We start from the raw sequence: 140,556 nt of genomic DNA on the forward strand, positions 1-140,556 counted from the left end.
GCTTTTCTTTATCAATTATTAATATTCTATAAATTTTGAGATTACATTTGATATGTTTTTATTGTTGTAATTGTATGTTACTTAGATGTATATTTATAAATCTAGAATAAAAATAATAAAAAGTAAAATAAATTTTATAATTAATATTAATCCCATCAGAAATAATACATTTCACTAAATATATAAAAATAAAATAAAAAAAATATTGTGGATCCACATTTTATACTAGTTGAAAAATAAAATTTTGAATTTTCTTCGTAATATTTTTATTGAATCAAATGATGGTAAATCAAAACTACATATTTTGATGTTCAAATTGAATCTGTAATTTTACAATTTATTTTGTTAACGTTTTTGCTGATGGTAGAAAAAACGTTAAATTTGATGCTGGAAAGAAATAAAATAGTAATTTTTCAAATCTTGTCTTTTTCTCTAAATCTAGCCATCTTTAACTTAAATAAATCATTATTTAGAAAATTCAACAAAAATGAAATAAATTAAATGTACTCCACAAAAATTTTAAGTACTATTTTATAATAAAAAAACTAATAGTAAAAAAGTAACAGTGATAAAATCGAAAATATATATCATATCAAAATAAATCCGTAAAACTAACGTACAACTACATAACATTTTTAATATAATCTCAAAATATTAAAAAAAGAAGCAACAAATATTTAATTTTTCTTGTATTTTTTTTATATTTGTTCAACTCAATTTATTGTGTAAATATATTTTATCTCTCTTGTTAGTGATGGCATTCTAGTTTTAAAGTAGATAAATGACCCACTTATCCATGTGTCAAAAAGTTAACGGAGCCTCTTACATCTTTTGTTGATTGTGCCTCTTCCATGATAAAAATTTTCAGGCATTAACATCTACTCCATCTGTCTCAATTTATGTGATACTTTTCGTTTTTTGAAATTCAAACAATTTAAGTTTAACCAGGAAGTTGCACATGGAATTTTCAAATTTCTTGAAATGAAATTTATATATTTGTAAACTACGTAAAAAGTACAATAAGTCAGAATAATTGATAATTCAAAATGTTTAAAGGATCTATGAAAAATTTACGGTCAAAGATAGATTTGTTTGAATCTTGAAATCCGAAAAGTTTCACATAAAATGGGACGAAGGGAGTAGTTTTTTTTAGATTTATCAATTTTACGATGTCCAATATCCTGGCCCAGGCTAAAGTTTTTCTTTTTTCTTTTTGTTGCTTCACCCACTTGTTATTCTGTTAACAAATTTAATATTCAACTAAACATGTCACTTTGCAAAATCAATGATGGAGTGATAATAATTGATTAAAGTTACTGATAAAGGAGACACAACGAGATTTTTTCTCCAAAAGTAATCAAACGAAAGAAAAGTATCGATACCTTCCCCACCATTCACTTGTCATCTATTATTACATTCAAATTCACATTATAACCAAAACGATAAATCAATATATATCAAATCTATTCCTAGTAAATGCCACTGTCTTTTTTAAAATTTGAATTTCATATTCAGAAAATTAGTGTATATATATTTTTTCGATAACTTAATAATATAAAAAGAAATACTATTTAAACTAATGATACATAAAATTTAAACTAAAAACAAAAAATAGAAATGTTGAAATTAGGACCAATGTCACGACTCATGAATATAAAACCCCCACCAATCCAATCCAATTTCTCCACAACTCTCCCTTAAATTTCTTCATCCAAAATGACACGTGTCAAAGATTTTTTCGCCGAAATGTTGGATTCCGGCAAACAAGTTGATTTTTCTAAAAGGAAGAAAAAAATCTACTTGGCCATTGTTGCCTCAGTGCTGCTCGTTGCAGCAGTAATCGGAGTAGTCGCCGGAGTTAAATCTCGTTCAAATAACTCCGACGATCATGCAGACATAATGGCCATATCCTCTTCAGCTCATGCCATCGTAAAATCTGCGTGTAGCAACACTCTACACCCCGAACTGTGTTACTCTGCAATTGTCAATGTTACAGATTTCTCAAAAAAAGTAACAAGCCAAAAAGATGTGATTGAATTGTCCTTGAATATCACTGTCAAGGCCGTTCGACGCAACTACTATGCAGTCAAGGAACTCATCAAAACTAGGAAAGGTATGTCTCGACAGGTTAAACTTAATATTATAAAAATTAATGTTCTTAGAAACACATTGATGCCATATACCAATTCTCGGTCATCTCAACGTATCTTGTTTTAATAGGTTTAACCCCACGGGAAAAGGTTGCGCTGCATGACTGCCTGGAGACGATGGACGAGACACTCGACGAGCTCCACACTGCTGTAGCAGATCTGGAACTATATCCCAACAAAAAATCATTGAAAGAACACGCTGAAGACCTGAAAACTCTAATAAGTTCCGCAATTACAAACCAGGAAACTTGCCTCGACGGTTTCTCTCACGATGAGGCCGATAAAAAGGTCCGCAAAGTTTTGCTGAAAGGTCAAAAGCACGTGGAAAAAATGTGCAGCAATGCTTTAGCTATGATCTGTAACATGACCAATACCGACATTGCAAATGAGATGAAATTATCGGGCAACAGGAAGTTAGTAGAGGATAACGGCGAGTGGCCGGAATGGTTGTCCGCCGGCGACAGGAGGTTGTTGCAGTCGTCGACGGTGACGCCAGATGTGGTTGTGGCGGCCGACGGAAGTGGAGATTACAAAACGGTGTCGGAGGCGGTAGCAAAAGCACCGGAGAAGAGTAGCAAGAGGTATGTGATTAGGATAAAAGCAGGAGTTTACAGGGAAAATGTGGATGTGCCGAAGAAGAAGACGAATATTATGTTTATGGGAGATGGCAGAAGCAATACAATAATTACCGCAAGTAGGAATGTGCAAGATGGCAGCACTACCTTCCACTCTGCTACAGTTGGTAAGTTAGAATTAATTTCAAATTTTAATTTGAGATTATTATCTCAACGTAACCCCATAGATAACTACTTATATCAGGTAGAGTTAAATGTTACGAATAATATAATTTTTTACTTTAATACTTTACTTATATAAGGTAGAGTTAAATGTTACGAATAATATAATTTTTTACTTTAATACTTTATAGATAAGGTAGGAACAAGTAAAGTGAAAAGCAAATAAACATATGGTTCATTCAGAACTTGGGTACTGCTAAGCTACTATCTAGGAGCATCATCAGTCCATATATAGTACTTCACTCTAAAGTTTGTCAAGTGAGTAGCATTTAGGTTGATTTATTCTCACTGTTAAATAAAAGAAGTTCACTAATTTACCTTTAAAAGGAGAAAGAATAATTAAATGAGACTTGACTAAATATTACTAGTTCAGCAATAGACTATATATTCTTGTTTGGTAGTAGTTGAGCAGAATTTAAGAGTTGTTTTGGTACAAATATGAGATATAGTTATCTCATTATTGTACTACAAATAGAGAGATAAATAGTTTAAGATTAACTAACACTTGTAAAACCAAATACTCTTGTTTTTTATCCTGAGATTTTTATCTGTCACCAAACAACATACCCCTACTTGTACATTATTGGTGTAACGAATCTCACGTCTGTAAAGGTTGGATAAAAGGCATATCTTATGGACAGAACGATATAGATTTGTCAGCCACTTTTTGCTAGTAGTGTATCTATCAGCCTGTGATATACTCCCTCCGTCCCTATTTACTTGTCCATATTTCCTTTTTTGGTTGTCCCTATTTAGTTGTCCATTTTGACAAATCAAGAAAGGACAACAAATTTTTTCCTATTATACCCTTATTTACACTTCTTGAAAACTGTAAAAGTGTATGTTGTTTCCCTCCAATTTATTTCACTTTAATTCAAATAAGTGGTTGTAATTTTGAAGTGAAAAGTTGTCATAAGGGTAAAATTGTAACTTCACTGTGCTAATCATTGTTGCCTTAATCTGTGTGCCATTTCTAAAGTGGACAACTAAAAAGGGACGGAGGGAGTAGATCACTAGAATCTGCTTTCCAGCTGGGGTTGCACTCCCTTTCCCTTAAATACTTCATAGAAAAAGGATAATCTATTTTCACCTTGTATGGAGTAATATTTTACTATAGTATACGATAATTTTCCATTGGCAGCAGCCTATAATAATCGTTGGTCCGATAAGAACAGCTCACGGGTACATTCTTAGCTGCTGACAATAATAGAGGAGAGACACCCTCCACTGTTTTTGTACTTTAGTCGCTGGGATATTTATTCAAAAATGTAACATGACAATTGTCATATATATATATATGATGAGTTGTCCAAAACAGAAATGACATAGTAACTAATTTCATGCAGCGGCGGTGGGGGAAAAGTTCTTGGCCCGGGACATAACCTTCCAAAACACAGCAGGAGCCTCGAAGCATCAAGCCGTGGCACTTCGCGTGGGGTCTGATTTGTCCGCATTTTATAGATGTGACATGCTAGCTTATCAGGACACCCTCTATGTCCACTCCAATCGTCAATTCTTTGTACAATGTTTAGTTGCTGGTACCGTTGATTTTATTTTTGGAAATGGTGCTGCTGTTTTACAAGACTGTGATATTCACGCCAGGCGTCCTGGTTCGGGCCAGAAGAACATGGTTACTGCCCAAGGAAGAACTGACCCCAACCAGAACACTGGTATTGTTATCCAGAAATGTAGAATTGGTGCAACGTCTGATCTGAGACCGGTGCAGAAGAGTTTCCCTACCTATCTAGGGAGGCCGTGGAAAGAGTATTCGAGGACTGTGATCATGCAATCGTCGATTACTGACGTGATTCAGCCTGCTGGATGGCATGAATGGAATGGGAATTTTGCATTGAATACTCTGTTTTATGGTGAGTATGCAAATACAGGGGCAGGAGCAGCTACCTCAGGAAGGGTTAAATGGAAAGGGCATAAGGTAATTACAAGTTCAACTGAGGCCCAAGCTTATACTCCTGGCAGGTTCATTGCTGGAGGTAGTTGGTTGACCTCCACTGGCTTCCCTTTTTCTCTTGGTCTTTGAAACGTAAAATGAGGACTACTATTTTGTTTCAATTACTTATTATTGGTGCCATTTTTCTTTAGAGAAGTGGTTAGTTTGATCAAGCCGTAGTGTGCAGGGCATTGGCATTGGCATTGCCATTTGGCTGACGGCAAAATAACAAGATTCATCCACGAATTGGAGTATTGGAATTGTGTTTTATGAACTTCTATTCGTGTTGAGGAATTTCAGTGATGTATTGTACATGTTAATATTAACTATCGCGTGCAATTTTTATCTTAAGTGAAAAGCAAAAGAAAAAAAAGAGAATTTATGCTTATACTTGGCCTATATCCTAACGTCTCCAACTAGTTGTTGTTGCTGACTGTTTATTCTTTACTATTATTCCCTTAAATCTCAAGTAATAATAAATTGTATCGTAACAAATCAATATGCATTAATCAAAATACTTGAGTACACTAAAATAAATAGGTATAAGCTACGAAATTTGTAGTAAAATAGCCGGTAGCTAACGAGATTCCTTTTATAATCCGTTGTCAACTAAAATTAGTGATGAACTTTTATTGTTTAACATAGAAAATGTCCATCTAAATTGTTTTTGTTTAGGTAGTATACCATCTTCTTATGATCAGCTCCAGCCTCCAAATATGTTTGTACTTTATACCATCCCGCTATGGGATTGAAATGAAAAAGAAATCACCCTTTTAACAATAGACCAGTTGAAATATTCTGCTATATATTTTATGGGCTTGGGCCTGGAGTTGTTTCTCTCTTACTTTTCTTATTAGTAGGAGTTTTACAACATGTTCAATTGCAAACCCATATAGTGAAGAAGTAATCACGTCCCCAATTAACATGTTCCATCTCTTTCTTGATCAACATTCTCCATTTTGGTTAAGTAATAGTTTAATACTTATATATGTATAATAATTGGAAAGTCTATTCTAACTTACCAATCTTAACCATCAAGGTTTGTGGTTACCTAGATATGACTCCTTCACTCTTACTAATAAGATGTGTTTTGTTTGTATCATGTGAATGAAAAAATCTAAGTAGAAAATGCTTTTCTATTTATGCAACGTTTAATCTAAATTAGTCTAGGCCTCAAAAATTAAAACAGATACAAAACACCTAATGGACAAAAAAACTTATAGTCTATAGATGAGGGATATGGGTAGAGAAAGTATGTAATAAGGCGCAATTAGCGGAGAATGGAGGCAACAAAAATGATACTTTGTCTAAACTCAAATGGGATCCACACCACATGCACCCCTTCTTAACGGTTTATTGTTTCCATGTGTATACACTAAAAATGATCACACACAATATATTACTTGTATTATTCATCATTGTGCTGGCTTAGATTACTAACATTTCCACCCACTGCTTAATTTTTAAGGCACACGGCATGCGTACGCGGCCCGTTCCTTGCATTTGCATTGACCTTCCTCGCACATTGGACTTGCCGGCCGCGTATTGCCAATTTGCCATCATTTCAGCTGCATATTAGTTTATCACTACTCTTGAGCAATTCAGCAGAGGAAAAGTTAATTATTATTGTAAATATACGAATATTAACTAGTAAAGAGATCAAAATTGAATATTTCAATTAAAAGGATTTACTTAGCTTATCATAATGACCAGAGTTTAAAATTATTAACAACTGAAGGATTAAAAATATGCTAATTGCCCAACTTAATAGACAATATGTATTTTGTGAAAATTCAATTATTGTATATTTTTGCTTTCAACATGTCTTGTTCAAATGCTATTTATTCTGTGTATGGGTTTCTGCTGGCTCTGGCGAATGAAGTAAGATATTTTACTTAGACAAAGTCCATCCAAATCCGCCCCAAAATATAGAGAAACAGACATGCCAGCTAATATCATTATTTCTGCTTTGCAAATTAAATGCATACCTGTCACACGATAGAGTGATCAAATTACACAAGAAAATAAAAAACAAAAAAAAAGGATAGCCCCGTATACTAAGTATTCCGTAAGATGCCAAGATACATTGATCCGGTTACACTATCGGATAAAAATTGACTTATAATTATAAGTAAATATAAGATTATGAATTTCATATTTAATGAAACATATGTATAGAAATCTTTTGTATGAAAAAATCTTTAGACTAAAAATAAATAAATACCTATAACTTAAACTCTATACTTGTTAATTCCTGTTGCTTATTGTGCTCACGAGTCACGATGGAACTCAGACTCAGAAGACAACAATCATGTTATTTTAATAATATAAAATGATAAGTTGTGTCGTGCCACTAAATTATTCAGGAATCAGGAATGAGATCTTTAACGACATGGAAGCATCTCGGAAAAAGTGAAGCCCCATTTGTCACCTAAACTTTGTATAAAAATGGCATCCTTCAATTAGAATTCAGAACCAGACACAAAAGATATCTCAATATAATTTTTTTTCATATTCCAAAAAACTCAACATCCCCATTTACAAGTTACAAAATCTGAAAAAAAAACAAAAACTCAGAAATTCATTCAGTTTCTTCATCAATGGATACAATCAAATCTTTCAAAGGCTATGGCAAAGTGGATGAGTTGGAAGAACAAGCTTTCAGGGAGAAAACCCGTAAGCGTCTCATTATCTTAATTGTCTCTGCCATTCTTCTCCTTATTGCAGTTGTAGGCATAGTTGTTGGAACTGTTGTTCACAAAAACAACGAAAAGGACAACAATTCGAAACAAACCTCTTCTACTGCTCAATCCCTGGAAGTTCTCTGTAGCTTAACTGAGTACAAAGATTCGTGCTTATCAAGCTTATCATCCTCAAATATCACTGATCCAGAAACGCTGTTCGTACTTTCTTTGAAAATCGCCATGGATGCGGTCAAGAATATGTCTTCTGGACCGCAGAATTGGGCGAAATTGACTAAAGAACCCAAAGTACAAAGGGCATTGAAAGTCTGCGAGACTGTATTCGACGATGCAATTGATAAACTTAACGACTCTGTTTCATCAGTGCAAGTGAACGGAGGCGCAAAACTGCTTTCAGGACCCAAAATCGACGATCTCAGAACTTGGTTGAGCTCGACGCTTACAGATCAGGAGACTTGCTTGGACGCACTCGAAGAAATGAATGCCACATTCGTAAACGACGCTAAGCTGTTAATGAAAAATTCAACTGAATTTACCAGCAACAGTTTAGCTATTGTGGCTAACATTTTTGGGATTCTAGGTAAATTCAATATTCCGATTCACCGGAAATTGTTGAACATTGGGGAATTCCCGGAATGGGTAGCAGCGGGTGACCGGAGACTTATGCAGGAGGTTAGTCCGAAACCGGACGTGACAGTGGCGAGTGATGGTTCCGGAAATGTTACGACTATTGGAGAAGCAGTGAAAATGGTGCCGAAAAAGAGTAAAACGAAATTCGTGATATATGTGAAGGAAGGTGAATATGTTGAGACAGTGAGAATGGATAAGTCTCTTTGGAATGTCATGATGTACGGCGATGGCAAAACTAAGACCATTATTTCCGGCAGCTTGAACTTCATCGATGGCACCCCCACTTTTGAGACGGCCACATTTGGTAAGTTTTCATTTAATAAAATTTTTTTATACTCGCACCGATTATTCACACAAAATACAAACTCATTTCATTTGTTAGTTATAGAAATTCAAGATTACTGGGGTGATTATTGAATTTACATGGTTAAGTACTAAATTAGCCAACTGAATTATGTTTTATTTAGATCTTTCTTCTAGTTCTAAAAACTACTAGTTGCTGATTAAAATTGTACTACAAGGTTACAAGAAAGGGTCAACCTTTTTTATTAAGAAAAAATTTAGTCTAAGATATTAGTAATAGATTATTTAAAAACTGGTTCTATAGGATTTTTGTCAAAGGTAGGCTGGTCTGAGAAATTGACTTTGATCTTTTCTGTTTTGTTTTTGCGGTTGTACATATTTAAATGTTTATTACAACTTGATGAGCCCCAATGAGTTAAAAGATATTTTCGATGATACACGCTTTTTGAGTTGATGCTTGAATTGAGTTAGACATGAAATTTATTTATGGCTCATCCCAATGAACTCTATATTGACCCATATTTTATACTGTTCATGCTCAAAATATCTAATCCTGAACTAAGCATCCCAATGCTTAGTGAACTCGTGGATTCATGTTATAGTCATATGGTGTGTTGGCATGTGGGCTTTGATGGCCTTATCTAACTGATTCAGTGTCATCAGAATGCACATGGTTTTTGTTTGTCACCATGTGATTTGATGTCTCAGTTTGCCACCCATGTGAATTCAGTTGCCGACTGGTGGAGTGGTTAGCTGAGGCTTTCATATGACATCATTAATTGTTCATTTATCATTTTGCCCTCTCTTTTTGTATTTAGCCTAAAATTCCTTTTGCGGAAAATGAGAGGAATTAGCTAATGTTACAATTTTTTTTACCTGGTTGGTTAAATTAAATAATTTGGTTCATTTTTGTACATGTATCAGCTGTTGCTGGTAGAGGCTTCATTGCCAGAGACATAACATTCAAGAACACCGCTGGGGCCGCAAAGCACCAGGCAGTGGCCATGCGTTCAGGGTCCGATCAATCTGTATTTTATCGATGCTCCTTTGATGCCTTCCAGGACACCCTTTATGCTCACTCCAACCGTCAATTTTACCGCGAATGTGACATTACAGGTACAATCGATTTCATGTTTGGTAACGCTGCGGTTGTTTTCCAAAGTTGTAAAATCCAGCCCAGACAACCATTACCCAATCAGTTTGTGACCATTACGGCCCAAGGCAAAAAAGACCCAAATCAGAATTCAGGCATGTCTATTCAAAAGTGTGATCTTTCACCATTGGATGATCTAAAAGCACCAACATACTTGGGCAGGCCCTGGAAGGACTACTCTACAACAGTAATCATGCAGTCCACTATTGGTGCATTCTTGAATCCTCTAGGTTGGATTGAATGGGTCAGTGGTGTGGAGCCAGCCAACACCATTTTCTATGCTGAGTATGCCAACACCGGCCCAGGTGCATCTGTGACCCAAAGGGTCAAATGGGCCGGTTATAAGTCCAGCATTACCCCAGACCAGGCGGCCCAATACACCGTACCGTCTCTCATACAAGGCGATACTTGGTTACCAGAGACAGCAGTTGTCTTTGATTCTTCCTTGTAAACATGAAGTATGGACTAAATTAATCTTCTCTAGGAAGTATATTAAAAAATTCAGTTTCTTTTTTACTTTGAAGAAAAAAAAGTCCAGTTATTTGGCAATCTACTACTGCGTGTATTCTTTTTCCGGCAGTGACATTCTTTTAACCTGTATGTATGTTTTATAAAAGCATTGTGAACAAAACTGACAAATGTTGCTTGTAATTTAATTTATTAATTATAAAAGCTTTGTGAACAAAATGAGAAAAGTTGAGACAAGTCAACAAAGGGAGGCTCCTTAGTTGTCCTAGTCTTTCTTGGATAGTATTGATAGCTACTAAAAAAACAGCTATTCCTCGATAGATATGCTCTTGATCTAATTCCAATGATTCGAGGAAAGCAATGAATTTTCTCACTTAGCTTGGTTTATAATTTTCATGTGATCGCTTGTAAAATTTTTGAACCAACTGTATAATTAGGATTAAAAGAAAGATGACATAGTGTGTTTACCATTTTCAAGAAGTTATATTTTTTTCAAAGTAATTAATTGAGGTATAATAGGTAAAATTTTTTTTTATCTTTTCTTGATTTGTCAAAATGGGCAAGTAATTAGGAATAACTAAAAAAGAAAAAGTGGACAAGTAATTAGGGACAAAGGAGGTAATTAATTAGGATGAAGATGACTTGATCACGATTAACGCCTATCTAGAATTAGAAAAATGGTTTAGTAGACATAAAAGAAAAACCTTAGAAGAATTTATGAAAAACTATTTTTTTGTTGGACGGGAAGAATTCATGTATTAAAAAATTACTCGGGGAATGGTTTTGGTGGAGAACAAGATGAGGAAAACGAAGTTGAGATCGTTCAATTATGTAAAGAGCAGATATTCAATGCCCTAGTATGAAGGTATGAGAGGTTCACTATGGATGGTTCCAAAAAAAGTAGAGGTAGATCATAGAAGTATGATATAGATGTGAATTATGATTAGACAAGACATGATGAAGTTTAAACTTATCAAGGACATACCTATAGATAGAAAGTTGTGAATGACACATATTTAGGATAAACATTTAGTAGGTAGTTGTGCGTTGTCTTGCTATTCATCCGTACTACTAGTAGATGTAGTATTGCTTCTGTAGTTCTTGGTCATTCAATTATGTTATTATGTGTTGTCTTGTATTTCGACTATCAAATTATGTTGCTATACATAATTACTTTTCTATTACTATTTGTTATTTTTTGTACTTCTATTATTTTGTTTTTCAGGATTTCTTTGGACTCTTTTTTTTTTTTGTTTTAACCGAGGGGCTATTAAGAACTACCGATCTTCTTTTAAAATAAATTCAAGATTTGCTTACATTGTGCTCTTTTACTACTGATTTCTATTTAATATGACTTTAAACAAATTGATACCCATATCTCTTGATTCCTTTTTAGCGAAAGCCAATACAAATACAGGGGGCGGCCATTGGGTAGTCGCCATCGACAGAATACCCATAGACTAGTTCTCTATTAAAGTACCTAACGAAACTATCCTCACCAATCAGAGTCAGAGGGTACTGATTCTCCGCCAAAAACGTGGGCCGTAAGTCAAAAGTGCGCTCGATTTATGCGAAAAGTGGTAAAAAAGTTGGTGAATCGAAAACGTTAACCGCTCTTCACTCTCCGCCCACTGTTCGCTCAAATCCAGAATGCGGAGATTCGTAGCTGATAAAGCCAAAACTCTCATCAATAGGAGCAGGACCACCTGTTCGTCTTCTTCTCCTATTACTACTTCTACTTCCGTGTTGCAGCGGCTCACCTCTTCTTCTTCTCAATCACCTGCTGTTCTTCGTTTTTTATCCACTTCTTCTGATTCAATGGCTTCCGATTATTCATCCACTCCGGTCACTCTTAACAACGTTAATCCAAAGGTATTCCTATTTCATTTAACTGTTGATTTTGAATTTTTATTTTTCTGCTATTGCTCTAATTGACTTGAGCTTTTTTTAGTTTCACCAATTTAATGATTTTTCAAGTGTTTCGTGATTGGTTTCTCTACATATTGATTTAATTGGTCCTTGTCCGTTATGTATGCTCCAGTAAGAAAGTCCCTTACTTCGGCTATTAAGGATTTTCATTTTAGGCTGGCCTGTTTGGACAGTTGAACGGGAAGAGGGGAAGTTGTGCCCATTCTCTATCCGGGCACGAGCAGGAATATAAAAAACAATGGAAAAGCAAAACATGTACCTGATGTAACGACATATTCAAAAATACGTGTGATCCAATTTGATAGCTGTCCACAGAAAGGAAAGAGTTTACACCACATAACTTTTTTAATTTTGGTTTTGCTCTGTGTTTATATGTTTTCTTTATAGGTTAATCTCTTCCCAGAAGTGTAGGATTTTTCATCTATTTATTCTTTACATACTTTAATTAATCTGATACCAAGTAATGTCTACAAGTTATTATACCAACGAGTAGTGTATGTGACGTCTATGTATTTTATTTGTTTCAATTGGGGTGCTTATGATTCGTGACGTTTGTTGCGCTAAGCATCCCATCTGATTTGACCCTAGATCATTGGCGTGAATACTATAATTTTGCCCTGTTCTGATGTAGGATTTTACTATGGCCTCTACAGTCAAATGACTTGATGTATTACAACTCATTTTTGGTTTCAGGTTTTGAAATGTGAGTATGCTGTCCGTGGAGAAATTGTCAACCTTGCTCAGGTAGTTTTAGAAGTCGATTTTACACTCTAGTTAGAGTTATCAACCTGAATTTCAGAATCTTGTTAGTTGCACTTGCGCCATTTATTTTCTGGGAATGCTTAATCTTGCAATAAAAACAATATATTGATGGTGTACTGCGTGATGCATCGTCATGCAGAAATTACAACAAGATCTCAAGGAGAATCCAGGCTCTCATCCATTTGATGAGGTACCAACTCTTTTGAACTTGTTTTTTTGTTTCCATTTAAGCTATAGTATTGCATATCTTAATCAATTTTGCTTCTTTCACTTTTAACAGAGCTTAATATAGGTGACCTAGAGCTTTATTGTTGTCTAGATCTTTTCTGTACACATTCCTCTAATTCATGCAGATCTTATACTGCAATATTGGAAATCCTCAATCTCTGGCTCAGCAGCCTATTACTTTCTTTAGGGAGGTGAGGATAATTTTTTTTTATTCTACATTATGTTTATTTGTTTCATAGATCAGCATCTAAGGAGGCTTCCTTTGTTAGGTCCTTGCATTATGTGATCATCCACTTATTTTGGACAAAAGTGAAACGCAAGGTTTGTTCAGGTATGAAGTTTGTCTATCAACCTCGGTGCACCTTGTAGTTCAAGGAAACAGTTTATATACCTTCGTTTTTATAGATGTCTGAAGAAATGGAGTTGACATGGCTAAATTCCGTAGAAAAAATATTTCCCCTGTACTTTTCAAACATGGTACAGTTAAGTCTCCTGCTACAATGGAACCTTTAGTCCTTGTTATTGTATAATAAATAATTTGCAGAAGGAGTAGGAATCAAATTTTAATGATTGTATTTTTTTAATTCTTTTAAAGAATCAAATTTTAACGATTGCATTCTTTTTAATTCTTTTAAGTCAAATGTCAAACTTATAAAACCAAGTGATACTTATTATAATTTGTGCAAGTGAGCAAAAGTTTACTATGCTGGTGAAGTGGGCCATTCATGTAAGATGAAATTTTCATCACTATTCCTTGGAGAAAGTACGAGGGTAACATAATCTTTACAAAAAGAGACATAATGCATAAGCTTTTCTTGCCCCCCAAAGTTCTAAGCAATTATTTAGCTTGTAAGGAAGGTGTTGGTGACACTGTTGCAGTTTGCTTTCCATATCAGTTTGCTATTAAATGCTGCTTTCATTCTTCAAACAAATCAGATGCTCCTCGTTCATTATCAATAGAATTCCCTGGTCCAAAATACAAGTTCCCAAGAGAAACATGCAACTTGGGGCAATGGGCATAGTGTGGGTGCTTGTTTATGATCCCAAATCCCTTGCTTTCAGATCACGTGTACTTGACTTTTCTATTTCATGTCAACTTGACATATCAAATAATGTTCTTGAGGGCCGACAAAAGTAAAAATGTATAATTTTAAGCTAAAAATCAATTGGATGTGGAAGGTTATGATGACTGAGAAGCTCTAAGTCGCATATTTATTTAGATAATTGATGATTCTGTTGTATTTGCACCTAGTTTCTATGGGTATTGTTTTTGTTTTTTTAGCTTCAAAATGTGTACATATTATCTGGCTATAATCGAACTCCTACTTTTTTGTTATTCTTTGAAGTCATTGCAAATTTGCAATATAGTGTTATTATTAAATATTAGTCATTCACTTTTGTTCTCAAATTTTTATGTGTTTTAGATGATAGGTTCTTTCTTTGAGATTTTTTCCTTAATATTATGGTATGGACTATGACTTGCACCCAAATAGAAGCAAAAAACTTGTGAATTCTGGTTTACGTCTCATACAACCAGTCAGAAACTGTGGGAAATTATTATTTTGATGTCTTACATTCTCTCTTTTCTTTGTAGTGCGGATTCAATAGAACGAGCTTTCCAGATCCTTGACCAAATTCCTGGTAGAGCAACAGGTGCATACAGCCACAGTCAGGTGACTATCTTCTTATCGTATTGTCCTAGATTTGCAGCCAGTATAATCATAGAACTTCTTGTTATGTTTTACTAAATCTAGGGTATCAAAGGATTACGTGATACAATTGCTTCTGGTATCGAAGCTCGTGATGGCTTCCCTGCTGATCCAAATGATATTTTCTTGACTGATGGTGCAAGCCCTGCGGTAAATTTGTTTGATCATAAAGTTATTTGTACAGCTTTGAAGAAGTAACTAAAAGAATAGCAAGATGTTTATAATGTTGGGTTTTCATCTTCTATTCAGGTTCACATGATGATGCAGTTGCTCATCGGGTCAGAGAATGATGGAATTCTCTGCCCTATCCCTCAATATCCTCTTTATTCCGCTTCAATTGCTCTCCATGGTGGCACTCTCGTAAGTGCATATGCTTCAACTTATAGTTTGATCAGTGTTAGTTGTGTAGTTGTCTTTGAATGCAACTACCAGATCTTTATAGAAAAGATATATATTAATAAGCTTGGTTAACCTGCTCATTTGTGGAGGATATTATTGTAACCTATTATAAATGAAAAATGTCCTGATTGACTTATTCTTCAGTCGAAGGTAACCACACAGGAGCCTCTTATGTATGCTTTTATCTGGTTATTTAGGTTCCTTATTATCTTGATGAGGAAACAGGATGGGGACTTGAGGTCTCAGAGCTTGAGAATCAGCTGAAAACTTCAAAATCCAAAGGTATTAATGTTAGGGCTTTGGCTGTGATCAATCCAGGCAACCCAACTGGGCAGGTAATGGTTTTTAAGATTTTGGAATCTCATCGTACCTTTTTTTTAAAAAAACAAACAAACATAGAGGATGTGATTTATGTTATTTAATGAGGACCAACTGTGGTGGAAAATGCTGATCTTCCCTTTCCCAATTATATCTCAGAATGACATGAGTAGTTTTCTATGTATACCTTAGGTTCTTGCTGAGGCTAACCAACGAGAAATTGTGGAATTCTGCAAGAAAGAAGGCCTTGTTCTTCTGGCGGATGAAGTGAGTTTATTCCCCTCTAGATGCTTCTTTGCTTCATTCTGATAAATTATTTTGCTTCCATGGCAACTTACCAGTGATTCTCCACTTGTTTGGGAGGGTTCATAATGTTTTCCATTCCTGAGATTGTGCAATTACTAATATTCTATATTATTAGTCCTCTTATATATTGTGAAACTCATGCAGGTGTATCAGGAAAATGTTTATGTGCCTGAGAAGCAGTTCCACTCATTTAAGAAGGTTGCGCGCTCTATGGGATTTGGAGAAAAGGACATCTCTTTAGTTTCTTTTCAGTCTGTGTCAAAAGGTAGATATTACTGCCTCAATCCAGCCCTCTCTTGTTGGCTGTCTTTCTCTTTCGTTTGTCTGTATGTCACAAAGTTACGGGGAGAAGGGGAGGGTTTCATTTTCACGAATGCATCTGATATTTTTGATCTTTCAATCCTTGTCTGTTGCTAATTTTCTTTACTGGCTTTAGGATTCTACGGAGAGTGTGGAAAACGAGGAGGTTACATGGAGGTTACTGGATTTAGCCCTGAGATAAGGGAACAGATATACAAAGTGGCATCTGTCAATCTGTGTTCCAACATTTCTGGTCAGATTCTTGCAAGCCTTGTCATGAGCCCTCCAAAGGTTGGTATTCTATGTTTGTGTAACTCATGGACATTGCATTCTGAAGGAGTGAAATTGATATTGAGACTGACCCCAACTAGCTTTGGATTGAGGTTCAGTTGTTTAGTGGAGTGGAGTGTCCACCTTCATCAATACAATATTTTGGAAGTGGTAGCAATTTTCTATACCCAGAACGAGTAGCTCAATGACTTTCTCGTTAATTTTGTCGAGTTGTTTCTGAATCTTTTGCTACCATTTAAATAGGAATTTTGGTTCAAGGATAATTGCATGAGGGAATTAGATGTAGGGTAGGAGTTTTTTTTTTTTTAATCATGTTGGTATGATTATAGCATGATCAACATTTTTATACATATCTTTTTCAGATCACTGCAAAACAATATAAACCAGAGCAAGAGAGATAATATGAATAATCTGAAGTGACGAAATGTACAAAACAAATGATATTACTGCAGGGAAAAAGGACACCTTCAAGTGGAAGGACAGCTTTTTTTCTATTAACTTAGAAGCTTGTTCGGAGGCTCCTTTTCTCCGTGTTATAGATACTTAACTATCAGTACTTGCTCTATTGATTTCTGCAGGTGGGTGATGAATCATACGAGTCTTTTGCTGCTGAGAAAGAAGGGATACTCTCATCCTTGGCAAGACGTGCGAAGGTCAGTAGAATCGGCATATCCAACTGGTGGTGACTAAATAATGAACTAGTTTTCTGGTGCAGTAGTGGATTGTTTTTGGATCATGAACCTTGCATCTGAAAAGAAGGCTGGTTAAAGTAGGAAGCGAAATTGATGTCTGAAATTTTCTTAAAATAGAGATGTCCCTAATTAATTTCCTCTAGAGTTCCATTTTAACTTTTCAAAAATGGCATCTAAATTTTGTGCCTACTTTTGGTGAATTTTATCTCTAATTGGTACGTTTTTTGTTTTTCTTCTGCGTCTGGCAAAATTTTGACTGATTTGTCAACAGACACTAGAAGATGCATTCAGCAATTTGGAGGGAGTAACATGCAATAAAGCAGAGGGTGCAATGTATCTATTTCCACGTATCAACTTACCCAACAAAGCAATAAAAGCAGCAGAAGAAGCTAAAACTGCACCAGATGCATTTTATGCTCGGCGCCTCCTTAATGCCACTGGAATTGTTGTTGTCCCTGGCTCTGGATTTGGTCAGGTGATTGTTATATTTTTCCCCACTTGCATCATGATATTCCTAGTATTAATATGGTTGATAACTATCATCACTACAACACCAACAACATACCCAGTGTAGTCTCATAATTGAGGTCTGGGGAGGGTAGAGTGTACGCCAAGTCACAAACCTTACCCCCCTACTAGAGAGGTTGTTTCCGATAGACCATCACTAATTTTTTAAAAATGAACATGGCTTCACCGGGATTGATTAAACATCAACAAGCAACTTAATAAGCATTTCCTAAAGAGTTTTAGTATCTTTACCTTCAGAAGGAAAAAAAATTCTTTACCTTCGGAAGGGTTCAATGAAAAATGAACTGTGAAAAGCTATTGGGCAAAACAGATTTGGAGGATTTTTTTCAATGGGAAAAGCAACTGTTTCTGCAGTAAAGGTTTGTCTTATTCGAGAAACATTCCTTTTGTCAAGACACTGATTAGTTTGCATACCTGGTAGATGTTAAAATTTCTCTGTTTTAATTTGAGAAGTAAGGGGTACTGTTTATTGAGAACTGCTCGTTTTGACTAAATCTGTTTTTATTTGTTACATCCATGAAGCGTCCTGGAACATGGCATTTTAGGTGCACAATATTACCGCAAGAAGAGAAGATACCAGCTATTGTATCTCGTCTTACAGAATTCCATAAGCAGTTCATGGATGAATTCCGCGGCTAAGGAGTCTATTGGAGACTTGATCATAGATAATTTTTAATAAGCCATCTTTGTATGTATTATTTCAATTATCACCAAAAACAATTATGTTTCAGTAGTGAAAGCTGATATAGGATTGTTTGGCACATACAAGTTGGGGTTTGTTTATTCTTCTTATTTGTACTTGACTTAGACATTGATCCTCTCTCCTAGATGATCAATGTGAAGATTGTTTTGTAAGCCAAACAGGTAAAGCTCGAAATTTAAACGTCTTTTTGCAATCTTATTTTTAACGCAGGCAGTGTTTGTCACTTGCAACTAGTAATATTCAAGCCAACCAAGTCCAGTTTTATATCACCACTGGGCAAGTTATAACCTCGCTTTTATTGACCATTCATATCTAGTCTGAGGATTATGGTTGCATATGCAGCATGACTTTAGTCATAAGAGCACTAGAGCAATGGGTTTAGAGAAGGCTGTGTTTCCTTTTTTTTTTTTTTTGGTTCTGATTGCCGAGAAATTTTCGAAGACTAATGGTGTAAGGCGGGTAGGTTTTTTTTTAACTTTTTTACCTTCCTTCGTTTTCCACTTTAATGTAGAGTTCTTATTTGTTGTTGGGTTTGAACTTGCCATGTGCACCTAATTCATACGACACATGTAGTTTTATATTTCCAATCCACAACACATGAAAATAGAAATTTCAATATGCACTCTATAGTTGGACAATCCTTTATTGATTTGAATATATATAGGTTCTTAATAACAATATCAATTAAAAAGGAAATATGACATCAACTTAACGATAAATGTATCAAATATTTATACTACCTAGCTAAACAATGAACCTTCAGAATTGATAAATTAAAGCGAAAATGTAAAGATATAAATTATGTATCATATATTTATTAACTTTATGTAAACATCCTAAAAATATAATTTTTGAGAGGAAGCCAAGCAACTTACCATAAATACTATCTCACAAATCACGGTTTCTCATATTAGAACCCGAAGCAATTAGCGATTGAGGAGGTTGTGGTGGTACATAGCTGTTGGTGTTGAAGTCATATTTAGTTTAATCCTTTTATTTCAGTTTTAGTTGGACAAATTCAGGTAGAAGTTAAGTTGTAGAGAGTAGTGAAGAGGGAAACAGAGAGATTGATAGGTGTCAAAGCCAGAGATACTCTCATCAGCAATACCATACCACCTGTTCGTCTCCAATTACTTCCGTGTTGCAGCACCGCACCGCTCCTCTTCCCTTTTATTCTCCATCTGCCGCTTCTCCACTCATCACCATGATCTCTTCCTTCTATGGCTTCCGATTATTCATCCTCTCCTATCACCCTTAACGACCTTAATCCAAAGGTATTTTTCTTCTTTTGACTTCCACTACAAGGTCCAATCACGTCATCTAGTACAAGACATAAAAAAAATAAAATGTGATATTTGAAAATTTGTGATTGACCAAAAAAAAAAAAGAAACTTCATAAACGGGTCAAAACTAATTTTTCAATTTCGAAACTCATCTCTACATTTCTTTCGAAAAATCGAACACTGTTTTTTGAGTGAGGGAACTAAGCTCAGGTAGTTGTTTATTTGTTTCAGGTTTTGAAATGCGCATATGCTATCCGCGGAGAAATTGTCACCCATGCTCAGGTAGCTCCCAAGCTCAATTTTGCACTTGTCACTCTAATTTCAGCTTATTTTGGTTAAAAAAAACATCTACCATGCATTGATGGTGTTCTTTGTGATGCAGACATTACAGCAAGACCTCACGGAGAATCCAGGCTCTCATCCCTTTAATGAGGTACGTAGACTTTGTTTTTCGTTTCCATTGTAGTTTTAATAATGCATAACTTAAGGAATTATTCTAACAAAAGTTAAATATAAGTGATTTGGAGCTTTGTTAGTTGTCTAGTCATTTTCTGTAATATTCTCTAATTCATGCAGATCTTATACTGCAATATTGGGAATCCTCATTCCCTGGGTCAGAAGCCTATTTCTTTCTTTAGGGAGGTGGGAATAAATTGTTTGACTCTAGATTCTGTTTTCCTTTTTTAATCTCAATAGAATGATTTCTAAGGAGCTTTCTTTATTAGGTCCTTGCATTATGTGACCATCCACTTCTTTTGGACAGAAGTGAAACAAAAGCTATGTTCAGGTATGAAGTTTGTTTATCAACCTTGGTGCACCTTGTAGTTCAATGAAACAGATCATGTACCTACGGTTTCATAGGTGTCTAATGTCTATCTGGAATTGACATGACTAGTTTCCATAAAACAAATGTTTCCCCCTGTATTTTTCTAATGGTATGGTTAAATCTCCTGCTACTAGTGATGGAATCTTTTATCCTAATATCGTATAGTGAATAATTTGCAGGAGTCAGATTCAAAGTTAAATGATTGTATTCTTTTATTTCAAATGTCCAACTTATAAAATCAAGTGACTATTACTGTAATCTTTGCAAGTGAGGAAACGTGAACTACGAGGATGAAAGTGAGCTGTCAACGTAGGATGATATGTTTATAGCCATTCAGTTGAGAAAGGAAAAGGAAAAGCTAGTTGAAAAGTTTATAATATTTGTCTTTTTTATGAAAGATCAAATGTTTTGTAAGGTACTAATGCTGCATTCCTTCTTCACACAAATTGGAAGTTCCACATCATCCATTATTCACAGAATTCCCAGTGCACATGTAGAACATACAGGTTCCCCATGGGCTGATGGGCAGCATCCCCATTATGATCACAAATCCCATGCTGTCAGTTCAGATGTACTAGAGTAGTCAAGTTTTTTCATGTCAAATATACATATAATGTTCTAAAGGCTTGAAAAAAAATGAAAAATATGACTTTATGCTAGAAAACAAATAGGGTGTGGAAGGTTGTGATAATATGGAAGCTCTCTAAGTATATTGATTCTGAATTTTTTTGAGGTGATTGACGTCTCTATTTATTTTGCCACCTAATTCATATGTTTTTTACCTTACAGTTTTTTAGCCTCTAAATGTGATCATATTTCTTGGTGTTTTGAAGTAAATGCAAGTGGCTATCACGTTTGTTGTTCTTTGAGATCAGTGCAATGTAGTCTTGTTATGTTAGATGTGATTCACTATTAATTCATCAATCCATCCATTCCTCATTTAATTTGACGGGATTTTTCCGTCATTCATTTGAAATCAGTGAAATGCGGTGTTGAAACTACTGTATGCTACAATGTGCTTCTTTGTCGAGTTGTCAATCAGTCCCTTGTTGTTATTGACATAATGCTTAGTAATTTCTTCTCACTAAAATTACAGTTATTTTTACGTTTTGCTTTTGAATTTGGGAAGTTTTAGTTGATGGTATCTTTCTTTGAGTATTTTATCTAAATATTATTGTATCCTTTGGTGAATATTTCTCATCAACTTCAGCATATTCTACAGGATTTTTTGGTCTAATTGACATTCTCTCTTTGTTTTATAGTGCGGATTCTATAGAACGAGCTATCCAGATCCTTGATCAAATTCCTTGTAGAGCAACAGGTGCATACAGTCACAGTCAGGTGACTATATCTTCTATTGTATTATCCTAGTTTTGTATACCAGTATAATCATAAAATTTGTTGTTGTGTTTTGCTAAATGTAGGGTATCAAAGGATTACGTGATAAAATTGCATCTGGTATCGAAGTTCGTGATGGTTTCCCTGCTGATCCAAATGATATCTTCTTGACTGATGGTGCAAGCCCAGCAGTAAATTCTATGGATCTCCAAGTTATTCATACAACTTTGACAGAAGTAATTGAATGAAATAGCAAGATGTTGACAGTTTCTGTTCATTCATCTTCTATTCAGGTTCACATGATGATGCAGTTGCTCATCGGGTCAGAGAATGATGGAATCCTCTGTCCCATCCCCCAATATCCTCTTTATTCTGCTTCAATTACCCTCCATGGTGGCACTCATGTACGTGTTTTTGCTTCTATTTAAGTTTATTAATGTTACTTGAGTAGTTAGCTTTGAATCAGATTCTTTAATAAAAACTTAGTTTAATCTACTTACTTTTGGAAATGATTATTTTTACCCCTTGGATTATTGAGAAGTCCTCAAAAGAGTCAGTGGCACATATTGTGGATAATGGGGCCACCCATCTAACCTCCTCCGCTTAAATACCAGTCTCCCGTAAGAGATTGTTGTAAACAATTATTAAAGAAATATCTGACCTGATTAAAGTTACTCTTCCATTGAACAGATAAAATACAAATGTTTGTGATTGTTGGCTTTTTGGTGTAATCTTCAAGATGTAAAGGATAAACATTGCATGCTAGATTTTATATATACTTTACACGAGTAGGTTTTTGTGCCGTGGAGTCCTCTCTTCTCTTTCCCTTTGGTATGAGGGATTCCTAGACAGTATATTGCCTTTGCACCTTTTCAGTGCTGGGCTGCTTTGTTAATAATATACTGCGTACTTACCTTTTCAAAAAGAAAAAAAAATATGTTTCAGGTAATTCATGCAGAAGCCTCTAATGTATATTTTTATTTGGTGCTAGATTTCTTATTATCTTGATGAAGAAACAGGTTGGGCACTTGAGATCTCAGAGCTTGAGAATCAGCTAAAAACTGCAAGATCCAGGGGTGTTAACGTTAAGGCTTTGGTTGTGATCAATCCAGGCAACCCAACTGGGCGGGTAATGGTTTATATGATTTTTGAAGCTCATAGCCATCTCTTTTTATTTGTATGGACAACGTGATTTACTTCATTTGATGAGAGCATACAGTGATGGTACATGTGGTCCTCCCTTTCCTACAAATATGTAAGAATCTTTACATGTGGTATGATTAGTTCTCTGTGTATGTAGGTTCTTGCTGAGGCCAACCAACGGGAAATTGTGGAATTCTGCTGGAAAGAAGGCGTTGTTCTTCTGGCTGATGAAGTGAGTTAATTCCCCTTTAGATGCTTCTTTCTTGATTCTGACAAATTCTCTTGCTTCTTTGGAAATATGATCACCAGTAATTCTGCAGGTTAACAGTCTTTTCATTTCTGAATGTTCTGTGATTAATTTCAACATTGTAAGAAAAAGGGCAGCCTGGTGGACTAAGCTCCCGCTATGCGTGGGGAAGGGCTGGACGAAAATGGTCTATTGTAACATTGTAAGCACTCTCATATTTTGTGGAACCTGTGCAGGTGTATCAGGAAAATGTTTATGCACCTGACAAGCAGTTCCACTCATTTAAGAAAATATCCCGCTCTATGGGATTTGGAGAAAAGGACATCTCTTTAGTTTCTTTTCACTCTGCCTCAAAAGGTAGATACAACTGCATCCATCTCTCCCTCTCTGGTTGGTTGTCTTTCTATTCTGTTTGTCTGGATGTTAGGAAGTTGTGGTGAAGAAGGGGGTAAGGTGTGGTATTTCATTTTTACAAATACCTCTGAATTGTTTATTGCTGTCACTAACTTTTCTTACTGGTTTTAGGATACTATGGCGAGTGTGGAAAGCGAGGAGGCTACATGGAGTTCACTGGATTTAGTCCTGAGATAAGGGAACAGATATACAAAGTGGCATCTGTCAATCTTTGTTCCAACATTTCTGGTCAGATTCTTGCAAGCCTCATCATGAGCCCTCCAAAGGTTGGTAATGCCATGTCTAAAAGGAGTGAAATGGATATTGAGGATTCATATAGCCGACCCCAACAAGTTTGGGTTTGAGGCGGAGTTGTTAAGAAGGAGTGGGGTCTCCACCCTCAATTCAATATTTGGGAATTAGCAGTTATTGCATTCCCAGAATGTTACCTCAATGATTTTCTGGCTTATTTGGTCTAGTAGAATCCGAGTCATTCATATAGTAGTAATTTTGGTATGAGGGTAATAACATTGCATGAGATGGATTGGTCATGTCCTATATCGACCTCCAGATGCATCAGTCCAGACTCTGGAGTTGTGAAACCATGATGATTGAATGTGTTAAAAGAGGATGAGATAGACCAAAAATCTTATGGGTAACTGTTTTTTCGCTAGGCTTTTGAGGAGGAAGAAGAGAAAGAAAAGGGGAAGGATTAAATCAGAGAAGGCCAAGTCCTCAGACTCGGAGGGAATGTTTCCCCTTATCCTGGATAAGAATTCTCCCATTGCCCAAGTCCTCAGAAGGGAGTTTATGATCCCTTATCCTGGATAATAATCCCCCATTGCCTAAAATTCCCAAATGAGTGTTGTGGGTTCATCCTAAATCTGGTGATCTCATGGTCTAAATGTCGAATTAGTTTGATAAAGTAATTGCTTCAATGAGTTAAGATTGCTGGAACATTTTGTCAAATTTTGTAGGTATCACACTTTTTTATGTGGGAAGATAAAATTAGATGTCACTATGGCGGACATGAATTCAGCTCTGATTGTGAACTATAAACTTTGAAGCTTTGATGTGAGGCCCCTTTGTCTGTGTTATAGATGCCTAACTATCAGCACTGCTCTGTTGATTTATTCAGGTGGGCGATGAGTCACACGAGTGTTTTTCTGCTGAGAAAGAAGCAATACTCTCATCATTGGCAAGGCGTGCAAAGGTCAGTAGAATTAGCATATAAGACTGGGATTGACACTAGTTTATTTTGCTGAAGTTGTTTTACGATCATGAACCTTAGATTTGAATAGTAGAGGTGCTCAAAATAGTAAGCAAAGATGTCTAAAATTTTCTCCTAGAAAAGTTGTCCCAGACGTTTTTTTTGCATAATTTTCATTTCAGCTTTCTGAAAATGGTGTCGGATTTTTTTTTCGTTAGAGTTCCATGTAAGCTTCCTTTTGGTGAATTTCCAATTGATGCAGTTTCTGAAACCGACTACTTCGTCAACAGATACTAGAAGACGCATTCAATAGTTTGGAGGGAGTCACATGCTATAAAGCAGAAGGTGCATTGTATTCATTTCCACGTATTAACTTACCTGACAAAGCAATAAAAGCAGCAGAAGAAGCTAAAACTGCACCAGATGCCTTTTATGCTTGGCGTCTCCTTAATGCCACTGGAATTGTCGTTGTCTCAGGCTCTGGATTTGGCCAGGTGATTGTTATATTTTTGCCCACTTGCTTCCTCATTCCACTTATATATTGTTATTGATAGTCAAAGGCATACTCTGCCAATATGGTCTGTAACTGTCATCGCTCATTTAAAAAAAACGTAGATGTCTTTCACCGGGACTAGTGAACTTTAACGGAGAGAACTTAATAAGCATTTCCCGAACACTTTGAATCTCTCTACCTTACAATTAGAGAAGAAGAAAACTGTTGAATGCATGTGTTGAGAACTAGGGGGAATTTTTCGACACTTATGTTTCTTTAGAATTATATTGACTAAATTTGTATTTACTTGTTGCTTCTATGAAGCGTCCTGGAACGTGGCATTTTAGGTGCACTATATTACCGCAAGAAGAGAAGATACCAGCTATTGTATCTCGTTTTACACAATTCCATAAGCAGTTCATGGATGAATTTCGCGGCTAAAGTATCTGGGCATTCTATTATAAAGAATTTTGAATAAGAACATCTGGTAAGCTTTGTTTTATTTTTCATCTTCACCAAAACAAATCATACTTACAGTAGTGAAAAGTGAAAACTGGTAGGATTGTTTTTTAAAAAAAATCTTATTTGTATTTGACCTGATATCTATTTTTCTCCTCCTAGATGATCAATGTGATGTAAATTTGTAACTATTCTCTCATCTACTTAAATAAGTAATTCCTCCTTGGCTCCTTGAATATGTTGCATATCTAAATTCTAGTCTAGACGTGAATATATATGAATTCCTTGGAGAATAAAATTATTCAAAATAAATTTATCAACACCTTAGAATCGACTTCCATTTTTAATTTAAATATAATAAAAAACTAACTTGCTTTAGTAGATGTTTTCAAAACGAAATGGTCACTTAAATTGGCAAATAATAGGAGAATACGTCAACTTTAAATAAAACTCAATAATGATTTTCTATTTAGATAATATTATTATGAAACGTCAATAAAGATCAGACAGAGGCGTGCTAAGTTTGAAAAAGAAATTTAAAAGATATTGGAAGTACAATTTATGTGTGTGCGAGAAGAATTAAAGGTAAATTACGTTTTATGTGTAGCGTAAAGGTAGTGTCTTTTATGTTTGTCTTATTATTAGGCTAAGATTCACATAGCAATGGCTAGTATTTGATTTTGAAAAGAAAGATCATTTGGAGGCTCGAATTATTTTGCTACCCTAGAGGTTAGTGTCCGCTTGTACTTGTACGCCAGCAGCTTTAAAAAAAGGCAATTCAAAAGTGAAATTAAATCAAACTAGTATTAAATATTCCGTATGTTTTAATTTATACAGAGAGAAAGTAAAAAAAGATTATTGGATCTTGTAGTTAAGATGAGATTAGAATATCTTAACTATAAGAAAAAGGAAAAAAGAATTGAGAGGAGAGAGTAAGATTCACTTGCAGATAAGAAAAATTGGTCTTTTACCTAGTGAATAAAGAAAATCTGTAATGATACTGTCGTGTATCCAGCAGAAATCTATCAAACTATACTTCTTTTCAGTTTTCTTGTTTTGGGGCCTCTCTCTCTTTTTCCTCAATGTAGAGCTTGTCAGATAGACCTCATATGGATGTGTTTTGTCTTCATGTCTAATTTGGAAACCATGCAGACCAAGAATCCCAAAAAGCCCTTGTCACAGCCAAGGCCTTTTCCTATCAACACATTAAAATATTTTTGAAAATCCTTATGTAGTAAGCATTTTTTTTTAAATTTAGTGGTGTCATGTTATGCATTAGTGCAATTCTCTTTGGGAAGTTTTAATAAGAGAAATTAACAATCTAAATCCCAAGTAGCTCTTCTTTTGAACTGCAATCTCAGTGCTGCTTTCATTGATAATTGAAGGCAAGGTACAATTATTGCACCAATTTTAGCAGCTTATAATGAGAAGCTATGCCCAGGTAGCAGTTGAACATGGTCCCAGGACATTTAAGATCAAATCAAACTTATGATTACAATAGAAGTTAAAATCTAAATTAACACAAGCACAACTGACAAACAATCTACATCTTGTATTTCATTTCCAGCTAAGACATAGAATCTGCTAGTTTGAACAGTCTGATTACTGGAGGCCTTAATTCTACTACCTCGGAAAACTGTGGTCCTATTCAAGACAAAGGATCTTCAGATTTTGCAATATCAAGCAAAAAATTTGTACTTGTTGCACCCCCATTTTGATGAGTAGATGCATTGATAATCCAGATTAAAGAGCGGAGAACACAAAGTATCACTTTTTTGCGAGTTTGTGTTTGCTAAATGAACTATCACCAACTATTCATTAAAGCGCACCTCAAAGCCGACAAAACCATTATCTCAATTTGTGAACATTCCATTTTGTAAAAAATTACTGGGATTCTCACAGTGAGGCCACATTATAGGATATGTAGTAACGAATTTTTCATCGTAGTGTCAAAGCTCATAATGTCATCGTTTCATACAATCAGTTAGACTCGCCTACTAGAACTTCACAGTATGATGTGTTGGCCCGTAAAAGTGTTGCATTAAGATTTTTTTCTGAGTAATAACTCAATAGGTATACAGAATGAATCTCACTGAACATTGGTGCTCGATTCGAATTAAATAAGATGGTTTCGGCATGGCAAACACCCACAGGAAGATTGGGCAGCTAGATGTGAGTTTTGCCTTGTCAACATCATCTTCCGTGATTGATCAGCCACTTTTTCTATTTGGTCCTTGTGTTGTAGTTGAGCTGTAGTTCTCCATTCTTCAGCTTTTCTGTGAACTATCGCCATCCTTTTCATTAACTTCTCTTCCAGATTTGATCTCATCTTCTGGATTTTCACCTGAACAGAAGAAAATGCTATGCCATAAGAGGATTGTAGTCATAGGAGTCCTTAAACCCTTGAGCCCGTGGTCTAACGGAAACAATTTCTCTAATTTTTTAAGGAAGATAAGGTCTACGTACACTGACACTCCTTACTTTGTGGGACCACACTGAGTGTGGAGTTGTTGTATAAGAATCCTTAAACATAACTTATGTTTCTAGTGTCTGATGGCACAAGTTAAATTTGGCCATTTATAATTTTCTTAGGAACAAAAAGGAGGGGGGGACACACCAATTTCAAAGGAATTTTATTACTGCATGCAGCTGTTGTGCCCATCTTCACATGGTTTTGCAACTTCCAGAAAGAATTTGTCATGCATGTAAATATAATAATGCATTAATATTGACTAATCTGCTATCATCGCATGTGAAAAGATAAAAAATATAAGCAGTACATAGGGGGGCGAGGAGGAAACATGTTGGACCACAATGGAAGAGTACTGAGTGGCTCTATGTAGATCAATACTATATACAAGACTGAGAAATTTTTCCCAGCCAGTCAACATTGCACAGCTACTCTTTGGAGGCTGTATTTAGTTATATTCTTTTGACACCCATCATGGAAACATGCTAAAGAGCGTAATCAAGGAAAAGGATCGACAGAGTTTTAGACGGACAAACTTCTAAAGAGGTGCGTATATTACTTTAGGCAAATCTCACATCAAAAAGGGAGCAAAGTGAGGTTTTACATAAGACCAGAGCACAGTTCAGGTGGTACGTTTGGCGTAGCACAAGTAACAAATTTGTGAGGCTTGTTAGGCCAAAACAGACAGTAGCGAAATATGGATTTTATGGCCTGTAGACAATTCTTAGGATATGAAAACAGCTCTAGCATTGAAATCCTACTGCCCAAAAGTTAAAAGAAAGGATAAAATAAAACACCTCAAGTTTTTTGGATTGAGCTTCTGCTTTTGCATTTTGGAGGTTTATCCAAGCCTGAATTTTTGCTTCTTCTCTTTGGTACCTACAACTCAAAATAAATGTTAAAACTAATAAGCTCCAAGTACACATGAAAATAGAAATGAACAGTGCAAAGGCCACTGACCTGAGACAGCATTTGTTCTTCTCTTCTTCTTCCCACGAATGTGTTTTGGACTCCGAGACGCTCTTTCTACACTCATTATTTATCTCAAAATGTCTCAAACTCTTCGATACATCCTCCTCTTCTTCTTCCCTCGAACTCCAATTGGTTGTAACAGAATCGAATTGTGTCCCGAACTGCAATTTTGCTAGATGGCACTCCTGAAATTGCATGATATCAACTGTGCTATCGGAACCTGAACTTGGTAAGGCCAATGGTCCAGATCTGTCCGCGGGGGTATTGTGTCGAGCAGGCGATGGGCTCTTGAATGGAGTATGGCATCTTGAAGTAGTAGAGCTGCCAATTGGGGTCATTTCTGTCCCAATATCTCTGTGTTTAATCTCATGAATTGCCTCCATTGTTGCCTCTTTCATTGATTTTCCTGCCGCGTTTCCAAACAAAAATCCTTCTTTTGTAGGTTCTAAGCACCTAGATTTGGGATAAATAGATTCCACTTCATCTGTGAACTTATCTGCAGTTACAATAAAACTGGTATTCCTTCAACATCCACCATAACATTCATAGAGTTGTTCCCTTTTATCAGTTTTAGATTTTACCAAAATTAGAGCTAGAACCTAAAAAGATATAATGCACATTGCTGTGTAGCATGCAGGGGCAGATATACATATATTCTAACAAAACCAAGTTTATACCCAAGACCTTTTATTCAACTGTACTTTTACTTTTGACTCCCAGCATAGATATATATGTGAGAATTCACTAAAATTTCAATCCAGAACCCGAAATTTAACATGTACAATTAGGTCAGTGCTTATGCCCTTAAAGATTGAAACTTCTATCAAGTTTAAATCTTGAACTGTAATTGATAAAGCTAAGGGTAAAAACAAGCTCCTTTTTTTTTACCTTTTAGAAAAACATCAGTTGCAGCAAAAACAGTGTTGGCAGCTCCAGTAGAAATACGGTGATGGTGTAAAGGTAAAGACACCTGAAAATCTGAAGCTACTTTAGATACCTTTTCATCTGTAACTCTGTTTTTTTCTGCAAAGACATTTTCAGTTTCTTTAAGCTTGAACCCATTGCACTGCTTTAACAATTTTGAGGATTCTAATGCTGGCTTTAAGCCATTATTACTATTATGATGAGAAGCAGGGGAATCTTGAATAGAACTTCCATTAACAAGCCATTTCTCTGCATCATCCCACTTAGAAGGGAAATTTTTTCTTGAAAAATTCCCAACACTGAAACTGAAAATGGGTCGACCCGGTGTTGATGGAGCATCCATATTCCTCCTTGTCACTGAACTTACTCCTTCTTTCCTTAAAAAACCTGCTCCATTGCTTGCTGTTGGCAATGACTTCACAAAATCAGATGTCTCCTTTAGATTAAGTTTGCAAAGCGGGTCAGGGAAACTATCCAAGAATGGGTTCTCATTTTTCCCTTCTAATGTTGCTTCCTGTCAATAACAAAATCAAGAATCATCAGCAAAAAAAAAGAAACCCCATTTACATAATATCATTCAAGAAACATAAAAGAACAATCTTGAAACATTTACCCCTTGAGATGGAAACAGAGGTGGAGGTTCACAGTAGTTAGCACTTGCTAGATCCATATATAAATGCAGTAGATTTTTGGAGGAATTTTTACATGTTAAAGAAAAGTTTAGTTTAGGTGAAGTAGAGAACAGTAATAAAACGTGCCAATGCAAAAGGAAGCAGGAGGTTCATCAGAAGAACTGTTGAATATTAGGTAAGTATTAGAAGAACATGCATTGGAGTGGTAAGCAGGAGGACAAAGACCATATACAAAAATGATGAGTTTCAGGCCCTGTGTTGAAGAGCTGAAGGGAAAATGAAACAACAGTGTTTATAGTCCTTCCTGGTTTGGTACTGGACTAGTGAGGACAAGGAAGAAAACAAACAAAAAACTTGTACTTGTAAAAAAAAAACTCATGGAGGTGTGTGATGCTTTGGGAGACGAGATAAGTTCGTCAAAGTTATAAAATGGATGGATTATCAAATCATGGATTAATTTTTAGTATGATTTACCATAGGTTATATGCACCCTTTAAACATTTTTTTATGCTATTAAGAGACGTTTGGTTGCTCGATAGAGTTATGCAGATATATAGTAACGTATGAATTAATTATGAGTAATTTATGTATTTTTATATATATGTATGATGTATCAGTTATGCATAAATTAGTTAACTATGTTTTAGTTTTATATGTAATAGTTATGCGGATTTTTAAATTGCAAACTAAACACTATTAATTTTATATATGAATAATTTACTTCCAAATCAACTATCAAATATAATATATCTATACAATATTTAATATCTACATAGCTAATATGTAAATTCTAAACCAACTCCCTAGCGACCTATTAATATAATAATGTAGCAAGTTAGTCCGTATGTCTCAACTATTGTAACATACTTTTTATTTTTAACATGTTAAAAGAGTGACCTTTATTTTGTTTTTTGTTTTAAACTTTTTGTTTAATGTTACTCTATAGAGATGATTTATGATTTTTTTTTAGACTGCAATTTTTTTTAAAAAAATAATCTTAAATACTGAGTAGACTACGTAAATTGCATCGGAGAGAATATCAGTTTTACCAAATTACCTATTATTAGTTTTCATAATAAATTTTTTTGCATACCAATGCTTAGAACTTGCATCCAATTTTTGAAGTTGTTAACTTTTTTTATATATTTGAATAATATAAGTAATCTCTATACCGTCATACCATCAAAAAGAAAAAAACATGAGCAACAACTTCAGATTACAAGAACAAATTTCATGGATATTTTATAACTCCAATATGTAATAATGTAAGAAGATGGGAAACGTCTTTTAAGGTTATTGATAATGTTATTATTAAAGCCCAAAACTGTGTTGTAGGGTGGGCTCATGCTCCTAAGATTGAATAATTAAAGGTTAAAAAATAATACTCCTAGTAAAGTGTTTTGTTACCGTAGTGCAAAGCAAAACTTTTTGTCTCTTTTGTTAGGTGTTAATGTTAACATAATTAATCCAACTGTTAGTACTATTAAAACACAGTAAGGTACTGTTTTAGTAAACCAAAAAATTGAAAGGAATGTCGGGGCCCTTCCTTCGGCTTTTGTAACCACGTACTACTTTATCCCTATTTAGCATAAGCTGCTCCTCTATTTCTATGTTTCGAAACAAAATAATAATGGATTGAGTTAAATTTGAACGGGTTAAAATGAAATGAATTGAGATAATAAATAGGCGGATGTTAAATGTTACTTGAGCTGATGAATTATAGGCTTATTTGTCACTCTTACGGGTTGTTTAGTTTGAAGTTAATTTATGTTGAGATTAATTATGTTAAGATTAAATTATTTTGGTATTATTTTATATTGACTGATTGATTTGTTGTATTAAAACTAACACACATTTGCATAATTTCTAAGAAGTTGTTTGTTTATAAAAATATCTTCTACCTTATTTAGTGGAAAAGAGGTTGGATAAACCGCGAAGGCTTTTTATTTATAAACTCCAGTTTTTACGGAGTGTTACTAAGTACATGATTTTTTTTACTAATCTGATAGTTAAACTTGAAATTACATATAGGTCCAACACGTTTCCTCTTTCAACCAAAAAATGCTTCTGAGATAACGTAAACGATTGTATTGGCTTCTGATAGTATGAGAAGCCACAAAAGATTAATAAAATGCTTAAGTAAAATTATAGTAGTGCTAATAGAGTTGTTTCATACTGAAATTTTACATTTGACTTCCTTTTTTTTCTTAGAAAATAAATGATAAACAAGTATTAAGTGTGGGACTATCAACTTCGAGATAACAACTATAAAGGGAAACCTCACTATAAAAGAAAAAAGCATATCAGTGAGATAATACATTTTAATCTCACTTTATTGGGAATAATCAATCGAAAATAGTCATTCAAAAAAACAAAGTTGTCATTTCTTAAAGTGTTACTTTTATTAATCAATCTGTATCTAAAATTCATTAATCCTAATAATTTGAATTCAATATATAAGGGATAAAACACAATTCTCCTTGTGGATCTCCAAGTACTCTGACTTTGCTCCATTATTATTAACAAAAATCTTTATGTTATAGTTATAGAAAAAGTCATAAATAGACTTCTTTCTTATTATTAATAAATATATTTTCTTTCCTGTTTATTAAAAAATATTTTTTTAGTTTTTCCATCTTAGATTGGTCAAATAATTTCAAAAATATTTTTTCTCTAAAAACAAGTTTTTTTTTTGGGGTGGGTGGGGGTATAACTTTCCAAATGAAAGTAGAAACAGGTTATATAAGCAACATCAAACATTAACTGTTAATTGTGTTCTCCTCACTCTTCAACACACTTCATCTTCACTCATCTCTCATAAGTAATATTTATTTAATTATACGTAAATTCTTTTAGAATTTTTTTTTTAATGTAAAAAAACCACTTACTTTTTAAAACAAAATATTTTTAACGGAATACATTTTTTTTTAACCGAAAACACCCATAATCTTCTTAATCTCTTATTTTAGTTTTCATGAAAATTGAGACAAACATACCTTATCACACTGAGAGGATGAGAGACCCACCAACAAACAAATCAATCAATTAGGAAAATAAAAAATGTAATCAACTGTCCAAATGACTTTATAAGCCCTTATAAATATACCAACACAATACATTAAATAGTACTAGTTTGAAGATAATGCTGATAGGTCCCACTTCCCCCTTTGAAATCTATATAATTAGATAATGCATCGTGACAATTGACAAAACACCCAATATTAGTTTCCCGTATATTAATAATATAATAATTAATATCATCCTCTTTAGCTTACAAACAAAAAACCAAGGATTAAGATCAAATCATTCGAATACTTTAATATTAATACAAGGCCTTAATTAGTTTGGTTTAATTTATTAAATACTGTATAGAACAATCAACATTTCATTTATAATTTTATCTTCTCTTCCTTGTTCCTCCATTATTATTTTTCCCATACTAATTATGGCTGTGAGACACTCTTCTTTTGCTGCTACTCCTCTAATTTGGAAGAAATCATGTTCCAACAAAAGAGAAAATCGTGCACAAAGAGTAGTGTTGGTGTACTCATGTGCAAGTGATCAAAATATTTCAATCAAACCTACTGCTCTTCAGATCAGATCAACTTCAACCCCAAAACTTAAGGTTTTTTTTCCTCCTTCATCTTATATTATATTGAATCTCCTTCGTCGAAAAGTTTTCACTACAATTGTTTACTGATATCTGTTTTCACTGTTGATAGATATTTGAAGATGAGTCAACAGGGATAGTTTGTTATAGAGATGAGAATGGAGAGATCACTTGTGAAGGATATGATGAAGGCCCTCGTTACTGCCAACAACTCACCAGATTTTGTTCTAATTCAAGGTACGTATACGTAATAATAATAATCGTGTGATGAACAAGTAACTTATTATTATGTCTATATGCAGAGATGAAGAAATCATAGAGCTCCTGCAAAGATGCTGGCTTCATGTAACTGATTCTGCTGAGTTCAGTTAGGATCGATCTCATCACTTTCATACTACTGTCAAATAACACAATAAAACAGGGATTACTCGTTCCAGATACTTGTTCAGTAGTGTATGCTGCTTAAAGGGCCTTCCTTTTCATGCTCAAAATGTAAAATAGTATCAATTATTAAGTATCCCATTGTTTTTCCTCATAACACACAAGTTACTGCAACTGGATTGGGTCAGTCTAAAGCTTTATGAATTTAAGTATGAGATAGGTAGATGCATTACAATTACTTCTTCAACCATTTGGACCACAAGTCCACCATCTGAAAACTTAATTCCATTAGCTCTGTTTCCGATAAAGATTATACAGAGAATAACATGGACATCAACCCAACGGGGTAGAAATCAGAGAAAAAATATTACAATTACAAAAAATAAAATACACTGGGGGAAAAAAAAAAGTAGTTCGATACACCAGCTAAACTGTTCCAAAATCATGCATTCTATAAAATTGGCATTGATCCTTTGGAACTCATGTATACCTTGAATTTTACCCAACAAAAGGAAAAATAAATTGATGAAACCGAAAAAAAAAAAATGTACAACATTATATCCACGGAGGGACACCTGAATTCTAAGCAGAAGAGACTTTCAACGAAATACAAGCCTCAGTTCTCTGACAAGAAATCAAGTGTTCTCCCATTTAGGGAGAACGCAACTGGAATTGCGTTCCAAAAGAATGGGAACCGAAACTACTACAGATGTATGAACCAATGCAATAGACCCACTTATGTGCTCAATATACTGACAAACAGCATTAACAAATTCACTCGGCAGATCATCCACCTTGCATGTTCTCGTCACATAAGTTAGTCAGCGACTTACTGGGAACAACAGATGTTGGTGACCACTGATCAGGGACCATCAGGAAATAGGTGGTCATGGCCTTTCGGAACCTCTTTTTGTACTGCTTAGGTGAGATTATAGTCGGTGGCGCATTTTTGGGTCCACCAAGGATCCCAGAGGCCTTAACCCAAGTCTCCAAGTGCTTATCCCACGTATATTGTCTCATGAAGTCAATGATCCCAACAACAAGCTCATTCTTCTCTTCATCAACCCCAACCAACAGTGAGTAATCCATCACATCAACTGCCTGCAAGGATAATTTACTCAGTTAGTCAAGAACCTCACTAACCTTGACCACAGAAGGAATTTGTTAGAAAGTGAGTATACACTTATATGCTGATTATAAGAAAACGTAACACATATACAACAGCATAATGGTCTTCAGTTAGATGTCAAAAAAAAGTTTCTCTTCTTGAGAAAAGCAAAGTAAAATAGGAAAGGAACAAATTTTCTTGTATGTCTGTATTTGAAATGAAAGGATACTTGACACTTCCCTCCAGGATCTGCATTTTTTTTGAAGGACTGATTTGCTATGGAGGATATTGTTTCTAGTAAAAAATATTTTAACCACTTTCTCACCCCTTTCCTACTATCAAGCACACAAGAAGAACAGTGGACATTTAAATATTCTAGCTCTTTCCTTTCCATTCTTGGCACCCAAACTGTGGTTTATGTAGGACGAAGATGATGGGCTTTGGGAAAGGCAAGCATCTGAATCCTTATCTGGAGAAGAAGTGAAGGTTAAAGTGACCATCCCCAATTTAATCTTTTTGCGCAATGGAAGAATTTGGAGGGATTGAACCCAAATCTCCTCTCTATTCCCGTCATAATCTAATCTATTTTACTTATTTAGTTTTGGGTGTGGAATTGTGGGAAGGGAATGATAAGGTTCGTTGAGTCTAAAACATCCCCCCGATTCTGCTGGACCGTCATCAATTGCTCAACTCCTTATGATCAACAAAGGTGTTTTTCCCCTCCCTCTTCCACACCCAATCCTAGTACCAAACACAAACTAACTTGTTCTGAATAGATATGAGAATCTTACGGGTTGGAAATGCTTCAATCTACAGCAATCCCAACTTACAAAGCTTTGATGGACCATCGCAGACAAGAAACTGTTACATGATCCAACCACAATAGGTGCAAGTAGTCGACAGTAAATTCATTAAATGTAAGCACAAAAACTTACAGCAAGAAAAGCAGTATCATTCCATACAGCTCGCTCCAAAAGTCTTTTTGCTTTGTTTCCAACAAAAATAGGTGAAGTTGGCATTGATTCAATCAAGTTCTGATCCAGCAAGACTTTGTTGCTTCCACTGGAATCAGGATTGTAACGAGACCTTGCAGAACCTTTCAGATCATAAAGCCTTGCCAGTTTCCTCCCAAATAGAAGGTTCTCCATAACTAGCACATCCATTTTAGATTCCTTTCCTCCTTTAAGCTGTTTTGATGACACCTTCAGAGAAACCAATAGAAATAAAAACTCTAAACGAACTGATAATAATAAAATTATACAATATGTGTGCTATGACTAGCCAGAATACACAGAAAGAAAATAATGAACTGGTTATATCGGTAACTACATCCAAATACTGCAGCTAGAAATATGCACCCCATGCTTTGTGGTTCATTCACCTAGAAGGTCATGCTTTTAATCAGTATCACCTTAAGGGGTCATTTGGTGTGAGGGATAAAAATAAATAGTGATGGGATAAGAAAATAATGATGGGGTAAAAATTTTGTATCTTGTTTGGTTGTCGTGTTTGGGATAACTTATCCCACCCTTTATATCATAATGATAACTAATCCTGGGATAACTTGTTCCCAACCAAACGACCCCTAAAGGATATAATATCATCTGGCTTTAGAGTTAGAAAGCCATAAAGAAAGTAAATACTAATCTCACAACCCATTAATCAAAAATCCATCATATCAATCATGTTTCCCCAGAGCATAACTAAAATTTGCCTCATAATTCACAGCAATCAGATCATTATTTGTGCTGCGAGTCTAGTCACAGAGAGCTTTGTAAATTCTAAATCAGCAATTTGAGAAGCTGAAGTAGTCAACTTATTACAAATACCTGATAGATCCCCAGAATTTTTGCCAAACAAGTTGGACTCCCCGTGATTATTGATTCAGAAAGATATTTGAAATATTCAGGAGCAAATTTCATAAATGATTCCAGCTCTGTCTTTGTCACTTGCTTGATAATAAATCGATCATCCAAGGTTTTAGCAAAGAAAACGTTGCTCTTGCCTCCTTGGGCCCCCCACTTCTTACAGCGGCTAAGAGATCTTATGAAATCCATCTCTGAAGGACAACATATCCGCCTCAAGGCTTCAAAGCGCTTTGCATAATAACAAGTCACTGAGTATTTCACTTTCCCCAGCGATCCATCATCTCCAAAAGAAACTCTGGCATGCAGTGTCTTTGTGTATGAGAGTGGATCCAAATCAAAAGAGCTGCGAGAAATGGGCAAGGACAAGAGACTCTCATCCATAGATCCAAGACTTCTGTAGGATTCTAAAACCATTTCATCAAATGATTGAGGGGAGTGCAGATTACTGGAATCCAGTGAGTGGAACGAAAAGTTAGAGTCCAAAGAAGCATCCTTAGATTTCTCAAGCTCATCGGATAGTTGAGCATGATAATCATGAGACGCTAGTGCATAAGATATAATACTAGTGGGCTCATCATCATACACTGGTATAACAGTATCATTAACCCCAACAGGTAGGAGCAATCTTGCTCCACTTTGGGCATCTGATTCCCGAAATGATGAAATGTATACTGGATTATATCCCCCAAGTGGATCCAGTTTCTGAGCACTTGGTAAAAAGTTTTTGTTCAGAGTCCGGTAGAAGCTAATAAAAGGCATACCTAACCAGCTCCCAGAGTCTTCCATGTTTTCGGGGCCTTTAGAGGCTAACAGAGAAGGAGATTGAGACAGCATAGTCCCATGGTCTTCAGTATACACTTTTTCCGCCATTCCAGTTGTCAATGTATTCACCAGAAGTGGTTCAGAAGATTTACAGGTATCACCCTTTATCACTACAACACCGGAAGTTGTTTCACCAGTCCAAGCTGCCTCGAGAGTATCTGACAAACTCTCCATGTTTGGGAACTGCCCAGCGGATAGTGCTCTTCGCCGCTGTAATATGGATTCTTCTGGATGTGATCCGCAGAAACTTTTTGTTGCAACAGGAAGACCAGGTGGTTTTTCGATTGCACAATCAGCATCAAAATCAACTGCAGATTCTTGATGAACAGCATCCACGTGACTGTTTTGGCAAACACTTCTTCCTTCATCCCCATTTTCACCAGCCTTTAAAATTGCAGGAACAGATTCAGAGCTATTAGGACATTTGCTGGGATCAGCACAATTATCCAGATCAGTGAACTTATCATCACAAACCAACGGTTTCTCAGGTTCCAAAGAGGTGACATCTCCATTAATCCAATGACTCTTGTCATCCATACTGGCTGCATATACTAGACGGTGGTCCCAAACATAAGATTGAAAAAGGAGCTGTCTTCTCAATCGATTGATCTCCAAAATATCAACAGACTGCCCCTTTTTCACTTCCTCCATCAGAATTCTCTGGAGAGATTCCTGCTAATATCAAAAGCGGATTAGAAATATCCTCTAAGATCAAGACACACAAGTTAAGCTCAACAATGCAAATCGTTAACAATGAAAACAAGCAATACAATATCTGATGCATCAGACAGTGTCGGTAGACAGATTGCAACACAGACAGCAGAGAAGATAATATCACCACAGTTTGTATTCCCCAAGCATGACAAGGTTATAAACCCGCAATCAAACTGACATAGGGAATTATATATAGACCTATTTGTCAGAGAGGTTACTGGTCACTCAAGAAAAAACAAGTGGAGCACTTAAGTGTAATTACCAGTAGTCAACATCCAACAAGCACAGAGAAGCAGTGCTAGGGAGAGAGTAGTTAATGATGTCTGCAGGACCATGTAGGTTAAACAATGGTCAATTAGTGATCACTGAACCCTACTCACAAGTCTAATTCGTTGACTCATACCTCAAATTCTTGTTTCTCCTTCTGCAACATCCCTTCCAAATCAGAAATCTGACGTCTTGCTTCAGGTACATTAATGCGGCTGTTAAGTTGTCTCCCAGATCTCTTCTCTACCAAAAGCCGAATTGCATTCAGAACCTCAGCGAACAAAAGTTCAGCTCGGAAAATGACCTGCTTATATTACGACAGCAAATCAGTAAAGGGAGATATCAGATGCCAGCAACTCAAAATCCAATCACATTCTTTGTACCTCATTCACTTCATGTTGTATCCATTCCTGATTCTCATAGTTGAAATCCAGTTTTGAGGGAGGAAGGTATACTGAGTGAACATCAATGGATGCATAGCGAAAGCAAGCAACCATCTTCCCGAAGCTGCAAAAGTTACAAAATGAGTATTGCAAAATATACTCAACGTGTCAATATTTTCCAGCAAGATATATTATCATCATAGCTTAGTCTTTTTGACCATTAACTCTAGAAAATCATGCCAACATATTAAATATTGTGTGCGACCAAGAATGATACTACCAAGAGAGTAAGATCATACCCGTAAAATCGAAGACAATCTCTATGTAATGAATGACCACAGTTTGCCACCCTACTTGCAGCTGCATGGTTTGAAAAGCTAAGTTCTAGAAACTTCCCTAAGGACAAGCCCCAAGCAGCATCAGACATTACTACTCTCCGAGTTGCTGGTGGAAAGCCCTTATTATCGCGTGGACATTTAAGGCATCTGCGCCACATCCATATTTTTCCTTCCTTTTCACCTGGCAAAAGAATTTCCAGCAGCTTCTTAACAGAAATAGTTAGAGTACCCTGTCGGTGTGTATAACACTGAACATGAGCTTCTGAAGGCATCTCACATGAATGGCACCTGTAACTCTGAGAACACAAATTGAAGAAAAAAAAAGTGAAGATCCTTTCAGTCACCTTGAGCATATTGGAAATGTTTCTAGCATAAAGAAAGGGAGGGAGAGATTACTTGATCAAACAATTGGTCTCGTAGAAAACGACCCAATGGCTTATCTACGCTCCCATAGTATTTAATCCGAAAGAGACGAGACTTATCACAGACAGTTCCCTTCCAAACACATCGGGACGACAAGGAAACCAAAATGCTTTGATTGTCGGATGGAGATGGAGAGAACTCTTTCTTCAAAGAAGTCAATTCATCAGGGGCGTCTTCCCCAGCTTGGTTCACATCCATAGCATTGCAATCATTTTGAACACTCTGTGACAAGAAGTCTTGATCAGCCTCCTGTGAAGGACCAAAACTAGTAGAAAGGAACTTGTTTCCATGGGCATCTTGGACATCGTTGGCTACTGATGCTTTTACCTCAGAGCACTTCATCATATCCATAATACCTTTGACAGATTCATGATCAAGAGACGGCTTGCAGAAGGAAGACAAGGTGTCTTTAGTAGCACACACGCCAGGAGACTCTGACACACCCATTTTCTGAGCACAATTGCTGACAGCCTTGGCCAGGTCAGTTGGCGGAGCACTCATTGATCTTTGTGGCTCACTGCCAGATAGCGGCCCTAGAGTTTTTTCATCGGCAGGAATCATAAATCCAGGTATAGTTGAGATGGATCTGTCGATTGTTGATGGTTTATCTGGAAGTGCCACAGTTATCGGAGAATCCAAAGGAAGTTCAGGAAGAGAAGCTCCTTCATCAGCAAGAAAGGATGTTTCTAAAGCTAAATGATAAGCCGCGAAAATAGAATATTGAACCACACGCTTCACTTTCTTCAATTCATCCCTATTTGCACCACGGAGTAATATCTGAGACAACCCATGCAAGAGAGCCAATTAAATATTTCAATATCCAGGGAATACTTCAAAGATTTTTGTTAAAAGAACTTGGTCCTTTTCAAAAAGTAGGTTTCAGATAACTATTTAGATCATATCTAGTCAATAGATAGTTATCTACATCTTATTCTTCTTGTAATTATAATAAACTTACGGTGCATCCCAGTGGCTTTGGACAGCCTTCAAAGTACATCAGTGTCTTTAGAAGCTTCTTTCCAATCTCTCCAGCTGTACCATGTTCTTCCAAAAACTTCTCAACATGAAACATGTCACAGTATCCCATCTTTTGAGATGAGAGATGATCTACTGAATGAACTATTTGACCACCAGTGCAGCGAGCTATACGCTCCAAGACTGGTTTTTTGATGTTTAAGACAAGTGATATATCTTTTTCCAAGAGGTACTCCTGTGCATAGCGAGAAACAGATTTTTCCACCAGAAGGACATCTGGATTGTGTGCATCAATTTTGGCAACAGCCATCTTCAGATGATCCATTTCCTGAATGGCAAAAAACATGTTTAAGCACAAGAGCATAACATTATTAGTTAAAAGTCTTTGAAGAAAAGGTAAAATCATCAAAACCTGCTGCAACAATGTAGCGAAACTTGATAAGTGGTTAGAGACGCGCTGGTACTCGAGAGCACCTTCGAGGATTACTATGCGGGCTTTCTCTACTTTTGATGTCATTCGCCGATGAGCTACATTTTTCTTGCAGACAACTCCTTTCACCACAGCACTATTTAATAGAACGAGTTCAAATGAGAGAAGATATAACTAAAAATGTACACAATAACAAAAGGAGGTGAAGAAGGGCAAATAAAAACAGAAGAAGAAGAAGCAAGAACATAATCACAAGAAATAAAAGCTGCCCAATTATGCCACACCCTATTTATAGCTAGCACAATAAGACAAGTTAATCATAGGAAAAAGCAACCCCAATTCTAAACACCTCTACTCATTGAAATGCTACAACAACTTCACCAAATATTAGTCGAGGGCAAAGAATTGAAAGTTTTAAGGGGGGGAACACAAGCTATCTCACCAGACACAAATGACTCACACGCAAAGAGGGAGGGAGGGAGGGGGGAGACAGACAGATAGTGAGAGATTGTGCATGCAGATACATGAACCACAATAATGCTCCAATTCTCCAATTTCAGAAGTTGTGTAGCTACTAATCCTAACTCCATGCAATATAAGAGGCAAGATTCGAACAAAGAGCTGAGCAATATAGTGCACCAAAATGAAAAAACTTTATTTTGTTCACCTGTCACTACGATGTCCAGATGCAATACACTTCACCTTTACATATCCCCCAGGGTCCATTCCCCCACCTTTGCTTGTGTCTGGTTTCAAAAGTGTTGCAGCTTCCCACGATAGGGATGTAACTATCTCCAACCAATTCTCTTTGTCGTCTTCCTCACCAATGACAAGTTTTTCAACCTGCATAAGCTGAGACACTAAAGCCCTGAAGTGGCCATCAACAACATTCTTGACTACCTTCTTTTGCTCTTCATTTGACCTGTCCCTACCTCTATACTCACCACTTCCAAAACTGCTTGACGAATGTAAATATCCCCACTCTCCTGCAGCATCTCCATCATCATCATCATCAAACAGCATTCCTTCCCGTTCATCTTCTTCGTCTTCTGGTTCAGGTGGGAGCCACAGAATTCCACTGCTTTCAAAATCCACAGGTTCCAGATTAGCATCTTGCGCAGCATATAGGGATGATGAAGCTTCACATTCGTCACCAATATCCTGTTTTACAATCTGCTGCACTTCTTCAGAAGCTTGGGGATCAAATTTATTCTGCGAGGACAAGCTGCTCACAATATTTTCATCAGTAGCTTCCCCATTAGGATGAACTTTATGTGATCCATAGTCCTTATCATTGTCATCATAGTCAACATAACTAAAGTATCCATTAGTCTGAGAATAATGTTTTCCTTGGGACTCTAACTGGTAAACACCATACTCATCATCTTCATCATAACTCCTGATTCCAGAAAATAACAAGAAACAGTTAACTGAAGTGAAATACATGTCGACCTCAAGTAGCAAGAAAGGCAGTCAGATAGAGCAAATCAATCTTTAAAAATTAAAACAATCTCAAATAGGAAAGGGAAGTTGGAAGTGAGTTTACAAAAGCAACGAGGAAAAAACATTATTCTCAATAAAATCCAACTTTCATCAAATCACTAGAAAAGTGGAGCTAGATTTCCTATTTTCATCTCTGGACTCATGAGCTCATTGAGGAATGAAAGAAATAGCTATGGAAGTGGAAACAGATTATTTCTCCTTTCTCTATTCAGCTTATTATCTATTAGGGTCAAAGGAGATTGGTCAGGTACTTTCGCTGGTTAATTATCTTGCAAGTTGCATGTAAGAATAGCATCAGGTTTCCTCTGACTAGTCACTGCTTGGGTATAGCTGACCTTGGGAAAACCAAGTCTTGCAATGACAACATATGTGCCACCATAAAGGCCTTGACCAGGCAGCAAATATCAGCACGGCCTTTATAATATTGCTTCTGATATTCGTTGTTAAAGAATTTCCATCCAAAGCACATGATATTTCTAATTATCTTTTTCAATAGTACTTAAGAAGGGAAAATGTTTGAAACATGGGTTTAATTAATGCCACTTTTGGCATACAGAAAAATTGTAGAATCAAATCTGATAGAGAGGGCAAAGCCTGAGGGTGATCACAAATAATTCAAGTAAGGCCAATCTACCTCATTCACTATCTAGTATAAAAGATGCCTAAACCGTTACAGGTATCTACCTATTAACATTTGAGAACAAAGAAATGACAGATGTTGCAACTTGCCAAGGTGAAAAATCAGTAAAGATGTGAAGAAAAGTACCTAGTTGTGCAAAATGAAAATTGGTTTGTCAATGGATCCCCGATTCCTATATCAGCAGGATCAGTGCTCCCTTTTGCTGTAGCAACATTATTTTGTCTGACCAAAGAAGATTCCATTACTGTTGATTGGCATGAACTAAGTACAGGAGAGTGTGGCACTGAAGTAATGGAACTGCTACTACTGTCACCAGTTCCACTAGATTTTACGCTGATAAAACTAGCCGCAGAAAGGAAAGTATTGGAATCCAAGTTAGAAACCTGAATAGCATGATTAAAACCTTGCTTCCATTGCTTGTAACAATAATGACAGACCCTGACCTTTTCACACTCCTCTTGTAGTAACCTTGGTTCGCGAGGTGGTACAGGAATAGAGCTAGATGTGCACTTGGCACAGAAAACACGTCCACAAAGTCGACAATGATGCCTCCGGTTAAACAATGTGAACAAAGAATCACACTCATAACATACCCTACAGCTCTCGTCGGGCATCCAAAAATCCCTCGACACGTCAGCAGAAGAATCCCGCTGAGGGATCCACGATTTCAGCAACCCTAAAAGATCAAGGGATGTCCTATCCATCAACAAATGAGACCTTCTGTGCCTCTCATTGCTATAATCTCATTCATTTACGACCCTCATAACCAGTTCCTTATACCAAAATTTCCCTTAAGAAAAAGTATCTGATCCAAACAACAATATAAAACCCTTAACAAGTTGACCACACAATGTCTTCACTAATTACAGAAAAAAACCTTGCTGCCTCAATAACAGGCTGCAACTCCAAATACTTCCGCAGATCGGAATTCTCGGAACGACGACACAAATCACCAGTTTACAGGTTGATCAAGTACACATCATTCAACAAAAGCCCTAAGCCTAGAAATGAGTATCCACCCAAAAAAAATCAAAAATTGTAATCGAAAACAATCCAAATAACAAGAAAGATTTAAGATAAGCAAACCTTTTTATAGAGCGCAGACAGTATATATGATGAGAAGAAGAACACGTTATTCTCGATAAAAAATAAAAACCCAACTGTCGTCAAATCACTCCGACGCGGAATCCATAAAAGCCGCAATCAATTAAAAACCCCATCTTTGTCACTCCAAAATTAAAAACAATTCGCTCCTGAAATTGAAACATGAATAAAAATCGATATTTAATTCTTCGCCAACAAAAATACATCTCAATAAATTTTACAGAATTAAGTTAAGTGGATAATAGAGCCGCCATGAGTTCACCTTTTCACAGCAATCAATCAAAATTAGCAGAAACAGATGAGCAGATGAAGACAAAAACTTCAGTTTTACTGCGCTATGGTTTATGCAATTGGAGGATTGTGTGTGACGCCGCACAAAACTATTTTATCTAATGATAACAAAAATGCTGTTCTAATAAATTGTATATATTTATACTACGCCAGTCAAATCATCTTTTTTATTTCTTTTTACCCTTTTTGGCTCGACTTTTTCTTACAAACTGGAGTTAATTAGTCTTTTTTTTTTTTTTTCTAAACAGAAAAGAGAGAAAATATAGTAATTTTTGTCTGAAAAAAAAGGTCAAACTTAACTGGAGAATCTTCTTCTTCCTTTTTTAATCTCTCCGTCTCAAATCTAGGTGGCACATTCAGAATCAACCAAAATTTATTTTAATCTAGTTTTCTTATATGAGTATTTTTTAAAAAACTTAAATTTTTAATATTCAAATTTAAAATCTTATTTTTTTTGGTGGAAAGAGGGAGTAAGTTTTTCTATCGTGAAGTATGGATTACGATTTACGACTTACGCGTAGTGAGATGGGAGATAATTGGTGGACAAAAAATTTACAACTGGAGCTCTCTCCATATTGAAAATTTTAGTGGTTCATTTTTCAGCCTAAAGAATAAACAAAGGAAATAAAATGTACTAATTACTTTTTTTTTTGTAAAAGTAAAATTGAAAGTGACTTGATTATGCCAGCATAGCTGCAGAATGTGATGCAAAACAAATCAAACTTGACTTTATTTTATGACTAGGATCTGAATTATCACGTTAAAGTGATTTTTACTCGTCTTGACATTTTCAATTAGGAGCAACTTCAATTTCAAACTCGTATCTATATATTTAGAAGATTTTACTAAATTAGTCTCTCGATTCCAAAGTTTGATTTGGCACGAAATTTAATAAAATAAAATAAAAACTTTTCAGTGTTGTCATTTTAAATTAAAATTATGTTAAAATATCATTTATTTTGTGGTCCTAAACATATCATGTGAAAAACTGAAATTAAAGTATTGAAAAAAAAGTTGTTATTTTTTAAACAAATTAAAAAAAAAAATAGGTCATTCTTTTTTAAATCGACAAAGTATTTTTATCGTTTAACTCTTTTTTTATTTTCGAATCGTAACTGATATTGATAAATTTCAGCAAATAAAAAAGAGAGAAATTAAACCAAATATTACTTTAGTGTGTAGTTCAGTTAATTAGTTGTCTAACATTAAGTAATATGAATGCAGAAATTCGACCAATTTGTGCCAACCGCGTATCATTTGGCTGATTTACTCATCACACAAGTAATTCATGTATTCGTCCTTAGCTGTACAGCGGCATAATACTAATAACTTATGGTAAATAGTTGTCGTGATAATTTCAAGTGACAAAATTATCAAAAATAAAGAAAGACAAAATTAGTATTTATTTCAAATATTATAATAAGGAGATAGTTACATAAAAATTTCATATATAATAAAGCAACATACTTATATAAGTTATAACAAACGTGTAAAGCTACTATTAATTTTTTTAAATGGGTTGCATGTCATCACCACCTTATTAGTTAAGCCAAACTTGGGAAAACAAAGCTAACTTAATTCCGATAACTAAATTTGGGAAAACATTTATTTTAATTTTTTAGCAAAAATAACAATGTTGAAAACAATAAACGGTAAGAATAATTTTTTCAATGGTGCAAATTTCAAGTTACAATACTATCTTTTTCTTGATTGGTGTTCATTTTAATTCATCTTGCTTTTTTTTTATTTCTTAGGATTAATAGTACAGCCGTAGCTATTTATATCAAAAGACAATACTCCTTCAGAACACAACAATCTATGCATCTCGAAAATAGTAAACATTTTTCCTTAAAGACAGTAACGAAATGGCCTTAGGTGCGACAACACAACCTTATTAGAACAAAAGCAATCATAATGTTCAGCAGGGACGGACCCATTAAGTTCGTCGGAAAATTAGGTCAAATTTTGGTTTAATAAATATTGATACTTTTTAACCCAAGTTGAAAGATTCAATCTAGTGATCAAGGTTTTGAACTTACCCCATGGATAAAGAATTAATTTTAGCCCAAAACTGGATAGGTGAATTAGTCTTGGATAGTGAAGTGGGGTTACCAGATTGCTTTGGTAGCGAAGAGCATGAATAAACCAGTCAGTCTATTCATTACATTGAGGGTGATTGATTGATCAACTCTTTTACCACATGGTTGATCAACCCAGCACTATCTTAGAGGGTGTTTGGATTGACTTAAAAGTTTGTCAAACCTATTTTTAAGTCAGTTTTTGACTTCGGGAAGTGTTTGTTTTTGACTTCTAAAGTGTTTGACAAATATAAAAAATAACTTAAAATAAGTCAGGAACCAAAAGTAGGTCTCCCCCTACTTTTTTTTTTTGACTCAAAAGTCATTTCAATTTGACTTTTTATTTTTAACTTAAAAGCTACTTTTTAAAAACCAACACAAACGGGATCTTACACTATTAATCTCAAATTTTGGTGTTCTGATTGACTTATTCCAGCTGTTGTAAGTGATGAGCTCATACACTTGTTCCATTTATGATTTGTATGACATTTTGCTATTTGGTAATACATGTGTATGTCTTTTTTTTTTTGGTTTTCCACTTGCTGTCTGGTATCACATTGGAGTCCGACTAAATTTAGATTCGCGCCGGGAAGTCCAACATTGGGAGGTAAAACGCTCCTTAACAAAGACGGCTCCGTACCCAAGGAACTCGAATCCGAGACCTCTTTGTTAAGGATGAAGGAGTACTTATCACTCCACCACAACTCTTGTTGGTAATACATGTTTGTTTGTTTGTACTTGAGGCAGATTTCAACAAAGGTAGGAAGTTGAAGAAAATTCCAAAAATAATGGAGATGCGGGGGATCGAACCCCGTGCCTCTCGCATGCAAAGCGAGCGCTCTACCATTTGAGCTACATCCCCTTTTGTTACTCTAATTCATTATTACAATATAATTCTTTGACAAAAGCAAAGGTGGGATTCATGCGTCTTGATTTGATTTTGCTTAAAATTAATGGGAATCGACTAAGTTCGGTTTTAAATTTAACTGATTAGCTTTTCCCTGATACGATTCGATTCATTTTTTGATTATTTTCAAATTTTACTCATGTATTTAATAACTAGTAACAATAGAATAAAGTCATAAACTAGAGCTACTCGCACATAATATTTTACTTGTTTTAGAGTCTCTTTTGCGTTGCTGCTAAAAGCTGCTTATTTTCATAAGCATTTCTTTAAAATAACTTTTCAAAAAACAGTGCTTTTGAAAAAAAAAAAAACAATTTGTGTTTGACTAATTTATTTGAAAAATGTTTTTACTAAGTAAATTGTGTTTGCTTAATCTTCTTTAAAAAGTGCTTTTGAAAATCAAATTACGATTAAGGGCAACTGTTAATGTACTTTTAATATTACGATTATTTTATAGAGAGAAACTAGTTTAAACATCTATTACAAAAAAATAAATTAAATTTTTATTTTTATTAAAATAAAATGTTCATATTCAAATTTTCAATCAATATTATACATTTTTTTGAAGGGCAGAAATCTTTAATTGTTGTGTTTTTTCTTCTTTCCTAATCTTACAAAAATATTTTTGTTACCTTTTTCTTGTTTTATAATTTTGTAAAATAATACGTAAAATAATAAATAAAATAATAAGCAAACGGAAAATACAATATAACATTTATTATATAAAAATAAAAAATAAAAATATTAAATGGAACTTAATCAAACATATGAGATATGTTAATTAAGTAATAAGAGAAATATTGGTATATATATAATAATAATTTTCTGCTTCTGCTTTTGCTTTTTTTAAGAAGCAAAAATATTTTGTTTCTTCCCAACAGCAGAAAAATTGTTTCTACTTCAATTTAAAAGCACTTTTACAGATTGTCAAACACCTACTTTTTCAAAACAAAAAAAAAAAACTCAAAATTAGTGTTTCTGGGCTCCCAACAGTAATGTCAAACATGCTCTTATTCATTATCACATGACAAAAAACTTACTCGCAAATGATATTTTCATTACATCAATAAATATTATTTTATCATTGATTAATTTGGTAATATAAAATATAAACTAATTAACCTACTATAACCAAAAATTTAAATACTTTGACGGTGCAAAAATTATTTATACTATTGGCGCACCTTAGATAAATAAATCTATACGACATGTTACACGATATTTACAAGTTGCAAACCAGTCAACTAGGAAATCAATAATTTATTTTTTCAACCAAAAATATGAAATAAAATAAAAGACTCATTAAATTAGTTCTAAACAAAAGCAAGTTGCACTAATTATTTTAGAAAGTGTGTGACAATAAATAATTGTTGTACGAGTGGGATCCATCATTTGCTAGTTGAACGTTAAATTACCTAATAGCGTCCATCTAATCTAATACTACTCACATTAAACGGCTGGCAACCTAATAATCCTTCAGTTGAAAAAAGTAATTAGGCACACAAAAGAACAAAGTTGATTTAGGAAATAAAGCTAATGCTATTATTAGAGCCTCATAATCTATATGAGTGCAAGTTGAGCAGAAGCATACTTTTTGTTTTTGGTTTCCTAATTGACAGCATTCGATTTGGCACTTGATTAATTTTGTTTACGAGTTGAAAGATAGGACGTATTCTAACAAAGCCAACTTTAGTTTTAGAATTCAAAGCTAAACATTTGTGTTAAGAATGAACAAATATATATCGCTTCACAATAACAAAGCAGAGTTATCTTATTAGCATATGCTTGCACAAGTTGCTGATTAAAGGCATGGCGTGGGACAGAATCAAGTTCATTCAACTTTTTGACAAATTGAATTTGGATGACTTTTATTAAACTTGCCTTAGTCTTTTCAAGTCTCACCTTTAACTAACAAAACCCAAGTTGATTTGGGTTGCCCTTTTTGCCACTAGTTGGCCTTTTTATATTTTCTCTTCTTTTCAAAGTGGATATGATTATGTAATACTAATTAGGAAAAATTACAAAAATCTCACCTTTAGTTTACTTATTACCATTATCCCCTATAAATTTTACAAATCTTCAAAATTCTTCATTTTCACGCATCAGATTAGTGTATCTCGCGCATCAGATTAGTGTATCTCGAGCATCAGATTAGTGTATCATGTATAAAATGTAATGTATCTTACTTAACGATTAATGTATCTCGCACATCATATTAATGTATCAATGCTTATATTATTGTATCCGTTTGAGAGATTTCTATAATTATAAACTTTTAAGGAATAAATTGTAATTTTGTTTTAAAAGTATGTGATTTCTGTAGTTTGCCCTAATTAATATAAGAAATGAAAGAAGATGAGGAAAGACTTAAAAGGAGATTAAACCTAGGACTATACATAGGTAGTATTACTATATGTATGTGAGAGTTGAAACCCATGTTTAACGTTCTCTAAATCTTTTTGCAAGTGAATGAAAATATATTCCATTTTGGAAAATACTACAGTAATATAATTTGATTCAATAAGCAATACAATATGTTTTTAAGCATTGAAGAAAGAATTGAAGCTATGAAATACTAGGAATGGTAAGATAATTGGTGTCTGGTGAAAACGTTTTTTAGGTAGATAGAATTACAATACACTAGTTGAAAGAAGATCCTACTTTCTGTGAAAAAGAAACAACTCTGATCCTAAATAACAAACAACAGCCACAAAAAGACATGGATTAAAGCAGGCAGCTGCAGTTCTATTCATTTTCCCTATCCTTAATTTGATAAAACTCATGATAGAACCTTTTGCCTTTTAGCATCCATCCTATTGCTTCCGTCCACTCTTGGAATTTTTCCTCCAACTCCGTTCTCTTTCATTGCTTTTTCCAGATGTTCCACCTGTCTTCAAGTATCAATAATACTTAACTGAATTAGTAACAACCTAAATGACCATAAAAGTACTAGTACAGCAATAGGAAACGGGAACTAACCCCTTCACAAAATCCTTGGAATTGGCAAGAATCGCCTTTACCCGACTTCATTTCACCTGAACTTCTTTTGTTGGAAAAGGTAAAAAAGGTCTCGCTGGAAGATGTAGACGATGAAGTAGAACACATTGAAGGAGTTCCAGTCCGAGAAGAAGAAAACATCCCATTATCACTGTTGAACATTTCGTCAAACATATCCTGCAATTCCCCAAAGGTTTCTTCCTGATTTTCCTGTCAATTCATACAACACCATCCCACCTCTATGTTATAAATAAAGTACTAATGTAGTATTTATATTTATAAACGAATTTGCAAAAACAAACCCAAGTGTAGACTAGCAGACCCAAAAAAGTGAAAATGATGTCAGTATTGTTCAACAAACATCTTATATATAGGCACTCTTATTAAATTAGCACCCAGTATAGAAGCATAAATTCCTTCTCCTTTACTGGGATCTTTTCATTGTAAATTTAAGAAGATAAAAGGGGGAAAAAAAAGAGAACTTACATTGGACTTATTTTGGCTCATCATAGCTGCCATTTCATTCAGGAAATCACCCATGCCCTGCACAAGAAAATCCACTTCAAAATTTGTAACAAGAATTTGCCTGATGCAATATACAATTTATCTTTTTTAGGAACAACCGTGGTGTCCATACCAGCTTGAGCAATATCATACAAGTTAAACCAAGTATTTTTTGGATAAAGATCAGGATCTAATTATCCGTCGTCAATTGAATCAACAACAACATACCCAATATAGTCCCACAAGTGACGTCTGCGTCTCCAGAGGGTAGAGAGTATGCAAACCATACCCCTAACCCTACCTTGGCAGGTCGAGAGAATGTTCCCAATAGACTCCCCCTACCTTGGCGTCGAGAGGATGTTCCCAATAGACTCCCGGCTCAAGGAAAGCAAAAGCACAACAATTATGGAGACATAAGCTATCCTCAATAGAATAACCGGCATAATTAGAAGAAACCAAAACTTCCATGTTCAGCCCTCTTCTATGACTTGCCTAAGGATAAAAAAAGACAACCTTTTTCTTCAATGTTTCAAAAGTTCATACTTGATTAATACTACTACTTGGAAATAATCATATGTGATCCCATTTCTTGAGATTCAACATGAACACCATTTTTAGCCCTCTCAAAATGTAAAAACAAATGGAACAACATGAAGATACTCAGCCTGCTACAAGCATGACACAAAACATTCCTTATTTATCAATAAAGTCATAAAATTAAACTTCACTTAAGTATCAGCGTACATTTTGCGACATGATTTAGAACTTTCAACATGAGAGTATATATAAAAGAACAAAGTTATTACATTTTCGTCGTCATCATCACCAGAGTCATAAACTCCTACATCGTACAGAAACCTTTTGTTTGCATCCGATAACACTGCAAATAATTGAATGTATTATTAATACATTTCCAATTCACACAGTTCATTTTTACTTCTAGCAGGACAAAACGTTAAATATGTACGGCGCAAATTATGTTACAAAATAAAAAAAGCATAAAATAAGTACCAGAATATGCTTCTTGAATTGCCTGAAATTTCTTCTTTGCTTCATCTACAAACTTCGAATTCCCCGATGCTGAACAGCGATCTGGGTGCCATTTCTATAAAAAAAAAAAAAAAAAAAAACACAAATTAAAGCTAAAATGAGTCTGTTTGATGATGAAGAATAGATTCAATTTATTTATTTTAAAATTCTGACCAGTGCAAGCTTCTTATAAGCATTCCTAAGCTCTGTTTCAGTGCATTCCTTTTTCAATCCCAAAACTGCATAATAATCGTTGCTTTTGTCTACCATACTTGAATACCCACCAAAAACCGATCAACCCCCCAGAATATTTCCTGTCTTGTCGACAAATTAAATACAAATCTCCAGCCCCTTTAATACAAAAAGTGAATAGATTTTTTTTCTTTCTTCAAAGAATTAAAAGCACTATAGAGACGGAACTTTAGTTAGTTAGAGAGAGAAAACACAAGTCTGAAGAGAGATGAACAACTCTCCCTTAAAAGAACTCTCCAGAAACGGGCCTTCCATTAATACATCTTCCAACTAATGTGTGGCTTAGATTAAGGAATGAACGGCTTAGATTCAATGACGGTAGGAGATATTTGTATCCAGAAGCTTCTTTGATCTCTCTGTTCCTCGCCCTTTTGCATTATTATTATTATACTCTGTTTTAAGGATGAGAAACGTTTGTGTTGTCTACTCTATTTTATAATAAAATAATTGTAAAAAAATTGGTGTGGGCTGAATGAAAGTGGGACCTACACCCAAAAAGGTTAGGGTCCACTCATTGCAAATTGGTCGACGGCGTTCGAACTATTTACCATATAGCCATTGCAAGTTGTATTTATTTATCTTTTGGCAATAAAGTTGCAACTTGGGGTTCTGGAAAATTCATAAAGAAATTTCAAAAAGTGCAACTAGGAGAGAACACTGTTCTAGTAGTACAGACTAAAGGTTTGGTTGACGTAAATATTCCCTCCATTTCATATTAATATTAATTTAAGCTTTTGAGCTTTTTTTTGTTTTTCAAATTAATTTAAGTTTTTAATCTTCAAGACTATTTTTAAAATATTCTTTCAATTTTACCCTTTAAGTTAGTATTGAAATTAGTTATTATAATTAATGTTTAGTTATTTTTGACAATAATTAATAAGAGTAAAAATGAAAAATTATGTTCTGTGAAACACTTCAAAGCTTAAGTTAATATGGAATGGAGGGAGTAACACATTTATTTATGACTACTATGGATAATAGAATTTTTGACGATCGATGACTAGAAGCTACTTACTGTTTTGGACCAAACTGATGGGATTCATTGCACACTCCAAATTAGCACCCCACAGCTTACATGTGTAACGCAATTGGTAGCATCCAGTCCCTCACGGCTCACATCACCCACATTTTCGGGAAAAAAATATTTTTATATCTCACGCAATTTATATTAGTTGATTTCATTTTATATTTAAATTGATTGCCTTGCATGAATTATACTTGATTATTTGTGTCATGCGTATTATGGCAAACGGATATGACTTTATTCGTACCATATTCAACATAGATTAGTCACATACCATATCAGATTATCATGATTTTAAAGCTACAAATAAAAAGGTCAACAACATACAAGTCACGACAAACATGTACGACTTCATTTATATTCGTTTTTATAAAAACGAAGAATTAAATTTTATTTTCTCTCCTATTTGCTACGGCAACAAAGAATCAAATTATCACTATATTTATTCCTTTTTCTACTTCTTCTTCCAAGTGCAGAATGATGTGTTGTCACAAATTCTTTATAGACTCGAACCATATATAACTTGTTTGAAAATCATGCAATTTGTCGGACTTTTATTGTAAGAGCAGACATGTCATTTGCCTTAATGGTTAGTTTAAACATGTCTATTTTTTTTTCAAATATGCTCAAACAAGGACGAAAAATGACTATCAATTTCATAAAAAGACACTAACCATTTTTTTAAAATTAAATTATATGTCTAATTAAACATGCGACATAAATTGAAATCGATTGAGAGCATTAATTAGATGGGGCATGCATAATTTATCCGACAATATGAAAAGTCTCCTTTTGGCCATATTTGATCTTGATAAATATATTTTGGAAACCAGTGATGCTCTAGCCTCTTCTTTGTGTTCAGTAAAGGAATAATTTGTTGGTTTCTACGTGTGGTCCAAAGGCTTTTTTCTACAAAAATCAACGTGCATTTCAATTTCAGCCACATGCACAAGAATTCTCATAAATATCATTCGTAATCAACAAGTACCATGCAATGCCATTTTTTTTCTCGAATTTTCCAATAAATAATTGAAGCATCTATAATTTTCATTTTTTTTTTTTACATAAACCTAGTTCACGAAAAGATCGAGTCCAAATTGTGTGATAGTGGAGGAAGAGGTACCCGGGGAACTAGCAGAGTATATCCTAATGATATATACATATTAGTATATACTTAACTACAATGAATGGTTTAATTTGGTTAGATGAAGAAATTCCCTCGAGCTAGGCAACGTAACGTGGCTGGCTATGTATTTGTAAGGTAACCTCTATTTGGACTTGTTTAAAATGAATTTGGGCTTACACTTGCAGCATTACTCATCCTCCTTAGTGATGGATTTGGACTTCTTTGAGCCCGTCATATATATAACACATTACAATGTCTAAGGATACCATTTTGTGGCCTTATTTTTGGACCCTCTAATAATAATTTTTAGGGAAAATTAAGCAAATACCCCATAAAAGCAAAATAATTATAAACATATACACTTTTACATTCATACTAACTAAATAATTACACTATATACCCCCTAACTAATTTCGTTTAGCTGATACTAAATCAGTATCATATACTGTATTGGTATCATTAAAGCTGAATTTCGCTTAATTGATACTAAATTAGTATATATATATATATATATATTGTATTGGTATCATTAAGGTTTCTTGTTCAGAAATTACTCATTAGTCAATGATATTATAAGAATATATACATATACTCTTATAGTAATTGACTAATGAGTAATTTCTAAACAATGAACCTTAATGATATCACAACAAAATACATACACTCTTACAGTATCATTGACTAATGTGTAATTTCTAAACAAATAACCTTAATTATACCACAACAATATATATATACTCTTATAGTATCATTGACTAATGAGTAATTTTTAAACAAGAAAAATTAATGATACCATAACAATATACATATACTCTTATAATATCATTGACTAATGAATAATTTTTGAACAAGAAACCCTAATGATACCAATACAGTAAGTGTATATATATATATACTGATTTTGTATCAATTAAGCGAAATTATCAGTTTTAATAATACCAATACAATATATGATATTGATTTAGTATCAATTAAACGAAAATTATCAGCTTCAATGAATGGGGGTATGAGCTGTAATTATCTTTTTTTGAGAGAATATGTATTTCTTGAATTACTTTGGATTAGGGTATGAATATGTAACTGTTTTAAGTTTTATGACCCATTTATGTAGTTTTTCCTAATTTTGATAAACATCACTTTAAATAGAACTCCTCAATTATGGTTTCACTAATTATAATTGCAATTATACTTTAATTTGTCACGCATAAAAAAGAATACAAATATCAACCAACTAATTGGAGTAAATCGCGATAAAATCTTTTCAAATTTGAGAAATGAGCTAAAATTACATAATTAATTGCTCATAATCAATCACTGGGCCGTTCTTCCGTATTATACAATATACTTGTTTTGTGTCAACGAATTTTCTATTACTACCTATGAGTAAAGTATGCGTATATGTGTGATTGTTTCTCTGTATATAATAAGATGATTATATGGAGAGTATTACAATATCAAAGAGGATTATGTTTTTATGAGGTAATTTTGATATTCCTGAGATGAACTACTCCCTCCCTCCAGTCTACATTAAAAGATATCTTTAGGTTTCAAAATTAGTCAAACTAATTGATCTCTTATCTAATCACAAGAAGATATTACTACTCCTTCCCTCATCTTTTATATGTCATTTTTTTACTTTGCACTTACATTAAAAAATGATGTAGCTTTACCCTTCTACCCTTATTTAATTTTTTTGGAACTCAAGTTTTCAATCAATGAATATGAATTAATTTATTTTGATTAATTAATTTAACCAATGAACATGAATCATTTACTTAACTTTTCTAAGTTGGTCAAATGTATATTTTCAAAGCTAATAACTCACAAGGGTTAAAAAGGAACAATATGGTAATTTATGTATTGATTTTATGAAAGTTCAACTTTCACATATAGTAAACATAAAAATCATATTTGTATGTTATAGCTATAGTTCGCATAATTGCGCTCCATAGCAAATTTTATGTTTGCTATGGAGCTTTATTCGCTACAAACATCCAATTTTATACAAATTGTTCAGTTTTGTATAAATTCATTTATACATTGTAATTTGTATAATAAGATTTGTATTTAAATAATTATAAATATATAGGACAAAAATATATATATATATATATATATATATATATATTTGTATTTGTATATACACTTTTCTCTCGCTTTATACAAACACAAACACATTTTATACCGAAATATATAAAATGACTAATTGTATACCGAATTAGATGACAAAAAAGGGGATGCTTGTTGCGAATACAATTAAAATAAATTATGACTATAACATTAATAGTTTGTTATTTCATACAATTTTGCCTTTATGAAATGACAAGTATTGTGTATCAACTATTTATAAGAAGGAATGATATATAAAAAAAGGACGGAGGGAGGAGGGAGTAGTATATAATAGGCAAAAGGCATAAATTGCCCCCTAAACGTATACCCAAAAGTCATTTACACACTTTAACTAATGGGGTGACCTATTACACACCTTAAGTACATAAAAGTATATTTATTTCCCCCTTCCGTCACCCAACCCAGGACATTATGCCTAGAGTGAAAGCCACTCGCCTCCTATTTAAGCCACGTAATAAAAGACCCCAATCCGATTCATTTTACCCAAACCCGTTTCTTTTCACCCAAACCCGATTTTTTTCACCCAAATCCATTTTATTTTACCCTAGTCCATTTATTTCACCCACCCGTTTCTTTCTCTAAGAACACCAAAACCTAATCGAAAAAATTCATCTGTAAATCCTAATTTTAGCTAAAGATTTCTTCAATTTTGTGGTGTTTTTGAAGCATCCTTGTAGTTATATTTGAAGAACATTCTCGATCGAGGCGTTCATCATTTGGTGGAAGCAAATCGATGGTTACTAGGGTTTGGTGGGTACAATCGAGACGTTCATCGTTCATAATTTGTTATCGTCTCCATATTTGAAAGGTCAGTCAAACATTTCTAGGGTTACTTCATAGTTCATACTTTTTAGCTTAGGGTTATTTCATCTTTATTTTTTTTTTCAAGTTTATTGTATGTCGTCTTTCATTCACATGATTCCCCGTTGTTGTTGTATGAATTTTGTTGTTGTATATGTTTTGTCGTTGTTGTTGAGGGTTAACTGATAACATTATTTTCAGTTAAAATGTCTTTTGAATTGATTACTTTGAGATTTTACCACGGTGATGTTATTAAGATTGGAAAAAAGGAATACAAGGGGAAACCATATCATGGTGGAGGAGTTTATGAGTTTTTAGATGTTGATTTAGATAGGTTATCTTATTTTGAATTGAGGGATTGTCTGAAAGAGTTGGGGTATGAACCTGGACAATGTGTGTTGTATGTAAAACTTCCTAGAAGTACTGCTATGTTAGAAATCAAATCTGACTATGATACTATATTAATTGCCGAGTGTTTGAGTCATGGAGATATTTTGGATTGTTTTGTGTGTCACTTTGTTGCTGATCCTGTTTTGGTCCCACCTTTATTGGAATNTAATAAGATGATTATATGGAGAGTATTACAATATCAAAGAGGATTATGTTTTTATGAGGTAATTTTGATATTCCTGAGATGAACTACTCCCTCCAGTCTACATTACATGATATCTTTAGGTTTCAAAATTAGTCAAAATAATTGATCTCTTATCTAATCACAAGAAGATATTACTACTCCTTCCGTCCTCTGTCATTTTTTTACTTTGCACTTACATTAAGATCCTCTTTTATATGTTATTTTTTTACTTTGCACTTCCATTAAGAAATGATGTAGCTTTACCCTTCTACCCTTATTTAATTTTTTTGGAACTCAAGTTTTCAATCAATGAATATGAATTAATTTATTTTGATTAATTAATTTAACCAATGAACATGAATCATTTACTTAGCTTTTCTAAGTTGGTCAAATGTATATTTTCAAGGTCAATAACTCACAAGGGTAAAAAAGGAACAATATGGTAATTTATGCATTGATTTTATGAAAGAACAACTTTCACATAAAGCAAATATAAAAATTATATTTGTATGTTATAACTATAGTTTGCATAATTGCGCTCCATAGCAAATTTTATGTTTGCTATGGAGCTTTATTCGCTACAAACATCCAATTTTATACAAATTGTTCAATTTTGTATAAATTTATTTATACATTGTAATTTGTATAATAAGAATTGTATTTAAATAATTTAAATAAGATTATAAATGTACACTTTTCTCTCGTTTTATACAAACACAAACACATTTTATACCGAAATGTATAAAATGGCTAATTGTATACCGAATTAGATGACAAAAAGGGGATGTTGGCTGCGAATACAATTAAAATAAATTAAACTATAACATTAATAGTTTGTTATTTCATACAATTTTTCCTTTATGAAATGACAAGTATTATGTATCAACTATTTATAAGAAGGAATGATATATAAAAAGGGACGGATGGAGGAGGGAGTAGTATATAATATGAAGGGATGAATTTGAGGGAATATACAATTATGTCGCTCATGCTTATGTAATATCGAGGTCGGGCCCACTTGAGCATCTATCACGGGTTACTGATTAACCGTCGTGACTTCAAGGTTGTCGACGTGGCACTCATGAATTAGAGGTTTCAAATATCCAAGTTGAGTATATTCTCACTGTGCACCAACCAGTATGAATACGATCTAAACAAAACCTAAAATTATAGGGAATATTTATTTGCCTATTATATGATTTATACTTTTCTATTTTTATTATTTAATATTTAAATGTTTATGAATTTAAGTCACCTAAGGTCGTTTAGGAAATCATAAGCCGGCTAGCAAGCATCCTCAACGCAGTAGGAACTTAATGAGCTATAATGTCAAACTTAATTAATTAACCAAATTTCTTTGATGCATAAGATGGCGGCTTATAATTTCTTTTTGGGAAAAGGCATAAATCCCCCTTCAACTTATACCGAAAAGTCAGTTACACGCTTCAACTATTATGACGACCTATTACACACTTTTACTACTTAAAAGTGAATTTATTTACTCCCTAAAACTGACGTGTCAAAAAAATAAAAAATAAATAAAAAACTGGCGCGTCATAAAAAATTAAAGTTAAAAAAAGAATTTAAAAAATCAAAATCTTCTTTTCCCCTTCCATTACCCTTTAGAAAAAGAATTAAAAAGTCAAAATCTTCCATCCCCACCCATTACCCTCTTCTTCTTCATTCTTTAATTTTCATCACAACTTTTTATTTTTCATCACAACCTTAAAGATTCACAATGACGTGAGTGTAGTAGTGGTGTTGTTGGTTGTCCAGATTATTTGTTGGTTTTTCAGATCTGAAACTATGGAGCTCTTTGGAACTTCATCGGAGTCATGGCTGAAGCTTTGAGCTTGCCGACGCACCTTTAAAACAAATCAAAAGAATAAAATCACAAAGGGATAAGGTAAGGGGGTTTGGTTTGGTATTTGTTGGTGATTGATTTGGATTTTGAGTGGTTGTTTTGTGGTGGTTGTTGGCTGATGGTTCGTCAAAAAAGAAGAACAAATGGCGTCGTGGAGGTGGACTTATGGTGGTGATGGGTTGGTTGTTCTTCGCCGGAGAAGACAAAGAAAATTCTTGTATAAATTCAAATGAATGATTTCTCCGATGAGATTAGAGAAAGTGGGTGGGATTATAAAAAAGATACAACTATTAGAGAATTTTAATAATTAATTAGAGATTAATTAGTGTAAAATAGAGTTAACAAAAAGAAAGTTAATTTATAAAGAAAAGAAAACAAAAAGAATAGAAAAAAATATAAAATTTGACGTGACACTGACATGGCGATGACGTGGCAGCGAGTGTAATACACTACATGCTGTGAGAGTGGTGTTACACGTCTCAGGGAGTAAATAAATTCACTTTTAAGTAGTAAAGGTGTGTAATAGGTCGTCATAATAGTTGAAGTGTGTAACTGACTTTTCGGTATAAGTTGAAGGGGGAATTTATGCCTTTTCCCTTTCTTTTTTCAATATTACGCTCCCATCCAAAATATATAATCCAAAAGATCTTAAGTAAGGATCTATAGAAAGTAAGATGCATACCAAAACAATATAAAATATAACATAATGATATTAATCAAATAACAATTTGAAATATCGTACATAAATTTTTAAAAGTTTAACTTAGATCAGTACATGATTGGTTTTCTTTATTTCAATGAAAATGAAAATACAAATGGGTAAAATGGGAAATGCTTCAAAAATGGCCTCTTGACGGAGGCTAACACCTGAGTTCGATAAAATTCAATAATTTCTTGTCTAATTTTATTTTTGTAATTTTTTCAATTAAATATGTATGATAATTAAATTTAGAGCCTGATTATTAACAAATAAGTCAATGTCTTAGAATATAAAATCTTACACTTAAGTACATCATTTAAATAAGGCATACTACATAAACATGACATTTAACTTGGTGTCAGTTGACAACTATATATGACCTTTAACTTTGGGTGTGCACAAGTAGACACTTAAACTTGTATAAAATTGAACAAATAGACACATTTGTCATACATGGAAATTTCATGTCCTATGTGCAGTGGCGGAGGCAGCATGTAATGAGGGGGGTCATCCGACCCCCCTCGGCGAAAAATATTACTATTTATACATGGTTAAAATTATTTTTTAGATATGTATAATAGATGTCGAATCCCCTTCCACTAGTTCGTGTGTTTACTTTTCAAATTTTGAACCCCCTTGTTAAATTTTCTGGCTCCGCCACTGCCTATGTGTATTATGCCATATGAACAAATGTGTTTACTTGTTCAATTTTATACAAGTTTAAGTGTCTACTTGTGCACATTCAAAGTTGGAGGGCATAGTTATCCGCTAAAATCAAGTTAAGAGTCATGTTTATATATTACTTTAAAATGACCGGTTTCTTTCTCATCCAGCATTGTGTGTGGAGCTCGATTGGATAGCCGGCTAGTCAAAAACACTTCCTATATCCAGAAATATAAAGAAAACGAACATGTTGAGATGTCTTTTTCAGAAAAAATAAACATAAAACTGCAACTAGGTACGTTAGCTAGCAGTAATAAAAATTACTATTCTTGAGTAGAAATTACTCAGAAGAGACACGACGTACAAAAAATAAAAGATATTTGTCGAAATAGTAATACTTTCAACATGGACGGCGTCATAGTAAACGTTTGGTAATTGTCTATTGGTTCTATACTAGACTTTGGACTAAATACTAATACATCAATTTTGTGTTTACGGCATTCCATTTGTTCCCATAATTCTATCTAATTGCTACTTAAAATAATGGGATAATTTTAAATTACCCAAGAAATTTCATTATTAATTAGTGTCGTTATCCCTACAGGTAAAACGTCATTAGTCCTTTACCTAATATAATGAAGCCCACAAGGTACTGGCACTTTGCACGGCCTGGTACGTTGAAATTATACTAACAACACAAGAAAGAAAGAAAGAAATTATTTCTTCAAATCTGAATTAATCGGATTCTGATGGGGGTTAAAGCGAGCAAGCTGATTGGGGTTGGTAAACGGCTAAAACTCGGAGGAGGTGCCGTTATGACACCAAGAGGTTATGTTCCTGTTGCCGTTGGAATAAACCTTAATGAATCAAAGCGGTTTATGGTACATACAACGGCTCTCTACGATGCTGAATTTTTGGAGATGTTGTCACGATCCGCCGAAGAATATGGATTTCACAATCAAGGTATTTTGAGAATTCCTTATGAGACTAAAGCTTTTGAGGAACGTATGTTTAATGTCGTCGCTACTTGTGTTGGTGGGAGCAATCGAGTTAGTCCAAAAATCAGGGGATGGGAATAACGGTCATTACGCGGTGTGAAATGAAAGTACATTATATTACTAGTATTTTTGCGCTACTTAAAATGATTCAATCCGATCTGTATTCAGCTAGATCTGCACTTGGAGAAGAACTTTGTATATTATAATTTCCTTCTTTATCCGGGTACATTATTCCCTGCTAGCTGCTGAGATGGATTGTAATCTATATTTACATGTTGGTGTAATATTTGAAAATTTTATTATGATCATTTTACAAATGCATTGATCAAGAAAAAAAATATAAACAGAAAATTCATGTTTTATTTTAATATTAATTACTTATTTTCTAAAACATTTTTCAAGACTTAAAACTACACATCAATCAATATGAGTATTATGATAAAATATTTACATTAATTATTGTTTTCTTAAAAAATGTGCAAAATCGAAAGTGGATAAGTAAAAATGAATGGAGGAAGTAGATATATTGCACGATATTACTTGAAATTGAATGCAACCAATGATGATCATTAAAAGTACGGACATAATATTACGATGTGAATTATGATCTACCCATTGAATTATTTTCTTATAAGTCATTAAACTGTTCATTGGGACCATTAACTAGGGAGTATTATAAAACCGTCGGTCATAATTGAGCAAAAAAAAAAAAAAACAGATTCTTCTTCCCTCCAATAATTTCACATCAATTTTATTAGCTGATACAACTGCAACTTGTCAAAACGATGGCCATTTGGAAATAGTATTAGCATTTTTCATGATGTCACTTCAAAAAAATATGTCAACTATACTGAATTTTCTAAATGGACAAGAATTATCATAAATATATCAAGTACGATTTCAATATTTTTGCCTTGATAGTTGATACATTGGACAAATCAAGATGTTCAACGAGAGAGTCTCTTAACTTGTGAAAGGAGAGTTGATTATCGTGGCAGAGTTAGAAATATAATTAAAAATATTTAAAATTTAATATATATATATATGTACCATATGAAAAAATATTTTTTGATCTCTATATTTTATATGATCTATATATTTTATATAATTTACTTTATCTTTCAACAAATTCTTTAAGAAGTTTTGACTTCAGTGCAAATGTTAAGAGAACATTGAATAAATGACATATTAATCTAATATTATATTAATTTGAATCTGATGTCACTCGTAATTAATTTGTTATATTATTAATTATTAATTAATAGTTCATAGAATGTAATATATCATCTTAATCTCATATGGGGAGTAATTTTTCCAATATTAATACGATGAACTTTGGAGTACATTTTTAGAGATGACTATGGAATAGGACGGATTGAGCCTTAGCCCTTGAGTTATACTTCTCCGTCCTTATTTACTAATCAAATATTTTTTAATTTGATGTTCCTTTATACTTGTTATTTTTGATAAATAAAAAAAAGACAATTTAATTTTTTTTTAATTTCAAGATTGAGTTAATGTCTTTGAAATATTAAGGATGACTTTAAATCTAAGCTAAAAAAGTAAATGATTATTTTGAGCTTTTCCTCGATAAGGGTGCGCCAAATGTCCGTATGTCTGGCAAGTTCCTAAATGTTCTAGATGCTTCGTGTCAAAATAGGAAAGAGCAAGAACGTACTAGAAGTATCTTTCACCAGAGACCATTTTCCCTAATTTAAATAAGAAGTTGCTGCACCATTTTTCGTCGAGATATCTACTACTCTTGATTTTCCAGTAAGCTGCAAACAGTCTTCAGATTCGAAACGAAATATCAGCCATAATTTGTGTGAAGATGAGCACTGTTGTGGATGTGGTGAGCCAACTTCTCTTTCCAGAATCCATTGAGAGGCTGGTGATTCCTTCTAGGTCAAATGAGAGCAGTGAAAACAGGGGTAGCATTCCCGTGGATATTCTGGATACCCCAAAAGAGTACATTTTCTATATGGATGTTCCTGGTTTATCCAAATCTGACATTCAGGTTGGTACCATCTTCAATTTTGTATTAATAACATTTTTTTTCTTGCTTGAGTTTGTAATAGCAGAAGTTAATTACTGAATCTGTTACAGGTGACTGTGGAAGATGAGAACACGCTGGTGATACGAAGCAACGGGAAGAGGAAGCGTGAGGAGAGTGAAGAAGAGGGATGCAAGTACGTCAGGTTGGAGAGGAAGCCACCCCTCAAATTGATGAGGAAGTTCAAGCTCCCCGATACCTGCAATGTTTCTGCTATTACTGCGAAATGCGAGAATGGGGTGTTAACTGTTGTAGTTGAAAAGCTTCCTCCACCATCTAAGGCTAAGACTGTTAAAGTTGCAATTTCATGAATTAAGTAGTTATCATAAATCTACGTCTCTGTCTCTTATAGTTCAAATGAATCTCTCTAGTGTCACCTTTATTTTGCATTTTCATCAACTACTATGATGTATAGTTGATCTTCTACTCTTGTCCTGCTATATTAGAAAATGAAGAGATGGTATGGCATTGGCTGGTTCCTTTTTCTTTTCTATAATGGTTGCACAATGAACTTTGCAAAGTTATCATAACACCAACTGTGACAAAGCAAATATGAGTTTATCATAACAACAAAAAGAGGAAAACGAAGTAAGAATGATCGGCTAAAATTACAACACAAGAGCTGACAATATTGAGGTATTGAAAGAGTTCCTTTACCTATCTCGGGATAATCTGTCAGGATAGGATATCAAAATCAGCAACTCTTTCATGCAAATTAGCAGCAATACTTAATTTGAACTCTTCCTCTTCTTTCTTGATTTAGTGGGCTTTTCCGCATTCTCTTTTGGGGTCTCCTTGACCAAATGTTCATTCGAGTTCTTCCTCTTCTTTCTTGATTTAGCGGGCTTTTTTGCATCCTCTTTTGGGGTCTCCTCGTTGAGCAAATGCTCATTTGACTTCTTTCTCTTCTTTCTTGATTTAGCGGGATCTTTTGGACTCTCCTCCTTGAGCAAATGTTCATAGTCGTCAAGCCTAGCAAATGGGGATTTTCCGGCAACACGCTTGTCTTTCCTTCTTTTATTTTTTCTTTGATGTACATCATCGTCATCTTCGTTTGCCTTTTCTGTATCATTGTCTTCATCACTGCCAAGATTTGTGTCAGATTCATCATGTGCCAAAAGAGTATCCATATCCTCATCACTGACATCACCAATCAATTCATCATCGTCTTCATTAGCAACTTCGTCCAAATCACTGTAATCATATTCACCATTAGCTTCCGAGGGAAGCACACTGGACTCTAGCATGCTGTCAATTTCCTCATTTTCACTCTCATCAGCAGCATCTTCATCAATCTCATCTTCAACATCGCTACCATCTGCATCCAAAAATTCCTCAGCGGCATCATCTTCTACTGTCTTCTTCTTTTTCTTCTTTGGTTTCTTCGAGGACTTCATCTTATTCACGTAGAATTTATGGAAGACAAGATCCTCAGGTGGTACATCTGTTTCAGCTAAGGAGAGAATTTCTGACCCAATCAGCTGATCTTGCATGTCAAGCTGCAAGAAAAACGAGATAAATCTGATGAAACAAGCTAATAAAGCCCCAGTCTGAAGTGGTATATTAGACATGATTAATATCCTATGTTATCTAGAAAATACTAACCTTCTTAGCAGGTTCAATCTGAGAAGCACCGTGCCAAGTGCTTTGTTTCGGTTTCTTTTCCATGAATTTGTCGAGGAAGGCAGTCAACGAAAGATCATTCAGGGGATTACCATTGTACACAATGTTAGCTCCTGAAAGAAGGGTTCTAGCCATGGTTGCAACTGATGGATGCGCATGCGATGCCAGTACCATCAGCTCCCACCAGCTTACACGATCTGCATTGCTGTCGATCCATAAAAGTCAATAAAAGAAATTACATTTTCTGTATACTCAGGAGAAATTGTTAAAATATTCTATTTCTTTTTCTGCAGATAATAGTGGTGTCTAGGCAAGCTTACGACCCTAAATGAGACGATCTTATAAAAGTGACATGGCAGGTTGTAGACCAAAAGACACTAAGGAAATTTTTGGTGTGCCATATAATTTTCACTTAGGTATAAAATGTTCTATTTCTTTCCAAAATTTCAGTGTCCAATCAAGCCCCGTCATGTAGAAAGAGGAAGCCACAAAAAACTTATATTTCAACCATTGGTGTTTTTTATAAAACCCTTGTGAAGAACGAGCTCAAGGCAAACAAGGGATCATAGCCAATTCAAATGAAGGCAGCAAGATAAGCAAGATAGTCTTGATGTTTGTTTGTGACATTGCAGACTTAATAAGCATTTTAAGGCCAGAAAGAAGACAATAACAGTACCAGAATGAAGGTTCTCTGTGTCGTGTATCATATCGTCCAGGCAATAAGAGCTTATCATTTGAACCTTCAGGTAGAAGTTTGTTGAATCCGGACATCAATCTAGGATCATTTGGTTCATCTAAATCACCTCTAGCAGGCGACTCCTCAGCTTGGACTGAATCATCATCAGACTCACAACTAGAATTACCTTCTTCCGGCAGAGAATGATTGCCATTTTCTAAGTGCTTGGCTTCTTGAGCAACTTCACTTGCATTATCTGTTTGATTTGGTGGATTGGGTTGATTGTCATCTTCTTCTGTAATATCTTCAAAATGCTCAAGGTCTTCATCAACAGACTCACTCTGGAGCATCATGTTCCTGCATGAAAAAGTTGAAACAAATACATTGCAAACAAATCCTTTAGCCATGTCATAAACTTAGTCAATGGATAGTGTTCCTAGCAACCCTACCAGAGAGTTGGTTTTGATTTAAGGACCTCAGACAGGAGAAACAGACACCCACATGCGTACTGAGGCTGCTGCTGAATTGCAACCTGTTAATACCAGACAATCAATGTTAATTTGAAGAAAGAAAAACAAATTCTCAAGAGGGCAATAAAAGTATGTGGTTTTTTGAAGCTGCTGCAGAATTGCAACCTGTTAATACCAGACAATCAATGTTAATTTGAAAGGAAAAAGACAAATCCTCGAGAGGGCAATAACAGTCTCTGGTTTTTTGAAACCAAACTCAACGGAATATCAAGCACATAGCCAAAGAGTACGGTTCCTTGATGAACGTAAGAATGAATGTAATATACAGCTTCAAGTAGCTTCTTTTTCCCTAAACTATGTTTGAATTAGTGTAGTTCTTCAGTGACTTGGGAATAGCTATTTAACAGTAAACCATGAAATTTATATAAGACTAATGGAAGCCTAAACTTGTATACTTGCAGGAGAATAATTGACAAAAAAATTGCCTAAATACACCTCACCTCAGTGTACTGTACTCATATATTGCTAACTATGTTAGGTTTCACATAATAACAAATTTACGCCTCGCACAAACCTGCAACAAACGCTTCGAGAATGCAGCAATTCGCTTCACATTTACATCATTTTTCATAGCCCTAAGTAGGAGTCCAATAAACAGTTCCTCCTGCAGATACGACCAGAAAATGCATCAGACAATTATCGGGCATAGACTAAGTCAGCAAGTAATGCAAGGGTTAGATCCAAACTAAAGCACAACTGGTCACAATTGAATGAGTACAGGTCTAACCAGCATGGCCAAGAAGTGATAAATTGTGACAAAATTTAGCCCACGACAAAAAAAACTCTTCCACATGTTTTCCATAATCAGCAAGAGGAGGTTGCAGCAGAAGTAACAACTAACGGTGGAAGTATTAGAAAAAAATGTCTAAGTTACAAGTCTGTTAAAACTTTTTTAAAGAAAAAATATGGGATGATCTAATTCTTCACAGCTTAACCTTCTCAAAATCAGTTAGAGAAATAGCAATATAGATGTAGCTATAAAATACAGGGAAAGTCAACTTTTGTAGCTCACTTTATACATCATAGCATGGTTTACAGTTGCTTCGTATCTTCATTCTTTAAGACAGTTTTCTGGTGTTGGGGCTTATTTGCTCAACAAATTGAAGCATTTGTGCAGCAATGACTATCTTGGCTCTTAAATTCATGACTCTTCAAAGAATATCTAGCAAAAAAAACATCATCGATGCTTCGCCAGAACTTTCGTTGCTCGGGCTCTCAGAATTTTCAATTTTCTATTCTCAGTTACCCATTCTGCTTGATATTGTTTTGAAAATGAGGTATTTCTAAACCATGGTATTTTTTTTTTTGCAAAAGTTACCTAGTAATGAAAAAGCACATTACTGAAAGATGTCTAGCTACGTGTCAATTTCGGAAAGATAGTTATTCTTAATGTGTGCGAAAATATTAGTCTTAACAAATTCTCTAAATCTTCCCTGGTTTCTCTAATTTTACTGTTACAATCAACATTCACTGCTGGACAACTAAAAAGAGATGTCAAAGTTCCCCTTGAGATGGGCAAACAAGAAATCCACTTCTCAATTGCCACGGGTAATGAGCTGAAGGATCATCACGCAGGCAAGAAGAGCAGATGAAGCTTCAACCAATCAAACTTAAACATCAGCAATGCCATAATCCTAATTATAATCATTAATCACATCAAATCTCTAAGTATCCCATATGCCTTTGCTGGCATAAAATTGCAAATCAAGTGTGCATCTAAAGCTTACAACAGACAAGACTAGAAACCATAGATTACAAAAGCAGATGTACTAGAAACAAGTGTCACCATATTGATCTTGACCTCAGGAATGTCAACACAAAGGTTAATCTACCACTCTCTTTCTTTCCCCTCACCACCCACCAGAAAAAAACTAAAGAATCAACGTATTAATTGAAGATAGCTCAAACTTCTATTACCCTGGACCTTTTAAAAAAAACATTTCCAAAAATAGGAAAGACCTAATTAAACATGAACCTTTTTCTGGTTCGAGAGGGAAAGGGAATCTTCTTTCTATTTCTTCTATTTTGAGAATTAGTAATTGTATTTGATAAAAAGCACCAAGAAGGTGAGCCGAAGAAAATTCTTGCAGTGTATGTTTGCCCTATTAAAGCTTAGATTAAACCAGAAAGAAGAAGAATATAAATATGAAGGTTTCCACGTACTTTGGAAGAATTCATTGCAGCTGGCAGTAGAAGTTTTGCATACAAGGCACGATAAAACCGATCACTAACAATGTGATTTTTTGCTGAGATCTTATCTAGGAGCATGAGAGCTTGAACTCCAACATTAAAGTTCTTCGAATGAACCTGCACATTCCAAGCAAATATTAAGATGATATAATATATTAAGCCATATCAGATACTCATCCAACTTATCCAACAATGGAATGAGTAGCCATGCTTACCAGCTGAAACAATACCGGTGTATGGGCCTGAATTACATCATCAGCTTCATCACTTGAAACGAAAGGGAATGCCCTATTCACACCCTGCAAATGAGAAAGTTGTGCTAAATGAAGCAGATTACTATTTTCTCTAATCCGGCATAAACGTGAAACAATGAGTACTAATGCAAGAAGCTGCCAGGATTGAGCAAGCTCGGTTAAGACTAGTGAAGAACAGTAAAGAAAAGTTGTTTGACATGGAATGCAAAACGGGGCAAACGTGGTTGTATGTGGAAGAACAAAAGTAAGGGGGGTTAGTAAAACAAAAAAATTGAAAAATAATTTCTTTAAAATATAACAACTATTTTACATATATTTTTTGTAAATAATTTATAATAGAACTATCGAGTTTGTGACAAATTAGGTCTTGGGCCTAACTCACACCCCAAAAGCTAGCTCAAAGGGAGGAGGATTGCTCAAGCAGGAACTACTGACCTACAGTTGCTCAGATTTTACATTTTAACCCCCACAAACCAAGCAAGTCAACAAATGCAAAAGCTCCTTTGGAAAATAGAAGTTACTCTTTGTGCAGATCCATAAGCATTAACAAAAAAGAAATAGAACTAGACTAGTCAACACAAACCGTAAGAAGTGCGGATAGTAAGCGTGAATCCATTTCAACATGAGATTCTGATGAATCTTTTTCTTTCTTATCTTTCGAAGTGCCAGAAACCTCCTTATGTCCCTCGCTCTTATTCATCGTCCGTCCTTCCCCTGCTTCAGATATTAATACCTGAAATGTTGATTCGGGGTAAAAGGAGGTAAAAAAAAATATTCCATGAAGTTAGATAAGAAACGCTTGATGAGCTTCAGTATAAGAATATGAAGCTCTCAGCTCCACTTAGAAGAAGAGCAAAGACGCACAAGAGAAACTTATGACTATGGCAGCTATAGATCATACCTTAAATAGAGCAAAATATACATCTATCAAACGCTTTGCCACCTTTGGGCCATCCCCCCTGTGACTTAAGCGAATTTGGCTTAAAAAGTTAACCTGTCACAATTAAAGGTATGTACTTAAGGACTACATCTTCTGCATCAGCAATATCTAGAGATGATAACTTCAAAACAACATATCTGCATCAGCATATTTAGAGATGTTCCTAACAGAAAATTGAAACAACAAATAAATTCAACACGACTTGCCACCTGAGTTTATTGTTGTATACTCATATACAGGAAATATAAAAATATTCGCATTGAATTGCCAAGTCAAGAGAGAAAGCTAAAGCATGTTTCAAAATTAGTAGATCACAAAAAGGACAAGGATCACATCAATGTACCAGTTCTCATAATCCAAACTAAACAGACCTAGTCACCTGTGAAAATGGCATCTACAGCTAGTGTTACTTCTATAAAAACTTTCTGCTTCTCAATGACATGAAGAATTTGGATAGACACAGTAGAACAAGAATTATCAAATCACAGACAAAAAGAACTTGAATAGGACGAAAGGTGTACACAAATACAATCAGGAAGTATCTAGTGTGATATGCATAAAAGATCAGGAGTAAAGTTTAGACATACAGCATGATACTTGGCTCGCAATACCAGATGAGGCCGGAAAAGAAAACTATCTACTTCATCAATCACAACAGCCTGCACAACAAAAATAACACATTAAACAACAAACTTTCATCAGAAAAAGTATCACAACAGAAATCATAACTGCACTTCGATAATGCTATGATATGTGCTTCCTTGCAGCTTGTCTAAAGTCGTGCACACTCAAGGGCTTCGATGCACTAGTACGTGCCACCAAAACTAGGTGTATGCTTGGGAAATATAATGGCATTTCAGGGCACAATATTCTATTAGTGGAACCATTTTCAAAGAGCACATTATCCTGCTTGGTCTTATTCAAATATCACAACCAAGTTAGAGTTGTATTTGAACCAACTTCTAACAATTTGATTGGTAATAAAATTACAACCACACCACATCACTCCATTTTACATGGAATAGATTTATGCATGAAAAACATCCTTAAGATGGGCATTCTAAGAGCACTCTTGAAAGTAGATTTTTCCTTTTGAGTGTCACTCCTTGAAGCCAACTTATAAATCTAGAGCTAACATCATCCCAAAGTTGTTTGCTTCATTTTTTTTCTTTTGAAGAAATAAGCTGTTTTATTCTTCTTTTTAATTATCAGTACTTGTATGTATAAGCAAGTTCAACCAAATATGTTGGTTTACCTTCATATTTGGATGGTCAGCCAAAAGCTTTGATAGGTGATAATCATCATCCCAAAGCTGTTTGCTTCATTTTTTTTCTTTTGAAGAAATAAGCTGTTTTATTCTTCTTTTTTAATTATCATTACTTGTATGTCTAAGCAAGTTCAACCAAATATGTTGGTTTACCTTCATATTTGGATGGTCAGCCAAAAGCTTTGATAGGTGATAATCAGCATTAGATGCAACCTTGTTTTTAGGATCTCCTAGCTGCAACGAAGTGAAGAAATATCAGCTGGAGCTCCATGGTCCCAAGATCTCTCAGGACAAAGTAAATGGCACAAAAAGCAATGAGGTAAAATGGCATACCTTATTTACTAGGGCAGCAAGCAATCGACGCTCTTGTTCAGGTTTGCACTTTAGCAAAACGTAAACTATCTACAAAACATAACTATACATATCAGCATTTCCTCACTTTTCAGGACAACATTAACTATATGAGATTATATTGCATCACAAACGTCCAAAAGACTCAGATATAACTTTAAACCCCAAGAATTTTTGTCAGTTAAACTTTAAACCCCGAGAAAAAATGGACCCTCAGAAAATATCAATTACAGGAAACCCAGCTGCAGTGAAGATGCAATACAAAATCATGAAGTCAGACCAGAACATTTAATGCAACTACTACAAAAGAAGCTAAATGAGTACCGTTGATCAAAAGAAAAAGTACTTGTTACTTATAAACAATTTTATCAACTTTAAATCAAAATATCAGTATGGTTTGATAGCAAAAGCTTTGGCAAGTGGTCAAGCTATCCTAATTTTGTAGAAGCTTATCAACTCTATTTGGTTGAAGGTAGCGTCCTAATAAATTGCTCTATTCAGAGAAAAAGATCGTTGTGACTTGTGATGCTCCAAACAGTTTGCAAGGTACAATTTTTGTTTGGGTTAGCAGTTGCTGAGTTTCACCAATTTGTAGGTCCCAATTGCGTAAACAAAAAGCAGCCTTAAAAGGTGTTCTCGCCAGTCATCAATAAATTATGGTTAAGTTAGCAGTTGCTGAGTTTCACTCAGATTATAGGTTCCAATTAGTAAAAAGCAAGAAGCAACAAAAGGGTGTTCTCACAAGTCATTCTTTTCTCCTTTTCTAAGATGCAATTAGCTAAAAAATTGAATAAGAATGTGCTTTGAGGAGAAACATAGATAGGCAACTGTATAGATGTGCAATAAAGCTGTCAATAACAACCTTTAATGCCTTGTCTTTGAGTATATCTAAGACATCTCTTGATGCTTCCTCAAGAGCAATGATATACCGCTCATACCTGAAACAGAAAAGCCTATTTAGCTGAAGATCAACATAGTAACAAATACACAGACATATAAACTGAAGTTTAGATAAATCCTCAATTCAGGAACATGATTAGAGTAACATCAAATATATCCAAGTGCAAACTGTCTGTTCTCCACATTGATGGTAGGTATCATGGAAGTACAAGCACATGAGGCATATCAACATAGAACTTCTGGTAGATCATAGTCAACCTACCACCTACACCTACGGTAACTGGTACATTACAAACTTCCAGCCACGAATGCAGTAGATAGGGGTAAGAGTTAGCGATAACCAAAAGGAACATAGGAGTCCAAACAAGGTATCCTTTCCATTCATCACAACAAACTATATAAAATGCATTAAGATGGAGGACAGAACACTCAATGGCCATCAACCATGTAGGGTCATGGGTTGACTTGGGCCAATCCTCCAAATTAGCTCAAGTTCTAAAAGAATGCTTCACATATACTTCAGTATATGTGAAGTTTCGGCTTAAGTGTACCTTTGCTTCAAACATTCCTCCCAATACCAAAAGAGTAGAAGCGAGTAACCATCTTTTGTATCCGGAATATGATCTATCGGCCGCTGAAAGAGTGTCTTCAATTTGCGATCAGGCAGCAAACTGGATAGAAGGAATTCTTCATAGTCAAACAATGAGGCAACTAAGCATAATAAGGATGATCAATACGAAAGGGAAAAAAAGTTTAACTCACCTAGAAACAAAAAGTTCTTTCAGTGCTTCCAAACCTGCCAAAGCATGGCGCTTTCCAACTTTAGCTGTCACCATCCCTACATGTCATTATTTACATTGATTAGAGACAAGCACTAATGACAAACAATCTCACCAGAGAGAATCTCAATAATGCATCTTTCTAAGACTAGAGAAAGGAACAATTACAAATTTAATAATCTAGGATGCAAACCATGTGAAAAATTAATTAGAATTATGAAGTACCAATACCAGAAAGTTACGAAAAAGATCCTATTTGAGAACAAGTATAGCAAAAAGGATAGAAAAGTAAAGAATGGGGCACATAAGAATAAGAGAATTTAGAAAGCTAAACTAAGTAATGGGAAAGTTTTCGGTATTTTTCTTTTTTGCTCTTTCCTTAGGGGCCAGTCAATGAAGGGGAAGAAATTTTAACTGATCCTCCTTCACTTTTATGATTCACCTAACATTATCATCGCAAAGTTTAATAAACTTTGCCTTAAGCATATCACTACACCTAAAATTAACCTCCTTGATTGAAATACATATCTTCCTAGATTCAAGATCTGAATAAATGAAGGATTCTTACATTACATGTTTGACTTTACATAAATAAAACGGCTGCAATGACTCAATGAGTTCTGAAAATGAGCATCTCTAATGTTGTTGAAGGAACATATGCTGCAGAGTTCAGCTCTTCATTAGTCATTTGTCTCACCATAGTCAAAGTTTGACAGCGTCTACATTTCTTTGTAACTTAGAGTTCGCGAAAAATTTGTACAGTAAGTGATAGTAGTATAACATATATTTGCTGAAGGATATCAAATAATTAACTATAACATGACTCGAACAAGATAAAATTAAAAAAACTAATACAAGATGATAACAAGCTACTGGTTCAAACATGAGAGCTAAAATACAATGACATTGAAAAAGTTTGAGATAGTCCTAAGGATTCTCCCTAAATTCAACAGAAAGTAAGAGAAGAATAAATACCCAAGAGAGCATCAAGCGATCTCAAATTGGCAGTGGGATTATCCCCAATCATGACAGAAAAAGCAGATATCTTGTCAGCAGCAGTCCCTGACCTTAGCGTGGTAAGTAACATCTTTATATCGCCACTTTGTCCTCGAGACGACTCGTAGTCCTGCGCATACTGGGCCAATAACCTCTCGCCCAATTCCTTCTTCTTCTCCACCTTGCTTTTCCATTCATTGACATTCTTAAACTCGGCAATTTTATTCTTCCTGTCACTCCCAATAACCTTGTCCTCCAATTCTCCTGCATCAACGTACCACACAGCCAATGCGCTCGCTTTCACAAGTGAAAGCTTCGGCATGTTTTTGTACTTGCCGGGAGTTGTATTCCATAAATTATTGTCGACTTGAAGTTCCGGCTTAGGCTGCGGCTTCGGTTTTTTGCCAAATTTATCGTTGTTGATTCTCTTTTTGTTGTTGTTGTTGTTGTTGTTTTCGTTTCCATGTTGAGAGTCTTTATTGGTATTATTATTATTATTATCCTTAGAAGGTGGCTTTTTCTCAGATTTGATGCGACCTTTCTTGCGGAAGTCGGAGTCGTTGAAACCAGAAGAAGGCACAGCAGAAGTAGCAAACCCTAGGGAAGAAACAACAGATGCAAGCTCCGATTTGAAGGCTTCTGAATCCATTACAGACATTGTATTGTAGGAGAAGAAGAAGAAGAAGAAGAAGAACTGAGAGAGGGTTTTGAGAAGGTTTAAGAGCGGGTTGAAAGAAAGAGAAAGTGATGAATTTGGGCTTACGTGCAGCCCATGGAACTGAACTTGGGTCAACTTTTTATTGGGCTTTTTTTTGTTCTAAGCCCAGCCCGCGGTTAGTTCACTACTACCGACTATTGTTTCAACACAGAATGGAACATGCAGTCATTATATCTCGGGTGAAATATAACGACGCCCTGATTCAATATATACTTGGCTGTCGTCTGTCGATTGCTTGATAATGTACTTTGGTTGTTTAAAAACGAAATGTGACCTATTACCAATAGTAAAATAGTTTTATTTACTCGTCGAATTATCAAATTTTAAAATAGCTAACGCATAATAGGTGTGTCCTCTAGGACTCAATTTTCTTACAGGTATCTATTGAGAATTAATGAATTTACATTTTTTGCCGTTACAAGTAACTGTTATGGGTGTTTATTGGTGATTGTGTTAGATAGTCAGTAGTGATGGTTGACTGATAGTACAGTATTATTGAAGACAATAGTTGGTAGTGGACACTTATGATATTGATGCGTGTTTTATTTGTATACAACTATTACAAGGAACTGTTGCTTTTGGACTAAGACTTGATATACACCCTCCGTACTTATAGAGACGTGTATGTATACAACTATTACAAGGGAATTGTTACTTTTGGACTAAAACTTGATATACACCCTCCGTACATCACACATAGAGACATGTTACACGGTTCAGTTTCAATTTTCAAGATGTCTTGATAGTGAAGTAAAAGTCACTAATCACATGAGACTCAGAAAAGCGTGCAAAAAGCACCAAGGATCGAGTTTTCTAGGAACAAAAAATAAATATTCTCAATAAGAATGCACAGATTGATTTATGTATTCGAGTAAAGTCAATAATGAATCGAGAAATCCTCTTTATCCAATGAATGACAAGTTTGCTTTTGTATTTACCTTTATACCCCTCACGGAGTATACACTTCAACATGAACTATGCATAGGGAGCTTAGACTGACTCTAGCCTCTCATACAACTCACTATTTCGCCTCGCCTCGAGAACACGTCTCAGACCTTCACATCCTAGAAAATTGACATAATTTTGAGACAAACGGAAGCAGAGCTTCGATATTACTAGCTAATGGGCATGTGAATCAACCTAACATCACACTCAGAGGTCTCAATTCAAATCACCTTGCCTGCGACTTATTAAGTAGACTTATGAGCTGGAGAGTAGAAGATACTAAATATATTATACTTCTAGCGCGCACACATAATGGCACAAGGAAAGGAACTAACTGTAACAACAAACCAGAAGAAAAAAAAACTAAGGAACTACTTCACCTTCGGACACTTCCTCAGGCCGTTATGTGTTAAGAACTGATCCAACGAAAACAATAAGCTGAAAAAACAGAGCAGAATTGAACAGATAATGTAGCATTATTCAGGTACCTTGGGCTAGGGGAACAATCTGGTAGATTTATGAATCTGCTGAGCCACTGATCACAAACTGAGTCCTGACTGTACAAATTTTACTGATTTTTTGGCCTTAGCATAACGAATTTGCTATAGTCCAGCCTTCTAGCAAATTGCAAGGCAAATGTAGATGTTCCTCGTGATATAGCACAAGGTGCACTACAATTTCTGCCATCAAAGACACGATGACTACAAGGAAAGCGATATGCTTCTGTTGACATGGCAACAAAAATTGCAACCTCATAGTATAAAGGAATATCTAAGTTTCTTCTCAGCTACACTTCAGAACTAAAAATTTAAATCATGTGACACAATAAAGATCAGCTTGTATACAGAAAAGAATAATGGAGCTCCAACTAACAAAACTATAGCAGATATTTACAGAACTGAAACCTACAAAAACAGTAAGGTAGAAAATGAAGAAACAAAAAAACGACTGAAAGAATCATCTGCTTCTATTGTACTCTATACTTTCTATATCATTTTCTAACGTACTTTAATTTACAATCTCAATGGCTTTGTTTAGGCATATTTTCTCTAACAAAAATCATTGTTCCCCTCTTACCTAATCTTCATCACCTGTCATTTATTCCGTAAGTCATCCACATCCTTCGGATGGTTTGATTGAATGCAATTGTCTGAAGACTACAGCTTCAAGGAGACCAGAAATCATCTCAAGGGAAAAGCATATCTCCGTTGTTAACCCAATGCACAAACTTCTCAGAAAATTCAGCAATATGTTTACTACTTCCTTTGGCATCAAAATTGAGATCTCTACTAGTCTGCTCCTGACGCTAAAATAACAAGATTGAAAAAGTAAAAAAGGAATTACTTACGTGTATCAGTGTTTCTTATTAGAGATGCAAATAGAAGCTAATAAGAAGTAAGAGGCAGAAATAAAAGCAAGATCTATCCCCACCCCCACCAAAAGAAGTACTCCCTCCTTTTCAATTTGTTTGTCCGATTTGACTTTGACATGGAGTTTAAGAAAGTAAAGAGAACTTTTAAATCTTGTATCTTAAACTAAAAATATGTAGAATATACCAAAATGCCTTTCACTCTAGTGGTCTTAAACATACCAGGTGGAAAATTAGAACTAAAGAGTTGCCAAAAAGGAAAGGGACATTTTTGAAACAGAGGGAATAATAAACTATGAGATTTGTGTGGACTGCTGACCTTCAAGATTGAAGACTCAAATACCGAAGAGCTTGCTTCAGCTTTAGATTCAACTGTTACACGGTCAGATGAGAGGACACAACATGGTGAACCTATGATTGCAGATCTGCATGAATAGAGCAAAGCGTAAGATTCATCGAAACCAAAGCAGAAAGCACGCTAGCCTTCTAGGATGTTTCCATAAGATTCAAACAACTAATCTCAATGATAGAATTATTAAAATGCTAGTCGTATTTCCAACCAAATAAATTTTGGCAGTATGCAAATTCAACTTTTTTATCAAAAATGGCACCAGAACTTCTTCATAAGAAGTGGTAAACTAAAACCAAGTATGCAAATTCAATTTCTATCAAAGCATTGATCAAATTGAAAGAAAATACCTCTCGAATGCTTCTTCTTCACATGAATTTCCGGACGAAGAGAGCCACTCAACATCTAGGAAATTTGAAAAATCAATTGAATCAACACGATCACGCAATCTAACACTTCCACTGCCGAGACGCTGCTCTAATTGCATATCTAGGAAAAGCTGTCTACCAGACATTGAGGGTGTGTACCTATTAAAAGTGAGACAGGCGCCAATTTACTAAGAGACAAAAACAAGAAACAAGGCCAGCATAAAATACACAACCGCTCCCAACGCCAGCATAAAATACACAACCGCTCCCAACATGGTCACTCAACCCCACCAAATGGAAAAACATAGAGAGGAACCAACAGAGAAATAGGAAAGATCCAATAAAAATCTTAAGAGTGACAGCATTTGTCCATGAACATTAAAGTCACCAAACTGCTTTCAACTTTATTTCTTAAAAACAATAAAGGTAACAACAGACAATAAGAAGCCCCTTATAAGAGAGAAGAATTGATTAATACATGTCTTTGGGATCTGAATATAATAGCAACTAACATGTTATTAGCTTATTTCTTAAAAACAAAATTGTTACATATTCTTCATAGAAAAGATGCATATAACATTCAAAAGTCGCAGCAGCGGATTTGTCGATGGAGTATGAAGGAACCACAAAGAGATACAGCTCGGACAATGATTAGCACTTAGTATCCACTCAATCAAAATAAATCTGTGGCAAAGAAAATTTAATCTAAGCTACCTGGCAAACGACATATCAGTTTCACAAGTAGAGATTTCTGGGGTGGACTCGGAAAGACCCTTACTACCACCTTTTGCACTCTCAGGCAAAGGTTGGTCAGAGTCATCGGTCTGCTCTGTGTCAGTTTCTTTGACAGGAGAGCTGCTTCCGCAGATCAAATTTCCTTCTGACAGCGACCTTTTAATAAATGACCTGCACATGAAGAAACTGCCTCAATAATAGCTTTGGGAGATTTTGATGCACTGACTGGCTTAATTAAAGTATTTTTCTCTTTTGGATTTTGACCAGAAGTTAAAAAACCTAATCAGCTTTTCGTAAGTGAATTCTCCATGTACATCACTAATTGACTTTAATATTCATCTCAGTAAGAGATTAATAGAGCTAGTTTAAGGTAAACTTCCTTGTGGATAAGACGATGATTATAGTATAATACAGATTTTTAGCCCTCAGAAAATTAAAAATGATGGTCACTTGGGCCAACATCACTTGGAGCTCACATATATATAAGCCATGAGGTCATTTGTGACTCACTTTTACAACTTCATAACTCAGGTTAAACTGTCTTAATACTTTAATGCTCTCAACTTAAAAGTACTCCAATTGATTTGGATTGCAAATTTCAAATTACCACCATCAGAAATGATGTTGCGGCTACAATACTAATCAAATCAGAGTTTCTCGGAATTTTGACACTTCAATAACAAAATACTCAAGGTATGCATTAATTAAAGATCAGTTATACCTAGAACTCTCCATGGCTAAACTTGATGCATGCCCCCCAACACTATAGTGCTGGTCTGAATCCAATTCCCAGAGAGCTGGCTTACCTTCTTGAGGCCGGAAATGTCCCAAAAACCTGGAATCGGGACCACATTAGTTGTATTTATTTTAAAATTTGTCTGTCTGTTGAAAAACAGATAAAAAAACTAATTATTACGAAGACAAATATTTCACTTACACATTAATGGCATCTTGTTTCTCAGCGTCCATGTAGGCATTACTGTAATAGCGCTGAAGCGTTCTAAAAAGCTCTTGAGACTGAGTTGCTGCTTTCCATTGGCCTCGTCTCTCTGAAAATATCTGTTAAATCATATCCATCAGTTCAACGAGTCAACCGTAGATAAAAAATTCAATCATGATGAAAATGAAAGGAGCCAATATTTCCTACTTTAGAAAGAAAAGGAATTATTTCACTGGCTAACAAATCATAGATTTCACTTAAAACGTGACATGAACGAAAAATTGTTGTTTGGCTCAATGCAGTTGTGACGTGAAAATTGGTCTTTAGAAAAGAAGAATAAATGAATATCACCAAGTATCAACCAGAGCCCCCTATGAAGAAACAAGTTACAGGATCAGAGCAATCAACAGATATCTACCATATAGATCCAGTAAGTGAAAGATATGGTATTACCTTGTTATGTGCAGCAGACCCTCCGTATTGTAATGCAAGTATGTCACCCATTTCTTCATAGAGTTTCATTAGATTATCTGCTAACGGGGAATCTAAATCAATACTCTCCACATCTATAAAGCCCAAGGCATGAAGCTGATGGCCCAGGGCAACCAGCCCATAAGCATATTGTGCAACATTTGTTCGATCCAAACAGTCTATGCAATTAGTTCGTAACACCCCTCTCTGTAGTGTTGAAAGGTTGACATGATAATCTCCACTAGGGGAATTCGGTTCAGCTCTCACTTCACAGGAGTCTTGTCCAGCTTGATCTTCAGTATTGCTACACAGCGACAAACAAAATCAATGTAAGAACATTTGAGCTTTTAAGCCCAAGCTAAGTGTTGGAGGTACTCTACTAAGTAATAAAGCTATCTTTTGCACAATCAACTCTCGTGAACGAATAAAATCAAATCACTCTGGGAGAATTTTGATTGCCAAACTTACTCAATGGGCGAGAATTTTAGCAATTTCCCAGTCTTTGAGACAGGAATAAGTTGACAGTGAAGGAAGCCTGTTAACTCCAATGCATTAGCAGCCACCTTGCCCAGGAGTGTCAGGACATTTGTAGCTTTGCTGGAAAAGTAGCCAAACTGTTAGCAACCCACCAGACCAACACACAAGAAAAGAAACAAAAAAGAACATACACAACCATCTGCAAGCAAAAAGGATGCAAGTCAAACCTTCTTGAGTGTTTATTTAGGTCCCAGTGAAGAAATCTCAAGTGGTTTTCCTCAGAAAGATCTTTATTTATAAACTCAATAGCATTAGCAAATGCTGCACGAAGAATTGTTTCTCTTGGCCGCTTCTCACGAGTCTGCTTAGTATGATAAAATACCAAATAAAGGGAAAGATGAGCAATAAAGTTTAGACTACATATAAATCAAAAGGCAACATAAATTGGATCCAGAATATGTGATTAAGTGTACCTTAATCAAATTCAATATTATAATTGGATTTCCATATCTCTTCACAAGATTCTCAAAGTGACGTTTGGTGGCTTCAAAATTCAAGTCCTTCCTAGAGACTATAAAAAGAAACGGTCATGAAAATTGAGTAAATTGGATCCTCCAAAAATAATGTAAGTATCTTATTTCATACGTATGATGTCAGGCTTAATATTCAAACGTGAAGTCTCTTGAGACCAAAAAAGAGGTATTGAACCCCGATTCTGCACAACAGCACTTATTTGTAGCGGGCACCCAGCAGGCACATCTTCAAGCACAATTTGTTCTGTTTCGACATCATTTGCTACGCGACCCTTCTCATTTACACCTCTTTTCAAATATCTACAAAACATAAAAGGTGAAATAACTCAACAATCGAGAGATGAAGCAGGATCACTAACTGAAATATTCAATTTAAATCTAGATATAGTTCTTATGTATCTGAACAGACAAAGACCATCACATGAAAGTAACTGATGACACTCTATCGAATATTCTTCAACAATCGATTTAACTTAATTAAATGTAAATGACAAGATCACTCAAATGACATACTATTGCCAAAGTTACTAGATATGACCATCAAATACAAATAATTACATTATTAAAGTCAATCAAACAAACCTGGTACCAGCATAATGACGTGATCGTCTAGCAATTAGGGTCAATATGAAGTCCCTACCAGAAAGAGGAAGTGTAACCTGCAAAAGACAACAGCAACATGATAACACATTTAGCTGCCAATTGCTAAATAACCAAGTCATTTACTTGGTTTCAATATAACTCTAAGTTGAGCTCAAATTTGGATTTTCCTTGATTACAATATAACTCTGAAACAATTTCAAGTGGAAAATACCTGTTTAAAGAATCCATATACTAAAGCGACAGTCCAAAGAGTATTTTTGAGCTGATGGCGAATTCCTCGGGTTAAAAACTCATTCCATACAAACATTGTGTCGTAAAGTGTGAGTCCAGACTGACAATTACTCGAATTCTTTTGAAGGCTAATCATAATATGATAGGAGTAGCTGAAAAAGAAGTCTCTTGTGAGATCCACCGTGCGCAGGAGCTTCTTGTATCTATTCACAAAATAATTGGAGAAAAAAAAGGCAAAAATGAGTTACAAAATCAGATGCAGTATATAAAAGAAGAAAATATTTTTTAAAATGAAGAAATATTGACATAAGAAATATGAACAAAAAAAGGTTATCACATGTGCCACTGAAATCCTGATGATACCTTGTCTTACTCAATATGTAAAAATAACATCAGAACACCACTGTAGTTTGCCCTGTAAAGTTATAGTAAATAAACTGGCAATAGGCTCTACAATAGTACAGCTACAAAATGCCCATCTATAATGTGCTCACTATAATCTATATTGTCCACGCGTTGACAACACTGCAGGGGGACTCTCAAGATAGTATAGAAGAGTACCTCAAAAGTGAGACAAGTTTAAAGATAACAAAATTCAAAATCATCTAAATAAAAGAAAAGAAAAATGAAACAACCACATCAAGTATAATGCTCGTAAAGATACAAATAAACTAGAAGCATTTCTATTTCCATTATAATGTCTTCTCAAGAATACTATGGATATTTTACATTTACATGCAAAATTGACAAAAGACCTGTTCTCATTCTTAGAATAAGGCATTTTGGATAGCACAGTAGAATTGGGAATTGGGAACATCTCGCTCTTTGTAATGGCATAAACCGCATGACCACGTATTACTCCAATCTTCCTTCTTTTCGTAATAACAAGCATGTGATAAGGTCCCAGAAACTTTACAAAACCTAAAATCGAAAAGATGAGATTAACACGAGTTGCATTAGAAATCAATACAAAAAATCTATTTAAAAAGAAAAAAAATAGTCATATAACATACCAACAATTCCATAACAAGTTGAAACGAATTTAAGCCCTCCAGTTGACTTGTTCCCTTCGTGTATTCTTTTAAGTAGATCAATACATTCAATCTCTGAATATGTGGCAGAATCTTCATACATAATTAGCTCTGTAGGCTCTAATCTATCTATCTTCAAAACTTTCCAATAAGTTCTAGTTTTATCTCTTCCAACCATATAGAAATTCTGCCACAAATAAAAGTAGATTAACATTTTTGACAAATAAAATTAAAGCATGTTAACTCTCTCTCAAAACTTACTATAGTAACTTCATAATCTTCATTCATATTCAGTATCTAATACATTTGGTAGAAGGAAAAAAAAGGATATATGACTACATAGATACAAGCTTGCACGTAATTGATAAGTTCACCATAAAAGAAAGAAAATCATCTTATATGAAATAGTTAAGTATTTTTGGACATTAAGTTCGGAAATTTCAGAGAGGAAATGTACAAAATCAAAATGAAACAAGATTACAAATTGCAGGACTTGAGTAAGGAAAAATAGCATTTTTTACTTTGAGATGCTTACTCCCTTTGACTTTGTTTCTAAACATTTGCTTTGGAGATATTGTCCTAAATAGGATAAACAATTTTGAATCAAAATCTTAATTGAACATATATTAAGCCAAGTAGGCAAAAGAATAGAGAACATAAAAAAGCAGAAATCTTGCTCAGCCAACAAAGTTGGATATAAAGCAATTTGTAGCTACACAATAATAAATGACCAATCAGCGAAATTAACATCTACATATGCTAACTATACAATCTAAAGGGGGAAATACTGCAATCTACAACTGGAAATGAAACATAGAGAAAAATCATTCTACTTGATATAAAAAATAATAATAATAATAATTTGATGAACAAAATCAAATGGTCAAATACATACCGAGGTAGTTTCATATAGGCGAAATTTTTGTAGATACAAAGGTCTGGAATCTTCGTGTTCATTGTTTTCAGATTGTTGATGACTTTCTGAACCCATAGTTCCGATCCCAAGTCTCTGGACCGGCAACTCACTTCCAAACTGCTTCCCCAGATAAAAGACAACACTGATACTCTAAAATGAAAAACTTATAAACTAAACTGTGCAAAAAGAAATCAGATATTTAAAGCAGAAAAAGGAAATGAAGTATAGCAAGAAAAAATTGGTGCCAAGAATGGCGGTAGAGGTAGAGTCAACTCAGAGAGAAATTTGCAGAATGATTTGCAGATTTCAGATCCGAAGAGGTAAGCAAAAGAGTAGAGCTCCGGTGACCACATCCACACAAAACACGCAAATATTACTAGTATATCTTTTTTATTTATTTGATATTTTGTACACCTAAGGGCATACCCAATTTTTTCAAAAATACTCATGTAATAACACCTTGCCTTAAATTCCTTAGTTCTGTCATCTCTTTTTTCTTCTCTTCCCTTTTATTTTTTACTTTTACTTATATTAAAGTCAGAATTAAATTGCTTAAAGGCTCATTAAAACATTTCCTAATATAGATAATTTCATACCTAATATTCAAATTCAAAATGAAACATTAATTATCATTCCAGATTTCCAATGCACCCTTTGTTAATTTTTTTCTTTACTTTTCATATATTTCTTTTTTTTATATATTTTATAGCATGTTTCTGGATTGAAAATGAACTTTATATATTAAACATACCAAAATAGTCTTTAATAAATGTGATTTTAAACATAATGACAATTCTATTAGGAGTATATGCTTTATATACTCCCTCCGTCCCTTTTTAGTTGTCCACTTTAGAAATGGCACACAGATTAAGGCAACAATGATTAGCACAGTGAAGTTACAATTTTACCCTTATGACAACTTTTCACTTCAAAATTACAACCACTTATTTGAATTCAAGTGAAATAAATTGGAGGGAAACAACATACACTTTTACAATTTTCAAGAAGTGTAAATAAGGGTATAATAGGAAAAAATTTGTTGTCCTTTCTTGATTTGTCAAAATGGACAATTAAATAGGGACAACTAAAAAAGGAAATATAGACAAGTAAATAGGGACAGAGGGAGTATTTTTTTATTGTATTAAAATTATTGTCTATATATTCTTATACTTCTGAAATTATATTTACATTTTATTCTAATCAATATTTTAAGAATTCTTTTTTTTNGGGGGGGTGGGGGGGGGGGGAGAGCAGGAGTTGTTTTTCCGTAGATATAAACATTGCATTTGGGTCTAGCAAAAGTTATCTTGCAATGTCAATTTTTTATATACTAGATGCAAAGTCTCGTTACAAATGAACAAATTATATTAAAAGTGGTTGTATGTGCTTTTTTTGTTTAATTTGTGTGACAATATTTTTTTAACCAACTTTAACAAAAGTCAAGGTACATTTTCTTGTTTGACAAATCTTAAATGATGTTATCAACATTTTACCTATATTGAATTTTACTTATTTGACAAAAGAATAATTATTGACACAAAACTAACCTATCAGTCGAAAAAACATTTATAAACCACCTTTAAAGCATAAACATCGAAATTTCAAAAATACATTCGGCATAAAATAGATACATTGATGAAAATATTTAAATTCCAAAAGTACCCTCAACATAAAGTAAATACATTAACAAAGAGGTGTCTACATTTAGCCTCTTACCAATATTGATCAATTCTAAAGTTTAACTTTCAATATCTTATGTAACAATTAGAAATAATAAATTAAAGTAACTTGCTAAAAAAATTTACCAAGATTGATATAATTAACTAGAGTAATCAGAATCGAGGAAACAAGTAACATAGGCATGCTAAAAAAATGATTGTGGACAACATGATCGTAAGACATTTGGAAATGGGATTGATTCCATATGGAGAAAAAATTGACCTATAATCACTTTAATAACAATTTCTAGAGAAAGTCTTTGGAGTATATATATAACAACTTGAGAGTGGTATCTCAGGTATAATATAATGTATACACAAATTATGGCCCCCCCACTATCAAAATAATGTTAAATTGTCAAATGGAATATACTTATACATATGCCGTCCAATAATTGATTCTATTCACTATTTTACAGCCAAAAAGCAGAATTTGGGGTTTTCCCTTTTTTCCGCTAGTCAATTATACAAAGTTCTCCGCTACATATTAGTTGAAATCAGTCCTAATTAAATGGGTTGGGATCAATCAGATAATTTATCACTATTTGTATCTTTTTTGTAGATTTTATCTCATATCAATTTTCATTCCACCCTAATTTATATGATGTAATTAAAATTTTAAAGTTTAGATTTTTAAATTTTGAATATGATTTGAATAAAGAAAATTTTATTTTTATTTTAGATATTTAAAAACTACATAAAAAAATATTATAAATCAAATTTAAAATATAAAAAAAAAAATAGAAAAAAAAAGAGAGAAAAAGAGTGGAAAAAATATTACTGCGGCAATGCAATACAATGGTGTATGATGTGGGAAGATTGATTTGAGGTGACAAAGAATAAGCACGTGCCTTAACACTGCTGGTTCGTCTGGACAAACAATTATTGGTACACAAAATGCCACAAACTGATAGCGGCGGGTCTCACTGGGTCCGCCNTAAAATGGAACAAGGCTAAGTTGGAGTGCCAAAATGAAAAATGGAGCCAAGTTTAAGGGGCTGTGTATGTGTTTGGCCTTAAAATTATGTAAATATTAATCATCATCAATTAAATTTTTACCTACCATATATAGTTGATTACATAATATTAGTATACGATTTTCTTTATATATATATACTCTCATATTTAGTGTTTTATGTATAATATATTTGTTACTTAAGGAGATAATTTCCTTCATTATAGAGAATAGAAATCAGTTGTTCATAGCAAATATTAAGAGTAATTTCTAGATAATCATCCATGTTTGAGAAATTACCTAGTAATATCACTTATGTTTATTTTAGGACTATAATACCATTAACTTTACCTATTTTCCTCAAAATATACTTGACACAAAAAAAATATTATCTCTCTCCTAATGAAATGCCATGTCACATTTTTTTTAATTTATTAATAATATTTTTTTTTTTAATTCTTTAAATGTCTGTAGGCTTCCTAATACTAAGTAGTTTAGTTGTGGAACGCCTATATTAGGAATTGAAGTGTTTGTGCCCGTGTTGCATGTCTATTTATTTCAAACATTTAACCACCGTTATAAATTGAGGTTTATTTTAATACAAAGAAAATAACAATTTAGATAGATAAAGGAAATAATAGATAATTAAAATACGAAATTGGTGGAAAATAATATTTAATTAAGTATTTTTTATTACTAACTTGAAAAATAATATGTTATAAAAGTAATTAATTAGTACACGTGTGATATTTATTATGTGCGTGATTTTCTTCACACAAAAAATCTTCTTGTTAATTGTAAAGATAAAATCATGTCGATTCTCACAAGAAATTTAGAGCGAAGCTAACCTTCGGTTACACAAAATTTTGTTATATAGCTAAAACGAATTTCATAATTTCAGAAAAATTATACACTAATTAAATTAAAATAGAACAAGCAAAATCATTTTTTCAAATAAGAGAAGTACAAACAAATAAATAAAAAAATGTCTAAACATTGTATAAATAATATCGAAAAGCAGGGGCACAAACACTTAAAGGATTTAAAAATATATTATTAATAAATTTTAAAAAATGTGACATGGAATCCTATTAAGAGAGAGATAATATTTTTTTTTGTGTCAAATATATTTTGAGGAAAATAGATAAAGTTGGGTGATATTGTAGTCCTAAAACAAACATAAGTGATATTACTAGGTAATTTTTCAAACATGATAACTATCTAAGGAAATTACTCCAAATATTAATATAGTAAATCCTAACCACTTATTGAATTACTTGCAAACCAATAATTTAGTAGTCTTATCAAAACAATAAATTAATGTTTATGTATAGAAGTTGATAGCAAAATATGCGGAGTAGCACGTTGTCTTCTTCATTCATATGTAAGTTGTAAGAGCAAAAGAGGGAGGTAGGGTTGTGAATAATGTTAGCATCAGGAATTAATGCCACGTCGTTTGGCAACACTCTTACTATAACATGTTAATTTCTGGAGTTAATATAAGGTTGTCAGCATCCTCTTTCTTGTCATGTCGGCCCTATTTCATTAATTGGACCCATTACAATTAATACTTTGTCCTCCTTTTTGGATAACACCAGCACTCCAATTCTACCTTACTCGCAATTAGGGTATACAAAATCGAATCGAAAACTAAATTAAATCACAAATTGAGTTAACTTGGAAAAAAACTCGACTAGTGGTTTGGTTTGACTTGATTTGGTTTTGAAAAAAAAAATCGACTATATTTGAATTGGTTTGGTTTTAACTAAAAAAAAATAACCCGAGACCAAACCAATCCAACATTATATTATAATTTTAAAATTTTATTTTATACATAAAAATATTTACTTTGATATAATTTTAAAATATTTCTTATACTTTTTCATAGTTTTTATCTTTTAATATATTATTTCAAGTTTGAAACTTAGAATTATAAATGGACCAATAAAGATTATAGTCCACAAATGTTGGTAATTATAATAAAAATTAAATCAAAATAAAATTAATACTAATACAAAAAGAAAATCAATTCAACACTAAGAATGACAATAATATTGAATATTTGTTCTTTAGTTTTACATTGATTTAGACAATTAAAATACATAATCTAATTTTAATTTCCTTTAATATTTAGTCATGTAACTGATACTTATTAAACTTAATTTTAGCATGATTTAGTACTTTTAAATTATGATCATTTTCATTATGACTTGTTAATTTGTAATATTTGTTTTACGCGATTTCATTATTATTATTTTTGTTGGATATTTTAGTGTCATTAATCATATCACATTGTGTTATATTTTTAAGAAACATCTTAGATAGTTGTATTTTGGTAGGACTAAAGAAATATTTGAAGTACAAGTAAATTATATGTTTGTATGAATACTTTACCGGAAAAATCCAAAACAACCCGAAAAACTCGAGTTTTATTAGTTTGGTTTGGTTTATAAATTTAAAAATCCAACATAAATGGCTTGGTTTGATATTTGGAAAACCCCGAACTACTTGAATTATTAAGGTCCAAAATAATTTATAGCAAAATTCAACATTGAGGGATTATTTGGTAAGCATCTTTCATTTTTAATTCTAAAATTACGATAGATTTAAGTCATCAGAGAATAAAAAATGTGAAAGCTCCTAGAGAGGGAGGGTAATATATATATTCAAAAATAGAAAGTCACTTGTATTGGGGCATGCACATATATACCTTTTCTACTAGAAAAATTAAAATTGGTTGAAGCTGCAGTAGTAGCAGCTTATTTGATCATAGTACTAATCTCACATATTATACCCCTAGGCAAGATATTTGGTCAAATAAAACTTTAAGGCACGCACCACATGGTGTTCTAGAAGAACATTTTTAAAAATTTGAAAACTTCTCATTTTATTTTTAATATTTTTAAGGATCATTTAGTTCAAAGGATTGTTCTCTAGGAGCATAATTAAAATAGATTATCACACCTTCTGTCTGAAATAGATAATCCCATGATTTCAATATAATGAATACCGACAATCAAATGCTGGACAAGTTGGATAAGTTTAATCCATATTTGATATTGAAAGCCTCCAATACTGTGTAATCAAACCTCCTAAAGTATATAATTTTTATTTTTAAATATAAATAAGTGTCACATTTCTTGTAACAGACTAAAAAAGAAAGAAACAATTATCTTTACAAAAGCACAAAATAAACTCAAAATTGTAAATTGACACTTCCAAGATAATGGACCTGACCATATGAAGAAGTATTAATAATGCATGTGTTTGCCAACAGAAGTTGATGAATTTGTACTTTGCTCTTTCTGTACATTATTAAATTTAATAATATTAGAGACATTGAAAGAGTAGAAGACCGTGTGGGGCCCATTCCACATTTCATCAGCCATTTGCTGGTAAATAGTTTTGAGTTAAAAGACATGCCTTTTTGGGCTTTTACAAACCTTAAATTGCTTAACTGGCCTCTTTCCTTCACAACTATATCTTCCTGTTCCACAACAGGCTCTTTTCCCTTCCTTGAAATCTATGATCAAATAAAAAATGTTCACAATTTATATATAGGAAGATAATAAAACTTATTAATGTATACCAGGCCATATCTAGAGGGATGACTCATCCTCTGTCTCAAAGAAGTCATAAAGTGAACCCCTTTTGCATTCCTAAGAGAAGATTGCGAAGCTCAACATTATGCAAACACCCATTTTTGGTGGGAGGATTAAGCATTCTTAGGCCTGGTAAACATCCCAAATTTCCTTCCTCCGTTCTTGTATATAAATTTCACCCATTTTTGAGGTGATTGTTCTATATTATGAAATAACAAAACATAGTGACTAAAAGAACTCAATTTCTATTTGTTAAATGACATTTTAAGTAATGAACAGTTACTACTTACTTGGACCACAGTGGTCAAGTTGCCAATGACCATTTGTACGTATTGTGGAGGAGAAGTAGTGTTGAATTGGTCAAAAAGGGACTTAAGTAGTCATTCGTCCCAATACTTATCAAATAAACAGCACTTGTCAATATTTTGTCCGATCTACTATACCCAAACTTGTTTCTCACCCAAAATTTCAACTTATTCAATTACGTCTTCAAATCAATCACCTGAAGAGTTAAAAACAAAACAACTTCTTTCTGCACATGTATTAATTAACTTCTACACAAAAAGACAAAATTCTACTTGTAGCAGTCTAGGTGGGTAGGGGCCATAATGTTTCGTTTTTGGGCCATGTTGTATGCAGCCTAATGTTGGTAGAAACAGCACCACTAACCACTTTTTGGCCCAATCTTTGAAAAATATTAATCACATTATTTATTTATTTGGAGTTTAAAATTTTATAGGTGAATGAAACTTCAACATATTATCAAATTATATACGTACAATTCCATAATAATTTTCCCTATGAAGTTTGTAATTTCATAACCCTAGTTATTTTATTATTATTATTTGCATTGTATTAATTTTTTTTTTCCGGTCATCCTTGAAATACTATCATTATTTAGCTCTTCTGGATAATTGAGGTACAAAGTTTTAAAAGTGGCGTTGGAAAAGATCTATGGGAAAGTTCTTCGGGATGGATTAGCTTATTTGAAGGATCGATCCTCCCTCAATGCTCTAGTGTAGTTAATACATTTTTTGCAGACTATTACACATAGGGGTTTACCCAAAGTGCTCACACAAAAAAAAAATATCTATGCAAATGCCTTGTGACCAGCTGCCCTTAATTTTTTAGAGAAATCATGGAACAGGTTTTCAATTCTGACAGTTGTCCGCTAGTTAAAAGTAGTACTAACAGATGGTGAGTGATAATTCAATAACATGAGAAGTTTTAAGAATTAGAATATTTCAACGCAATCAACGGCACGTTAATTATCTTCTCTAAAGTTCTTTTACTTTTCTGGTTACAAATTAAAAGTAGAATATTCTTGTGATGCGTTCTTGCTTGCTAATTAGCTTGTTTTGATAGCTGTCTCTTTTAGACCACGCTAATATTTAGTAAGTAAGTACTTAGTACATACATAACTATTTAATTATTATCGATCATATAACAAATTAAAATAAATAACGTAAAAGTTATATAATTAAATTTTATAATTTTATTAGCCATGCCCACGCTTGGAGTAAAAAGAAGTTAATGCACCCTGGAATGTCTGGACAAGAGAGCCGATGCAAAGTTTGCTCCATTAATGTAATGTTCCTCTTCATTCCTTGGCTGCATAATGGGCGCTGGTATTGGAACCTAATTTCCATATTCAGCTGTCACAAAATGACCATAGGAGAATTGTCTTAGTGATGTTAGTTAAAATATGTACTAGTAATATAAAGTTGAATGTCTAAATAATTTATGACTATGAAACACCAAAAAAATGATGGTTACCAATCAAACCAGAAATCAAACGATCGACCGTCAGAAAATCTTCCGGTAGGGGAGTTGAAGCCAGAAATTGGCTTGGTCAAGGGTTGATGTATTTATGTAATTGTTGTTTCCCACATCAAAATATGAAGAGAGCAGCTCCATCCATTTTCTGCCTTTTTGCATTCACGGAGGCTGCTGCATGTTGCACCCAATATTAATAGTGCACCATAGTGAATATGGTAAAATTGCCCCTTATTAGGGAAACAGAAGAATGAGTAATTACTAAAACAAGTAGCTAGCGCGCTGCCTATATATACGAGAAGAAACAAGTATGCGTGCATTTTTTTCTGCTTTCCTATGATTACTTACCTACTCATGCTACTATTTGATTGACATTAACCACCAAACTTCCAATTTAGTGTTGTTCACATTTATTTAAGCTTTGTCACAATATATATTCTTATCTTTTGTTGATGCAGCAATGCCAGGTCGGTTACAACTTTTGAGTTCTGAGACCATTTTTTTTGTTTTACCATCACGTGTTCGAAATGTTAGTGAAAAACTTACAAGATAACAAAAAATACAAGATTACAATTGAAAATAAAAATGAAGAAATAAATCTCTTCAGGCTGATGAGCGGATATCTCGCTCTCTTTAAGGAGTTTCAAGTCCACTGCAACAAATGTTCTTCACTGGTCCAGCAGTAGTCCTCTTGACTTGTCCCCTTCAGGATACAACAACCTTCACAAAGTATAACTCAACAACTCTGGACAAGAGTTGAGTCCAAAGCTCCACAAAAGAAACACCTCCCTTCAACTAATAAGAACTCTCTTTTTGACAAACCTTATGCACTCTATATTTTCTTGTTGTATTGTGTGTAACAAACCAAATGAAGACCACCACTATTTATACTAGAAGAAGTCTTATATGAAGCACAGAATTTCCAGGGAATGGCCACGATGGACTGAGTATGTCGGAAGCCTCTTTGCCAGGTTTGGAGCTGAATTGTTTGACGATCCAATGGGTGATTTCAAGGATTTGAGACAGGTAAACTCTGTTCAAGACTATGTCGATCTTTTTGATGAACTACTCACTAGGGTTGAATTATCAGAAGACCAGATTGTTAGTTGCTTTGTTAGAGGATTGAAACCAGAAATTGGTTTACCTGTTAAGATGCTCGCACCAAGGTCACTAGCTAAAGCGATTAACCTAGCTAGAATACAGGAACAAACTCTAGTTGTCCAAAAACAAGTGTTTTCTGAACCATCAGTACTTTCCAATCCTAGAAATATACACAGGTTTGCTGCTACTAATTCCTCTTTTTCCTATGGATCCAACCAACCAACGAAGCATACCCCAACTACTTCTAAATTTCAAAACCCCACCCTGGCCAACAACCCAAAGCCTCAACTTAAGCATGCCAAGTTGTTGTCACCAGCTGAAATGGAGGAAAGAAGGAGTAAGGGTCTGTGTTTTAACTGTGATGAGAAATACAGTTATGGTCATGTTTGTAAGAAAAAGAGGCAACTATTCTACATGGAAGTAGAAGAAGGAGAAGGCGAACCCAAAGAAATAGAGGAGGACATAATGGTAGACCCTGCTGAATTTTTGACCATGATTGGTCAAGGCCTAGAGACTGATAATGAAGGGGCCATTTTACCTCATGTATCTGTACATGCTATGAACGGATCCCATGATTTTAGAACCATGCGAGTTACTGTGTCGGTGAAGGGCAAGGCAGTGCATGTGTTGATTGATACGGGCAGCACACACAATTTCCTTGACTTGAATACAGCAAAGAAGCTGGGGTGTGTGATGATAGCTATCTCACCTTTTGCTGTATCGGTTGCTGATGGCAAGAAAATCCAGAGCAATTATGTGTGCAAGAAATTGGATTGGAAAATGCAAGGGGTTTCATTTGATTCTGACATGTTAGTTTTGCCTATTGGTGGATGCAACATGGTTTTGGGAATTCAGTGGCTAATAACATTAGGAGACATTATGTGGAATTTTAGGAGGCTAAAAATGGAGTTCACTATTATGGGGCGCAAAATTTCCTTAAGAGGAATACAACCTGCTGCAGTAAAAATGGTTCATCAGGACAACATGGACAAGTTGCTAGCAAAACCAGCAGAGCTTTGTATGATTTCGTTTGGGGTTTATAAAGAGGAGGAAAATGAGAGCCTGTTATCAATTGAGGCAGTTCCAGACAGTGATGTAGAAGGGGTTAATGATCTGGAGTGCATCTTAGAGGAATATAGTGATTTGTTCGAAGTTCCCAAAGACCTACCACCATCTCGACTCCACGATCACAAGATTGTGTTGCAAGATGGGACATCTCCTATAAACATTAGACCATACAGATATCCTACAGTACAAAAGGATGAAATTGAGAAAATGGTGGAGGACATGCTTCACTCGGGGGTAAGTAGACATAGTACCAGTCCCTACTCCTCACCTATTGTCATGGTGAAGAAAAAAAATGGTACTTGGAGAATGTGTGTAGACTATAGAGAATTGAATAGCCATACTGTGAAAGATAAATTCCCTATTCCAGTGATTGAAGAGTTATTGGATGAACTCCATGGTGCTAAGTATTTTTCTAAATTGGATTTAAGATCTGGCTACCATCAGATCAGGATGTTTGAATCTGATATCCCAAAAACTGCATTTAGAACACATCAGGGCCATTATGAATTTATGGTCATGCCTTTTGGCTTAACCAATGCCCCTTCCACATTTCAGAGCCTCATGAACCAGATTTTTCAACCACATCTCAGAAAATTCATACTTGTATTTTTTGATGATATTCTAGTCTATAGCCAAAGCTGGAATGCTCACTTGTCTCACTTAAGGGAAACTTTCAGGATACTGAGATCCCATGTGTTGTTTGTGAAGAAGAGCAAATGTGTCTTTGGTGCTCAGCAGATTGACTACCTCGGCCACATTATTTCTGAATCAGGAGTAGCTATGGATACCCATAAGGTGGAAGCAGTGCTGAATTGGCCTCAACCAATTAATCTTAAGGCCTTGAGGGGGTTCCTTGGCCTTGCTGGTTACTATAGAAGATTTATACAGGGTTTTGGGATCACTGCTAGACCTCTTTATGATCTCCTTAAGAAGGGCACTTTTCATTGGAATCCTGCAGCTTCTACAGCCTTTGAAGAACTGAAAGTTGCCATTACCTCAGCACCTGTGTTGGCCCTCCCAAATTTTTCCAAGAGCTTTGTGGTAGAAACTGATGCATCTGGAGGAGGGATTGGCGCTGTGTTGCTTCAAGACAATAGACCAATTGCTTTTTTCAGTCAAGGGTTATGTGCGAAGAATCAAGCATTATCAGTATATGAGAGAGAGTTACTTGCATTGGTATCTGCGGTACAGAAATGGAGACCATACCTATTGGGCAGACCCTTTGTGATTAAGACTGATCACCATAGCCTAAAGTACCTGTTAGAACAGAGAATTACTACACCAAGTCAGCAGAAGTGGTTGATTAAGCTGCTTGGCTATGACTATTCTATTGATTATAAGAAAGGGAAAGATAATGTGGTGGTCGATGCCCTTTCAAGGAAGGATGATCTAGTTCAGCTTAACAGTATCTCTGGAGTGGAGTCTCAACTATTAGAAGCAGTCAAGGCTTCTTGGTCACAGGACCCTTTCTTACAGAAGTTGATCCATCAGATTCAAGGAGCGGGAGGTCATAAGCCTTATTTTAAGTTTCATGCTGGGCTGTTAAGTAGGAAGGGCAAGATAATAGTAGGCTCTGTCCCTACTCTGAAGAAAAACCTGATGGATTTCTATCACACCAGTTCTAGAGGTGGTCATTCCGGCATGAGGGCGATTCTACAAAGATTAAAGCAGGATTTCTTCTGGAAAGGAATGAAACCTGATGTTTATTCATTTGTTAGGCACTGTGCAGTTTGTCAACAATGTAAAGGTGAGAATGTTGCATACCTTGGCCTGCTACAACCTTTGCCTATTCCTGATAAGGTGTGGCAAGATATTTCCATGGACTTCATTGAGGGTCTTCCTAAGGCTGCAGGCAAAGAAGCTATTTTTGTGGTGGTTGATAGACTGAGTAAAGCTGCCCACTTTATGGCCTTAAAGCATCCCTACACAGCTCTAGAGGTGGCTCAGTTGTTTATGGATGGGGTGTTCAAACTTCATGGCATGCCCAAGACAATTGTATCTGACAGAGATGTTGTGTTCACTAGCAAATTTTGGAAGGAGTTGTTTAGACTGCAGAAGGTGTCTCTTCTCACTTCAACTGCCTACCACCCACAAACTGATGGCCAAACTGAAGTGGTTAACAGGTGTTTAGAAGGATATCTAAGATGTATGACTTTTGATAAGCCTAAAGAATGGCCGCAATGGCTCTCATTGGCTGAATGGTGGTATAACACCACCTTCCACACCTCTATCAACTTAACCCCCTATGAGGTGGTTTATGGACAGAAACCGCCACCCCTTCTTCCTTACATGGCATTTGAATCTAAGTTGGATCTAGTGGATAGAAGTCTACAAGCTAGGGAGGCTACTCTAAGGAGTCTCAAGTCTCATTTGGCACGAGCTCAGAACAGGATGAAAACACAGGCTAATAAAGGGAGGACTGAAAGGGAGTATGCAGTAGGAGATTGGGTATATGTGAAGTTACAGCCATACAGACAAGTATCATTGAAAGCCCACACCTTCCAGAAGTTGGCTGCAAAGTTTTTTGGACCTTTTCAAATCATAGCAAGAGTGGGTTCTGTTGCTTATACTCTCGATTTGCCCTCTAATGCTAAGGTCCATCCTACCTTCCATAGCTCTCAGCTCAAGAGGAAGTTGGGCGACCACACTGCTTCTGATGTTCTACCTTTGGTTCGCTCAGATGATGGACATGTGTTGCTGGCACCAGAAGCTATTCTTGACAGGCGATTGATCAAACGACATGGCAAACCACTTACTCAATTGTTGATCAAGTGGTTTAACACGGCTGAGGAAGACAGTACCTGGGAGGATTACCAGTCATTCATTCAACAGTTCCCTTCTTTTCATCCTTGAGGACAAGGATGGTCTCAAGGGGGAAGTATTGATATGTGCCAATTAATAAATAAGTCGTTAGTTCGGTTAGGGTCATGTGAGTCGCACGTGTTAGTTGTGAGTCGGTTAACACTGTAGCCAAGTTAGTTATAACTAACTATGGGAGTCTGTTTTACTTCACGTGTATAAATAGGAGATCAACCCCAATTGTAAAGGTATTCAATTGTAAAAGATCAATAACAGTTCTCTCTCTTTCTCTTCTTAATTCCTCTGTTCTACAGAACCAGCTGTTCAAGAGCAATTGCTCTTTAGGCTTAGTTCAATTTCTTTTTCCATCCTAGCAATGAATAGGAAGATAATGATCTTAGGAGTTACATAGGTTACAAGAATAATGAAGGAGTAAAGAATGAAATAAAGTTGAGGGCAACAAATGCACTAACGTGCAGATGCCAACGTTCCATTGCCAACGTTCAGAAAGCAATATGCCTTATGCCTCTGGTCATTAATTGACCATGAGTAATTAGGCACAAATGTCGTACATTTCAGCAAAGACTTAGTGTGGCATTGGCAATGTGAATATGTAACAATTTGTATAATATTAAAATGGTCACACCAACACGAAATTCACTACAGCTCGGTTAAATCTCATGAGCTAGCTGCATAGACCTCATTTAAAGGGAAATCTTTCGAGTCACTAATTAAGGATAGAAGGATTTCATTCATTCTACAATAATGTAGTGCTCATAAATAACGAAACAATTACATGGTTATAACGTACATATGACTTATGAGTGGGTGGTCCTAGACAATTCATTGTTTAGGAAATAATTCATTCACGTTGATATTTGTTTAAACACCACTTTGCTTTATCTTTCAACCTTCTCCATAATTTTTAAAAATAAGTAATGACGACCGGAAAAAGTTGTTTTGAGAAATTAAAGTGGACTAAGAACGTACAAATTTTAACAACATATATAGATGAAATAGCCGCGTAGATTGACGACTAATTAATTGATGTCGCACTCTTTCCTTGTAAATAAACTTTACTACTTATTTACACTTTTTGGTTTGGTTTAAAAAAAAATCCGACGACGACATGAAACTACCATTTAATTTGACTGTCGAATTCAGACTTATAATTCAAACATCTCTCACATGTTATTAAAAATCGCACGTTTTACTAGCAAATTATACATATATACTTTTCTAAATCTCGTAATGGACTACTTGGTACGTAACAAATAATTAAGAATATCCAAAACTGCATTTACACAAAATAAAGGTATTAGAGTACAAAGTATCAGTTCCTTAGATGTAAATAGATGCAGTGCACTTATTGGAGAAACTTCCCCTGATATTGTTCATTGGAAGAGATATCTGGAAAATTGAAAAAAATAAATAGAGTGTTAACATTATGAACAATGCGTAATATCAATTTAAAGTATTAACTATATAATAATCGTCCATACCGTATTAGATTTTCCTGCTTTCAAGTTGTAGGCCATTTGGTCACTGAGTTTAATATAGTTCTGGTCAATATTTATGGCGCATTCCATCGCCAGCTTCACAAAATTGCAACAGGAAATACAATTATAAGTACTAGAAATCACAAGTAATATAAAAATTCAACTTCTATATCTAACTTCTAACGTAATTTTTTTAAATTAAAAAGCATTATCAGATCAGTTAAAAGATAATTACATAAAATCGTTTTGTCTAAGGAAGAAAGAAAGAACTAACTTGACAAATGAAAAAGTACAAACCTTCACCTTAGGCAAGTTGACATTGAAAAGTTTGACTTGAGCTTTAACATCACCCAATATGCTTGCTAATGTAACACTTTTTGTGGAACTATTTTGTTGCAATGAAATATTAGACAAAATTTGTGTAACGTTCACGCAGTAAAATATTGCTCGAGTCTCCAACGTTAAGTTATTACTACGAGGAGGTTGATAAAAGGCAGGAACTTGAATCATTCCAATCACTACTCCTTCATTAAACACGTGAAAACGCGTCGGTTTATATCTTATGCCAACCTTATTAGGATTTTGCGCAAGCAGTGTCAGACTTATCACGGATGAAAATAGGGGGTCGGAGCCTGAATTCGAGACGTTCAAGTTGTAAGATTGTACCTTTAATGTTTGAAGAGTGAAATTAGGATTTTGGGGCTTCAAGATTAAGTAAAGGATGGAAGGAATAATCACAACCAAAAGGGCTATCAAGAATATGAAGGTGAAAAGAAAGAAGAGGCATTTTTTGAAAGAAAATGCTTGATAATAATATGAAATATAATCCATGACATGAAATGAAGCAAATCATATTTGGAATTTTGGTATGGGTTTAATTAGTTTAATATCTCTTAAATGTGGTTTTGTATTTAATTTGTCTTTATAATATTAGTGAAGCCTTCAATTGTAAGGAGGAATGTGATGTTTTTCTTTCTACCACTGTCTTTCTGATCCTATTCCTTTCTTCAACTTAAAATTAAATAATTGCTTTCTTCTTCTCTCTTTTTTTGCTCTAAATTCTTTATTTGGACTTTCTCCGCCACCTTTGTTCTTAAGCTAAGGTAATGAGTTGGGCCAGGTTGAGATACGCTTGAATTGGGTTTACCTGGGCTAATGTTAGAATTCATAAAATTTCTGTCTTTTGATAATCAAAGTTCTTTAGAAACTAAAGTCATGTCAGAGCATAATTATAGAAGAGAATATTAAGATAAGAAAATGTAAATTTATGTTTGACTAAAATTTATTTGTTATGGGGGACATAAATTAAAGACCACTACAAAATAGGGTAAAAATGCAAATGACTCGTTAGAAATCGGTGCAAATGTTTGCACACATGGCGTTATTGGAGGCGAGCAGGTATGATAGAATGGATAAAATGTATGGTTATCGCTCGATCTAACTCATGTTAAATGGATTGGTTATCCAATTATTTAAATAGGTCAAATATGGATCAACTCGTATTATCCATCATTAAACATGAATATCCACCAATTACCCTTTTCTTATAAAGTATGGTAGGAACCCCTACAAAATACATTTATGGACTGTTTGACTTATTATATTATAAATAACCATTATTTGTTTATAAAAATATCTTTCACCTTATTTAGTAGGAAAAATGGCTCGAGCGACTTCAACATTTTTTTTTGTTGTCATTTTCATTATTTTATCTCATGATAATTAATTCCAATACTATTATTATTTTCCATCATAAATAATAACTTATTTTGATACTAATTATTAATTTTGGTATAATTTATTCAAGAATTATTAACCAAATAAAAGATAAAATAATATGTAATAATTTTTGTTCCATAACTATTTATATTTGTCCATATAACAAACGAACCTCCGGCTCTCGTGCTTACTCCTAATTATTGTACTACTTTCATACGATCACGGACAGACACATATGTAACTCCAAAACTATCTGCCTGACACAATGACATACCACCACAACTTTTTCTTTCACGTTTATCATTAAACCACCAAGTACAATACTATATTATATTTTCAATTGAGTTTTCGATAGAAAATATTCTTTGATGAATTAAGTGTGATATAAATTTGAATTAATTTATTTCCATTCTAGATAGTTAAAATAAATAATTAGGAAATTGCATAATTTTAAGGCTCCCCACGTTTCCAATGCTTTCACCTCAACAACCATGTCACCTACCCACCAATAGCTCTCCCCCACACCAGTCATGTCTTTACCTAACCTGTACCTTCTTTTCTTACCATGCCGACTAACCTTTTTCTTTCCGGTTTTTCAACTAATTTGAATTCACGCAGGTCGATAGTGACTCTTTTAACATGATTTCTGAACTCACCTTCACTTCTCAAAAAAACTGATAACAAAGACGTAGCGTTTACACACCAGTAAAGAAATTACACTGCAGCATGTACATTCACACTTTTAACTTACAAATCGAAATCATCTATAAACGTGTTCCAGATCCATTTTCCCACAAAATGTACAATATATTTTTACAAAAATCAATTACACTAATATTAACAAGAACAATATCTACACCCCAAAACACTTGCAAATGAAGATAAGAGTTCATTCAAACAATGAGAGGTGGGGCAAAAACATTAAGGAATATCTCGAAAATTGAGCTCCAACAGACATTGATGAATCCTCTATAGACTGACATAGAAAATGGCAACGCTTATTCACCAATGTACTCATCGTATAAGTTCAGGTCTGCCAAGTTGCATTATTTATTTATTGGTGTCTGCACATGCAAATGAGTGAATTGAAAGAATAGTTCCATGTGAATGAAGTAACTTGTAAACACCAAAAGCAACGTTGTAGCAAGCATCGAGGTCTCATCAATTGTCATAATCCATACAGCCCAATTGTTTTTAAGAAAAACTTGAAATTTAACATCTCTAGTAAGTAGTTAATTAAACCTAATTACCTATGCACTGCTCTATTGAGTGCATAATCCATGGCTTAATCATGTTTCTCTGTGGATCATTCTTCTTCCACCAGCAGACACACCTAAAAGAACAAGTTAACGGAGATCAAATTAACATATCAAATATTTGCACTAAGTACATTATACAACAGCAAAACTCACTCACATGAAGCCTTATTTACAAAACTTAGGCATGTTGACTTAAAAGATACCTCCCATTAAAGAAGGAACATCATCAAAGGACCACAGGTCCATAGCATTTTCACCATTTTGAGTTGCACTTGTGTTGAGGAAGTTACCAACTGATGCATCCCAATTTCCCTCCATATATGGGAGATGAAAGAAATTCATCTGGGGTGCAAAAGCAGGAAGCTCTTCAGATAGCATGTTAACGGTGTTTCCATCATCAGCTACGGGATTGTTGGTGCACGATTTCAGCTTTTTCTGGGGATTGGCATCTTCAACAAATTGAGCTTCATTACTATCAACAGCAGCTGACAGAACAGATGATATCTCCGGAGTCCTGGAGCATGGCTCTCCCCAACCAAAATCAGAGCACTCAAAAGAGTTGCTTCCTACATCAGAGTTGAAGTAGATATCACCACCAACTGAAGGGACGAATGAGCCAAATCCCGTATCTGCAGAAGCACTGCTCCCATTCTCATATCCATACTGCTTTATCATGGGTTTCTCTTCAAAAAATCCGAAAGAATCATAATGGTCATCCTCCACGCTGTTCATGATTGCTGAGTCGGATTGAAGTGTATCCAGGCTCTCCTCAGGAAGGACCTTCTGAGGATTCACCTTAACAGTGTGTCTTGATGCAGGTGCTGGAGCTTCATCGGGAAAATTTACCTTAGCTTTCTTGCCTCTGATCTTCCTAGCCTCAATATCATAAGCTCTGGCAGCTTCTTCTGCAGTATTGAAGGTTCCCAGCCAGACCCGAACCCCTTTCCTTGGGTCACGTATTTCAGCTGCCCACTTGCCCCAAGGTCTCTGTCTGATTCCCCTATACTGATTCTTCCTCTTTCTCTTAGAAGATTTATCAGCAGCATCCTTGTCTGAATCAACAGTTTTCGAAGATTTGGAACCTTCAGAAAATAAAATGAATTATTAAGTTTTTCATTCATCCATCATAAATTTTCATTGATATATAAATCCACCAAATAGCATGCTATATAAATAACCATAAAACATAAGAAACTTAATTACAAATCAACCACGCAGAACATGTTCGCTGATAACACTAGTGCTAGATTGCTAAAGGCAACAACTTACACAAAATCAAGCCTTCCAAAATCTCTCTTGGTATGATGATAAAAGAGATTTGAACTTTATAGATTCTGAATTCTAGGAAAAAGGTCTCAAGTGTTGGTAATTGAATTTCTCACATATACAGGGTTTGAGCTATAAATACCAGGTTTCAACCCATATGTTAAAGCCTACCTCCCCAAATTAAAACCTACAGAACTGAGAAGCCTAGATCTAAGCTTATTACCAAAAATCATCATCAAAGTGATGGACTTTATTATGTAAGCATGATGAAACAGTTTCTTAGGGAAGAGAGTTCATCGATAGAAATTTTTCCCAAAGTAACCATTTAACAATCAAATTGGATCTAGACAGGAAATATTGATCCAAACAAACAACACAACAACATTTGTGATCGATTTTACATGACCTTCTTCTATTGTCTTAAAAGCATTTCATAAAGTTAGCAACCAAAATTCATCAAAACTATGTCAAATTTGATACATGAAAGTTCATGAAACTTAAATAATAAAGGTAGATTTAAGGCTTCTCAAAACATGAATGCCTTTTCTGCACTTATCATTATTTCAGCTAATCAAGTAAAAAAAAATGGCATCTTGTCACCTTCCTCCTTTTAGATGCCACACATTTTTCTTCAGGAATCTTCACACAAATTTTCTATTTACTTTTTTAGGCAATATACATAGATTATACATCTGCGGGCTATTTTTATTTTAATCAGCTAGGTGAAAGGATATTTAGTTTAATTTTTCTTTTCTTTTTAGCTAATTAAGTAAAATAAAATAGCATCTTGGATCCCCCATTTCCAAAGTTAACCATTTTGTCCAGTTGAATAAATTCAAAATAATACAACAACAACTTCACTAGCAGACACAAAATCTCAATTCAAGCCAGAAAAAAAACTAGAAGAGTCCATAGAAATCAAGTAATTAATACCAGTAGAGTGTTTGGAAGCAGAGAAGGCAAATGGCTTGACATCGACTTCAACATCCTCATCATCAGATAACTCTTTGAAGTCCTGAAAATCGGCCTCAAAGTCATCAACAACTTCAGATCGCAAATGCTTAGAGTGATAATTGTTGGGATTTTTTTGCTTCTTACTGAGATCGAAACGACCCCATAGCAACTCGGCGGTGAGCCGGCGAGAAGTCCGGCTAGGGTCTACGTAATCGGAGATTATAGAACCGCCACACATGATTTATGTTTGAGTTTCTCTCGCCACAAGAACAAGAAAATGAGGTTTTCTTTGGTTTTGACGGAAAACGTATAATTGTAAGCTAATTGGTTGCGTTTCCAAAAGATGCCAACTCTGTTTTATAAAGGGCCGAAAATGTTGCGGAGAGCCGGCACTTGTTTTTACGTTGATGCCCCTCCCAATGGTGCTACTTACCGAAATTGCCACTTTCTGTCCACAGGGTTAATAATGTCATTATAAATATTTCAAGTGCCTGTATGTTGTTATTTTTATGGTGTGCTTGTATTATAATGGAAACTACTATTTCCGTTTTATTTTAAAGGGAAAAAGGTTAAAAATGCCCTCTATTTATCAGAAATGATTTAAAAATATTCTCCTTCCACATATTAGTTTAAAAATGCTCTTAACTTTTTTTAGGTTCAAAAATGTCCTTTAATTAACAGAAATATGACATGAAATTTAACTTTACAAATGATCAATTTCCATTGGTCCACCTAATTTTTTTAATCAAATTAAATAAAACCCACCCACCCATTCCAACACCCAAACCCATTTCTAGTAAGTCTAACCCAAATGTTATCTCTCTTCATTCTTTCTTCTCCTTCCCCTTTCTCCCATCTGCCATTTTAACTTAATTTAATTTTTGTTTTCTTCCTTCAAATTCAATGTTTAAAAATTTATTTGCTTCTCATAATCAAGGCTAATCATGTAATCGCTAGTGAAGATTGATTGCAAATCATTTCATGATGTGGACGCGGATATGTAAATTCCCACCTTGCGGCATCAGTAACCAACAATTTAAAATTTCAACAATATAATATGAGACTTGTTAATACAGTTCTAAACTTATTTTGGTCAAGAAATGGATAAGAAATCTACTATGTAATTTAGTGATTTGAATCTACATTTAGCTGTTATTTTTTGGTTTCAAGCTTTCATTTTAATTTTTGTTTGTTGGGTTGAAAGTTGTTGTTTTTGGCTTAAAATTCACATTTTATTTATCATAGTTGCTGCAATTTAGCTGTTAAAATGCATATTTTAAATGTTGTTTTGTTAAATAGTGCAATTTACTTGATTTTTAGCCAGTTAAGTGCTGCAATTTACTGTTGTATTTGGAATTGAAGTTATTCTTTAAAGAAAGAAAACAAAGGAAGAAGATAGAGCAGAGAAAGGCTTAAAACTGATGGTGAAAATGGGTTTGGGTATTGGGATGGATGGGTGGATTTTTTTATTTGATAAAAAATTAGGTGGACCAATGAAAATTGGTCATTTGTTTAGTTAAACTCCATGTCATATTTCTATTAATTAAAGAACATTTTTGAGCCTAAAAAAAAGGTTAAGAATATTTTTAAATCAATAGTTGGAAGGAGGACATTTTTGAACAATTTCTAATAGATTGAGGGCATTTGACCCATTTCCCTATTTTAAATGACACTTACTTTAAAAAATTATTTTATTAGTTATGTTTTAAAAATTTACAGTTGACTACTGACAATGTATTTAATGATAGTAATAATTTTTATTTCTATTTTTAAAAATAGATAATAAATTAAAATATTTATTTTTGATAACATGACAAATAATATGAAACTTGTAAGCCGATCACGGTCATTTAATGATAGAAAATTTTCAATTGATAGAAATTTTCTTGGGTTTGATTATTTTTAATTGCGTTACAGTTTCATTGTTTAATTACTCCATTCAAATTGTGAATAGTAAACCCATTTCGTTTAGAAAAGTATTTCTAATTTCTCTTGTTCAGAAGTTATTTCCCTTTACCGAGGAGTAATATTTTAACTTTCAAGTCATTTCACATTTTTTTCGTTTCTTATTTCAGTTTTGATTTATATTGAATTTTTTATTAATTCAAATTTACATAAATGTATTAAGATCCGGTCAAGGGAAAATTTTCCTATCATAATTTTTTTTCATATTCAAAATTTTAATTTAAGATTTTTAATCAAGAATAAAATAATCATATTCATTTTACCATAACCTATATTGGTGTGCTTTTAACTGATTCCAGCACTTGTCTAAATGTAATCCGAAGTCAAAAGGGTCATTTTTTTCCTTCAAAAAACAAAAACGGCACATCAAAAAATATTAACCAAAAGGGTTAAATTGCTCCTGATGTAGCAATTTTCTTCTGACAAAAATTGACTGTTAAAAGAAATAAAAATCACTACCTTAGCAGCGATTTTCACAAAAAAAATAAATCATTATTTCTTTAAAAACGCTGCTATATAGCAGCGTTTTTATATAAAAAAAAAATTAAAAGTGAAAGCAGCGATTTTTTGTTAAGGAATTAAAAAAAAATCATAAAGAACAAGTTTTAAATTACATAAATTATCGGCGGCAGCCATTTAAAAAGAAAACAAGTTTTTTAAACAATTTTAATTTTTTTCTTTTAATTTTCATTAAAATCTCTGAAAGGATAAAGATTTTTTCAAAAAAAGTTTTTTATGAAAATCGCTGTCTTCAGTTTAATTTTTTAATTTTTTTTTATTAAATTCTCTGCAAGGATAGAATTTTTTATTTTTTTAAAAAAATAATTTCTTAAACAAAATCGCTGCTATAACAGCGATATAACTTCAAAACTTTTTTAAAAAAAATTTCTTAAACAATTTTACTTTTTTATATATAAAAAAATGCTGCTTATAGCAACGATTTTAAAGAAATTTTTATTTTTGAGAAAATCGCTGCGTTTCGCAGCGATTTTTATTTCTTTGTCAGAACAAAATCACTCCGTCAGGAGATATTTACCTTTTGGTTAATTTTTTTTTTTTTATGTGTCGTTTTTGTTGTTTGAAAAAAAAAAAAGTTGCCCTTTTTGCTTCGGACTCCAAAAAATAGTGTCACACTTTGCTTACATGCCTTTAAGATTTACTCCCTCTGTCCCTAATTACTTTTCTACTTTTGAATTGACACACCTATTAAGAAAATAATTAATGATATAGCGAGTTTACCATTTTACTCATATTAATTATGAAGTGGATGAAAAGTTCTACATTTTTCAAAGTAATTAGTCATTTAATTGAGGGTATAATAGGTAAAAAAATTGTTCTTTCTTGATTTGTCAAAATGGACAAGTAATTAGGAACAATTATAAAAGAAAAAGTGGACAAGTAATTAGAGACAAAGGGAGTACCATTTATCGTAAATGTATTCTTTTATCGAACACTACGAAAAAAAATTCTTTTACTGTAAAATACTTTTACAAAATATACAGTTTCTATAAATAGTAGCCTTCTTCGCATCAAAACAAACTACAGGTCAGACATCGTAACTTATAGCGTTACTATTTGAGTTTTGTACATATTTACGCAAATGCCAAGTATATCATACTAGTATACTATGTTGTAAAGACAAAATTGAAAGTTGGTATATTTGCTCAATTTACGAGAATAAAATGCTACTTATTTCAACGGTGGGACTTATTGTTTGATTTAACTAGCTTCCCAATTGTTGAACGTGTTTATTTTTTTAAGCAAAAAATAATAATTATTTTAGTGAATGAATATGTTTGACTAAGTTTTTGATAAATAAGTTGACGTTTGGTCATAAATTATGAGATATTTTGAAAAAACCTCTTCAAATATTTGTTTGATTATAAAATTTAATTAAATTTTCAAAACTTAAAAAAAAATAAAAATCAAATAAAATGTATTTTCAAAAACTTTGACTTGAGAGACACAATCGTTCGAGTTTAAACTTCAAAATTATGTGTTAAATACAAGAGCTAACTATTTTTTAATAGTAGCAGTAATTCGTTTGTTTTTCGTCTTTCAAGTAGGGGTGTGCACTCAGTTTTTCGATTTGGTTTTACACTATTCGGTTTGGATTTTCGATTTTTGGTTTTGTAAAAGTGTAACCCAATCGGATCCAAAATAAATTTGGTTTGGTTTGGTTTTCCTCTATTCGGTTCGACTTTTTTCGGTTTGGTTATTCGGTCATGTCAATAATTAATAACATATATAACCAAAGTAATAATATTTAATCCCTTAAATATACTTTCTAATATAAATCATAAGTAAAACTTAAAATACAATACTTATAAGTATACCAATTATAGATGTAATTCAAACATAAAATATAAGTGTAATCATCATGAAAGTTAATAACCAAAAAGGGACAAAAGTGGTTAACTCCAACTTAATTCTAAGCCTAAACATTATATATATATATATATATATATATAAATCGATTTTTTTAGGTTTTTTGATTTTTAATTTTTAAAATTTGAAACCAAACAAAGTAATTTATTAATCCAAAACCAATCCGAAAAACCAAAAAACCAATTCAAAAATAATTTTGGTTTGATTTGATTTGGTTATTCGGTTTAATCCGAATAGTGCACACCCCTACTTTCAAACACGAGCTGAAAAAAGTAATTTCTCCCAAAAACAAAATACTTTCATTTTTAGGACAAAATTATCCAATTAAAAATTTATATATAACAAATTAAAATAAGTAGTTATTTTTTTTCTAATTTAACACTCACATGTATTCTTTTAAAATACGGAAAAGGGCCAAAAATATTCCTGAAGTACAAGAAAAGGTCTAAAAACACCCTTCATCCATCTTTTGATCTAATAATACCTTCTACTCATCTTTTTGGTCTAAAATTACCCTTCCATCCACCTTTTTGCTCACTTATACCCTTACAACTAACAACCCTCTCTCTCTTTTTTAATTACTTATTATGTGTCATTTTCTTATTGAATGAAATAAAAATCCACCTCTATTAATTTTCCCCCATAATTTATCCAAATCAAAAGAATATATCTTTTCAAGATCCACAAAAAATATTTTTTAAAATTTAGTAATTTCTATTTTCTATAGCTTTTTTCCAAAAAAAAAAATTGTTTTAGATAATTAAAATATTTTAAAAAATATTAGTCATGGCACAATTACAGAGACATAATATATTAATATAAATCCTAAAAAAAAGTTGTTCCAGTTGGTGCACCAGTCCAAGATTTGATCACTAATGACGCGGACAACAAGATTATTAGTCAAAAAAATTAAATGATCTTTTTTATTAAAAAAAAAGAAGATAGACATTTTTTTAGGATTTATATTAATATATTATGCCCCTGTAATTGTGGCATGACTTGTATTTTTAAAAATATTTTAATTATCTAAAACAATTTTTTTTTGGAAAAAAGCTATAGAAAATAGAAATTACTAGATTTAAAAAAATATATTCTTGGATCTTGAAAAGATTATATTGTTTTGATTTGGATAAATTATGGAAAAAAATTAATAGAGATGCATTTTTATTTCATTCAATAAGAAAATGATACATAATAAGTATTTAAAAAAAAGAGAGAGAGGATTGTTAGTTGTAAGGGTATAAGTGAGCAAAAAGGTGGATGGAAGGATAATTTTAGACCAAAAAGATTAGTAGAAGGATATTTTTAGACCAAAAGATGAATGGAGGGTATTTTTAAACCTTTTCTTGTACTTCATGGGTATTTTTGACCCTTTTCCGTTTAAAATATTAGCAAAAACACATATTTGATGACTCAACCAAACATGAACTGCTATTATTTCACAATAATTTTCCGTAAAACCCTTTAAAAAAATCTTATCGAAATAAATTGATTTTAGTAATTTGACAAAAAAAGGTATATGTGTAATGTGTTGGCCGGCTAATAATAATTAGGAAAAATCACCCCATATACACATTTAAGAGTAAATATTACGAGTTTTAAACCTACTTTTAAAAAATTCTTGATTATAACAGAATATTTACTGGTTATGATATATCAATTAAAATTATTTTTATTTTAAATTTAAATTATATTTATTTAATAAATCATTAATATATTTATAGGTTTTTAATATTAATTAATAATAGGTAATTAATTTGTTTTTTACTTCCTTTTTTAAAAAGAAAATGTCAGTTACCCAAATTTAGAGATTTACTCAATATATTTTCCTTGTTTACCATTACCCTCACCAATCGTACACCCCCCTCACCCCCACCCCCACACGTTTCTTCACTCACACACACCTCAACCCACCACCCACACTATCATTCTCTCTCCATTGTTTCTCATCTTCTCCAAAATAAAACCGCCAAAATCCACCAACACTCCAAAATCAAACCGATTAATCATGTCTAAGAAATCGATGGAAACTCCAAGAAAGAGCCCCAAATTTGATGAAACCTTAATCGATGATGCTCATGCTCCATCCTTTTAACATACTGTCTGAAGATGGCGCGATCAACGAAAGTGAAGTTACGGGGACAGTTGCTAGCAAATATGGTGGACCTCGGCTAGCAAAAGAACACGTTCCGGATACAATTGATTATCCTACACCAATACCACCGATTAAAAAGTCGAAATAGTTGATTGGATAATTTTTTTCTGTTTAGCGTTTGGATAATTTTTTCATGTTTAACTTTTGAATAATTCTTTACCGTTTAAGTATTTGATGATATATACTACAATATGTTATCAAAACAATTGATTGCACCTTTTTATTCTTGTTTGAGTGTTATAAAATAGTTAACACTGTGCACATAGTGTCTGATATGAAATTTTTTTTATAATATTTGGGTTTCATAAGTTCAGAACAAAATTACTATACATAATTCATACAGTTCGGATACACTATCTTTTAAGCAGTAATGTGTATATTGAATGTATGAAACAGGTATGAAATACCAGTTATATCAATATGATTATGAATTTACTATTAAAAACGCAAATTGTGTTTTCATTGTTTTCTTATTTTAGTTTGAATTAAAAGTAATTATTATGTGTATGACCACATCTTAAATTAGTCACTAATATATACAATATCTTAAATATGAGACAATTTTAAATATAAACAATTTGACAGATTTGGTATTATTGAATAGTGTATAAATAAAAAATTCTTATAGAATGCATTATGTATGATTAATCAATGATCAGTGTATGCGTCTGTCTTATTTTCTCATGAATTAAATATGCTTAATATATGTATGACCAACCATAAAACAAGTGTTTGAATTAACTACATAATTAACTTTTTATAAGTAGTCCAAATATATACAATACATTTAAATCTAGAACAAATTTTAGAAACAACTGTATGAAATTTGTGTACTTAATGAATGAATCTTGAATAAATTGAAACACATATAAAAAAAACCAGTGATTAAACCATAAAAACAATGTTTGAATTAATTACATAATTAACTTTTTATAAGTATTACTAATATTTACAATACATTTATCACCCCTAAAATTAGTGTTTGAATTACATAAATATGCTTAATATATGTATGCCCAACCATAAAAATAGTGTTTGAATTAACTACATAATTAACTTTTTATAAGTAGTCCTAATATATACAATATATTAAATCTGGAACAAATTTTAGTAACAACTGTATGAAATTTGTGTACTTAATAAATGAATCTTGAATAAATTGAAACACATAAAAAAAAACAATGGATTAAACCATAAAAATAGTGTTTGAATAAATTACGTAATTAACTTTTTATAAGTATTACTAATATATACAATACATTTAATTAGGAACAATTTTTATTAACAACTTTATGAATTTTGTGTATTGAATGAATGAATCTTGTATAAATTGAAACACATATAAAAAAACTAAATTTATAAGAGTATGCATTTTGTATGATTACTGAATGAATAAACTAAGTTATGCACAATGAATATTTAGTAAAGAAATCCAAATTAACTTTCTTTTGATCTAAGAAAACACGCACACCAACATCATTGTGTATTCTAACAGGTGGGCATCGATCATCTACTAAATATTTTATCTCTAAATCATTTATATTAGTATCTATCATAAGCTGTGATGTTATCACGCTTAATAGACCACTATAAAGACTAGAAGAATCATATAAAACCCCTTCCATTTGAAAATTCACATAATGCCCTGTTTCATTAAAAAAAAAAGGTATCAAATTATAAACAAACAATTCGAAATACAAATATTATTCAGATAGACAGAATATTACAAAACAGTTTTTATATTTAATTAAACAAACAATTCTTACAAATATCATTCAAATAGTACATTCCAAGCACTTTCATACTACTATAATACATAAATCATACATCAAATACTTATTTAATAACAAAAAACTTTATCCACAAATGTCTACATAAAATTTCACCATCAATACACCATTAAAAAAACTTTTCATGCATTTCGTCAGACACGACTACAAACAAAATTCATACTTTCTTAATATACATTTCATGCACATGTCACAAAGACAGCTTATATCATATCAACATTCAAACACACTTAATACACATTTCATACAACAATTACTCACTCATTACAAATACATTTTTTTAATCGTACCAGATAATTAATTTCTAACTCACTAATTTCTTCAGCGATGACAACATCTAATATGATCCAGTAAAATTTAGAATTTAATACCAACTAAAACCACTTGTCATACAATTTGTCAAAAAATCCAAATAATTTTGTTTACATATAACTTAACACATTTTTCTTACAGATTTCTTTCCAAAAATTCTATTAAATTCATTCGCAAATATACAATCACTTTATAATTTAAGAAAAAATACACAAAACAATCACAAAAACTTAAAATCACTAATATCATACATTTTACAACATTTTCAGTTAAACAAAATAATTTTTCGTTTCAACTCAACTTAAAAACAAACAATAAACAATACTAAATACTTACCCGAATGATCCCATCTTCCACCGTGTTTAATTAAAATTGATACGCAATTATCCATATCAATAAAATTAATTTTTTCAATGAAAAAAATATTCAATTATTCGTTCCTGAGATTTATTTTTTTTGGATGAAGAATGAAGAGAGAGAAACTTTGATGAAAAGAAGGAAATGATCTGATTAGATTTAATTTTAACATAATTGAGTTAATTAAGGATAAAAAATAATGTTAATTTGGTTGGATTGCTTATTTAGTGCTAATCATTAATTATCTATAATAATTTCAAATTAAATAACAACCCACAAATTCAATCTTTTAATTTATTGTTTTTTAATTCCGTTTTTAAAAAAACAATTTTGTTTATTTTTCTTTTACAATTTTTTTCCAATTAATAAAACATTTCTCTTTTGGTGAATTTGTTAAAACCTGAAATTGTAAATGCTATAACTTGAAACTGAAACTCTACTGCTATAGCTCCAAAATAATACTATAATATATGTTATATATGAAATTTTCGCTAATAATTACAATCATCGATCAATATACAAATAACACATATTAATTACATATAAAAACACTTAGTTTTATGTAGAGTATTACATTTGATATATTAAAATATACATTTATCGAACATTATTACGATACATAAACATGACCCTTAACTTGACGTCAGTTGACAATTATGACCTTTAACTTTGGATGTGCACAGGTAGGCACTTAAACTTGTATAAAATTGAACAAATAGACACATTTGTCCTACATGACACCCTATATGACAATTTTGTGTCCTACGTGGCGTCCTATGTGTAATATACCATGTAGGATAAGTGTGTCTACTTGTTCGATTTTATACAAGTTTAAGTGTCAACTTATGCATACTCAAAGTTAGAAGACATGGTTGTCTGTTAAAGCCAAGTTAAGGGTTATATTTATGTATTATGCCTATAATATTACAACTCATTTAAATAGAACATGAAAGTTGGTGTGTAAATGTTCTAGAGGGTAGAGTGTCATTACATCAATAATATTAGAATGTTTTAGAGTAGCCAAGACATTCAACAATGGGTACACTAACCATGAAAAGAGGGACCAACGATGGTATCATCATTGTGGTGGAGTGATGAGTGTTTTTTTATCCTTAATTGAATGTTTTATCTCACTGGAGAGTTATATTTATTATGAAGCGACTTTTCAACGTAAATTTAAATTTAATCAAACTTTAATATAAATACTAAACATCTAATGAAAAAAAAAAATCATGAAAAGAGGGATCATGTTGGGCACAAGACTTGATTAAGACTTTTCCACCGTGGTAGGTTAACGTTACAACTTTCTTTTTTTAGCAATATTACCAACTTGTGGAGTAGATACATAGAATATAACCAAATTTGACCGAATGAACCAACATCTACTTTTCTTCAATTACCTAAACTTATTCATAGCTTTTACCGTATCGGTGATTGGACTTTGAAATAGATTTGCCATTTCAAGGATGGACGGCGAACTTTTACTTACATATACAAAAATTAAGGATAAATTTACCTTAATTAGCGGAATAATCTATTTTATTTTTAAAAAGCAACACTAATTCTTCCTCTTTTTTTTAAAAAATTTGGTAATAATATATAATTTGCTAAAAACAAATAAAACAATATACATTTTTGTTGTACGTATTTTATATGTTACTTGTATATATTTTGTACGTTGTGGGTATGTCAATGTATGTATTGGACATAAAAATAATATATATTCGACATACAAAATAAAAACAACTTATTGTTTATGTTTTTCTTTGAGTTTCAATTCGAAATTTCGCAAAACCCATCTCTCATTTTTTTTTCCTATTATTTAATTATAATGATGATGTATTGCTATATCTTGCAATTAAGTGTAAGTATTCTAAATAATTGTAATTAGTAGATCTTAAAAATAACTTATTCCTATAAATGTATGTTTGTTTTACTTTGGGTAAATTGTAAATGTAGCTTGATTATTCCCACTTGTTAATGCCATGAAGAAGCACGTGTTGAAATGTATCGTATTGTCAAGTTGTCATCAAGTACTAAATGGTCAATTGTATTTAGTACAGTAATACTATTTACGAATATGTGCCTGTGTCATGCACGTACATGACGTGGATTATATTGCGCAACGTCTGAATTTTTTCGAACCCTCTTCAATTAAAAATAATTATATATAATTTTAATTAACCTGACTTATAAAAAGACTTTTTATTCAAATAATACAATACACAAAATTACCCTTAAACTTCTTTTGAAAAAAATTCTTACCCACTTAAATTTTGTGAGTGATTCTTTAACCTTATACACTTATTTAAAGTGAAATTAATAGCCTTGAATTTTTAAAACCGATCTAAATATATATGCCCTCTTTAACATAAGAAAATGAAATAGTAGTAATTTGTCTGATCCTTTTTCCTCGTACGGTCCTTGTTTATTCTTTTAGCGTTCTAGAATCTCCCCCTTCGTCCGCTCTAGTACTAGTTTGATCATGTTTTTATTGAACACTATTCATTCAAAGGAGAACATTATTTTCTTTACCAACCATTTATATGAATATTCAATTATTTAATAAACTAACTCTATAATACTTGTAGGTGTGGTACGACCGAATGCAGAAGGTTTTTTTTTTTTTTGGAAGAAAGTAAAAGTGGAGAGTATTACTTTTGTTCATTTTTATTTATTATATATTAGCTTGACACATTTATTAAGAAGTAATGAATATGATGATCATTTAATTATATCACTTTTTAAATTTAATATATGCAGTATCGAAAATAACTTAGTGATATTTTAAAATAGATATAAAAAATATTAATTTTAATATAATAAACAAATAAAAATAAACGAGTAAGTACGTAGTATTTGAGTCTTGGGGTTGAAAATATTGGTCGTGCATTGGCTGACATACATATAAAAACAAGTCAGGAAAGAAAGGGGTAAGGGGGGAGCATCTTCTGTAAACGCGGAAAAGAACTTATGTATACGATAAAATATTTACCTTATACTATTCTATTTTGGTTTGAAATTATAATCATTTAAAGTTGAATTATTGCCATATTTGTAAGTTTTTCATTTTAGGCAGGGGAAACAGTCTCAAGTTAAATAGTTGAAAATGAGAAAGATATTTTTGGGATGATTTAGCTCAATTAGTGCCAAATTAATAATTTGATGAGATAAATATGGAAATTATAGATTAATTATGGTAGGATAATAACATATTTATTACGTTTATTCCTTTTAGTATATCATACATTTAAATATTAAAATGGAAATTAAAATGAGGATGTGACAAAAAAAAAGGAAGGTACTATATCAACAAAAAAGGAGATATAAAGGAAAGTGCACGCCTTTCTTGATGACCCGAAACACGAGCTATGTTAAATGACTTTACATTTCATGCCTCATCTTCAGCCGTTGAGACGGTTCATAAATCAATCCCAATGAATTATTTTTTTTTATCATATTTTATTTTGTACTGAAAAAATATTAAATAAAGTATAATTTGAGTAAATTATCACTATATTTGTAAATAAAGATAAAAATCAAAACAAAGTTATGTATATTTTATTTTGAATTATATATACTTCATAAGGACGATAAGTAAAATGGATGTCACTCTTCAATTTATGGGCGATTGGTTGATGAGTGCGTCTTGCATTGTCTGTTTGTACACTACTTTATGCACAAGACGCCACCCTGCTTAATTTCCACGTACTCTGCACTCTGCAGGCTTTTCGTCTTTGTTTGTTCAACAAACGTAACACTAAATAATGGTTCAATGTATTTCTAAAATGATAAGAAGCTTAAAATTTAGAAGAAAGAGGCATAGATAATATGAAAAGTATATTATTATATATATATAAAAAGAAAGTATTAGAGTTCAAGTCCACTCCAACAAAATTTAGTATTTACTCTTGACATATTTTATCTAGAAAATAACGGATCACTAATATTGTATGACTAGAACAAACTACAAGAAAACTATGAATTACATGGAGATTTTCCTAGGAATTAGTATGAAAATTTGGAGGAAAATAAGTTTTCTACAAATTTTCATTCTATTTCCCAGAAAAAACTATACAATAATTATTAAATCCAAATTAAGCTTCACCATTATATGAGCTTCCCTTAATAATCTAATACTCTCTTTTATACAATACCAACCTTCTTTTAATTATATGCACATTGTAGTTGTTAGTGTGCACAAAGATGACGATTAAAGGCTCATATTTATAGTTAGTTAGCATATGATTAAATAAAATGAATAAGATGATAGTGAATTATTCTCTCCCTTACATGTTAGTTATCCATATTTTTAAAAATAGTTATTCCAAATTATTTATCAATTTACAAAATCAAGTTAGAATTAATTAAATTCTCCCTTTCCTTACTATTTTTTTTTAAAAAAAATGAAACAAGTTTGTAAAGTTTTAAAGAAGTTTTTTAGGGGTAAATTGATAAAACTATTCTTTATATTTTTATAATTTTTTGAAGCATGTAAAGGAAAAAATGAACAACTAATTTGCGATGAAGAAAGTAATAAATTAGTAAAAACACGTGATAGTGAATAGAAAATTATAACAAAGCAAAAATAAAAGGATTTATCCTAGTATTAAATCTAGTGAATCTAAGTTCAAGAGAACCATAAGCCAAATAATAGATGGGCATTAATTTCTTAAAATAACATAGTTGACTTATATCTATTTAGAAGCTCAAGGCCAACAACACTAATAATGAATCATATCCATATCAACATACACGTAACTTGTAAGCAATCGTCTTCAATTCTTGTGTTGAATGCTTGTTCAGCCGATTCAAAGTTTTTAGACGCAAAGGTATTAGAATATTTAAATTTAATGATTTGTAAAATAATAAAATTCTCACACAATTAACTTTAGCTGCTTCTTGAAACACAATATATAATAATATATTCAACTATATATGTGGCCTTTACTGTTTTTTTTTCTTCTCTAGATCTTATCGTATTACTGTTATTTTTTCAACTCTACAATATTTAACATCTTAAATCACCTTGAAAAAATAGTGAAAAACTATAAAAGAAGATTGATATATACAAAATTACATTTCTTATACGACAAAATATGTCGGCATGAATATATAAGATGGGACGTTAGAGAACAAGAGGTAACCATAATTAATGTGAATTATTGGTACATATTACATTAGAAAAACGTACAGCCTGTTCGTATTTGGTACACAGACGTACAGTTTGTTGCTAAATTTTGTTATATTTTGCATAAGCTAACATACCTTTTACTTCCAATATGAGGTCAGAAAATTAGCTTTATATGTATTTATATTATATATATCTAGAATATAAAAAGAAAAAGCAATCTAGCACAATAAGCTGAAATTTAAAATTTAAGTTTTTACGTTCTTGATTCGAAAAATATAGCTTACTAGGCTCTATTAAATAAATGAGTTTTTGTCAAACCTTAGCTTCCCCGCTAACGGTAGAATGAAGCAAAGGAAGGGAAGATTCTTGAACGAAAATATGTCGATCAACATAAGAGGACAATTTCATATTCGCCAGTGATAAACAAATCAGTTAATTAATAATATATGGGAGAAAATTATTTATAAAATTGTTCAATGCATCTAGGCATACTATTGGCAGACATGATTGTTACTTATAGTTATAAAAAACAAAAACAATATAGCAAGTTGTTTCTGTACTATGCACACCAATTCTTGAAAATCATTACACACGTAAGGTAATGGAATTTTTTTCTTTTTATTGTTGTATCAGTCACCACATATTCTTTTGATCGTGTCTGAGAGGGCCGCTAAAAACAAGTCACGTTGTGTACACAAAAGCGTTATTATCCAAATTTTAATTACTTCATTCATCCTAATTTATACCATACTTTTCATTTTTTGAGAGTCAAATAATTTAAATTTAATTCGGAATTTAATTTTATATATTTATAAATAACGTAAAATGTACTATAAGTCATAATAATTGACAAATTTATTTATTTAAAAGATTATATAAAAAAGTATACGATAGAAAATAAATTTATTTAAATCTCAAAATATAAAAGGTGCCTCATTACGAAGAGAGTGTTATTTTTTACGAGTTGCCATGTTAATATTGGGTCTACAACTTCCTAGTTTTTTCTTCGGAAACATCATTCATAGTCTTATGAGGTAGGGAAATAAATATATTAGATTCCACTAAATATGTTACTCATTATTATTATTGTTATTGCCAACAATATACAAGTATTAAAATTTAGAAAACATTATTTATCATCAAATTGATTGTCCGTATTTTAATGAATATGCATGTGTCCCCAAGTGGAAGGTGGCTAGGCAGTGACATACATTTTTTCCTAACAATATTTATTAATTTGTTATTTGTTGGAGAGAAATAATAGCCCCAATTTATATTGTCCTCTTTACCCAACAAAAAACGTTTACCTCTAAACTAAAATACACATGCAGTGATGAAATGTTCAAAGGACCAATAATAAATGTAGCAGGATTATATTGGACATATATCTGAAACAAAATTAACAAGGTCAAATTAGTGGCAATAAGGTTAAAAGACAAGTGGCCAAGTGATTTCTGTATATATTTCTAAGAGAATTTTAACAACGTCATTAATTGATTATCTGAATTTAACTTTATTAGTGAGAGTTTGATTTCATTGAAATGTAAATTGGGCGAGACGTGATTTGGGACCCGCTAAGATTTTGACCCCCATTTACCCTACCTTATTGTCAACCCTATGATTTCAGAAGCATATCATGCATATATATTATTTTTTGGATAAGTGAAATTTAAGAATTAATTAGTTGTTAATGGTGCAAGTTGGGAAATTAGCTAAACTTTTCTTGTTGGGTAGATGATCAATTTCTCTAAATTACCACTTGTCCAATGGAATATATTTAAAACATTTTATTCACTTTCGATCCTATATAACGTGAATCTTACACAATGTAGATACAATGTTTATTTTTGATTCTTAACACAAATCTTATAGTGTAGATACAATGTTTATTTTAAAAGTTTTTTAAGAAATAAAGTGAAAGTGATTGCCATTTATTTCGTAGTGTATCTTTCACATTATATTCTTTACTCCTTTGGCCCCTTCCAAGATAAAAAGGAGGAAAAAACATCAAGTTGTTGCCCTAGTAGAAACTATAATAATATTTCGATTTCATAAAGATATATAATGGAGATATTTACCTATTAAAATATTTGGAAATTTCACTGTTCTTTTGTACTCTTCATGGACCACTTACAATAATTTGTTTGTCCATATGAACTGATGAACTTGATAATTCTGATTTTAGTTTTGACATGTCATAAACTTAAGGACTTAACATTTTTATATCTTTATTTAGATTTGGTTCCTATTATTTTCCGATAAAATTAAACTCGTGTCTAATATTTAACTGATTTATATTAGGATATCATCTAACTTTGTAGTAACTTATGGATTTCACACTTCGATTTAACATTTTGTCATAAGATATATTTTCAATTCATAAAAAATGATCTCTAAGCCGTGGTTTAAAAAGTTCATATGTTGTAAGAAAATAAAAGCAGTTATTTACTAAACATTCGTGGTTTAAAAAGTTCAAATGTTGTAAGAAAATAAAATCAGTTATTTACTAAACATTTGTGACACTAACAACAATTTCTGTAATTATCTATTTATCATGGATTGGGGAGAAATTAATGAGTAACATTATATTCAAATTTAATCCCCATTTTATCTGGGCTTGGGCAATAACGGATTTAGTCGTGCTTCAAATGTTAGTTATTCATGTGGGCCTGAGTTTACAGAATAATCGGCCCACTCTAATTGGACTGTTAGTTCACCGTTGTGGCCTTCCACATTTCTTTGCTGAAGTTAGGGTTGTTGCATAAAAATTCTACTTAATAATTTACTCGACTCTTCAAAAATGTTGTTGTATCTGTATCTGATCTCCAAAAATGCACTACTATGAAAGGATTCAACATCTATCCAGCAACATTTTAAAATAGTCTTAGCAGCGTAGATCGATACGACTACTCCTTTTTGACTTGTCGTCATATAAAGTTTAGAAACAAATAAGAGTAATGAATCATTTCCCATCCAACTTTGTAACACAAGGTAATTATATGGCCTATGACAATATCAACGCTAACTCACCTAAACAAATTATTATGAATGGTGGGTGATATTTGTCCCAAAAGAAATATCTAAAAATGTGCTATTATAGCTGGATTAATAAACAACTCGGAGTCATTTGATTGGTGAAATGGAACAAACAAGAATATCATAATCTTCTATGAAATTATTTATAGTCTTTTTTATGGGATGGTTAATTTCATCATTTGAGAGTTAAATAATCATTTTGATCCCACCAATCAAGTGGTCGCTTAGTAATGGACGAACATCAAAGAGACCACTCTAATGACTATGGTTTTGTCGCTTTTGAACATAATTTGCTTGCACGACTCAGAGTTTTGCCAAAGTAGTACATGATTATTTTTTTGTCCTAAGCATTGTCCTATTTTGCCCATGCCAATGTCTTTGTTTTCTTCTAAAAGCTCATCTTATACTATTTTTTACTTTGCAACAGTGCAAAAGCACTCACACATCACCTAACCCAACTTTGCATTGACCAAAATCTCTTTAATATGCTTTTTACTCTCAATCTATTCCATGCACCCAAAAAAGCAGTCAAAATGAATCACCCCCATCCACTTTCTTTTCTGCCTATTCTTTTTCAGTATCTTTAAGAAACTAGAAGCAAAATCCGAATTTTAATTCTTCGAGGCAATTGACATTGCTATTATTCAAGGGTCATCCACAAATATGTCTCGAAAAGTAGTTAAACGTAAATAATGGTGTGGACCTAATACTAATGTACTCGGTCTAGCTCTCTCGATCTTTTGTGCCCTCTCTCTCGATGCTCAAACCCGAAACCTATATTATGAAGCAAGAAGAACATAGCCCCAATTTTATATTGCAACTCCTTAGGTTATATGTTCAAATTCAACTCTCACCCTCAACATAATGCAACATCCAACATTTGTACAAAGGTTTTTTCAACGTCATCAATATATTGCTATAAAGAAACCAAACATAAGATATGATATATGCTTCATCAAAACTCTAGACAAACGCAGCCAAAACTTCATGGCTGAAAGCAAACAACCAACTCCCAACTCTTCTTCACCTTTACAAACATCCTTGTCAACATACATATTAAACATTGTAGTTGCTTATCAACAGAGATAGATCCATATATATATTGTTATACATATACTGTTATCGAGATTCGGTAGCACGAAGAACACTTAATTCCCAAGCGTTTCTTCATCAAAGAGGCTCCTGCATTGTTACAACTATTGGACTTCTCACTTCATGCTTCCCATCTGACCAAACTATTGAGCCACTTTTCACTATGGAACTCCCTGGTGATAGCTTTAGTGCCTCTGCTTGTACTCTCACCAGAAAATTAAGCTTCTGTCCAACTCTTCTAAACGTCAGCTTCTCTGGCTCCACCGTCACCACCATACCCCTCGGTGGTTTCACAATCACGTGGTACACTGAATTGGGATCTCCGACGTTTGTCACAGTCCTAATGAAATGTGTGGACAACTTGTGCTTTCCATATTGTTGGAATACTGCTGAAAGCGAAGGGTAATTCAAATTCCCCACATGGCCTGCTCTTTTTGCCTTGCTACAATCTGAATACTTCCTTGTAACTACTTGAATATTCTTGGTTGTGTAATTGGAATTGCAGAGGAAATCGACGTAGTCATAGGAAGTTAGGTCGTAAATCAAACCAGGGTCCATTGCCTTTTGAGGGTGCACATGTCCTGCTCCAAAATCCATCACAGTCGACGAATTTCGAGTTGATTCATCCATCATAATTTGTCCCCTATTATCCACTGTATAGGCAGTTGTCATCAATGCTGATCTTATAGCTGCTGGGCTCCATCCCGGATGAGCTGCTTTCAACAATGCTCCTAGTCCAGATACATGTGGGCAAGCCATGGAGGTTCCTGATAAAATGTTGAACTCTGTTCGACGCGTATCCCATGGAAGCCCACTGGGTGCAACACCATCGGGCCAAGCTGCAAGGATGTTCACTCCAGGTGCAATCACGTCGGGCTTCAGAATTTCGGGTGACTCTGGGTTAGGTCCTCGGGCTGAAAATGATGCCACTACTGGTGCTGGCCGCACATTTAGAAGAGTACCTCTGAATAAAATGGTCGCCGTTGGCGGTGACTTGGACTTTGATGCTACCGATATGTACTTCCTTATCTCATCACCGGCAGAAGCCCCAACTGCCGTCGCTGGTAACACGTGGCAATCAGCTACTAAACCTTCACCATCGAATACTCCATTGGCTATTATCATCCCCATTCCACCAGCTTTCTTCACCACTAAGCCTTTTGCAGCTCTCGAATTGACGCCTCTGTCACACAATACGATTTTTCCCTGTACATAATTTGGGTTTAATGAACCTTCTAAACACAGTGAAGACGAATACCCATCGCTACCTTCACTTCCGGCGTAAATTAAGTGGTAAAGTCGGTGGGGAGTTAACGCCGGGCCACCATATATGCTCACTCCAGGAATTATCTTACCATTTCCAAGTTTGACGTCAGCAGGAAAATCACGGTCAATTGTTCCGGCACCAACATTGGTGACCCAAGGAGCGACATTGGTTACTGTGAGGCCTCCAGGTCCACCGTTTCCGGCGGAAGCAGAGACGAAGATTCCGGCATCGGTTGCAGCAAAGGCGGCAATGGCGATTGCGTCGAGGTTATAGGGAACAACAACTCCACCAACGCTAAGGGATATGACATGCACACCATCAGCAACGGCGGCGTCAAATGCAGCCAGGATGTCAGCGTCGTAGCAGCCTGAAGACCAGCAAACTTTGTAAGCAGCTAGACGAGCCTTTGGAGCCATCCCAGCAGCAACACCACGAGCGTAACCAAGAGTAGACGCCGGAAATACGTACCTCCCTGCCGCAATTGAAGCTGTATGAGTTCCATGACCATCCGAGTCTCTGGGAGATCGAAACTCCTTAGTTTCATTCATTTTCCCATTTGTAGCCTCATACCCACTGGAAAAATATCTCGCTCCAATCAATTTCCGATTGCATGAAGTCACCGGAAAGTCTCTGCCAGCCACACACTCCCCTTTCCATTTTGCCGGAACTGGACCAAGATCACGATCATGGAAGCTCTTCCTCTCAGGCCAGATCCCAGTATCAATTACTCCAATAACAAGGTCGGACCCATAATCTGATTCCTTGAGCAACCCAGCACTGTCTGCACTACTCAATCCAAGAAATTCAGGGGATCTCGTTGTTTGAACATGCCTAACTTGTTCAGGAATAACAGCCAAAACCCCATTAAAATCCTCAAGCTTCTGAGCATCCAAAGTCGACAATTTAACAGAAAACCCATGAAATACATTACTATAAGTGTGAATAATGCGATTAGCAGCAGCTTCACCAATTTCTAACGATTGGGTATCCGCAGAAAGAGATCTTAGAGCGGACTCGTACCAGTTCTCATGGGTCGGAAATATGGAAGGTTTAGTATCATGTTGGACGTGAACTATGAAAGTTCTAATTGGGTCATTTGCAGTTGATGAAACTGAGCCAGTGAATACTAAAAACGAAAGACAAAAGAAAAGAAATGAAGAAAACGCCATGAAAGAGGTGTCAATTGAGCAGAAAATAGGCGGCAATGGAGTGAAGTTTCATAAGAAGAAGAAGAGTGAAAGTGCAAGTGGTTATAGTGAAAGAAAGGGTAGTGTGGTAGTTTTAGTACACACACGACTGAGCTGGAGAAAATGAGTGGATGGATCTATTGGACCCAACTTAATTCATCATTTTAAAATACTCATATCTTATACTTCTTCGTATTCAAATTATTAGAATTTGTATTAACAATTTAAAATATATTTTGATTATAATCATAATTAACTATACAATTGAAGCTCTTTTTTTTTAAGGGTTTCTATTCAATGATTTATACCTATATCAACTGATTTAGATTCATGTTGAATAAGGTAATTTATGGTTAAGAGAGAAACACTTTTATTCATTATATCTTATTCTTTGATTGTAAATGAACTAATGAAGTTAAAAACTTTATTACAAATCTTCTACTATTATTATTTATATTTAATTTACTTTTTCACTTCTATTTTATTTGGTAGGAGGAGTTGAGGACAATATAATACACAATAATTTACATTAAAAAGTTAGTGATTTTAACTTATTTGGGATTCTATATAGTAGTATTTTTAATATGAATTCTTGAGATTTGCAACAGCGGGGGCCTGGTGTTTTGCTTGGACTTTAACGGCCTCTCATTTCTCTTGTGTTGATAGGGAATTTTATGTTGGTGTTGAATTATGTGGAACCCATAATACCTTTGCATTTTTCTTTATATCAAAGAGACAACAAGTGTCCCCGACCTTTACAAAGAATAAGAGAAGTCAGTATTAACTTTGAAATTTATTGACGTGTTTCTTTTTTTATGACACAAGCTGTAAGTTACTTTCTTTTCTTTTCAAAAACTTACTTTGATATTACACACTTAGTTTTAAATTAAGTGACCTATTTTAACTTGACAAAAAAATTAAGATAGTAAATAAATCTTTTAAATTAAATGATTAAATATATCAAAATTTATGGTAAAAAAATGCTAAAAAGAAAAAGTTAATTTTTTTAAAACATACTAAAAAGAAAAGTAGATCAAATAAATTGAAAAGAAAAAAGTATAATTTACTTGGACAAAGAATAATAAAAATACTTTAAGTGGAAATTAATTCTTATTTCTTTAGGTAAATAATTTAATTTTCACTCATCAGGTAAATAATTTAATTTATGTAATATCAGATCAATTCTCAATTAGGGAATGACATTTTATTTTTATATTAACACAAAGTCAGAGAAAGCACGTGAGGTGTATACTGTGACAATGAGACATGGTCGGCCAGGTCTCATTTCCATTTAAATAAGAAGAAAAAGAAATATAGATAGATAGATACCAACAGAGATCTTGTTCCACTGTCTTTTTCCCTATATAGTTTGACACATCAATTGAAAAACAGTTTAATACCATTAATCATAGGGACTACTTTAACCAAATTACCCATAATCTTTTCTGTGAAAGAGTAATTAGTAGTAATTATGTACCTTCTTGGAGTAGTAAAGATGATATTAGAAAAAGAAACCTTCTAAATTAATAGAGGTTTTTTATTATTATTAAAAATGAAGTAGTAATAATTAAAGGACTTCAAGAGAAGAATATTGTTAGGATTGAAATGTTGAATCAAAGTGAAAAATGTTGAATTTTATTTTTTTTGGTTTCACCAGAGAGTAAAAAGGACAGTCTGATGCATTAAGCTTATACTGTATATAGGGCATGTGAAAAGTTGAATCACAAGAGACTTTTTAATAACACAGAGACAACTTTATCAATTAAATGAAATTGTTTCTTTAAACTGAAAAGAAATAAAGAGTCAAGTGAGGGCCCTCATAGAGTTTTGAATGCAATTATTTATGAACAAACATCATCATCAACATCACTATGTGGATTATTGACATATAGAATGGTTTCAAACATCAACTTTATTTTGTTTTAATAGGATCTAACTTTATGATTTTGAATGTTCTTATCTTTTAGCCTTTCGTAATGAGTATTGATAAACTCTTCATTCAAAATTAAAGCGCTCAATAAAATAGAGGTTCAATTTTTGAGTTTTGTGGAGAAGCTTCTTTCATTTTTATGCATCTTTTGCTCAAATATAGTGGCTGACATTGATAAGAAAATGATATCATACGTATAATTTAACCAAAAAAACTAGCTTGAAAGTTAAAATTTTTTAAAATCATATACATAATGAAATAAATTGTCATGTCACCTACTGATGTAGACGGTAACGTCTCAGTATGTATAGGTCTGACAATTAAAATGTGTATAAAATAATATAGGAACCTAACATCGAGTGAGAAAAAAATTGAATTGAGTGTACTCTGATCATGACCAGAAAAAAATAGACAACAATATTGTCTTTGCATAATCCTCACCAAAGTGAAACTCAACACATTTGATGATGCAATAAAACTTCCCCATAAATAATCCCTATACCTTCTAGTAGGGGTGTTCACGATTTAGATAAAAACCGATCCAAACCGATAAAATAAAACCGATTTTATTTGGGTTTGGTTTGGTTTGGTTTTAGATTTTTGAAAACGATAGTATTTGGTTTGATTATGATTTTATTTGGAAAAATCCAAAGAAATAACCGAACCGAACCGTTGAATTATATACATATATTTTATTAATATACATACTTAATATATTGTTTTTATAAACAATTATAAAGATCTTATACATATTTTCATTAAAATTTCTTTATAATTTACTTATTGAAAGCAAAAATGCCCAAGATGAAACATTTATCTTATTGATTTCATGTATATGAGTGTCTATAACAATTCTTTGTGGGACTGAAAATGTTATTGTCTCTTCCTTCTAGGCCAATATAGTGAATTTTAAAGCTTTACTGATAGTAAATTTAGTGATCAAAAGTTCAGTAATTGAAGTCATTCTAACTATTTTTCGTTTTGAATGAATTGTTGTCACTTTTTTCACATTTTAAATGAATTGTTTCTTTTTATTTTTGTGTATGGTTAATAACCGAATAACTGAACCAAACCAAACCGAAACTAATAATCACCAAACCGATAAATGTATATTATATTTGGTTTGGTTTGGTTTTGATAATTTTAAAATCGATTAAGTTGATTTGGTTTTGATTTTGACCAATAACTGATCCAAACCAACCCGTGAACACCCCTACCTTCTAGCTTATGGGTCAATACTGACCAACAGAGGAAAGTGACTTTGGTCTCTTGGGAGAAAATCTAATTGCTAAAGAATTTGGTGATTTAAAAGTTTAATGTGGTAGAGAGTGAAATGTTGCAATTGTGTAGAAATTAGTGTGTGACAATTGGTTGAGAAAAAATGTGTGTTTTGGATGAAATTGATAAATTGAGTTTATATGAAGGAAAATACATATATTTGGAACCATTAGACTCCAAAATAATTGTAGTTGGTATTGAAGAAAATTGAATTCTACAAAGATAAAGATGACTAAATAGCATACCAATTGAAGAGTTAAGTTACTCTGACTTCAAATGACACATAATTAGTCACCAGAAACTTCAAATGACACATAATTAGTCACCAGAAACTTCAAATGAGAATTTCACAGACACTACACTGACTTGCAAGCAGACATACACTAAAAATTGTCCTGATCATATATGTTCCACCCAAGCAGAGGTGGCATATTCTAGTTAATCAAATATAGTCATGAGAGTTTCAATTTGATTGGTCGAGAAGAGTTTGTCATCTCTTCCATCTTGACACAATTGACATGCTTGAGCCAATCAATATTTTCATGTCGACTTTAGTATGGCTAAAAATAGTTGTCTTTTTCACAATTCTTCTAACCTACAACTATAATAAGGATTTTCATAATTAAACAAGGCAAAAAATTCTCGTGGATTAAATGTTATAAGTTCTCTATGAAGATCAAGAAGGAAGGCAAACTAAATATCTAGGCATTCAAAACAAATCTAATGAATGCAAATCAAATACCAGGGTGTTAAAAGATCAAATTCACTTATTTTTGTCCATCAAAGTATTTTTGATGAATAAGGTTCAAATCCAACATAAATTCAAAATCAAACACAAATATCCTTAAATTTATATTCGAAGAAAAGGATAAGAGATCTACTAGAGACTCTAACACCAATTTTTTAAAATACAATACCATAATTATTTCTCATTCTTATTATTTACTTGATATGAACTTTATTGTCTACCGCTCATTCCTTTTTCGCCAAGTATGAAGTCAATTATGTTCTCATACTTTTTTTTAAGCAACTCCATTGAGTTGAGAAATGAACGTTCCCAATAGAAATAAGGAAATGTAAAACAAAACCACAACTACCATATGCCTTGTTAGAAAAATAGATGAAAAATATATCGAGAAAAAAAGAAAAATAATGAAGTGAACAGAAAAGGAGTTATGCTACAGATTTATAAGCAAAGGAAACCTAATAATGATCACTTGAATAATCATTTTAATGTAAGAGAAAAATACGAACTTCTAAGAAGTAAATAAACTTTAAAAGGAATAATAATAATCTGAACTTGCAATATATGTGAAGCCTTGAAATCGATCATCGAAAGCACAAGATGCATGCATGAAAGAAAACTTGAGCGACCATAATGGGGTTTTAGTTAAGTTGAAGGACAAATATGTTGAGATTTGTGGTCCATTCCACAACGATAGCAAAAATCATGTCCACACCTGCCATAGATTCAAAATTTTCTCAACTGCATATTCAATAAATACTATGTATATTGTTAGTTCAATGTGTATATTGTTTCTTGCCTTATTTCCCAAAACCATTTGCACAACTCAATTGGAGTATCAATTCTTTGTTACTATCTTCATTATATTGTTACACAAACAGAGCAATTTGACATTCCAACCATAGTTATTACTTTACTTTCAAGTTATCATGTGGAGACATGTTATGAACCAATCACTCCCTACCTCTATGTAAAATGATAAATATACACTTCTTAACATGCATTAAGAGAAAAACATATACATTTTTCATTGTTTACCGCACCAATTATCCAGTCAGTTTGGTCTCTATGTAATAAGAATTTGAGAAAAAGATGAGAAGATTCAAGCTATTTTCCATATGTTTTCACTGTTTGTTGGTCTGAATTGTAGGCCTTGCAGTGTTGAGAAGAAGTTAGGCCTATTGGCCAATGTAATCCATTACATATCTATAAATATTAACGGTTAATAAATATAAAAGCTTCAAATCTTCGATCCTAATTTTATTTTATTATTGCAACAACTTAAAACTTATTTTATTATTGCGACAACTTAAAACAAACGACTCTTGAATGAGAGAGAGATTAACGATTGAGAAAAATACCTGCAAGTTAGTTGCACGCAGCCATCACCCTTTTCAACATAACACTTGCACTTTGGACATTTCCTCCATTTCTTGTTTTTAGCAATTCCCATCAGCATCACATCTCCCTTCCCTCTATCGTTTGATCTGCCCAAACGCTGAAATTCCTTGCACTCTAATCCCTCGTGCCACGAGACATTACACTCAGCACAGAACAATCGACGACAATTAGGACACTCAGAGTCAATCACATTCTCACTACCATCATAAACCAACATAGCTGAACAGTCCTTATAAGGACAGTGCAATTTCATTGAACCCGAAAACAGAGCATTATTTTCCAATTGATCCAACACTTGCTTAGGAACAATTTCTCTCCAGAACTTCGGTTTAATTATGGCCTTACAAGCAATATCTGGACACTTGATAACGCTAACATTTTCTTGTACTATTTTTCTAGTAACATATTTGGTGACGCAATTAACACAGAAAGAATGTGAACAATTTCCAGTCGCAAACATTTCGTTTGCGAGTTTGTTATTTGTACAGATACTGCAGAATGTACCGGAAGATTCTCCGGGTTCTTTCTTGACTCTTTTAAACTTATTGAATACTGAAATTGTGGCTGCGGAATATAAGGCCTCTTGCAATTGCAATTCCTCAGCATACATTTCATCTGAAATTGGGAACAATTGTTCTTCGTGATCAAATAATGCTGAGAAATAGAATTCGTCCACACGGTCTAATTCCGCCATCTGCTGAATCCGATTTTCTTTTAAGTGATTACTGTTGTTTGTTCTCCAGCCAGCATATTATAGGGAGATTATTATATTGGGAATCTGAAAAGGTATACAATTCCCAATGCTGGTTTTTTGATAACCTAAAAGGACTTCAACTTTACAAATGCAACTTAATTCATTCAATGACCGTTAGATCCTATCCATAAATCTGACTTCAATGAGGATTCACATTTGTATATCGAAACAACTTCCATTAGTACTGACTTGACTAGATACATTTTATGGAGTTTTTCATATAAGATGGTGGCGGCAAACTCAACAGCTATATGGACCTAGTTGTTGCCGATGGCTATGGCTAACCATAAAAAAATTCTATGTATGTATAGATAGATCCATATCGCACGCTAGATCATAAGTTAACATCTACTGTCAAGTGAGGTACTTATTTGCACTCGTATTTATACCGAATTAAACAATTTAGTTAATAAGAATTCAAGTGAAAATGTTTATGTTAAGTGATAAATGTGTGTATTAACCTTATACTCATCACCGTAGAAACCCAGATCACTCCCTGCATTTTCAGTAACTAACAATGCCATGGTGTGTGTCTCAAAAAATGAAAACAATAAAAACTTAAAGAGGCAAAAAATAAAAGAAGGCGTTTTTAATGGAATACTAGATAGCACAACAATTTGGATGCTGTTTATTTTTGGTAGGATGATAATTTAGACTTAACAATTTTTATAAAGCAAACTATTGCGCTGTACCTAGCTGAGTATACATGAAATCCATACACGAATGAGTCGCAGAAAGTAGCTATTACTTCAATGTCATCAAAGAGATGGTCTTTAGACTCTGCATTCTACCGACACACCAAATTCAGACTTTCAAATGACATCAACATAAATATTTGGGAAAAAGCACAACTACCTCTACGTACATCCTAGATTACCTTCAGCATATGCAATATTTAACATTCATGATCTCTTCCATTAGTAAAAGATGACTTTTGGTTTATATTCCTTCTCTACCCACGAGTGTCATATTCTGCCCTCAGCATACGTATTCACATAGTAGTCCTCAAAGCTTTTCTCTTATGCAGAAGAAAGTAAACAGTAAGCTCGACTTAGACTTCATCTAATTCATTACTTGTTATGTCCTGATAAAAAGACTGATTGAAGGTAATATCCTTCAAAATATTTGGTAGATTCTTCAGAGGGAGCAAAAGAATTTCTTAAAAATTGTAAATGAATAATAACACAAAGCGTAATGTGAAAAATCTATGATATTTAATAGTTCCCACAAGAGAGCACTATGAATTTGCACCTTCTAGTTTTCTAAGAATTCAGTTCCTTCTCTCCAACAGGCACTACTACAAGAAGTGATGGGCTATAGCATTTGAAAAATTAGGAACAATAGAATTTCTTTGGAATATAGAATTAACACAATTAATTAATGGTAAACCAAATATAATCTGCAGTTAAATTAAAGAACAAAGTACCCCTTTCTCATCTAGTTGCAACTCCATTGATCAGGGCCAGGGGGTCTTCTCCAACAAAAGACACTCTTTTTCAATCCTTTGGCAAAAGGCACTTTCCGATGTCATGTTCTTATAATTTTTGTCATATTTGAAGAAGTGGTGATCATACGGATAATAGTCAAGTATGTCAAACTGCTTGATCTGCTTAAACCTCTGCTCAATATAGTCTATAATCTCTTCTATTTCCCCACAAGTATTGTTTGCCTCATCCATTTATTGGTGTTGCTTATTATGAAGTAAGAAAGCAACTGTTTTCTGGTATATTATTCTCACTGGAAAAAATAAAAATATCCTATTTAATTTGTTTAGTTGCGAATCCCAACAGATAACTGTATTGGAAGGAATTATTCTTACAGTAAAATTCCAACAATAGCATCCATATTCCCATCCCAACTAAATCAGAAATATTTAAGTACTGAACTTCCTTAGTGTGTAAACTTTCCTTTGTGTTGTGCGGGCTGTTAGACTGGAACAACTACAGATTCTATTGTCATAAAAAAATGAACAGCTTTCACAGAGGAAGTTTACAGATGAGCAAGTTGATTGCCCATTCACTACATACACATATTTAGGCCTTGAACTAAGCACTATAGAGAAACATGATAGTACTGCTTAGTTTTCACCATGCTATAACGTAAGAACAAATAATAGTATTTCTCATTGGCAACAGAATATTGGGTATCATAAACTCCTCATCTACATAGAGGAAGTGCAACTCTGTAACTCAGAATAATCATTCACGTTTACAATTCAGCTTTTGAAAAGATTATTTGACGCAAAATACAAACTCTTGAATCATCTATACATATAATATGCTCGAAGTACACATGAACTGATGCATATATAAACAAACTGGAAGCAATTTGATGGTAGAAAGTACGTGTTTTTTGTTGAAAGAATCAACTTCACCAAATTAAAGATTGAATAAACCCCAACAACCTCAATATATTTAAGGAAAATATATTAAAAGCTCAAATAAAGAAGCAGGAAAAATACCTTATGTAAACTACTGGTTCAAGTTGGTAATATCACCCATATAGCTATATCTTCCAAAGATCCAAAATATAAGCTTTCTTTTGAATCACCTGCAATCAAAAATTATACACCGACATGTAGTAAGGGAAGAGCTTTTCTTTTGGCTATCCAGACCGACATGTAGTAAGGGAAGAGCTTTTCTTTTGGCTATCCAGACCGACATGTAGTAAGGGAAGAGCATTTCTTTTGGCTATCCAGACCGACATGTAGTAAGGGAAGAGCTTTTCTTTTGGCTATCCAGACCTGCACATGATCAATATAGCTTAAATATATGTTTATAGCAAACTAAATCAATTGATTGACTACATGGCCAAGACCAATTAACACTTCTTTTATGTTGCGTTAAGCAGCAAACCATGGTAAACAATTAGAAGTAAAATGATGAATTTGGAGCTATATAGTTCTTATGTTATAAAAAGGTTACTCCACAAGGAAGAATATTTTTAAAACCTAAAATCCAAAAAAATAGTGTTTTTCCTCCAAGTCAAACCATCCGATTAGAATTCAATTCAATATTTAAACGTATAATCCATGAGTAGAGTGAGACGGGAAAAAGTAGTAACCAAAATAGCCCGGAGAGCTCCAAGTGGTTCACGCTCGACCCATTTGTAGAAGAAGAAATAGCTGAATCCAATATCTGAGATAGTCGTACCAAATCGACAAATGAGAGTAGACAAGTTCAAAATACTTAAAAAGGGGGAAATCATCAAAAGTAGAAAGTTAGCAATTCACAAAAATCAGAGTGTCAACTCCATAAACAACATATGTTTCTAATCGAGAAGTTTTCATTATTTGAGATACAATAAAAGATGTATTGTCACAATTAGCATTAAGAGAACTAAAAGAAGAGTGAAGAAAACTCGGGCAATTTGAATAGAAATATATGAATTTTCGAAATCTCTTCTAACTAACAACTATACCAGGATGGATTCTACCGAATCTTGATAGATAAACTAATTGGAATCAACGTCAACCAGTGTGATTGTCAAAAACTTATACTGACATAGAATTAGATATGAGTAATACATAACTTCAATACAGAGTAAACAAATAAACAAAACAATCAATGAGAGGAGATAAAATCAGAAAAGTTAACCCAATTACTCCAGACAAGTAAGTTCATCATAATAAAAAAACTTAATTACATCAGCTAGAAAGTCAGTGGTAATCCTCAAGATTAACCAACGGTCGCCTCAGAGAAGCAAACGGCAGGTACCATTGATTGACTGAGAGATCTGATGCCTCACTCCACTTTCACAGCGGCGGATGAGGACCGACGGTCGGTGGCATCGCCGCACCTGTAGGTGCATGACGTACTGGTGGAATGAATACCTTTGACACCGATATTAAGAAAAAAAAGAAATTTTTAAATCTTGTATCCTAAATTAAAATTATGTCAAATATATAAAATTATCTTTTAATTGTGTGACTTTAAACATGCTACATGTAAAACTAAAATTAAAATGTTATAAAAAAAAATCTTTTTTTTAAAAAGTAGACTAAAAAAAAATTAACTCTTTGAAAGTAATTATTATTTTTGTTATTAGAAGAGAAGGGTTTAGAAAGAGGAAATATGAGATAGGTAGCGGAAATGAAGAAGATGAATATATAAAAGTGAAGCGATTAAATGATACGTGTCAGATCACTTTGAGGGTAGAGCCACATTGCATTCAATTGTCAAGTGTCTAAACTGCCCTCAAATACAATTTTAAGGACAAAAAACTGCCTCACTTTCTACTCACATTTTTAATATAGTAGAAAAATGTCCATATTTCTGTAATATTTAAACCTACTTCCCACGTTCGATAAATTAGGAGAATTCCTCAACTTTTCCAGTGGGTCATAATATAATAAATTACAAGCTGCAGAAATATTTCTGGGTCCCCTTTTTGTAATATTGTCTGAACGTGAAAATTGTGTGCTTGTAAGTGTAAACTCATAAATAGTTAAAATAATAAAATTCTATAACTACTCAAACGTGGTGATGAATATATTGACTTAATTCATATTCTATCATTTTTTATGATCTCACAGAGCAAAAGCACTACCCACTGCTCATGTGATGGAATAACAATAAGCATGCCTCACGTTACTAATTATTGCATCATATACTATATTTATCAAAAGTTTTTTCAACACCGGCCACATTAGAACTAAGAAATATTATTAGGTCTTTGTTGGGGTGTCAAATGGAGATCTTTAATTGAATTTAACCAAATTAAAATAGGTCAAATTAATAAATGAAAAATCATTAACCCCCTTAGTACTTACTTTGTTTGAAATGGACAGCTTCAAAATGGACTAAAAAATATATCATAAGGTAATCTGTTCAATTCTTCCCAATTTTTTTTACTAATTACTGAATAATTATCTTTAAAATATATACTATTCTATCTCTTTATATAACATATAATATATTTAATTTGAATTAATTTGGGCCACATATTAAATCAATTATAAAATAGGCCAAATTGGGTAGATTAACATAAATGAATACATTATATTTGATTCACATACTGCTTCAATGTTTGACTCATGTATTACTACTTTATTGATTTCTATATGCATGATCATACTCTTAAAATTTCAAAGTATCTATTGACTAAGAAAACTTGATATAAATTAACCACATATTTCGAACTACCAATTTAGATATTTTGGTAAAGATCGTTTGATATATTCATGTCACTTAATTAGAGACGAAACATACCGTCTATTCGGATTCATCATAGTCATTGTATTAATGGATAATAGTTTGATTTATCTCAAAGAAAGATGATTGGTTTCTTTCCAGGTCCGTTCATTATTTAATATTATTTATGTATTGATCCGTATATAAAATGACATATTTTAATATACTAAACGATTTTAGTATATGAAAAGGACTTTCATTTGGCAGAAACTAATCACTAGATTAAAAGTCTTTTATCTCATATCGCCCTTTCAACATATATCACGAAATCACAAGTAATAATTTATAAAATTTGAAGATTAATTTATTGTTCTTTTTAAACCTTCACGACCAATCAACTACACCAAACAAATTAACACGAAGGAAGTAAAATACAATAACATAAAGTTCAAAATAGAAATTGGATAATGATACATAGAAGTATGGGTTAAAATCATCCTGGTCATCAATTGCTGTCACGTAGGAGATTTTAATGGACTTATGCCCCCACATCAACATCTTCGACAGCTCATATTGTCACTTTTAATTATAACTTTTTTCGAATATATGCTTGTCAACTCATTTTCGAAAACAAAATCACTAAATAGCTAGTACTATAAAATAACAAAAATCCTTTCGTTTTTAATCAAAGATTTCTTATCCAAAACATATATGGAATAGTCAGATCAATAATACTTGCACTATATTCTATCAATAATTTTATTGTAACCAATAAAAGAATTTGAGAATAAAGCAAAACGAATTCGAATTATGATAATGTAAATATAGGTCGAGTATTTTTCTTAGAATATGCTAGGGGATTTCGCCGTTGATTATATTCCTCCAGTAGAGCCGAAGCCTCACTACACCGCCGGCGGTTATCGTCTCCACATCGGCGAAAAGATCGTAACATATTTTTAGTACAAGTCTCAAGTTCTTTTATTTCATCCAAATAAATCTGCCTGTTTCTACACTCCACACTGCAGAATCCAAGATCACCCCTGCATTAATTAATATAAACATTATTAATTAACGTTTCGTGATAAAGAAATGAACCTTGCTAAATTCAATCTTAAAAACTAAGTCAGGATTTTGACTAAGCACATGTTTAATCCCATACGGTATGGGACACTAACACCCCCACACGTCCAAAATTTGCCAGTTAGAGTGTAAACAATATAAGGTGAAGGCCCAACATTAGGTAAACATAATTGGGATGGGGCCTAACTTTTGATACACTAATAAAATTTGATATACGAACAAAATAAAGAAAATCGATGAAATTAAGTTTGTTGATTGGTTTTGTGTTTCAATTTGTATAGTTTGTCTCATTTTGACTTGATACATGGTTCAAAAAGGGTATTTAAAAAAAAAATAAAAAAATATCATGTGCAAAGTTAGAAGTAAAGAAATAACGAATTTAGGTGCCCTCCCAAACTTTTAAAAATGAGTGATTTTAAGTCCAAAGCCCTTTTTTTTTAATACTGAGTCTGAGTTGCTGACAAGTAAGTTAGTAAACTGTGAATCAATAGGCTTCAATTCCTCCTTTTACTTTAAAGAGAAATTCTATCATTCATGGCGAATATATCGTATAATAAGAAAAGTAAAAAAACACATTTAAAAAAAAAATGAAAGTATAACAAATAAATTGAAACGGATAAAGTATAATATACATACTTGTACATATAAACTTCTTTGTCGAGTCTCAAAGTCTTGTTGCAAAGGAAACAATATTTGAGGAAGCAACAATTATGTTCAATACTGATAGATTGAGTAGGATTTGTGTGGAAGATGGGTTTCACTTTGGTGAATCTTGAACTATACATAATTAAAACATTATTAGGAGCAATTGCCTTGCTTTGACAAATCTTCTTCTGATTAATTAGAATCTTTAGCCCAACAGCAACTGATTTTTGACCCATTTTAATTTTTTTAGGATAAGCACAAAAACAATAAGGCAGAAATTGGGGAAATGAGCTAGTAAGCACTGAAAGGTGTTTGATATGAAGGTAGATAAAGTGCAGGGTATATATCGACTAAAAAGTAGGGACAAAAAAGTCAATTTATAAATATTTTTATTTTATTTTAATAATAAGATAGATAAACGTGCTATAATGGAAATGGTCCATGTTATCGTGTTTGTCTATATCACCTGGATCCCACGTAAGTAATAAAGGAGATAAAAGTAATAAATAATAATAATATATGTCAAAGTGGAAGATTCGAAATTTATTTAATAAATAAAAAATTCTTGTATTTCACTAACATAATTTAAATAAATAAATATTAAATAATAAATCTTAAACAACTTAGAATTTCTACTTTTAATTTATTTCCTGAGTAAAATTAAATTCCAGGACACTTCTTGGTTACTTGTATACCTATCTTTTTTCCAATATTAAAAAATGGGTGAAAATTAAAAAGAGATATACTATATTATATCTAATGTATATAATTAATAATAAAATAAGTTAAAGAAATGTTTTGACCTTGTCCCTTGTAAACAGTGGGTAAACGTGGAAATTGTGGTTGTAACTGCAAAATAATATATCATCGAATATCCAAGCGTGGTTAATTTGTCGTCATTTGTTTGGTACATATTTAATTTTTCTCAATTCTTTTTTTGTTTGTCGTTAAATGTTGGAAATAATCTATACCTCATAAAATTACATTTATTCTAACTTCTTCATATATATTTCATTCACAGACTATAATGAATAATGTTATTGCTATAAAAAACTTTATTAATTAACATAAAGCTCTAAAAGGATGTTAAAGTTTATTATTTTCGGAAATTAGATAGACCCATCCCGAGTACTTGAAAAACAATAAACTTCAATATTGAAATACTGGTAAAAAAATAATTAAAAATAGCGAATTAAAAGAAATAAAGGAGATTTATGATGATTTCTTAATTATTTTTTACTAGGTATTGTTGATAAAGCACGAATATAATTAATTTAGTGAATGATATATCAAAAAATGATTGATAATGTCCATCTAAGAAATAAAGTATAGCTTTTCTTAACAATTGAATTTGATTAGAGAATCTAAAAGTACTTAAGCCGATCCAGCACCACACTTAAGGGAAATTAATTAATTCTTTATAATAAAAAAAATCCAGCCATCTCAATTCTCAGTCCAACGATCATAACATGAACAAATAACAATTTGTCTTCACGAGTTCTTTGACAATAATATGAAATAAGTATTACGAAAAATACAACTAAATGCACAAATAGTTAATAGGACTAACGGCACTAAAATCGTGGGGAAAATCATCAATACACTACAAGTGCTTAAAATAACAACAAAATATCCATAAATGGGGAAAATTTATATCCAAACCCACCTTTACCAAAAAAAAAAAAAAAAAAGATAGTTACGGTCCTAAATCATTCGATTATCTAGTTCATAAAATTT

The 140,556-nt window shown here is 33.3% G+C and overlaps 16 protein-coding genes, 1 long non-coding RNA gene, 1 other non-coding gene and 1 pseudogene across 28 annotated transcripts; 7 read left to right on the top strand and 12 right to left on the bottom strand.

Moving 5' to 3' along the window:
- The first annotated feature begins 1,621 nt into the window (after positions 1–1,621).
- LOC125857911 (pectinesterase/pectinesterase inhibitor U1) lies at positions 1,622–5,273 on the top strand. The gene is made up of 3 exons (XM_049537566.1): positions 1,622–2,113; positions 2,221–2,892; positions 4,294–5,273. The coding sequence occupies exons 1-3, from the start codon at positions 1,717–1,719 to the stop codon at positions 4,983–4,985; spliced, it is 1,761 nt and encodes a 586-aa protein (XP_049393523.1). The 5' UTR covers positions 1,622–1,716; the 3' UTR covers positions 4,986–5,273.
- A 1,920-nt stretch (positions 5,274–7,193) lies between these two features.
- On the top strand, positions 7,194–10,373 carry LOC125858535 (pectinesterase 3). The gene is made up of 2 exons (XM_049538336.1): positions 7,194–8,531; positions 9,455–10,373. The coding sequence occupies exons 1-2, from the start codon at positions 7,496–7,498 to the stop codon at positions 10,132–10,134; spliced, it is 1,716 nt and encodes a 571-aa protein (XP_049394293.1). The 5' UTR covers positions 7,194–7,495; the 3' UTR covers positions 10,135–10,373.
- Positions 10,374–11,553: 1,180 nt separating this feature from the next.
- On the top strand, positions 11,554–18,485 carry LOC125857850 (alanine aminotransferase 2, mitochondrial-like). Its single transcript, XM_049537502.1, has 15 exons — positions 11,554–12,023; positions 12,774–12,824; positions 12,982–13,032; positions 13,196–13,261; positions 13,340–13,401; positions 14,665–14,743; positions 14,825–14,929; positions 15,029–15,139; positions 15,376–15,513; positions 15,689–15,763; positions 15,947–16,067; positions 16,239–16,393; positions 16,972–17,046; positions 17,357–17,560; positions 18,136–18,485. Exons 1-15 carry the CDS (start codon positions 11,802–11,804, stop codon positions 18,250–18,252), a joined length of 1,632 nt encoding a protein of 543 aa, XP_049393459.1. The 5' UTR covers positions 11,554–11,801; the 3' UTR covers positions 18,253–18,485.
- An 833-nt stretch (positions 18,486–19,318) lies between these two features.
- Positions 19,319–26,002, top strand: LOC125857852 (alanine aminotransferase 2, mitochondrial-like). Of its 2 annotated transcripts, XM_049537503.1 has the most exons (15): positions 19,319–19,590; positions 19,831–19,881; positions 19,982–20,032; positions 20,176–20,241; positions 20,325–20,386; positions 21,688–21,766; positions 21,850–21,954; positions 22,057–22,167; positions 22,755–22,892; positions 23,064–23,138; positions 23,390–23,510; positions 23,679–23,833; positions 24,685–24,759; positions 25,047–25,250; positions 25,574–26,002. In XM_049537503.1, exons 1-15 carry the CDS (start codon positions 19,537–19,539, stop codon positions 25,688–25,690), a joined length of 1,464 nt encoding a protein of 487 aa, XP_049393460.1. In that variant the 5' UTR covers positions 19,319–19,536; the 3' UTR covers positions 25,691–26,002. The 2 variants fall into 2 exon arrangements, with proteins under 2 accessions (XP_049393460.1, XP_049393461.1); XM_049537504.1 differs by lacking the exons at positions 20,176–20,241; positions 20,325–20,386 and having other exon boundaries at positions 25,574–25,698.
- A 1,620-nt stretch (positions 26,003–27,622) lies between these two features.
- Positions 27,623–30,944, bottom strand: LOC125860866 (uncharacterized). The gene is made up of 5 exons (XM_049540897.1): positions 30,688–30,944; positions 30,039–30,588; positions 29,139–29,646; positions 28,976–29,057; positions 27,623–28,052 (listed from the first exon to the last, which is right to left on the bottom strand). The coding sequence occupies exons 1-5, from the start codon at positions 30,742–30,744 to the stop codon at positions 27,825–27,827; spliced, it is 1,425 nt and encodes a 474-aa protein (XP_049396854.1). The 5' UTR covers positions 30,745–30,944; the 3' UTR covers positions 27,623–27,824.
- Positions 30,945–34,085: 3,141 nt separating this feature from the next.
- On the top strand, positions 34,086–34,834 carry LOC125860971 (uncharacterized). Its single transcript, XM_049541031.1, has 3 exons — positions 34,086–34,331; positions 34,429–34,553; positions 34,619–34,834. Exons 1-3 carry the CDS (start codon positions 34,152–34,154, stop codon positions 34,686–34,688), a joined length of 375 nt encoding a protein of 124 aa, XP_049396988.1. The 5' UTR covers positions 34,086–34,151; the 3' UTR covers positions 34,689–34,834.
- A 396-nt stretch (positions 34,835–35,230) lies between these two features.
- LOC125860970 (1-phosphatidylinositol-3-phosphate 5-kinase FAB1B-like) lies at positions 35,231–45,671 on the bottom strand. Of its 3 annotated transcripts, none has more exons than XM_049541030.1 (13): positions 45,535–45,671; positions 45,255–45,421; positions 44,295–45,169; positions 42,693–43,424; positions 42,008–42,161; positions 41,579–41,923; positions 40,594–41,397; positions 40,159–40,493; positions 39,860–39,983; positions 39,613–39,780; positions 37,635–39,167; positions 36,741–37,007; positions 35,231–35,798 (listed from the first exon to the last, which is right to left on the bottom strand). In XM_049541030.1, the coding sequence occupies exons 3-13, from the start codon at positions 44,870–44,872 to the stop codon at positions 35,484–35,486; spliced, it is 5,355 nt and encodes a 1,784-aa protein (XP_049396987.1). In that variant the 5' UTR covers positions 44,873–45,169; positions 45,255–45,421; positions 45,535–45,671; the 3' UTR covers positions 35,231–35,483. The 3 variants fall into 3 exon arrangements, with proteins under 3 accessions (XP_049396987.1, XP_049396985.1, XP_049396986.1); XM_049541028.1 differs by having other exon boundaries at positions 37,635–39,170; XM_049541029.1 differs by lacking the exon at positions 45,535–45,671 and having other exon boundaries at positions 37,635–39,170; positions 45,255–45,497.
- A 2,759-nt stretch (positions 45,672–48,430) lies between these two features.
- Positions 48,431–48,503, bottom strand: TRNAA-UGC (transfer RNA alanine (anticodon UGC)). The gene has a single exon. It is a non-coding gene; the product is annotated as a tRNA-Ala (tRNA).
- A 2,604-nt stretch (positions 48,504–51,107) lies between these two features.
- LOC125860801 (uncharacterized) lies at positions 51,108–53,673 on the bottom strand. Of its 2 annotated transcripts, none has more exons than XM_049540822.1 (6): positions 53,253–53,673; positions 53,061–53,154; positions 52,856–52,929; positions 52,032–52,088; positions 51,528–51,755; positions 51,108–51,435 (listed from the first exon to the last, which is right to left on the bottom strand). In XM_049540822.1, the coding sequence occupies exons 1-6, from the start codon at positions 53,346–53,348 to the stop codon at positions 51,328–51,330; spliced, it is 657 nt and encodes a 218-aa protein (XP_049396779.1). In that variant the 5' UTR covers positions 53,349–53,673; the 3' UTR covers positions 51,108–51,327. The 2 variants fall into 2 exon arrangements, with proteins under 2 accessions (XP_049396779.1, XP_049396780.1); XM_049540823.1 differs by having other exon boundaries at positions 51,108–51,439.
- A 9,222-nt stretch (positions 53,674–62,895) lies between these two features.
- LOC125860290 (auxin-responsive protein SAUR71-like) lies at positions 62,896–63,443 on the top strand. The gene has a single exon (XM_049540217.1). The coding sequence runs from the start codon at positions 62,962–62,964 to the stop codon at positions 63,289–63,291; it is 330 nt and encodes a 109-aa protein (XP_049396174.1). The 5' UTR covers positions 62,896–62,961; the 3' UTR covers positions 63,292–63,443.
- A 1,508-nt stretch (positions 63,444–64,951) lies between these two features.
- Positions 64,952–65,606, top strand: LOC125859975 (17.4 kDa class III heat shock protein). The gene is made up of 2 exons (XM_049539834.1): positions 64,952–65,227; positions 65,317–65,606. Exons 1-2 carry the CDS (start codon positions 65,042–65,044, stop codon positions 65,572–65,574), a joined length of 444 nt encoding a protein of 147 aa, XP_049395791.1. The 5' UTR covers positions 64,952–65,041; the 3' UTR covers positions 65,575–65,606.
- A 220-nt stretch (positions 65,607–65,826) lies between these two features.
- LOC125859608 (protein SLOW WALKER 2) lies at positions 65,827–76,477 on the bottom strand. The gene is made up of 16 exons (XM_049539391.1): positions 75,749–76,477; positions 74,757–74,832; positions 74,546–74,665; positions 73,957–74,032; positions 73,077–73,145; positions 72,897–72,977; positions 72,064–72,135; positions 71,438–71,530; positions 71,120–71,269; positions 70,498–70,581; positions 70,256–70,399; positions 68,607–68,696; positions 68,012–68,094; positions 67,563–67,919; positions 66,869–67,091; positions 65,827–66,762 (listed from the first exon to the last, which is right to left on the bottom strand). The coding sequence occupies exons 1-16, from the start codon at positions 76,425–76,427 to the stop codon at positions 65,992–65,994; spliced, it is 3,168 nt and encodes a 1,055-aa protein (XP_049395348.1). The 5' UTR covers positions 76,428–76,477; the 3' UTR covers positions 65,827–65,991.
- A 1,735-nt stretch (positions 76,478–78,212) lies between these two features.
- LOC125857469 (phosphoinositide phosphatase SAC2-like) lies at positions 78,213–85,839 on the bottom strand. Its single transcript, XM_049537070.1, has 16 exons — positions 85,435–85,839; positions 84,522–84,726; positions 84,264–84,429; positions 83,489–83,711; positions 83,257–83,333; positions 82,787–82,974; positions 82,615–82,712; positions 82,369–82,502; positions 82,133–82,261; positions 81,647–81,968; positions 81,191–81,312; positions 80,975–81,088; positions 80,233–80,424; positions 79,501–79,677; positions 79,121–79,226; positions 78,213–78,738 (listed from the first exon to the last, which is right to left on the bottom strand). The coding sequence occupies exons 1-16, from the start codon at positions 85,528–85,530 to the stop codon at positions 78,619–78,621; spliced, it is 2,469 nt and encodes an 822-aa protein (XP_049393027.1). The 5' UTR covers positions 85,531–85,839; the 3' UTR covers positions 78,213–78,618.
- A 5,699-nt stretch (positions 85,840–91,538) lies between these two features.
- Positions 91,539–93,347, bottom strand: LOC125857666 (GDSL esterase/lipase 5-like; annotated as a pseudogene).
- Positions 93,348–99,729: 6,382 nt separating this feature from the next.
- Positions 99,730–100,794, bottom strand: LOC125857489 (uncharacterized). The gene is made up of 3 exons (XM_049537094.1): positions 100,271–100,794; positions 99,977–100,069; positions 99,730–99,884 (listed from the first exon to the last, which is right to left on the bottom strand). The coding sequence occupies exons 1-3, from the start codon at positions 100,481–100,483 to the stop codon at positions 99,816–99,818; spliced, it is 375 nt and encodes a 124-aa protein (XP_049393051.1). The 5' UTR covers positions 100,484–100,794; the 3' UTR covers positions 99,730–99,815.
- Positions 100,795–102,398: 1,604 nt separating this feature from the next.
- On the bottom strand, positions 102,399–105,501 carry LOC125857480 (ethylene-responsive transcription factor RAP2-12-like). Of its 5 annotated transcripts, none has more exons than XR_007445669.1 (4): positions 105,151–105,496; positions 103,109–104,033; positions 102,943–103,025; positions 102,399–102,756 (listed from the first exon to the last, which is right to left on the bottom strand). XR_007445669.1 is itself a non-coding variant. In XM_049537085.1 (4 exons), the coding sequence occupies exons 1-3, from the start codon at positions 105,407–105,409 to the stop codon at positions 102,982–102,984; spliced, it is 1,182 nt and encodes a 393-aa protein (XP_049393042.1). In that variant the 5' UTR covers positions 105,410–105,497; the 3' UTR covers positions 102,399–102,756; positions 102,943–102,981. The 5 variants fall into 5 exon arrangements, 4 of the variants coding, with proteins under 4 accessions (XP_049393042.1, XP_049393043.1, XP_049393041.1 ...); XM_049537085.1 differs by having other exon boundaries at positions 103,155–104,033; positions 105,151–105,497; XM_049537086.1 differs by having other exon boundaries at positions 102,399–103,025; positions 103,155–104,003; positions 105,151–105,501.
- Positions 105,502–123,225: 17,724 nt separating this feature from the next.
- Positions 123,226–125,978, bottom strand: LOC125857470 (subtilisin-like protease SBT1.5). The gene has a single exon (XM_049537071.1). It carries the CDS (start codon positions 125,834–125,836, stop codon positions 123,479–123,481), a length of 2,358 nt encoding a protein of 785 aa, XP_049393028.1. The 5' UTR covers positions 125,837–125,978; the 3' UTR covers positions 123,226–123,478.
- A 5,227-nt stretch (positions 125,979–131,205) lies between these two features.
- LOC125857492 (uncharacterized) lies at positions 131,206–135,799 on the bottom strand. 3 transcript variants are annotated; one of them, XR_007445672.1, is made up of 3 exons: positions 135,608–135,799; positions 134,424–134,512; positions 131,206–131,350 (listed from the first exon to the last, which is right to left on the bottom strand). It is a non-coding gene; the product is annotated as an uncharacterized LOC125857492 (long non-coding RNA). The 3 variants fall into 3 exon arrangements; XR_007445673.1 differs by lacking the exon at positions 131,206–131,350 and adding an exon at positions 133,392–133,699; XR_007445671.1 differs by lacking the exons at positions 131,206–131,350; positions 135,608–135,799 and adding an exon at positions 133,392–133,699 and having other exon boundaries at positions 134,424–134,619.
- Positions 135,800–137,768: 1,969 nt separating this feature from the next.
- Positions 137,769–139,112, bottom strand: LOC125857486 (FCS-Like Zinc finger 17-like). The gene is made up of 2 exons (XM_049537091.1): positions 138,811–139,112; positions 137,769–138,134 (listed from the first exon to the last, which is right to left on the bottom strand). Exons 1-2 carry the CDS (start codon positions 139,053–139,055, stop codon positions 137,903–137,905), a joined length of 477 nt encoding a protein of 158 aa, XP_049393048.1. The 5' UTR covers positions 139,056–139,112; the 3' UTR covers positions 137,769–137,902.
- Between the last annotated feature and the right edge of the window lie 1,444 nt (positions 139,113–140,556).

Source organism: Solanum stenotomum, chromosome 3 (assembly GCF_019186545.1).
Source record: "Solanum stenotomum isolate F172 chromosome 3, ASM1918654v1, whole genome shotgun sequence".
Lineage (NCBI taxonomy): Eukaryota > Viridiplantae > Streptophyta > Magnoliopsida > Solanales > Solanaceae > Solanum > Solanum stenotomum.

Excerpts from the sequence above, each read along its gene's own strand:
- LOC125857911 (XM_049537566.1), top strand. The coding sequence starts at position 1,717 with ATGACACGTGTCAAAGATTTTTTCGCCGAAATGTTGGATTCCGGCAAA. Across the intron at positions 2,114-2,220 it reads ACTCATCAAAACTAGGAAAG|GTTTAACCCCACGGGAAAAG; the intron begins GTATGTCTCGAC and ends TTGTTTTAATAG. Across the intron at positions 2,893-4,293 it reads CTTCCACTCTGCTACAGTTG|CGGCGGTGGGGGAAAAGTTC; the intron begins GTAAGTTAGAAT and ends AATTTCATGCAG.
- LOC125858535 (XM_049538336.1), top strand. The coding sequence starts at position 7,496 with ATGGATACAATCAAATCTTTCAAAGGCTATGGCAAAGTGGATGAGTTG. Across the intron at positions 8,532-9,454 it reads TTTTGAGACGGCCACATTTG|CTGTTGCTGGTAGAGGCTTC; the intron begins GTAAGTTTTCAT and ends TACATGTATCAG.
- LOC125857850 (XM_049537502.1), top strand. The coding sequence starts at position 11,802 with ATGCGGAGATTCGTAGCTGATAAAGCCAAAACTCTCATCAATAGGAGC. Across the intron at positions 13,033-13,195 it reads GCTCTCATCCATTTGATGAG|ATCTTATACTGCAATATTGG; the intron begins GTACCAACTCTT and ends TAATTCATGCAG. Across the intron at positions 16,068-16,238 it reads TTTTCAGTCTGTGTCAAAAG|GATTCTACGGAGAGTGTGGA; the intron begins GTAGATATTACT and ends TACTGGCTTTAG.
- LOC125857852 (XM_049537503.1), top strand. The coding sequence starts at position 19,537 with ATGGCTTCCGATTATTCATCCTCTCCTATCACCCTTAACGACCTTAAT. Across the intron at positions 19,591-19,830 it reads TTAACGACCTTAATCCAAAG|GTTTTGAAATGCGCATATGC; the intron begins GTATTTTTCTTC and ends TATTTGTTTCAG. Across the intron at positions 23,139-23,389 it reads TTGTTCTTCTGGCTGATGAA|GTGTATCAGGAAAATGTTTA; the intron begins GTGAGTTAATTC and ends GAACCTGTGCAG.
- LOC125860866 (XM_049540897.1), bottom strand. The coding sequence starts at position 30,744 with ATGGATCTAGCAAGTGCTAACTACTGTGAACCTCCACCTCTGTTTCCA. Across the intron at positions 29,647-30,038 it reads AACTGATGTTTTTCTAAAAG|ATAAGTTCACAGATGAAGTG; the intron begins GTAAAAAAAAAG and ends TTGTAACTGCAG. Across the intron at positions 29,058-29,138 it reads AAGAACAAATGCTGTCTCAG|GTACCAAAGAGAAGAAGCAA; the intron begins GTCAGTGGCCTT and ends TTTGAGTTGTAG.
- LOC125860971 (XM_049541031.1), top strand. The coding sequence starts at position 34,152 with ATGGCTGTGAGACACTCTTCTTTTGCTGCTACTCCTCTAATTTGGAAG. Across the intron at positions 34,332-34,428 it reads CTTCAACCCCAAAACTTAAG|ATATTTGAAGATGAGTCAAC; the intron begins GTTTTTTTTCCT and ends CACTGTTGATAG. Across the intron at positions 34,554-34,618 it reads AGATTTTGTTCTAATTCAAG|AGATGAAGAAATCATAGAGC; the intron begins GTACGTATACGT and ends GTCTATATGCAG.
- LOC125860970 (XM_049541028.1), bottom strand. The coding sequence starts at position 44,872 with ATGGATAGGACATCCCTTGATCTTTTAGGGTTGCTGAAATCGTGGATC. Across the intron at positions 41,398-41,578 it reads CAAAGCCACTGGGATGCACC|ATATTACTCCGTGGTGCAAA; the intron begins GTAAGTTTATTA and ends GGGTTGTCTCAG. Across the intron at positions 37,008-37,634 it reads AAATTCTGGGGATCTATCAG|GTGTCATCAAAACAGCTTAA; the intron begins GTATTTGTAATA and ends GTTTCTCTGAAG.
- LOC125860801 (XM_049540822.1), bottom strand. The coding sequence starts at position 53,348 with ATGGTAGACAAAAGCAACGATTATTATGCAGTTTTGGGATTGAAAAAG. Across the intron at positions 52,089-52,855 it reads GTGATGATGACGACGAAAAT|GGCATGGGTGATTTCCTGAA; the intron begins GTAATAACTTTG and ends TTTCTTGTGCAG. Across the intron at positions 51,756-52,031 it reads TGAGCCAAAATAAGTCCAAT|GAAAATCAGGAAGAAACCTT; the intron begins GTAAGTTCTCTT and ends ATGAATTGACAG.
- LOC125860290 (XM_049540217.1), top strand. The coding sequence starts at position 62,962 with ATGGGGGTTAAAGCGAGCAAGCTGATTGGGGTTGGTAAACGGCTAAAA.
- LOC125859975 (XM_049539834.1), top strand. The coding sequence starts at position 65,042 with ATGAGCACTGTTGTGGATGTGGTGAGCCAACTTCTCTTTCCAGAATCC. Across the intron at positions 65,228-65,316 it reads TATCCAAATCTGACATTCAG|GTGACTGTGGAAGATGAGAA; the intron begins GTTGGTACCATC and ends AATCTGTTACAG.
- LOC125859608 (XM_049539391.1), bottom strand. The coding sequence starts at position 76,427 with ATGTCTGTAATGGATTCAGAAGCCTTCAAATCGGAGCTTGCATCTGTT. Across the intron at positions 70,582-71,119 it reads TACTATCCGCACTTCTTACG|GGTGTGAATAGGGCATTCCC; the intron begins GTTTGTGTTGAC and ends TCTCATTTGCAG. Across the intron at positions 68,697-70,255 it reads CTGCAATGAATTCTTCCAAA|GAGGAACTGTTTATTGGACT; the intron begins GTACGTGGAAAC and ends TCGTATCTGCAG.
- LOC125857469 (XM_049537070.1), bottom strand. The coding sequence starts at position 85,530 with ATGGGTTCAGAAAGTCATCAACAATCTGAAAACAATGAACACGAAGAT. Across the intron at positions 84,430-84,521 it reads AACTTGTTATGGAATTGTTG|GTTTTGTAAAGTTTCTGGGA; the intron begins GTATGTTATATG and ends TTTCGATTTTAG. Across the intron at positions 82,713-82,786 it reads TATTAAGCCTGACATCATAC|TCTCTAGGAAGGACTTGAAT; the intron begins GTATGAAATAAG and ends TTCTTTTTATAG.
- LOC125857489 (XM_049537094.1), bottom strand. The coding sequence starts at position 100,483 with ATGATTCAAGTTCCTGCCTTTTATCAACCTCCTCGTAGTAATAACTTA. Across the intron at positions 100,070-100,270 it reads TCAACTTGCCTAAGGTGAAG|CTGGCGATGGAATGCGCCAT; the intron begins GTTTGTACTTTT and ends AATTTTGTGAAG. Across the intron at positions 99,885-99,976 it reads AAGCAGGAAAATCTAATACG|ATATCTCTTCCAATGAACAA; the intron begins GTATGGACGATT and ends TCAATTTTCCAG.
- LOC125857480 (XM_049537085.1), bottom strand. The coding sequence starts at position 105,409 with ATGTGTGGCGGTTCTATAATCTCCGATTACGTAGACCCTAGCCGGACT. Across the intron at positions 104,034-105,150 it reads TGCTTCCAAACACTCTACTG|GTTCCAAATCTTCGAAAACT; the intron begins GTATTAATTACT and ends TATTTTCTGAAG. Across the intron at positions 103,026-103,154 it reads TGTTCCTTCTTTAATGGGAG|GTGTGTCTGCTGGTGGAAGA; the intron begins GTATCTTTTAAG and ends TTGTTCTTTTAG.
- LOC125857470 (XM_049537071.1), bottom strand. The coding sequence starts at position 125,836 with ATGGCGTTTTCTTCATTTCTTTTCTTTTGTCTTTCGTTTTTAGTATTC.
- LOC125857486 (XM_049537091.1), bottom strand. The coding sequence starts at position 139,055 with ATGGGTCAAAAATCAGTTGCTGTTGGGCTAAAGATTCTAATTAATCAG. Across the intron at positions 138,135-138,810 it reads AAAGAAGTTTATATGTACAA|GGGTGATCTTGGATTCTGCA; the intron begins GTATGTATATTA and ends TAATTAATGCAG.